General features: G+C 42.9%; 6 protein-coding genes, 1 long non-coding RNA gene and 1 pseudogene across 13 annotated transcripts; 3 read left to right on the plus strand and 5 right to left on the minus strand.

Moving 5' to 3' along the window:
- Nucleotides 1-12650: 12650 nt before the first annotated feature.
- On the minus strand, nucleotides 12651-14667 carry LOC135564336 (uncharacterized). The gene is made up of 2 exons (XR_010460941.1): nucleotides 14389-14667; nucleotides 12651-13186 (listed from the first exon to the last, which is right to left on the minus strand). It is a non-coding gene; the product is annotated as an uncharacterized LOC135564336 (long non-coding RNA).
- A 1806-nt stretch (nucleotides 14668-16473) lies between these two features.
- ociad1 (OCIA domain containing 1) lies at nucleotides 16474-30720 on the plus strand. 3 transcript variants are annotated; one of them, XM_029632986.2, is made up of 9 exons: nucleotides 16474-16686; nucleotides 17028-17112; nucleotides 26355-26408; nucleotides 26506-26553; nucleotides 26676-26805; nucleotides 26894-27099; nucleotides 27349-27504; nucleotides 29757-29843; nucleotides 30516-30720. In XM_029632986.2, exons 1-8 carry the CDS (start codon nucleotides 16639-16641, stop codon nucleotides 29792-29794), a joined length of 765 nt encoding a protein of 254 aa, XP_029488846.1. In that variant the 5' UTR covers nucleotides 16474-16638; the 3' UTR covers nucleotides 29795-29843; nucleotides 30516-30720. The 3 variants fall into 3 exon arrangements, with proteins under 3 accessions (XP_029488846.1, XP_064865184.1, XP_064865185.1); XM_065009112.1 differs by having other exon boundaries at nucleotides 29757-30720; XM_065009113.1 differs by lacking the exon at nucleotides 27349-27504 and having other exon boundaries at nucleotides 16475-16686; nucleotides 29757-30720.
- Nucleotides 30721-31473: 753 nt separating this feature from the next.
- ociad2 (OCIA domain containing 2) lies at nucleotides 31474-33776 on the minus strand. The gene is made up of 6 exons (XM_029632987.2): nucleotides 33565-33776; nucleotides 33390-33474; nucleotides 32661-32714; nucleotides 32521-32568; nucleotides 32062-32215; nucleotides 31474-31729 (listed from the first exon to the last, which is right to left on the minus strand). The coding sequence occupies exons 1-6, from the start codon at nucleotides 33628-33630 to the stop codon at nucleotides 31654-31656; spliced, it is 483 nt and encodes a 160-aa protein (XP_029488847.2). The 5' UTR covers nucleotides 33631-33776; the 3' UTR covers nucleotides 31474-31653.
- Nucleotides 33777-35664: 1888 nt separating this feature from the next.
- Nucleotides 35665-53213, plus strand: LOC115108524 (DCN1-like protein 4). Its single transcript, XM_029632983.2, has 12 exons — nucleotides 35665-35740; nucleotides 36241-36286; nucleotides 37516-37586; nucleotides 38003-38042; nucleotides 38139-38226; nucleotides 43038-43126; nucleotides 44590-44660; nucleotides 47140-47231; nucleotides 48889-48997; nucleotides 49534-49638; nucleotides 49743-49845; nucleotides 49946-53213. Exons 1-12 carry the CDS (start codon nucleotides 35732-35734, stop codon nucleotides 49999-50001), a joined length of 879 nt encoding a protein of 292 aa, XP_029488843.1. The 5' UTR covers nucleotides 35665-35731; the 3' UTR covers nucleotides 50002-53213.
- On the minus strand, nucleotides 52940-65801 carry LOC115108522 (leucine-rich repeat-containing protein 26-like). 5 transcript variants are annotated; one of them, XM_029632979.2, is made up of 5 exons: nucleotides 65622-65796; nucleotides 64332-64781; nucleotides 57056-57225; nucleotides 56581-56916; nucleotides 52940-56395 (listed from the first exon to the last, which is right to left on the minus strand). In XM_029632979.2, exon 5 carries the CDS (start codon nucleotides 55520-55522, stop codon nucleotides 53276-53278), a length of 2247 nt encoding a protein of 748 aa, XP_029488839.2. In that variant the 5' UTR covers nucleotides 55523-56395; nucleotides 56581-56916; nucleotides 57056-57225; nucleotides 64332-64781; nucleotides 65622-65796; the 3' UTR covers nucleotides 52940-53275. The 5 variants fall into 5 exon arrangements, with proteins under 5 accessions (XP_029488839.2, XP_064865187.1, XP_064865186.1 ...); XM_065009115.1 differs by having other exon boundaries at nucleotides 57056-60090; XM_065009114.1 differs by having other exon boundaries at nucleotides 57056-60093.
- Nucleotides 65802-66254: 453 nt separating this feature from the next.
- Nucleotides 66255-74720, minus strand: sgcb (sarcoglycan, beta (dystrophin-associated glycoprotein)). The gene is made up of 6 exons (XM_029630823.2): nucleotides 74478-74720; nucleotides 73475-73684; nucleotides 69963-70148; nucleotides 69305-69496; nucleotides 69013-69144; nucleotides 66255-68904 (listed from the first exon to the last, which is right to left on the minus strand). Exons 1-6 carry the CDS (start codon nucleotides 74490-74492, stop codon nucleotides 68698-68700), a joined length of 942 nt encoding a protein of 313 aa, XP_029486683.1. The 5' UTR covers nucleotides 74493-74720; the 3' UTR covers nucleotides 66255-68697.
- Nucleotides 74721-75489: 769 nt separating this feature from the next.
- LOC115108752 (mitochondria-eating protein-like) lies at nucleotides 75490-90181 on the plus strand (annotated as a pseudogene).
- Nucleotides 90182-122584: 32403 nt separating this feature from the next.
- Nucleotides 122585-142517, minus strand: LOC115108528 (ubiquitin carboxyl-terminal hydrolase 12-B-like). Its single transcript, XM_029632989.2, has 9 exons — nucleotides 142184-142517; nucleotides 140636-140716; nucleotides 139762-139975; nucleotides 138685-139160; nucleotides 137993-138069; nucleotides 127084-127167; nucleotides 126802-126999; nucleotides 126601-126679; nucleotides 122585-124273 (listed from the first exon to the last, which is right to left on the minus strand). Exons 1-9 carry the CDS (start codon nucleotides 142217-142219, stop codon nucleotides 124172-124174), a joined length of 1347 nt encoding a protein of 448 aa, XP_029488849.2. The 5' UTR covers nucleotides 142220-142517; the 3' UTR covers nucleotides 122585-124171.
- Between the last annotated feature and the right edge of the window lie 1662 nt (nucleotides 142518-144179).

Consider the following 144179-nt stretch of genomic DNA (forward strand, 5'->3'; position numbering starts at 1 on the left):
CAATTGGTGGCTGACTAAATACTGTTTTGCCCCACTGTATATATCATTTTCATTCAGATAGAATTTTGATCAACTACATTGAGATATGAAGACTATTATAAATTAAATTAAAAACTGTTCCATGAAAATCATAGCTGGCACGCAGATCAGCAGATATGGTACGATAACTTGGTACTCCAATTAAAATAGGGTTTATTTTTCTGGTTAGGCTGTGTAACCCGGTTGTCGCACTGCTTTGCTTTATCTTGGCCAGGTTGCAGTTGTAAATGAGAACTTGTTCTCAACTGGCCTACCTGGTTAAGTAAAGGTGAAATAAAAAAAATTGATCTCTGGCTCCCTCTTTAGTAATTTGTGTGTTCATTTTTAATCGCAGTGCTTAAAGCATCAGACAAGCTTAGCCTACATATAGTTGATTTTTTTTAATTGTTTTTTTTAACATAGGGTGTGTCTATATATGTAAAAAATAAGTTGAAAAATTTGACCAATCAATTGGTCGAAAAATTTCATTTTACGTTTGTGACCTGCGTCTTTAGGTACAAAGAGTAAAAACTGAAACTGTTGATTATTGATGTTTATATGTGGAACAAAGTACCTACCCCTACCAAAAGGCTGTGAGATGTTGTAGTTCAGGGCTCTACGCTGATTTTTTTACAAGGAGTAAATGATGTGCTCCTTAGTAAAATGTAGAACACAAATAAATCTAGAAAAATGAAAGTATGACTAATAATTATTTACTTGAGATTATTTATTCATATTTTTTCGGGGATGCTGCAGCACCCATAGTTCCTGTGGCTGTGTATGCATCTTATTTATCACATGAGTACAGCATAGATAGATTTTCCACTCAAATGCTCTGTAAGACAGTGCATGAGCTTCTGCTGCAGCATCTTGGGGTGCTTTAAAGATAAATGCGAACTCTGAAAAATACGAGATCAAATCATGACATCAGTGATCTTCATCTCGGACAGTCGGAACTCTAGAAAGTGGCCCGAGATTCCTACTGCCTTGTGCGCATTACTGCGCTTAAAATGTGAAGAAATACACATCCTGCACATAATGGTCATATGGGCAGGTATTCCAACGTAATCTTAATTTTTTGCTGTTGCCTAGGTTTTAACTTGGAACGATATATAGATATATAAAGTATGTATAAATTCCTTTATGACCATATGTACCTCTGACTATGCACAAAAGTGAATTTAAATCGTTTCTACACCCACCATGCATCATGTACATAACCGTCATGTGAGGTGAAATATGTATATTTGGGGATGTGACAACTCAGTCTGTTTGACCTGATGAAGCTCCGTTTCTTATCTAAAGGTTGTCAATAGAAGCAGTGAATTAGGAGTGTAAACTGTGTGGGCCTTCCTGTTCTTCTTAAGAAATAGTTCAACATTTTAAGCTAAACGTTCTGATGTGTTGATTTTTATTTTTTATGTAGCCTAGGCCTATTGGTTGTATGAATTCGGGCTCCATCATCCCAAAACTTTCCCATTGTGTTTGAAATAGGCTATTTATTTCGACAAGCTGACCAATAGAATAAGTAGCCTCAACTTTTGTACTAGTAAATTGACATAGGCAAGTGAGTTTCCTGTTCGTTACTCATCTTGATGACTGAGGAAAATGTAAAATGTGGACACTTATTCTAACAATCTCAAAGTGCACATCAGAATTCTTAAGGATCCAGGAAGAACCACACATTGTTGCATCCTCAACTTACATGTTCTGTTGATATGAAATCCCATATTCTAAATGTGATTTCTGTCATTCTGGGCACCGTGGGCAGACACCCTAATCAGGTTACACAGCCAATGCATATGGGTCCGGTACATTTCTCAAATGTCGGGTAAATTAAAATGTTGCCTGTCAAATGTACGGCGCCACATTTCCCTAACGGAAACCCTGGCTTGCCATAACAAAAGGGGTTGAATACTTATTGACTCAAGATATTTCAGCTTTCATTTTTTATTATTTTGTAAAAAAGGAGGCAGATTGTCTCTGTCAGCGAGAGAGCGAGCGAGACAGACAGAGAATGTTATGGAAGAGAGAGAGAGAGAGCGAGAGAGAGCGAGAATGTTATGGAGAGAGAGAGCGAGCGAGAGAGAGCGAGAATGTTATGGAAGAGAGAGAGAGAGAGCGAGACAGACAGAGAATGTTATGGAAGAGAGAGAGAGAGAGCGAGACAGACAGAGAATGTTATGGAAGAGAGAGAGAGAGAGCGAGAGAGAGCGAGAATGTTATGGAAGAGAGAGAGAGCGAGAGAGAGCGAGAATGTTATGGAGAGAGAGAGAGAGAGAGCGAGACAGACAGAGAATGTTATGGAAGAGAGAGAGAGAGCGAGAGAGTTATGGAGAGAGAGAGCGAGCAGAGTGAACAGTGAGCACAGTTACACAAACACAAATATTTGATTATTGTGGATAATCAGGTTAATATAAATAGTTTGTTTGAAACATTTACATGCTTTCAAGAAGAACGATTGCCATGATAATCCTGTTTACATGGGCACATCTGAAATCAGGCTACTGGTGGGACTTTTGATAAATGCAGAATCAGCAATCAAAATCTACCACATGTTATTTTTGCAAAGACTTTTTGATTCGGAGTTCAGACATACTGTATAAAGTTTGTTTGCGAAAAATAAGTTTCTCTGAACTCACTTCACTCGCGCATAAGACAGTGAGGCTTGCGAACCCGGTGCTGGCGCATGTGAAGATCAAATACCACGCTGGAACACAGGTTAAACGCTTTCCATGTCCTATTCATTTAAACGACTACTTAGAGAACCAGGTGTTTCAATCAGCGTAGGCTCACTTCGATTATGACCTTCCACTGATTAAGATATGTAGAGTAAGGTGTTTACATCAAATTATTAGTGTGCATGTAAACATACTCCGTGAGATGGTCATCACTGGACCAGGGCAGTGCAATGGCCAGTGGAGGCGGCTGTGGTCCGGAAGGGGACAGGTCACTGGTGCCGCCCCGTTAGAACAACAGCCTAGCGCAGGAGGCCCAGATCCCAATCAGCCCAGGAATGTGGAAGAGGAAGCTCAGGGAACAATGCACTCTGGGTACCGCCCCGACGCTGCTCTGGCCCTGTTCTGTTCTCACGCCCCAGAAAAAAGGAAAACTGCCAGAGCTGAGACAAAGAGGCAACATTCAGACTGAACAGCGACCAAACAGTTACACTTGCCGACAGACACGAGGTCAGTCACTGAGTGGAGTCCTGATGGGGACCCTCCTGTTGTGTGTGAGTGAAGCTGTGCTCCCACGTGACAGAAACCCAGCCAGCTAGTCCACCTGAACTCATCTCAAACAGACAGAGTAGGTCTGGATAAGGACAGCGGCTGTACGCCCTCCCGTGGTCTGGACAAACACTACATGGGTTTAGAAAGGATGTTAGAGCGTTGCGCAGTCAGAAAACATTGACATCTGACAGGACACACCGTATTTGACTGTGTCAGCAGTGCATCCTCTCCCACAACTGCAGAACTTTTCCAATGCCCTTGGCCTTGCCCCTTCACCTGTCTAGCATAGACCCCCTTCAGGTTTTCACAGGTTTGAAAGGACTGGAGCTTCCTTTCACCCATAATTGCCTCCAAATATCCAGATCTTTCATATCTCTGAACACAGAAGGGGTCATTGAACTCTTGCAGTCGCCATATTGATAAACAGAGCTCTGCCTCCCCTGATTGACAGTTGTGTGGTCCACCCACAGGCAACATTGTTGTCATGGCTGGGGAATGTGAGAACGTGACCTGACTAACCCCCGGGTCCCAATCACACACTGTTCGGTCTTGGCCAATCCCCACTCAGAACTGACAAGAGGGCTTCAATTACCAGCTAGAGGTCAGAGTATACAGCCCTCTAAAACTGGTAGATCCATGTGAAAAGAACAAAAAGAACAACTCCATTTCAGCTCTGCTACATTATGTTTCTGCTTGCTCAAGAACCACTGAAAGAGTGCAATCTAGGTCAAAATTATTTTATTGATATGCTGCAGAAACCAATGTTCCTCTCTGTCCTGCAGAAACATGCCCTTGCATACCTTGCAGTGCGTTTCCATTGCCATCAGACAGACAATGCACACTTAACCTGAAAGGCCCCTTTCAACAAGTTTCACTGATCTATCAAACAGAGAAACATAATACACACAACAAAGGAAAATGCTAGAAAAGAACATAATTCCTTTCTTTGTGTGGTCTATCTAATGTGGTGAAGTGCATCCGTGTCAGACTGAGAAGAAACCGTTCTCATTTCACACAGAGCTAGCTAGCTCACAGACTATAGTCTAGACCACCCCAGTGAGGTTGACAAGGAACTCTCAGGAATAACTCAAAATGGCTGCCAAACAAAGAGCCCGATTTTTTTTTTTAAATAGACCTCTATGCCAGTTCCCAATACAGGCTACAGTATTACAGATGCCAGAGGATTAAAAATCAGCCATAATATTCTTTCCTAGTTCCCACACTGCTTAGCACAGAGCTCCTGTAAGAGTTATTTAACCAAACCAGTGCGAAAAGCTCCTCATAAGCCAGTGTGACGTTACGTACCTTAAAGCCATAGAGCAGAGGCTCTACTCGGGCAGTCAAGAAGGAGAGGTCCCACGACTTCAATGCACAAGAATCTGAAACACAAATCATTCCATTAGTTACCACACCAGTCAATCAATCGTGCACTTACAGAGGAAGCATCCCATCATCTCCTATCAGGGCCTAGTCCCTACCATAGTCCCCATCCCAGTGGGAGTGGGGTAACCTTTCAGGGACAGTAGGGCATAGCGTCTCCCAGTAACAGTCAAGCTCCACAGGTCAGGATACTGCCCGTGCCTGGGTCGAGCCAGTGCGGTGCTATGCTGGGTCAGTCAATGGCAGAGCCAGGAATAGAACCTCCTCCTGAGTATTGAGCAGAGCAGTAATCTGAAGATTACCCACTCCATCCAAGAGGCAGTTACATAAAAGTGATCAGAGTCATCACAACACAGTACTAACACAGTTTCCATCCAGCAATCATAAAAGCTGAAGTGAGTGAGCTCACATTAAAGCACCAGCCCACCTCATATGGGCTGCCTCTGTAGTCACACTTGCCACCTGTGTCATGTACCCCAGGGTAAAAAGTCAGTTGTACACTCGGTGCCGTGTAAAGTGAAACTACAAATACCAATATACATAAGGCCATCATACAAACTGTTATAAAAAATATATATTACAAAAACGATGGAATAAGCCACTGGAAAAACAGCAAGAAACCGTGACACAGACAAATCAGGATAGCAGAAAAGGGCTGGACATAGTAGCCATCTCAGTGTAAAATATACAGTATCATGAGAAGATGAGCAGACCAATGAGTAACCGACCAAACACATACCATCCAGTCAGAAAGAGAGAGCGAAAGGTCAGCACAGGTCAGCACAGACGTTCAATGGAAACAGTTGGAACACCCGTTACGCCACAAAACCTCAGCAGTATTCGACAGGCAGCAATACAAACACGCCCGCGCACACACACAGTTACACACGCAAGGTGGAATGATGCCCCTTTCTGACAGATAACTGCTTCACACACATACTTGTGAATAACAGATCTAACTTCCTGTTACAACAGAAACTCCAGAAACAAAATGTGTGACCAGACAAACAAGTGGAGCAGAAAACAAGCCCACGAGGGCCCATTTGACCTCCTAGACTGGAGGCTGTATAGCAACACAGCCAGCCAGCCACAGACTAAGCTCCCACTCTATATATAGACCCACAAGCAGCGTAAGTACAGAGTTAGTCATGCATTTCACAGGTAAGGAAATAATGACCATGGACATTTACAGAACTACACACTAGTTGTGAGACGTGCTTAAAATGGTGAACACGCTTTCGTGGGTTGAGTAAGAAGCCTGAACAAAGCCCAACACCGTCAGCTGTACCAACCTGAAACACAAACACCACAGGGTTTTCTAGGTCAGACAGGATGCTGATCTCATCTGCAGGTGGATAGAAGGTACTGTAACAACCCGAACTCAGTTAATGTCAAGATAGCAGAATTTTTACTTCGTAGAGATACCAGGTTTAGTATCGCGATACTCAATACCAAAACCGTACAAAAGGTTAAAAACAAAATTTTAAAAAGGAATGAAATTAGCCAAAGTCACAGAATGGCACTTGATCCAGACAGATAAATGAATCTACTGCCCTGTTCAAGTGTTGGGCATCTGTCGTTCAACAGCGTTACATTTGACATTTTTCAGAGACATCCATGTATGCATTAATGAATCAATTACCAAACTATATAAACATAAGGGTAATACTTCATTTGAATGGTAAATCCATTGATAAACTGGGTAAATCAAAGCTTCTTCACAATACAGGTGAATGCATATGTAAAAGGAGTGTGTGCATGCTAGTGGTCTTCACGGATCCACCTGGACCCAAATGCCGAGACCGAATCCAGCACCCAAGCAAGCTGGTCCGAATTAGAGGTTGACCGATTATGCTTTTTCAACGCCGATACAGATTATTGGAGGACCAAAAAAGCCGATACCGGTTAAATCTGCGATTTTATTTATTTTTATTTGTAATAATGACAATTACAACAATACTGAATGAACACTTATTTTAACTTAATATAATACATCAATAAAATCAATTTAGCCTCAAATAAATAATGAAACATGTTCCATTTGGTTTAAATAATGCAAAAAAAAAAGTGTTAGAGAACAAAGTAAAAGTGCAATATGTGCTATGTAAGTAAGCTAACGTTTCAGTTCCTTGCTCAGAACATGAGAAAGCTGGTGGTTCCTTTTAACATTAGTCTTCAATAATCCCAGGTAAGAAGTTTTAGGTTGTAGTTATTATAGGAATTACAGGACTATTTCCCTCTATACTATTTGTATTTCATTAACCTTTGACTATTGGATGTTCTTATAGGCACTTTAGTATTGCCAGTGTAACAGTATAGCTTCCGTCCCTCTCCTCCCTGGGCTCGAACCAGCAACACAACGACAACAGCCACCATCGAATCAGCATTACCCATGCAGAGCAAAGGGAACAACTACTAGAAGGCTCAAAGCGAGTGACGTTTGAAACACTATTAGCGCGCGCTAACTAGCTAGCCATTTCACTTCGGTTACACCAGCCTCATCTCAGGAGTTGATAGGTTTGAAGTCATAAACAGCGCAATGCTTGACCCACAACGAAGAGCTGCTGGCAAAACGCACAAAAGTGCTGTTTGAATGAACGTTTACGCGCCTGCTTCTGCCTACAACGGCTCAGTCAGATACTTGTATGCTCAGTCAGATTATATGCAACGCAGGACACGCTATATAATATCTAGTAATATCAACCATTTGTAGTTAACTAGTGATTATGATTGTTTTTTTATAAAATAAGTTTAATGCTAGCTAGCAACTTACCTTGGCTTACTGTATTCGCGTGACAGGCAGTCTCCTTGTGGAGTGCAACGAGAGAGAGGCCGGTCGTTATTGCGTTGCACTAGTTAACTGAAGGTTGCAAGTTTGGATCCCCCGAGCTGACAAGGTGAAAATCTGTTGTTCTGCCCCTGAACGAGGCAGTTAACCCATCGTTCCTAGGCAGTCATTGAAAATAAGAATGTGTTAACTGACTTGCCTAGTTAAAAGGTTAAATTAATAATAATAATTAAATCGGCGCCCAAAAATACCGATTTCCGATTGTTATGAAAACTTGGAAAATCGGCCCTAATTAAAAATCGGCCATTCCGATTAAATCGGTCGACCTCTAGTCCGAATCCAGAATTCTAAATAATGTCACAGATCTGGGTTGGATCGGATAAAATTAGACACCCGTGACAATCATAACTGTCATTTCCTAACGCGACTGCTGCAGTAGAGAGAGAGAAATTGTATAATTTATGCTGCTGCGGTCTTGCTTTTCACAAGAGTAGAGCGTGGCGTGTTTAGCTTGCTGTTGGCCAATCATAAGTCATCAAAGCGGCAAATAGGCTACAGTCATAGAGCCTCGCTCCGTGTGTGGCAAAAGTGAGGCCATATCTAATCAATGGAAGATGGAATTAAATTGACAATTAAAAGGATAGGCTATAATGACCAACATCCAACATGTAGGCTCCTACTAAATATATTCTGGAGTTATTTGTAATTGTAGTATCACAAACCGCATACACTGCAGCCTCAGTTAGCCTAGCTAGCTAATGTTCGCTAGCTTACCAAACTTTTCGTACAGGTTTGATGCAGTCCAAGACAGGTATTACGTAATCATATTTGATGATAAATATCCTAGCTATGGCAGCTCACGCACTCAGTACGGCCCCTCTCTAGCCTGCTAGAGCGGCACATTTGTCCCTCTCGCGCTTTATCACCTCTGGTTAATAAAGTAGCTTAAAAACCCATTTTCTGCTGCTTTCCTCCATCAGATCGGACCTGGAACCGACCAGGTTAATACGGAAAGGGTATGAAACAAATATTTATGCTCGGGTCAGGGTGGGAAATCCCCAGGTCCATTTTGGATTGGAGCAAACTTTCTGGCCCCGTGAAGACCTCTAGAGCATGCATTGATTTATTGAGCTTGTTTTAGATGGTTTCTTGGGGCTACAGATGACAAACGATCCATTTCCTTCCCATTTGGAACTTATTTTATTGTATTGATCAATAACATTTGCATAGAAGCTCATTTTATAAAAGTGCACGACGTCTCTTTAACCAATAATGATGTCATTCACAAGGCAAGAGAGGGGCGGCCTGTTGGAGCCCTATTCAAAGCAAATAAATGTTTGTCACATGCACCAAATACAACAGGTGTAGTAGACCTTTCAGTGAAATGCTTACTTACAAGCCCTTAACTCTATTTCTTAAACTGCATTGTTGATTAAGAAAATCTTATTAAAAAATAAAGCAAAAATAAAATCAAAAAGTAAAACAAATTAACAATAAAGCAGTAGCAGCGAGAACAGTTTATGACTTGGGTGACTGGAGTCTTTGACCATTTTTTTTTTACCTTCCTCTGACAGCACCTAGTATAGAGGTCCTGGATGGCAGGAAGCTTGGCCATAAGATGTACTGGGCCATAAGCACTACCCTCTGTAGCGCCTTACGGTCGGATGCTGAGCAGTTGACATACCAGGCTGTGAGGCAACCGGTCAGGAAGCTCTCGATATTGCATCTGTAGAACTTTGAGGCTCTGGGGACCGATGCCAAATATTTTCAGTTTCCTGAGGGGGAAAAGATGTTGTCGTGCCCTCTTCACAACTACCTTGGTGTGTTTAGACCATGATAGTTTGTTGGTGATGTGGACACCAAGGAACTTAAAACTCTTGACCTGCTCCACTACAGCCCTGTCGATGTGAATGGGGGCGTGTTCGGCCCACCTTTTCATGTCGTCCACGATCAGCTCCTTTGTCTTGTGCACATTGAGGGAAAGGTTAGCGTCGCTTTCTTGGGCACAGGGACTATGGTGGTCTGCTTGAAACATGTACTGTACACTACCGTTCAAAAGTTTGGCTTCACTTAGAAATGTGCTTTTCTTTCAAAAACAAGGACATTTTTTGTCCATTAAAATAGCATCAAATTGATCAGAAATACATTGTAGACATTGGTTAATGTTATAAATTACTATTGTAGCTGGAAACAGCAGATTTTTTAATGGAATATCTACATAGGCCCATTATCAGCAACCATCACTCCTGTGTTCCAATGGCACGTTGTGTTAGCTAATCCAAGTTTATCATTTAAGAAAAGGCTAACTGATCATTAGAAAACCATTTTGCAATTATGTAACATTTTATTAATTGACTTTTCTCAGGGTCAACAACACCCCAAGGTCTGACAAAAACTGAGACCATTCAAGTGAAAGTGCGGGCTGTGCTTAAGAAGAAGTACTATGGATCCAAGTACACCCAGAACAACTTTATCACTGCAGTCAGAGCTGCGAATGAGTTCTGTCTCAAGCCAAGGTAAATCCTCAATAACAGGGAATTTTACAAATGGGCATTAATGGATACAGGTCAACCAAAACTCACAATGGTGAAAGTATTGCTATTTCTTGAGTATTCTGCTGGTGCATGGGCAATGTACACCTTTTAAAGGAAGTTGTAGCTATTCTTTTCTGAATTCGGTGTATTCCAGACCATACCAGTGCGGCTTAGAATTAATCTTCCACTGAGCTAATGGGGAAACTCACTGTTGTGATTATCACATTAAGGGAAGTTAACATGTCCACGATTCTGTCATTTGTTCTGGGGACACCACTAACATTGAGTGACTGGAGGTCATAAGGTGAATGCACCAATTTGTAAGTCGCTCTGGATAAGAGCGTCTGCTAAATGACTTAAATGTAAATGTTACCACAGCTGAAAACTGTTGTTCTGATTAAACACGCAATACAATTGGCCTTCTTTAGACTAGTTGAGTATCTGGAGCATCAGCATTTGTGGGTTCGATTACAGGCTCAAAATGGCCAGAAACAAAAGACCTTTCTTCTGAAACTCGTCAGTCTATTCTTGTTCTGAGAAATGAAGGCTATTTATTTCTTTCCAAGAAACTGAAGATCTCGTATAACGCTGTGTACTACTCCCTTCAGAGAACAGTGCAAACTGTCTCTAACCAGAATAGAAATAATGGGAGGCCCAGGTGCACAACTGAGCAAGAGGACAAGTACAGTGTCGAGTTTGAGAAATGGACGCCTCACAAGTCCTCAACTGGTAGCTTAATTAAACAGTACTCGCAAAACACCCGTCTCAACGTCAACAGTGAGTGATTGCCTCAAAAAAAATGGTGTTTCAGTAATATTTTTGATGAAGAAATTAACACTGGCCGATAGATTTTTATCCGTGATACACATTCAACAGAAGTACCGAAAGAAACCAATTCTAGTACCGAACCGTTTTTCATGTTCTAGTATCGAATGTTTTGTGCAACACTAGATCTCAGCATTGGTGCACAGTCACAACTGGGACGAATAGGACAAAATAAGAACTAACTACATCTTGTTCACCAGCACTAAATGAAAGGCTTTTCTCCTGCGTAATCACAACCTTCGTATGGAGCAGAACACTAGATTCTCCTGACAGATATGGCCTTCATGCAACTGCCCTAACAGGACCACTTGTTTGCATGTTTTAGAAAGCTCTTCCTCACAACCAGTTTGATTTCTAAAGAGAGCTCATGTGAAACCTAGTACACAGCCCCTGAAAGCTCCAGTCCAAACACACAGGCACACTCTGTATGCAGTGAGAGAGGAACAGAGTTGGCTTTCCTTGGGCCGAGGACCGGGTGGTTTCTTTGGTGAAGTCAGTCCCAAACATCAATTATCCTGCTCCAAACCAGTTCTCCCTACCCAAAGCCAAAAATAATATGCCTCGGTAAGGCCCCATTATAGGCTATTTCTAGCTGAACTCAATTCACATTTGTGTATTACAGAACACTTTGAATGCATCCAAAGACAAAGGATTGCTCATTTTAGGATGACTATAACTAAAGGATGGGGGCTTGTCTGATGAACAGCTATTTAACCTCTTTTTAAAGTTGCTTAGCGGCAGTACCTTTAAAATCAGAATAACTTGCATGGCTTGCAGTTTAACATGTTCTTTATTTTTGCCACCGGATAATGACTGCAGCACTTCAGGTTAATAATTTAGCACCAAGCAAACAGACACACCACCAACCTTTTCAGTTAGGTTTAGCAGATAATTTGGCAAGAGATCCAGTCTCACCATCACCAGGCAGGCAAAAATAAGGCTGTAATTCAGTAGGTAATAAGAATATAGCTGTATAGTTCACACAGGAAATCCAGGGTTTCCTGTAAGTGCTCTTGATAAGGCAGTAGGTGAAATGTTGAGGTCGTAGATCAGCCAGATGCAGGTGTTACAGAGTCAACAACAAGCAAGGCAAGATAATGATATTTGTGCAGCCTTGAACTCCATGAAGGTAAACACTGGGAAGCCTCATTTGTTTTACCAGATGGCAGACGTGCAAAAGAGTCAGTCAGTTGGTCAGTACAGGGACAAAGCAGTAAGAGAGGAAAGGGACAACAGTGTCAGTCTGATGGGACAGGAGAAACAGTGAGGCACCAGACTCATTAAGAGAAATGCTTGACTGCACAGCTCTTATCTGGCTCATATAAATCTAACCATCACACTATGCAGTGATAAGAGTGACCAATGGCTCTCCTCTGGCTCATCCTGAGAAGAGACACATCCATGGTTTGACAGGGGAACCACTCAGAGACCAGCTCCATCCCTTCACTCAATGACATTAATGTCTTCCAGGATTAACCCAAAAACACACATTCCCCGGAATTATGCCCTGGGTAATCGCAGATAGATGCCCCTTTGCAATTTAGAAGGATTCCCTGCCTTTCCTATGCAGAGGCCCAGTGGGTGCGTGCACAATGCAAACACATCTGTACAGCAATCAGAGGCTTATCCCTGAAGGGGGAGGTTGAGAGGATCAGTCAACCACACAGAGAGACATGTATGGGTTGGGGCAGAGAGGGGGTTCATCACCTTAAATGTGACCACAACAAACCAGCCTCCTGTCCTGACCATGACAGTGATCTAACCCATTTTATTCAACAATTTTACATAAGATGTAAGCATTATCGTCATAATTTTATGTAAGATGTAGCCTAAGCACCATAGTCATCTAAATATTGCAATGATAAGCAAAACATGTTTGTTTTTTAAAGCTGCTTTAATACTTTGACCCTTACATTAAACACTAGGATGTTACATGTTAACAGTGAAATGGTAAACATTGGCTGGCCTGGTGAATGACAAGGTCACACTCAAATTCACCCTTTGCATCTGCCTGCTGGCCTCTGATGTAATTGAATATGTTTACGCAACAACACAAAAAGCACCAAAGTCCTTGGATCAAGTGGTTACTGATTATTCAGAGCATGTACCCCAAGAGCATGTGTTCACCTATATTGAACAATGTAGGCGCAAAATGAAATTTAGGGGCACAATGAAAAAGATTTGAGGTAATACAGCCAGAATCCTTTTTCTAGGTGCACTGGTGCTCCTAAATTAATTGCAAGTAAAATGTTCACACTGTAGAGCCCTGACCCATTTGGGAGTGACACACAGACTTTTCTCCAGATGAGAAGTGTATTGCAAAGGCCCCAGGGTCTGAAATTGTTCAGCTCTCTCCACCTCCTGGTTCATTGCAGACTGACCAGATTTCTCTCTGTGTTGCCATCTTACAGCTACAGAAAACAAGAACAAACTCCTCATTGTGTGTCTATTCTCCCTTTGCTGTACAAACACACCAAAAGAGAGAGGCAATGGACAGGCTATTGCCAATATATTGTGATTGATCTTTACTGAGCAGTGTGTGTACTGCCACCGTTTTCACAGATGCTGTAAGGGTGTGGCCTAATTTAAGAGGTGGACAAAAGCAGCTGTTAAACAGGACAAATGCAATTTGGCCTTTGCCGTAATTACACACAGAATCAATTGTGCCCAGGAGCAATCACAGAATGTTAGCTATTACAGTGCTGATTAACTTTAAATATAACACCTACAGAACAGAGGTAGAGTGAGCAAACACCCAGCAATGATATTTGAGAATCCAATATTTTGGGGGAGATTTCCTTTCCTGGTTGTTGGGCTACATAGGTAATGGAGACAACTTTGGGGTACATTGGCATGACAAAGGCAACTAATGTCCGAGTAAGTAAGGTACAGCTGTATAATATACAAGTGTATATGGATATTTGCTGATTAACCGCACTCAGTAACGTTAGTTGTATCCTAGTATTAGACTACCTGCCAAGTTAGGTGTAAAGTCAAATCAAAGTAGGATCGTTGACCATGCTCTAACTTGCCTCGCCTGTGTGACTGCAGCTTGCCTCCTCAAAAACGAGTTTCAGTGGCATAGCATGGTGACAGGAACACCTACGACGTAAATCAACGGATAGACACAGTGGCAAAACAAAAGACGCAAGGGGGGTTTTATCAAATTATTGGTACTGTACATGAGCCAACAACAGCTTGCTATGATTGCCATTGTGCTGTCTTCAATATCGCCAACGTCGTAGCTAGCAAGCGAGTTGGTCACGTTAGATAACTAACTAGCTAGCCAGCCTAGTTTCCTTTATTAATTGGCTGTCTAGCTAGAGCTGGTTAATGTTAGCTAACTGACAACGGTAACATTCATTTGGCTTCCTTCCTGTCCAGTATTTGAGTACTTCTGGGTTTACCAAATCCTGATATGGTTAGCTAATAACACATAGCTAGCAAGACATATCTAACGTTACCCAACTATGCTAGCTAGTATCGAAGCACTTCCATAGCTTATCAATTTATCCGAAACTGCAAACTGCTCGCTACCAAAAGCTAGGTCTGCTAACTTTAATAAATTAGTTATTTGGTAGGACCTTGTATTTCAAATCTCGGCCGAGCTTACCTTTTTTAAAGTACGCTTAGCTTGTTTGCTAGCAATCCAACTCCTCTGGCATGCTAAAATTATAGCTTTTTCCAACAGTGTCAGTGAAACTTCGCTGGGATCGCAAATAAGATATTTCAGTATGTGTCCTCACCTTCCTTTCCCATCCGTTCTTTTTTTGGAACGCTCTTTTAATTTTTTAAAAGATCTAAACTCGTTTTATAGCAACTATCCTCGTTGACAGATTGGTTAACAATTTTGCGGTTTGTGTTGTCTGATATGAGCGTACCACTGTCAAAATGTTGGCAATATGCCCCGCCCTTTGCATTATATGATTGGTTCAAATTGTTTACACCTACATTGTATAAATTATTTTATTTGTTGTTCAGGCTCTGGCAATTTTACACCTCTGCATTGATTGGATGGCGTTCGGATGAGTAGACTGGACGCGGTAAGGTGCTTTTCACATTGACAGGTTGATCACATATAGTGTCCCGCTTCAATCACACCGACAGGGTTATGACGCAAAATGGTATGCAGCATCATCTGGATATGTGTGCAACACAAGTTCAACATTCACCTTCTGCTACCATTTCTGTCAAGACATCTAAGCATACAGTTTGATGCATAAGTTTGATAAATATTATGTATGCAACACACAGAAGGCACTGCAATTGCCTCTGCAATGCAATTGCGCAAGGCAAACGCAGCTTTCCATTGGAAATGAATGCACTTCGGGTGTACCAAAATACAATAACACTATCGGTGTGATCAAGACCCTCCCCCATCCTCCAAGCCCACCCAACCCCATCCGACCTTACACTTTAGGACCTTCAATTATACGATTTTTGTAAAGGTCATCTAGGTGAAAATCTGATTTTTTCAAAATGCAAGACTCTTTAAAAGCTTTGGTCACAGACTTGACAAATTATTTGCTCAAACGAGCCCAACTATTTCAATCTGGAGCAAGTGTTGGTCTTGAGGCTTTGTTGTGTCTGGACCGGGCGTGCTAGTTGTCAGAGCCGAGGGTTGCACCGAGGGTCAGGATAAAGATGAGTCTGTGATGGTAGGAGTGACATTTTTGGAAAAAGTGGGCCCTTTCCTTTTGTCTTATCCATTTGTGGTTTCAGGGAGGTTTAAAACAGAGTTAGGTGCTGTGGAATCGGTGAAGGTAACCAGAAGTGGTCTTGTGATAATTGTTTGTGTTTCTGCTGATCAGAGGGTGCAGGCGCTGCACATTAAACAAATGGGGACAAGAGATGCGAGTTGTTTTGCACTCAAGAAAAGGGCACCATTGAAAGGAGTGATTACATGGTAGCGGTAAATGTGAAAGTTGACCAACCGAAGGGGAAGATTCCCAGTGTTTGTCATGCACATCGTTTGTTGCGACTTAGACAGGATGGCGTAAGAGTTGTGTGTTCTTTTGTGTTTTGATGTTGAGCCGTTGCTGGACAAAGTGATGTTACAGGATATCTTATATACTCTAGGAACTTTTGTGCCGAATACATTACGTTGTTACAGGTGTCAAGCTTATGGGCATGTGGAAGCAGTGTGTAGGAGGAGGTTCCTAGGTGTTAGAAGTGTGCAGAAGGGCATGAGACAAAGGAATGTGTAACATTGGGGAAAGTAGTGGTATGTGTTAATTAAACGGGTGCCCATGGGGCTGGGGATCAGAAATGTCCAGTGTGAGAGAGGCAGGTGGAGGTTTCCAGGGTTAGAGTAGCACAGAAGTTGTCGTATGCTGAGGCAGTGAAGAAAGTAGAGGAAGATGGGTCAAGGGGGAGGGATCCTGAGAGGAGTGGTGTGAGTAGTAGATCTGTACCAGTATAGAGGGATAGGCCAACAAGTCATTTCAGGCTGTTGGCCTGAGATAGGACTAAATATAGTTAAATAGTGGAGTTGGGTGGTGAGTGTGTAGTGTTAGATGGTAGAGTATTTGTTTATTTATTTGAATTATTTATTTATTTTCAAGCAATGCATAAGGGACGTATACTCCAGTCTAGTAGGTGGCAGTAATGCAACATTTATTGGATGTTAACCGCCGTTAAACCTCATCGAAGAAGACTGGGCACGCTTCTTTACGCGTGACGTCTACACTCAGGTTTTGCGTAAGGCAAACGCCTTCTGATTTCAACAGCTTCCCTGCTTTGAGAGGCAGAAAACTTGGAGGTCATTTTTGAAGTTTCAATTGTTTCCCCTGTTACACATGCACATAACCTCGAAATAATGGTGTAGCAAATTTTTCTCAGTACCTCAATTTCTTTTCTAGTCATGTCACAAACGTCAATGGGATTCACTGATCAACAACAAGGGGCTCAGGTACAGTAACAAGCTAACAGTAGCTAGCTAACCGCTAGTTCGCTTTCTGCGGATTAGCTTGCTAGTTAAAGTAAAATGGCTTGCCAAACAAACAGTTTTCCCAAGCTAGCTACAACAGCACTTTCTAGTCGCTAACTCAAACATGAGTAATTAGCAAGTTAATCAAGTAGTACTGTAGTAATACTATCGTCGATAACGCTACTACGCGATGCAAAGTATTTAGTTAAAGTTCGCATTTCAACCACTCCACTCACTACAGTAGACGACTGGCGTATGTAATCTGCTATGTATATGTTATCTAGCTAATTACAATTGCTAAATTTCTGTACCCTGTATAACAGAGTCAAGTTGGGGCACCCTACATTCCCACGGAGGAGGAGAAGAGAGTGTTTCGGGAATGCAACCAAGAGAGCTTTTGGTACAGATGTAAGTCATGCTACAACATAAGGATGTGTTCCAAATAGCACCCTATTCCCAAGCCCTAATCATGACTCTGTTTCATTACACGTAAGTCATTGGACGAAGGCGTCTTCTGTACAGGGAGTTAAGAGCGTGACGCTCTGTCTAAAAAGTAACACGCATTGCTTGCAATATGTTTCTGGAAGCATGAAAGCCCATTTATGCTTGCTCTGGCAATGCGATATGGAAGGTCCATACCAAGCATTTGACGCAACCGCGGTGCCTCCGGATGCTTGTAGAGGCAAAATCAGCTGCGTACTGCATTGCGCCGTGCGTCACAAATGTTGTAACGATGCAGAGGGATCCGTAATAGAGTTCAGCTACCCGACAGGGTAGCGTTATAAATGGGGTTAACGCTAGGTATCACTGAATTGATCACTAGCATTCTGAAGCTGAGCTGCATTTACGGCCTCTGCAGAAGTCAAGGCATTCATGCTTCGCGGAGCAGAGCTGTTGTGAAGGAAGTTGGTGTTTATTCAGTAACTCACACCCCCATTTACCGTCAACCAATCATGTAAATGCAGAGCTATACAGAGCCCGCCGCATTTTTAAACAATTTTGGAGGCGCACAGCGATGTGGTACGGCACTCAATATGGACTCTGTATGCCTCCGGAGGCTCCGCAATTGTGTCACATCCTCCATACTCAGCCTCCTACCACATTCTTGGATCAAGCCTATTTTGGCTTTAAGATCATAACATGGTGTCAGAAGTGCTTAAAACGTCAAATATAAAACATATAAACGCAACATGCAACAATTTCAAAGGTTTTGCTGAGTTACAGTTCATATAAGTGTAACCGTTTTTTGACTTTACGTCCGTCCCCTCGCCCCGACTTGGACGGGAACCAGGGACGCTCTGCACACGTCAACAGTCACTCTCAAAGCATCGTTACCCATCGCTCCACAAAAGCCGCAGCCCTTGCAGAGCAAGGGGAACCACCACTTCAAGGTCTCAGAGCAAGTGACGTCACCGATTGAAACGCCACTAGCGTGCACCACCGCTAACTAGCTAGCCATTTCACATCGGCTACATAAGGAAATCAGCCAATTTAAATTAATTAATTAGGCCCTAATCTATCGATTTCACATGACTGGGCATACACACAGCCATGGGTGGACCTGGCTCCCAAGTGGGTGGGCCTATGCCCTCCCAGGCCCACCCCAGAGGATCCCACATGTGACGCCGGATGTAGAGGTCCTGGAATACGACTTTCCCGAAGCGGATCCTTTGTTTGGACCACCACCCAGGACATTGGATCTAATCCCGGAGGCTGACCCAAAACAACGTCACCGCAGGAGAGGTAGATGGCGTAGCCTCCTGGTCAGACCTTGAAGGCGTACACACCACCCACCACTTCAGGGTATATTACTCACCATTGTCCAGTCTCTAGACGACAAGGTGGATGTAATTAGGGCTAGGGTTGCCTTCCAGAGACATCAGAGATTGTAACATTCTTTGTTTCACGGAACCAAGACTCTCTCGGGATATGTTGTCGGAGTCGGTACAGCCAACTTGTTTCTTCATGCATCGCGCCGACAGAAACATCTCTCTGGTAAGAAGGGCGGGGGTGTGCTTCATGTTTAACGACTCATGGAATAATCAGAACAACATACAGGAACTCGGCTCCTTTTGTTCACCTCACCTAGAATTCCTTACAATCAAATGCCGACAACATTATCTCCCAAAATAATGTTAGTTACGGCCGTGTATTACACCCCCCTCAAGCAGATGTCTCCACAGCCCTCAAGGAACTTCACTGGAATCTATGTAAACTGCAAACCATATATCCTGAGGCTGCATGTATTGTAGCTGGGGATTTTAACAAAGCTAATTTGAGAACAAGGCTACCTAAATTCTATCAGCACATTGACTGTAGCACTCGTGCGAGCAATACACTGGACCACTCCTACACTGACCACTCCTACACTGATGCATACAAGGACCTCTCTTCGACAAATCCGACCACGACTCCATTTTGCTCCTAATGTCCTATAGGCAGAAACTCAAACAGGATATACCTGTAACTAGAACCATTAAACACTGGTCTGCTCAATCGGAATCCACGCTTCAAGATTGTTTTGATCATGCGGACTGGAAAATATTCCGGGAAGCCTCAGAGAATAACATTGATTTATACGCTGACTTGGTGAGTGAGTTTATAAGGAAGTGCATTGAAATGTATCCACTGTGACTATGAAAACCTACCCTAACCAGAAACCGTGGATAGATGGCGGCATTTGCGCAAAACTGAAAGCGCAAACCACTGCATTCAACCATGGAAAGTTGTCTGGGGATATGGCCAAATATAAACAGTGTAGTTATTCCTTCCAAGGCAATCAAACAAGCGAAATGTCAGTTTAGGAACAAAGTGGAGTCATAATTCAACGGCTCAGTCACAAGACATATGTGGTAGGGTCTACAGGCAATTACGGACTACAAAACGAAAACCAGCCACGTCACGGACACCGTCTTGCTTTCAGATAAACTAAACACGTTCTTTGCCCGCTTTGAGGATAATACAGTCCCACCGACGCAGCCTGCTACCTACCAAGGACTTCAAGATGGCCACCATTGTTCCTGTACTCAAGAAGGCAAAGGTAACTGAACTAAATGACTATCACCCCATAGCACTCACTTCCGTCATCATGAAGTGCTTTGAGAGACTAGTCAAGGACCATATCACCTCCACCCTACCTGACACCCTAGACCCACTCCAATTTGCTTACCGCCCAATAGGTCCACAGACGACGCAATCTCAACCACACTGCACACTGCCCTAACCCATCTGGACAAGAGGAATACCTATGTGAGAATGCTGTTCATCGACTACAGCTCGGCATTTAACACCATAGTGCCCTCCAAGCTCGTCATCAAGCTCGAGACCCTGGGTCTCGACCCCGCCCTGTGCAACTGGGTACTGGACTTCCTGACGGGCCGCCCCCAGGTGGTGAGGGTAGGCAACAACATCTCCACCCCGCTGATCCTCAACACTGGGGCCCCACAAGGGTGCGTTCTGAGCCCTCTCCTGTACTCCCTGTTCACCCACGACTGCGTGGCCACGCACGCCTCCAACTCAATCATCAAGTTTGCGGACGACACAACAGTGGTAGGCTTGATTACCAACAACGACGAGACGGCCTACAGTGAGGAGGTGAGGACCCTCGGAGTGTGGTGTCAGGAAAATAACCTCACACTCAACGTCAACAAAACTAAGGAGATTATTGTGGACTTCAGGAAACAGCAGAGGGAACACCCCCCTATCCACATCGATGGAACAGTAGTGGAGAGGGTAGTAAGTTTTAAGTTCCTCGGCGTACACATCACAGACAAACTGAATTGGTCCACCCACACAGACAGCATCGTGAAGAAGGCGCAGCAGCGCCTCTTCAAACCTCAGGAGGCTGAAGAAATTCGGCTTGTCACCAAAAGCACTCACAAACTTCTACAGATGCACAATCGAGAGCATCCTGGCGGGCTGTATCACCGCCTGGTACGGCAACTGCTCCGCCCACAACCGTAAGGCTCTCCAGAGGGTAGTGAGGTCTGCACAACGCATCACCGGGGGCAAACTACCTGCCCTCCAGGACACCTACACCACCCGATGTCACAGGAAGGCCATAAAGATCATCAAGGACAACAACCACCCGTGCCACTGCCTGTTCACCCCGCTATCATCCAGAAGGCGAGGTCAGTACAGGTGCATCAAAGCTGGGACCGAGAGACTGAAAAACAGCTTCTATCTCAAGGCCATCAGACTGTTAAACAGCCACCACTAACATTGAGTGGCTGCTGCCAACACACTGACTCAACTCCAGCCACTTTAATAATGGGAATTGATGGGAAATGATGTAAAATATATCACTAGCCACTTTAAACAATGCTACCTAATATAATGTTTACATACCCCACATTATTCATCTCATATGTATACGTATATACTGTACTCTATATCATATACTGAATCCTTATGAAATACATGTATCACTAGCCACTTTAACTATGCCACTTTGTTTACATACTCATCTCATGTATATACTGCACTCAATACCATCTACTGTATCTTGCCTATGCCGCTCTGTACCATCACTCATTCATATATCTTTATGTACATATTCTTTATCCCCTTACACTTGTGTCTATAAGGTAGTAGTTTTGGAATTGTTAGCTAGATTACTTGTTGGTTATTACTGCATTGTCGGAACTAGAAGCACAAGCATTTCGCTACACTCACACTAACATCTGCTAACCATGTGTATGTGACAAATCAAATTTGATTTGATTTGATTCTGTCATCATGAAGTGCTTTGAGAGACTAGTCACGGATCATATCACCTTCACCTTACCTGCCACCCTAGACCCACTTTAGTTTGCAGTCCCAACATGTCCACAGACAATGCAATCGCCTGCACACTGCCCTATCCCTACTGGACAAGAGGAATACCTATGTAAGAATACTGTTCATTGACTACAGCTCAGCATTCAACACCATAGTACCCTCCAAGCTCATCATTAAGCTTGAGGCCCTGGGTCTCAACCCCGCCCTGTGCAATTGGGTCCTAGACTTGCTGACTGGCAGACCCCAGGTGGTGAGGGTAGGAAACAACATCTCCACTTCGCTGATCCTCAACATTGGTGCTTGCTCAGCCCCCTCCTGTACTCCCTGTTCACCCATGACTGCGTGGCCATGCACGCCTCCAACTCACTCATGAAGTTTGCAGACGACACAACAGTAGTGGCTTGATTACCAACAACAACGAGACAGCCTACAGGGAGGAGGTGAGGGCTCTCGGAGTGTGGTGTCAGGAAAACCCCCTCACTCACCGTCAACAAAACAAAGGAGATGATCGGAGACTTCAGGAAACAGTAGAGGGCGCACCCTCCCCATCCACGGGACCACAGTGGATAAGGTGGAAAGCTTCAAGTTCCTCAGCGTACACATCACGGACAAACTGAAATGGTCCACCCACACAGACAGCGTGGTGAAAAATGCGCAACAGCACCTCTTCAACCTCAGGAAGCTGAAGAAATTTGGCTTGTCACCTAAAACCCTCACTAACTTTTACAGGTGCACAATTGAGAGAATCCTGTCAGGCTGTATCACGGCAACTGCACCACCTCCGACCGCAGGGCTCTCCAAAGGTTGGTGCGGTCTGCACAACGCATCACCGGGAGCAAACTACCTGCCCTCCAGGACACCTACAGCACCCGATGTCCCAGGAAGGACAAAAAGATCATCAAGGACAACAACCACCCGAGCCACTGCCTGTTCACCCCGCTATCATCCAGAAGGCTATGTCCGTACAGGTGCATCAAAGCTGGGACAGAGAGACTGAAAAACAGCTTCTATCTCAAGACCATCAGATTGTTAAACAGCCATCACTAGCACAGAGAGGCTGCTGGCTACATACAGATTTGAAATCATTGGCCACTTTAATAAATGGATCACTAGTCACTTTAAATAATAGCACTTTAATGTTTACATATTACGTTACTCATATGTATATACTGTATTTTATACCATGTATTGCATCTTGCCTATACTGCTCGGCCATCTCTCATCTATATAATTATATGTACGTATTCTTATTCCATCCTTTTTACATTTGTGTGTATAAGGTAGTTGTTGTGGAATTGTTAGATATTACTTCCCTGTCGGAACTAGAAGCACAAGCATTTCGCTACACTCACATTAACATCTGCTAACCATGTGTATGTGACCAATAACATTTTATTTGATTCAGAAATGAACATTACATCTTTGGCAAAAGCTCTGGGGGACAGTTCCTGTAGCCAGCATGCCAATTGCATGCTCCCTTATGTTGAGAAAATGTAGTGTGTGACATAACTGCACATTTTAGAGTGGCCTTTCATTGGCCCTAGCACAAGGTGCATCTGTATATATAAAACAGAAGAGATTATTTCCCCCAAACATTTGCTTGAGTTTTGTCGGAGTTTAGAGTGACCAAAAGTAGCTAATGGCTCTCTCTTGTCTTTGTTCATTGAGCAGAGCCAGAGATACTTTTTAAGGATATGGTAATCTCCATTGGAATATACTTTAAAGATATGGTAATCTCCATTGGAATATACTTTAAAGATATGGTAATCTCCATTGGAATATACATTTGAAAGATATGGTAATCTCCATTGGAATATACTTTTTAAGGAGCTGGTAATCTCCGTTGGAATATATTTTAAAAATATGGTAATCTCCATTGGAATATACTTTTTAAGAAGCTGGTAATCTCCGTTGGAATATACATTTTAAAGATATGGTAATCTCCATTGGAATATACTTTTTAAGGAGCTGGTAATCTCCGTTGGAATAGTATTAACGCCCATCATGTTCGTCGTCCATGCAACGTCAATGGACCGCGCGGTGCACTCTGGGTGATTCTGTGACACGGAGAGCTCTCCTTCAAGGAGGGAATGGGAGTCAATTAGGCGCTATCTCAAAAATCCAACATCTACCATGCATTTCTTAAACAAGAAATATAACATTACACATTTTCGCAAGATGTGAAATAATTAATCTGGGATCTGTTTTATTGTATAGTTTTGGAATTGTGACATTACGTACTTTCGAGGAAAATGGACATTTCTCAACTAATACCGATTTTGAGAAGGGATTATATGACGATTAGTTTAGCGACCGTGTGACGCAGCATGACAACATGAACGTGATTGGTCAACAGTCTGTGGGGCGTTATGCGTTCTTCCATTCATGGTCCAGTGGGATTCCTTTCTCTTAATATCTCTGGCAGAGCTGCTAAGCGCAGCGATCGTGTGACCGGAAGGAACAGTTAATGGCTTTACTAAAGGAGGAAGTCCATAATGATTTCGGCTTTTGGGCAGGGCCGGGCCTTAAATTTGGCAGAAGCAATCCGGGCCCGTGTTGGGCAGGGCAGAGCCTGAACGTAGCGAGTGTGGCTAAAATAAGTATGAATGCTCTTACTTCTGCGGAGGCAGCCTCGCAGTAAATGCTGTACAGCCACTGCAGATGTCGTATTGACCATGCAGAATCGTTAACGCCTCAACTCGTTCAAATTACCCATAAATACTCGGATGTCATACATTTCAATGGAGACGTCCACAACGGAGTGAATGCGCAACGCCCTCTTGCGGTTGAAGGCTCCGTCGCGAGACAGACACTGCATACTTAAAAAAAATCTGACTTTGCCTCGTCTTCAGTTCAGCCAGTCTGCCAAAGAGCAGGGAGTTAACAAAACAGAAGATAAATGTGGTTTTCGGTGATGGCTTCATGGTATAGTTAGTAACTTGTAAACAATTACCCATAACAATAATTGAGTACTATTTGAATAGTAATGTTAAATAATACACATTGGCTGTTAAGCTAATTATATTATGACTGTTGCCTCCCATTTAAGTTTGATGGTAATTACGTTTTTATGATAATTGTTAGGTGGAGAGGTTGGTAGCTGCAATGCTATGTTCAACCTAGCCTAGCTTTTAGCTAACGTTAGCTATCTGCTCTGCAAGCTAGCTTGACTTCGTTAGATAAACAAGTTGAGGAAAAAGTAACTAAAGAACATTTATCATCTGAGACAATATATTTATCCTGTCTTGAATGAAAAGGTCATTTTGCAATCTCCCAAAATAAATGTGATCTCTGACAAGACAGGCTCTCCATCTTGCATTACAAACACTACACTTCTCGGTTCAGTAGCTGGGCAAGACTCCGTGAAGATGACGTACAGTAGGGCGTAATGAAATGCGTCACGATGTGAACGGGTCAACTTTCTAGAAGCATTAGACCAGAACCAAGATACTGTTAGACGTATAAGTTTGAAACGAGAAAGCTATTTTGTAGTTTTACATTGTGCCCGTTGCCTACACAAAAATGTAGAAAAACAAATTAAAATAACCATGGTTTTCAAACCACTCAGCATATAGGTTACTGAAGGTAAAATTCCAGCTCATCACTAGAAAATTATGCAATTTTTCAGCGCTAATGTTAAGGGTGCCGCACTAGACAGGTGTGTTCAATATTTCAACTTGTGCGGTGTGGTGGTGCAAACGGAAGTACACACAGACTCAACAAGCTAGCGTTTAGCGATTTGAAAAGCGAAGCACATGTGCGTCAAGTATAGAAAATGTGGGCTAGACATCCGGCAAAACATATATGCAACTGGTGGACACTGTATGACATGCTTACCAGACCACGCATTTGTGACGCATATCTGGGGTGTATTCATTATGCTGATTATGTTGCAAAACATTTCTTAAACAGAAACGAACGGGGAGGGACTTAGCTGAATTTCTCCAATAGAAACTCTTGTTTTAGTGTCAATTTTGGGGGGGGGGCTAATGATTACACCCAGGGGTTAAATTGGTCCGAGTCCGAGACGACACCTGTGATCCAAATGAGAGCCAGGTGGAGCTAAGACCAGGTACCTTTTTGTTATTTGAATTATCTAATGAATTTTTTTTGTCATTTTGATGGATAGGAGAGAGAGACTTGGTTTTTAAAGAACATTTCCTGCAATTCTACACATTTTGTCATGATTTATGCCATGTTAATCTAAGCCCACTGGAGGGCAGGGCCCCTGGGAACATAAAGTTTGTGGACAATAAGGCTGAACATTGAATGTTTAATGTAATTCTGCCATGATTACAAGTTTATACTAATTTAGCAATAAAAAAAATTGTTAGCTGACATGGCTAATTCAGTGACTGTCATTGACTGACATAAGAGAAAAACAGCTGTTGCACAACCAGATTTTGAAATGGCATGTTGTTCATTCTACTACTCTAACTAGCTGACCAACTAGATGACCAATTTATGCAGAAATCCAGGTATTTCCAAATGGTTCCCATACTTTTTCTTGCCACTGTGTACTCTACTGGTCAAATGTTTTAGAACACCTAGTTATTCAAGAGTTTTTCTTTATTTTTACTATTTTCTACATTGTAGAATAATAGTGAAGACTGTGATATGTGCTTTTTGTCAGTATATATTTAGGCTAGTACATTATATCATCCCCTCAGCTGAGCCCACTAACTACGGACCTTCCAAATCCCAATTTAACCACTGATTACACCCCAGGTTTACCCCTTCTGTTTCTCTCTGATTTCTCATTTACTCAAGTTTGTAGCTACTAAAGTGTTTTGAGCATGCATTGTTGAAATAAAGAGTTATAAGGATGTATAGATTCTGTATGCACTAATGACATCATTTTGTATTCACAGCCCTTCCATTAACTGCTGTGGCAGTGTCTGTAGCTCAAGCACTCGTTATGAAAGGTATGTTTAATGCTCAGTCCTGTGAGATTGTAATTAAAATATCAGCCTCTATTGCCTTTCATTGGGTTAGAAAGTAAAGTCAATCTCTCCCTTTCAGGAGTCCTTGCACCCTCACCACGATTTGGTTCCCTGCCTAAAGTAGCTAGTAAGTGAAGGCTGAATATGAGGCTTTTCAGTGTCCTGCTGGAATTCAAAATGTGTATGTATATGTACCAGTGTCATGTCTATGGGAATATTCACTTTTGTGTGCGTGGTGTCTATTTTCAGTTGCTGGTCTGTTTGGGTACATTGGCGGGAAGATCTCTTACACAAAGATATGTCAGGAGAAGTTCAAAAATCTGGAGAATTCCCCATTGGGTGAAGCCCTAAGACAAGGACAACGTCATATCCCTCAACAGTTAGTATTGCATCTAATCTCCTTTCCCCATTGTGGTAACTGGTTATTGTTTTGACATCTTACCAAGTTACATTTTCATTGGAACCAGGTTTGCTCCTCAGAACCCATCAGAGTTGGGAGATCCTAACCAGGCTTTTTTTGAACAAGCCTCCCAGTCAGTGGCGGAACCTCGCACCCAAGCAGACTCCTTCAGCTACCCTAGTGACTTCTCCTATAGTGATCAGGGTGCTCTGTTGAGCCCTCCCCTCAATGAGTCTGACCCCACAGGAGCTGCAGCTGATGTCAACCAACCAGGTACGGACATCAGGATTTACATGTTGTTATTACAGACATGGATAATACTCTCTCACTCATCCTTGTTTTATTCTCAGAATTGTCTTCAAGATGAATGTTATTTAGTTTAAGTAAAGAGAGCATTTGAGAACATTATCTCACTTTTGAATCAGCTGTGGTTGGAAGTCTACAGATTTTGTATTGGCCCTGGCCGGACGCCTTGAATAGCAGTTTTCTCTGAAAGGTTTCCTCCCCTCACTGCCTTTTTAGTCCCTCCTTACTTGGATGATGAGACTCCCAAAAAGAGACCAACCCTGTACGAGGACCTACGAAGCAGAAACCGTGAGAACTATGAGGTTACCCTGACCCAAAAGGCAGACATTCTGCTCAAGTCCCCGGCTGAAACACCTGTTCCGAAGAGAGATGGTGATTCATTCCCCACAGAGATCTGTTATTATTGGGACTATTTACATATGGTGCTTACAATGGGGGTATGATTATTCAGTGTCAACAACAGTGCTCACATACTTGGACATCAGTGTCTTTGGCCAGAGCAGGGGGTCTGTATCAAGGAACATGCTAAGATACGCTAACATTTGCTTTTTAGTTTGTAGCAATAATTAGCCATGCAGGCTGCCTCACATCCAGCCGTGATTGGGAGTCCCATAGGGCGGCGCACAATTGGCACAGCGTCGCCGGGGTAGTCATTGTAAATAAGATTTTTTCTTAACTGACTTGCCTAGTTAAATAAAGGTTAAATAAATGTTTTTTTAAATGTAGCCTTTTATAATTGTTGAATTAAACAAACACAATATTCCGGGTGCATTAGTGAACTACATTGCATAGACATACAGTACCAGTCAAAAGTTTTGTCACACCTACTCATTCCAGGGTTTTTCTTTATTTTGACTATTTTCTACATTGTAGAATAATAGTGAAGACATCAAAACTTACACATATGGAATCATGTAGTAAACCAAACAGTGTTAAATAAATAAAAATTCATTTTTATATTTGAGATTCTTGAAAGTAGCCACCCTTTGCCTTGATGACAGCTTTGCACACACTTGGCGTTCTCTCAACTTGCTTCACCTGGAATGCTTTTCCAACAGTCTTGAAGGAGTTTCCACATATGCTGAGCCCTTGTTGGCTGCTTTGCCTTTACTCATCCCAAACCATCTCAAATGGGTTGAGGTCGGGTGATTGTGGATGCCAGGTCATCTGATGCAGCACTCCTCCTTGGTCAAATAGCCCTTAAACAGCCTGGAGGTGTGTTGGGTCATTGTCCTGTTGAAAAACAAATGATAGTCCCACAAAGTACAAACCAGATGCGATGGGGTATCGCTATCGGAATGCTGTGGTAGCCATGCTGGTTGTGTGCCTTGAATTCTAAATAAATCCCAGACAGTGTCACCAGCAAAGCACTCCCACACCATCACACCTCCTCCTCCATGCTTCAAGGTGGGAACCACACATACGGAGATCATCGGTTCACCTACTCTGTGTCTCACAAAGACACTGCATTTGGAACCAAAAATCTCAAATTTGGACTCATCAGACTGAAGGACAGATTTCCACCAGCCTAATGCCCATTGCTCGTGTTTCTTGGTTCAAGCAAGTCACTCCTTCTTATTGGTGTCCTTTAGTAGTGGTTTCTTTGCAGCAATTCAACCATGAAGACCTGATTCACACAGTCTCCTTTGAACAGTTGATGTTGAGATGTGTCTGTTACTTGAACTCAGTGAAGCATTTATTTGGGCTGCCATTTCTGAGGCTGTTAACTCTAACAAACTTATCCTCTGCAGCTGAGGTAACTCTGGTTCTTCCTTTCCTGTGGCGGTCCTCATGAGAGCCAGTTTCATCATAGCGCTTGATGGTTTTTGCAACTGCACTTGAAGAACTTTCAAAGTTCTTGACATTTTCTGCATTGACTGACCATGTCTTTAAAGTAATGATGGACTGTCACTTCTCTTTGCTTGTTTGAGCTGTTCTTGCCATAATATGGACTTTGTCTTTTACCAAATAGGGTTATCTTCTGTTTCTACCCCTACCTTGTCACAACACAACTGATTTCCTCAAACACATTAAGAAGGAAAACAATTACACTAACTTTTAACAAAGCACACCTGTTCATTGAAATGCATTCCAGGTGACTACCTCATGAAGCTGGTTAAGATAATGGCTCCCTAGTGGCGCAGCGGTTTAAGGCACTGCATCTCAGTGCTTGAGGCGTCACTACTGACACCCTTGTTCGATTCCATGCTGTATCACAACCGGCTGTGATTGGGAGTCCCATAGGGCGGTGCTCAATTGGCCCAGCATCGTCCGTGTTTGGCCGGTGTAGGTTGTCATTGTAAATAAGAATTTGTTCTTAACTGACTTGTGTAGTTAAATCAAAAAATATATAAATAACGTTTTTTTTTTAAATACAGAGTGTGTGCAAAGCTGTCATCAAGGCAAAGGGTGGCTACTTTGAAGAATCTCAAATATAACATTTTGATGTAACTTTTTTTGGTTACTACATGATTCCTTATGTGTTATTTCGTAGTTTTGATGTCTTCACTATTCTACAATGTAGAAAATAGTAAAAATAAATAAACTCTGGAATGAGTAGGTGTCCAAATATTTTGACTGGGACTGTATGTCTGATTCTCCTAATGGTTATTTTGTCTCCACAGTGAAAAAGAACCAATATGGAGATGCATGGGACGAGTGAAGAGTCTGCTTCAGGAGCCAGTGATCAGCTGCTGCACCAGGAGAAGAAGGCAAGAGGGCACATGTAGTATACACAAGACCTCTGCTTTTTATGCAATCATGCTATAGAAATCTGAAAAACACGTTTGACGTTTCCGAAGTGATGAATGCAAAATCATATATTGTCAAAAGGTTAACATGAATAGCAGCTTTCTAGAATTGTCCAATGCAGTTGAATGCAGCCAACAAGCTTACCACTGTGTATCAGTGAAGGCTGCTGAGGGGAGGACTGCTCATAATAATGGCTGGAATGGAGTCAATCGAATGGTATCAAACACGTCTCCATTCCAGCCGTTATACTTCATTTCCAGCCATTATTATGAGCCATCCTCCTATCAGCAGCCTTCGCTGCTAAGTTTCCATCCCATCATTTTAGCATTATAACTGGGTCTTATTCAAATGTGAATGTTCAGTATTACCAGTGAGCTCATACTATTTTGAAGGTTTATTTGTAAGTCCTAAATTAATGTAATTGAATATGTCCATTTGGTGTTATCTGGACCGTATCTGGCATCAGATTATTGCGTTGAGGGTGGCAGATCAGATTATAATGCTATATGATGTAAAAACAGAATGTTGAGGGCCTCTTTGAAGACCATCTTAGCACAGGTGGACATCTGAAGGTTTAGTTTGGCAGGGTGTTGTCTCAGTAATAATGGATAGGTCCCCTTGTTTTTTCCCAGCGGTGTCAAAAGTAACATAAAACAGAAGCTGCGTTGACTGAGATGTCCTCCAGGACCAAGCTTACCCAGATTCTCTGGTCTGTTGACTTTTCAGCAAGGTGTGGCGCAGACATAAAAAAAATAGCACTGTGTAACACGTATCTCTTTCCTTCTGTTTATGTTTTGTCAAACAACTGTGTTGATTATTAAATCATAGCCAAATTGGTTTCGGTGTGCCGGCTGTAGTCATCTCTCATTTATGCTCTATACCAGGGATCATCAACTAGATTCAGCCCCGGGCCAATTATTATTATTTTTTCTTGAGATGATGGTCAGGGGGCCGGAACATAATCACAAGTAATTTGCTTGCAGACTGTAAGAACCCCAAACTGACTAAAATATACTAATTGCAAACCTTGCTTACATTTGTATAAAATCACACCTACTGTATCACTATGCGTGGGAATACTTTGGAACTGATTTCCAAAATTCCAAAATTTCCCTTAGAGCTGATTTGCTGGTGTTTTTAGTCTTAAGCTCCCCAAAATAATAATTAAATATGTATTTTTTGCTCCAAAAACTTGAGGGGCCAAGTCAAATCACCCACGGGCCGACAGTTGGGGGACTTTAACACTGTATGCTAGCTTTGTTAGGTTGACTGACTGACTGACTTACAAACACATGCATGCCAAAGTAGAAGTTGGCCCAAGTGATTTTCTCTCATAGACTACTTATGACCCAGAGTCTCATGCAAACCACGCACCAATACATTAAATAACATGCCCCAAGGGCCTCTGATCGTTCTGTCTCTGCTGGAGTATGAATTGGAGGGGTGTTAACTTTCATAATAAAAAGAATATGGCACAGCCATCTCAGATCTTTTCAACAATGCTGTGATGACTGTCCCTCGGCAATGACTGCTACATGTTGTCATCCTGAATACACACAAACCTCAACACAAGTCATCAAGGTATTTAACTGAGGTAAAAACGCAATTTTTATTTTTGGTAGAACTTTTACAAAATCATTACTTCATGTCCATTTGCAATGCATCGCCTGAATTGGACTCCAAGGTTTGTAAAACATACTTGGGGGAGAACAGACAAGGATCATTAGAATTGAGTACACAAACTTTGGGTGTAGACAGTGTGTGTGTGTTTTAGCTTTGCACACCCTCTATTGGTGCAGCAGGGGCTTGCTGTTGCTTACACTCTTCACACACGTGGTGGCAGTATCTAAAAGAGGCAGAGAAACCTGTTAATGTTAACTCGCCAACCGCTTTAGTATAATCTCGGAAACCCATAACTAAAATCTTAAGTGATTACATTAGATGCTATGTTATGCTATGTGTGTCTGTCCACGAGAGATTAAGCTTTAGTATCACTCACACCAACATGCAATAAATACAATTCTTATGCTAGTGCCTTAACTTGAACCTAAAAGATAACCCACTGGCATGATAAGGTTTAAGCCACATAGATACCAGCTATCTCCCTGTTACATAATCCCTTCAGAAAAAAAGACTACCATGGGCAACAGAAGTGACAAAGTCCTCAGCTCTACTCACCTGTGTCCTGGGCCAGAACCACGCCCTCCAAATGGGCCGGGTCCAAAACCATATTCAGATTCTGGACCAAAGACGGGCCCAAGTCTCTGGAACTTATTTCTGCAGGTTGTAACATACGAAGCCTTCCCCACTGCATAACCAAGGACACCAGCCGCTGAAGGGACAAGATCATTGGTCATAAACATGTTAAAACTCTGTAATACAGGTTGTCTAGCTGCCACTTTTGGAATGTCCAAAGGAGTCTATCCACTTTTTATGAATCAGTGTTTATCTAGCAGCTGCGCATTTGTCACTGAGTAGGGAGCAGCAACTGAGTCCAATAGTCCCATCAGCACTGAGACAGATGTGTAACTAAGTCACCATAGAAACCAGGTTTCCCCAAACACAAGTATGGGAAACACACATGATAAAACCTGCTGGACAGAACCCTCTACTTCCACTTATGGGCTCACAGCTCACCTGCTAGTTTTGGGAATGGGCCAAGTCTCTTTGATGCACTCCAAACTCCTGCAACAAAATATTATACAGTGCATGTTTGTTTATGATGTTAAACCTGAACCTTGATTTAAGCTATGACTAATGTTATGTGAGTGTCTTACCTTTGTAGATGAGCCCCCCAGTGACAGCCATGCTTCCCAGAGAGAGGGGAAGAGCTGAGAGGAACATGAGAACAGAGGTTAGTAGTTGTACCAATTTACAGCAGCCGGAATCAATCAAACCTGCACTACAATAACCCCACACTGAGGACAAATCAACTTGTTCCTGTGGTGCGAAGGTATTGTTAAAATCAAAGGGAGTCCTGCTTTTTCCCCACACCACTTAGTTAGAATGTGCAGTAGTGTGACACGGAAACACTTGTTTTCTAACGGAGTGGGTTTCATTTTCAGCTTTATTTATATCATGCCTTTTCACTGAGCTTCTGTAATGGAGCTCATTAACCCCTCTGGTGACCGATGGTCAAAGAACAAAGCATTAAAAAAAGGTTTAAAGTCCTCTTCCGAAGTAACGCTTTGAATAGAGGCCCATCATCAATCGCCAACAGCATACTCAGATGGGGCCATTTTTTAGCTTTGAGACAGGATTTGGAAGCAGACGGTAGAATTTGAAAACATGCCATAGCCAGAGAAAGGGGCCTGATTAAAGGGCCACTGACTTATATGACTCCTACTAATGGGTTTGCTGTTTACAAAAGACGCACTACCTACCTGGAAATGGCGAGCAAGCCACAGAGGGTCTAGCATCAATGGAGTTTCTTTGAGAAATAACAAGCTTTTTGCAGTGTATGTGTAATTGCTTGGATTAAAAAGTTCAGCACCCTTGGTCAATACCTCTATACCAGAAGCTCTCTTCCTTGCAATCCTTCCAGATTTGTCTCACGTCGTCTCTGTGGATGTGTTGATCTCCGTGTTGACACTGGGACACACCAGACAGGTCAGAGATTGGAGGTCACCCACACCATACAGTTCACTAATCGTGTCTGAGTATTGTGTGTGCGTGTTTCACCTTCTTCCATGGGGTGGCTCCCTCTGCCTTCACTGTTACTGTTTTCTCAAGGGTTTCAGAGCTCATGATGTCAAGTGTTTGAAAGAATCTCTTATTTGCTCAAATACTCTGCTCAACTTTTCACTTGGACCTGAATTACCTATGGTCTTCGTTGCTACTCCTTTCGCTTTACTCTCGTATTTTCCTCGTCTACAAAGTCTCTCTCACTCCTCCCTTTTTGAGTAAACACTGAAGAGGCCCTGCCCACCAAAAGGTCTGTTGAAAAAGCCTCTAATACAGACACCGGAAAATCTCTCTCTCGCTTGCTCACACACACAAACTCACACACAGGTCAAAGCTGTCCTAATAAAAGCTTAAGTGATTATTTATATGTTATAATGACATGATGCAATTGGACAGAAACCTCCAATTCATGAAAATCCCCGAGTCATTCAACTCACCTTTGAACATGTTTCTTTACCCCAGCCAGTATAAAACAGCATGATAAATTGGTGTTTATTGTTCTTGTTCTGCATCTGTGAGATGGGGCAGATATTTATTAATCTAATCACTCTGTGAAAGAGAGTCAACATTCTTTAAATATATCAAATAAGAGCAAGTTATGTGGTCTATAGTGTAATTCATCCCCATTCAAATATCTTAAGTTATTTTGCATATACTAGTGCTCTCTAGTCTCATCTCATGTAGTTAGTTGTCTAATTAAGTGTTTCATCAAATCTATTAGTCACATGCGCCAAATACAACAGGTGTAGACCTTACAGTGAAATGCTTACTGACAAGCCCCTAACCAACAATGCAGTTCAAAAAATTGAAAAAATAGGAATAAGAAATAAAAGTAACAAATAAATAAAGAGCAGCAGTAAAATAACAATAGTGAGGCTATATATACAGCGCGTACCGGTACAGAGCCAATGTGTTGGGGCACTGGTTAGCCGAGGTAATTGAGGTAATAGTTATTAAATCAAATCAAACTTTATTTGTCACATGCGCCGAATAATGTTACAAATAAATTGAGCTTTATTCATTATAATTATGTAATTGGGCTAAATAAGCGTTGTGCATGATAAATGATTATTATGCTTGTCAAATGTTGCAGAAGCATGGGGTACTGGAATAACATTTTAAATTTGAGACAAAAAAACGACTAATTCAGATGGGGCACAATAAATAAAAACACACCCTACAATACGTTTTCTGTGTAATCAATTGTATTTTAGAACCGACATGTACTGAACAAAAATATAAACGCAACACGTAAAGTGTTGGTTTCTTGAGCTGAAATAAAAGATACCAGAAATGTTCCATACACACAAAAAGTATATTTCTGTTTAACATCCCTGTTAGTGAGCATTTCTCATTTGCCAGGATAATCCACCTGACAGATTTGGCCTATAAAAAGGCTGATTAAACAGAATGATCATTACACAGGTGCACATTGTGCTGGGGACAAAAGACCACTCTAAAATGTGCACACAACACAATGCCACCGATGTCTCAAGTTTTGAGTGAGTGCAATTAGCATGTTGACTGCAGGAATGTCCACCAGAGGTGGCCAGAGAATGGAATGTTAATTTCTCTACCATAAGCCTCCAACATTGTTTTTAGAGAATTTGGCAGTACATCCAACCAGCCTCACAACTGCAGACCACGTGTAACCACGGCAGCCCAGGATCTCCACATCTGGCTTCTTTACTTGCAGGATCGTCTGAAGCCAGACAGCTTATGAAACTGAGGAGTATTTCTGTTTGTAATAAAGCTATTTTGTGGGGAAAACTCATTCAGATTGGCTGGGCCTGGCTCCCCAGTGGGTGGGCCTACTTTATTACAGCCTGGCATGCAATAAACGCTACCCCGGTTCACCAGGGGCATTCGTAGAATCATCTCACTGATTATGTTGATCGTTTCCTAGCTAATGAACCACAGCGGTGGGATGGTCTGGTTTGGAACTTTGACCTGTCACGTTCATCCAAAGGAGCTTCTTAATTCTTTGTCTACAGCTGTCCTAAATGACACCAGAGACAGCCTATCATGAAGGATTAGGGGTGCGGCTACTAGTTTCCTCGTCCACCTAAATTATCTGTGGGCATGGTTATGTTGACATGTTCCGCCTACTGGCGGTCCTCGGACTTCACACAGACAGTTGTGTGTTTATAAAAAATGCTCTCTGATGCGGCAAGTAAGTATAGTTGTTGCTTTTGGTGTATTTTACGCGCAGTAGGATAGGCTCCACGTATTGATAACCGGGTCTGTTGCACATGTCTACTTTTATATTTTAATGGTTCTATGAACTGTTAATCGAGTGATCGAATAAATGTGTGTACAGACTATCTGACTACTGCCTTTCCCAGTGTTGTCTTGGGGCGCAACAAAGGGAGAATTCTGTGTACTGTCATTGCTGGAGGCATTCACATTTTGTTGGAAATTGTTAGGAACGGTAACATTGCCAAGGCTGCTATTCTGTTCATTACATCTGCTTAATGTGTTATTATTGTCGACCATTTTATACTGATGTTGTGTCGCGTTTTTACGGCTGGGAATGCAGTGCAGTTGCATAGCAAATAACACTTGGAAAACAATGTTGTGTAAGACTAAATAGGTCAGTTTTCCAAGCAACTGCGGAAAATTACAGAGGATAAATTGTGACGCAGTTCTGTATTTCTATGCCTGCTGCAATAGCTCTCTCCAACTGCGCATCATCTACATCAACTGTTCCAAGAGAACGGTAAGATATTTGTATGGACTATTCCATAGGCTGTAACGTATTTTTGTGACAATATAACATGCATTCATCAGTTGGGGTGAGTAGAGGGTTGTTGAATGAAATTAATTTCTGAGGTCTGGGAATTGTAGTCTAATTCCACTCTCCATTGCTCCGAATATAATAACCTTAATCCAGGAAATGGACTACAACATCCATGTCTCCATCTACTCTCTAGATACTTTGTAAACTCTGCAAGTTGCGCGTCTGTACCTATTTTAGGTAGGCTATATTAATCTACTGTTTAATGGGGTTCGACACATGCATAACTGAATTCAGCCTCCTGCTTCTGTGAGCGTTTTCACAAAGCTAAATTGACACTTGGTGAACGTAGATGAGGATTTAAAATGTGAATATATATATATATATGATAAGCGTATGTCCGCGTAGTGTTTAATCAAAATCGACAACCAGTTTTTGGCTGGCATTCTTCTATGTATTGAATACCATCCACATGTTGGTATTCGGCAAGTAGCCTAGTGGTTAGAGCGTTGAGCCTGTAACCGAGTTGTTGCGAGATCGAATCCCCGAGCAGACGAGGTACAAATATGTCTTTCTGCCCCGGAACAAGGCACTGTTCCTAGGCCGGCATTGTAAATAAGAAATGTGTTCTTAACTGACTTTCCTAGGTAAATAAAAAATGATCTGTAGGCCGCTGAATAATATTGCCTTTTATCTAGCCGTAGCCTATTGCATTATAGTTCTTCATCATACCACCTTGTTGGTATACTATGAGAGAAGACTGCTAATATCAGCATAAAAATGCTTTAAAAAATAGTCATACCCATCCTGATGAAATGCCTTGATTGTGTGCAGTTACTGCTGTCACTATTTAGGTATCCCAGCTGTTGTGATGCAAATGATGAAGATGGTGAGATGGTTGTACATGCATGCGTTCTCATTCCTATTGGCTGAATGCAAGAGGTCACTCTGGCTATGACAGAGGGAGCATGATGTAGGCAGGCTGTGGGTAGCAGATGGTGAGCTCTCCCTTCTCTGTGCCTTGGGAAACCTAGTGAATTGACATGTTATGCAGCACGTCATTAAGATGAGGTTGTTTCTGTGTGAGCAGCATATTTTTATTTCATATACTGTTACATGTACTGTTGCATATGTGTTCCATATCTACTTATGTACTGTTGTAGTGTTAAAGTTAGCAATGTGCTGATAATGTATTTTTTCCCCCCCTATAGATTTTCAGCTGCACACCCATTTGTCTACACTGGCCGGCATTCACACAATCTACCACACCCTGCACAGGCTGGTAAAAGCATTTTTCCCTCATATCATTGTGTATTCTTCATGTGTCATATGAGTACCAGTCAACTGTTCCAACTGTTTTTTCCAGTTGGACTTACTCTGGCAAGACACAATGGATTTGATCATGGACAGTTCCCCTTATCTACAAATGAATCCAAGTTATTAATTAGTTATAGATTCATTTTAAATTCCTGGCTGGACCCTTAAAGGGTGTGATTCATCCTCTCGGCTCTCCTCCCTCTCTCGCAGTCTGAACTAACAACTGCATCTCTAAAGGTTACACGCTTGAGGAAATGAGAGAGCAAGCTTCCTGTCCCTACACACCCTCCCTCCCCTTGCTCAATGCATGCTAATGTCAGTGCTGCAGTGTTTGTGTGTATTTTGGTGGTAGTTGCCTAATACATTTATCCCTCCCCTCAGAACCTGACGGAGGACGTTGGACATAACGGTCACTCCACAGGTACCGACTCTGCCTGCACCTAATGCAGACCCATGTGACACTTATATATCATTCTCTCTATATCACTCTATATCTCTCATAATGTTTTTCTCTCAGCCTGCTGCTCCAGAGCCATGCCTCCTAGGAAAAAGAGGAGACCCACTGCTGGAGATGACCTGTCAGCTAAGAAGAGTCGCCAGGACAGGTACTACCAACCTGCTACACCAACGTATGCATCAGTTAGCTAAGTAACTAGACTGTATAGGAGAAGAGTTATATCCAACCGTCTTATTCAGTTTCACTGTTCACTCATTTCTCGTGCACAGACATTTTATCGTATCATCTGTCAAAAGAATGTTGGATTTGATGACTAACGAGCAAAGGTTATGTGTGCAGGTTTTTGTAACTGGTTATTTGAACAAATCATGGTTTAGCGGGTGTGCACTTCTTTCCAAATTGGGAAGGGTAGGGTACATTTAACCCATAGCCTTGCCTGAAACTTGCAGAGAGAGGGGGTTGGAGTTATGGCCCTGCTTCTGCTACTCGTTTTAATAGATTTTCTCCCCCCCCCCCTAATTACCTAATTACTCACAAATGTTTTTTCTGGGTTTCAGAGATTACCTGTTCCCTGAAACTGTATGCATGAATCATGACTTGGGTTGCACATTTTGGGGAATATTCAGAGGTGGAAACTTTCCGTGGGAATTAACGAGAATATATGGGAATTAATGGAAATGTATGCAAATTAATATTAATGCCATTTAAATGTAGATTTTTTTTGCATTGGATATATTTACCATATCATATAGAGACAGAAACAAACCTTTAATCTTATCATAAGTAGACATAATTTCAAATTAAATCCTTCCAATAGAAATGTAATAAACGATTTAGTTATGAATTGAACTTTAATTAAATGAGTTGACTCTTCACATGGGAGGATTTCACTGAACAACAAAAGAAAGGGAATATTGAATGATCCCCAATGATCCATCGCATCTCCCAAAACCATTTTCAACATACATCTGTAAAATGACAGTCTAGAAACTAAAGCTTTGGTTGTCTTCCTCTCAGGCTTCCATGTCTTCTCCCTGGACCTTCTCAATGTCCCCTTCTTGAACATCAGACTCTGAGGCCTCATCTTCACTGTCACTTTCCAACCTTGTTGAGGATGGCTCGTTGTCAGCCTCAAATTTGCCCAGATGGCCACCTATTTTTCAACCCTTGTATTGGTCAGCCTTTTGCATGCTTTGGTGTGTGTGTTCCCAAACAAGGACCAGTTGCGCTCTGAGGCGGCTGATGTTGGTGTGATTTGGAGGATGAGGGAGGCAAGGGTGGAAAGAGCCTCAGATCCATAAAGTCCCTTCCACCAGGTGGCTGATGAGATACAGTTGAAGTCAGAAGTTTACATACACTTAGGTTGGAGTCATTAAAACTCATTTTTCAACCACTCCACAAAATTCTTGTTAACAAACTATAGTTTTGGTAAGTCGGTTAGGACATCTACTTTGTGCATGACACAAGTAATTTTTCCAACAATTGTTTACATACATATTATTTCACTTGTCATTCACTGTATCACAATTCTAGAGGGTCAGAAGTGTACATACACTAAGTTGACTGTGCCTTTAAACAGCTTGGAAAATTCCAGAAAATGATGTCATGGCTTTAGAAGCTCTGATAGGCTAATTGACATAATTTGAGTCAATTGGAGGTGTACCTGTGGATGTATTTCAAAAGAAATCAGCCAAGACCTCAGAAATTGTATACCTCCACAAGTCTGGTTCATCCTTGGGAGCAATTTCCAAATGCCTGAAGGTACCACGTTCATCTGTACAAACAATAGTACGCAGGTATAAACACCATGGGACCACGCTGCCATCATACCGCTCAGGAAGGAGACTCGTTCTGTCTCCTAGAGATTAACTTACTTTGGTGAGAAAAGTGCAAATCAATCCCAGAACAACAGCAAAGGACCTTGTGAAGATGCTGCAGGAAACAGGTACTAAAGTATCTATATCCACAGTAAAACGAGTCCTATATCGACATAACCTGAAAGGCCGCTCAGCAAGGAAGAAGCCACTGCTCCAAAACCGGCATTTAAAAAAAGCCAGACTACGGTTTGCAACTGCACATGGGGACAAAGATCGTACTTTTTGGCGAAATGTCCTCTGGTCTGATGAAACAAAAATTTAACTGTTTGGCCATAATGACCATCGTTATGTTTGGAGGAAAAAGGCGGAGGCTTGCAAGCCGAAGAACACCATCCCAACCGTAAAGCACAGGGGTGGCAGCATCATGTTGTGGGGGTGCTTTGCTGCAGGAGGGGCTGGTGCACTTCACAAAATAGATGGCATGAGGCAGGATAATGATGTGGATATATTGAAGCAACATCTCAAGACATCAGTCAGGAAGTTAAAGCTTGGTCACAAATGGGTCTTCCAAATGGACAATGACCCCAATCATATTTCCAACGTTGTGGCAAAATGGCTTAAGGACGACAAAGTCAAGGTATTGGAGTGGCCATCACAAAGCCCTGACCTCAATCGTATAGAAAATGTGTCGGCAGAACTGAAAAGCATGTGCGAGCAAGGAGGCTTACAAACCTGACCAGTTACACCAGCTCTGTCCGGAGGAATTAGCCAAAATTCACCCAACTTATTGTGGGAAGCTTGTGGAAGGATATCTGTAACGTTTGCTTGAAGTTAAACAATTTTAAGGCAATGCTATAGAATACTAATTGAGTGTATGTAAACTTCTGACCCACTGGGAATGTGATGAAAGAAATAAAAGCTGAAATAAATTGTTCTCTACTATTATTCTGACATTTCACATTCTTAAAATAAAGTGGTGATCCTAACTGACCTAAGACATTCATTTTTATGAGGATAACATGTCAGGAATTATGAAAAACAATTTGGCTAAGGTGTTTGTAAACTTCCGACTTCAACTGTATGTTGGCACGACTGCCATATTGCATCTCCATCCCAAAGCCCTTGCATGGAAGTGTACTTCGCCAGACTGCCAAGAACCTTGCCCTCATCCAGGCCAAGGTGGCGAGACACTAGTGAGATCTTGTTGATCTCTGCACCAGACAGGATACTCTTGACAGCATACTTGGGGTCCAGCATGTACACTGTGGCGTGTATGGGCATCAGGCATAAGTCTTCACGCTTTTTGATGTATTTCAGAACTGCAGTTTCCTCTGCTTTGAGCAACAGTGAAGTGGGCAGGGCAGTACGGATTTCTTCTCTTGCATCTGCAAGCGGAGTCTGTACATCAGACAGGATGGTATTGTCTTCCTCAATCCGTGCAGTGGGTACTGCTATAGGTTTCAGGAGTTTCAGGCTGCTTACCACTCTCTCCCAAAATGCATAATCCAGGAGGATCCTCTTGATGGGGCTGTCCATATCGGAAGACTGTGATATGGACATTTCTTGGAGAGACTCCTTCCCCCATTTCTTGGAGAGACGGTCAAACATGATGACAACACCACCCCAACAGGTGTTGCTGGGCAGCTTCAATATGGTGCTCTTATTCTTCTCACTTTGCTTGGGGAGGTAGATTGCTGCTATAACTTCATGACCCTTCACATGCCTAACCATTTCCTTGATTGCAATACAGTCTGCTTTCTCTATGATTTGCTTGACTTTCACTTGAACTTTGCATCCAGCAAATTAGTTGATAAAGCATGTCTGGTTGGAGGGTTGTATGCTGGGCGAAGAACATTCAGAAATCTCTTCCAATACACATTGCTTGTTAGCATCAGAGGTAAACCAGTTGCATACACCGCTCGAACAAGACATTCATCAGCATTTCTCTGACTACGTTCCTCCATTGAGTCAAAAAACCTTCTGATTCCAGGAGGACCATGAGCTGTTGCTATCGATAAGGTGTCTGATTCATCATTTTCACCTCGACTAGAAGTAGAGGGACTTTTGCCAGAGGCTGCTTGTTGTGAGCGCTGAGGGAACTTTATGCACTTGGCGAGATGATTCTGCGTCTTTGTTGCATTCTTCACATATGATTTGACACAGTATTTGCAAATGTAGACAGCTTTTCGTTCTGCATTAGCTGCAGTAAAATGTCTCCACAAATCAGATAATGCCTGTGGCATTTTCCTATAAAGATGAGAAAAAAAATGAGTAAAAAAACCCCGAATACAATTCCATGTACAGGTAAATAGTTAAGCAGTTAGATGAAACAACTAATTTGTAAGATAAATGTTTTAAAATGAAACTTATGGAAACAGGTGAATTAACAATCCTCAGTTATCAAGCTAAAACCCACATGGTAGCAAAAACTAAGTAGCAGAAATTGTTAACAAATTAGAAATTATTTAAACACTTTACTGTTGGCTACTATTCACTATTTAACAAAAACTCATGTCATATAAAATATATTCACCCCACCCAGTATTGTAATCAAAACTTACCAGAAAGCATGTAGTTCTTGGCCCAGACAGTGTAATAGTGTGGGCTCAATAGCATCTCATTAGTGTGCAAGATCTTGAGAATCAGCTGTACATGTGATGGAAGAGCGCACTGTGCATGCAGAGGGTTACAATTCCATTGAATTGGGGATAGTTTAACCAAAATATGCCACAAGACCTAGAATTGCCTTATGTGTATCCCACAAAAAAGTAAACTGTAATAAGCTAACTTTTTTGATGAATTTAAGCAAAATTCCCCAAATTCCCTAGCTTAACTTCCCATGGAGTACTTCCGGAAAGTTTCCGACCCTTTTCAACCCTAATGATGACAAGGGATTTGTCTCCCCAATGAGTTTGCATATGTCATTGTCAACTCAGAAATTCAAGAACAGCAAGGGGACTTTTCGTCACATAGCTCATCCAATAGGGATTAACAGGATTAACCTTTTTTACATCGTAGTGTGTAATATGCTCCCAGACGGTAGGAGTCACACAATGTATTCCCAGCACCCGCAGTAATGTGTGAACTATGCTGTGTGCACTTGTGCCGTAGGTTGTCTGAAATGGTCTTTTTCGTAATGCAGTGTTTTTAGAAAACATGAGGCACCACAAATCCGAGAGGAGGAGACCTTCTCCAGTAAAAGATGTCTGGAGTGGTTCTACGAATACGCAGGTGAGACACAAGAATTGTAGAAAAATTTTTTTCAATTTCCTCTATCAGTTTGTATAAAACACAGACCATAACGGTGTAAATACCTTCTGTTACCCTTAGATTGGGTTTTTCATGTCAAAGTTGAATTGTTGTATGAGAAGGCTGTGACTAGGGCATCATTGATTGTTTCGTATAGGATGTCGCTTGCTTGCTGAAATTTCTGTAGATCAAGGTTTTGTATGTCCCTTGCAGGTGGGATAGCGTCAAAGACAATTATTATGTAGGTACAGTACCAGTCAAAAGTTTGGACACATACTCATTACAAGGTTTTTCTTTATTTTTACTATTTTCTACTTTGTAGAATAATAATGAAGACATCAACTATGAAATAACACATGGAATCCTGTAGTAACCAAAAAAAGTGTTATATATTTTAGATTATTCAAATAGCCACCGTTTGCCTTGATGGCACCTGGAATGCTTTTCCAACCGTCTTGAAGGAGTTCCCATATATGCTGAGCACTTGTTGGCTACTTTTCCTTCACTCTGCGGTCCAACTCATCCCAAACCATCTCAGTTGGGTTGAGGTCGAGTGATTGTGGAGGCCAAGTCATCTGATGCAGCACTCCATCACTCTCCTCCTTGGTCAAATATCCCTTACACAGCCTGGAGGTGTGTTGGGTCATTGTCCTGTTGAAAAACAAATTATAGTCCCACTAAGCGCAAACCAGATGGGATGGGGTATCGCTGCAGAGTGCTGTGTAGCCATGCTGGTTACGTGTGCCTTGAATTCTAAATAAATCACTGACAGTGGCACCAGCAAAGCACCATCACACCTCCTCCATGCTTCACGGTGGGAACCACAAGGAGATCATCCATGCGGAGATCATTCACACGGATGATCTCCTTGTAGTTCCCACCGTGAAGCATGGATGTGTGATGGTGTGGGCGTGCATCTCCAGGCTGTGTAAGGGCTATTTGACCAAGAAGGAGAGGGATGAGTGCTGCATCAGTTGACCTGGCCTCCACAATCACCTGACCTCAACCCACTTGAGATGGTTTGGGATGAGTTGGACCGCAAAGTGAAGGAAAAGCAGCCAACAAGTGCTCAGCATATGTGGGAACTCCTTCAAGACTGTTGGAAAAGCACTCCAGGTGAAGCTGGTTGAGAGAATGCCAAGAGTGTGCAAAGCAACAATGTATTCTACAATTTGGAAAATAGTAAATATAAAGAAAAACCTTTGCATGTGTAGGTGTGTCCAAACTTTGAACGGGTACTGTATGTATGCATTGTGATTGTCATTTTTGCTGTGATGTAAGAATTGTATGACATCATAACAATGAAGATATCACAAACTATGATTGGTTATAATAGTGAATGCTTTGACATCCTGATTATGACATCACACCATGTAATAGAGTGGAGTGTCTGGTTGTGATGTCATACAGTATGTATAATGGCTCTGTGTGTGTGTCTTTGATAGTCTGTGACGATGTTGTGGGGCCAGAGGGAATGGAGAAGTTCTGTGAAGACATTGGAGTGGAACCCGAAAATGTAAGGATGGCTATTCATGTCTATGTAGATGAGTGACATTTATAATCGATTTACATGTGCATGCAAATCATAAATAAAATGTTATTTGTCAAATGCTCTGAATACAACAGGTGTAGACTTTACTGTGAAATGCTTACTTATGAGCCCTTTCACAACAATGCAGAGTTAAAAAGTGAGAAAAATTTGCGAAATGGAAACAGTAATATAACTGAGGCTTTATTCAAGGAGTGCCGGTACCGAGTCAATGTGCAGGGGTAGGAGGTAGCTGAGGTAAAAGGGACTAGGCAACCCGGATTTATAATAAACAGTATCAGCAGTGTGTGTGTGTGGCGTCAATATGCGTGTGTGTGTGTGTAGGGCAGCCCAGAAATGACTATTTTTATCAACTGTATGCAAGAATTTGCTATGTGGTGTTTTAGGAATTCAGGATTCTCTGTGTTGGTCTTGCCAACCCCAATTGTCACACCTCTGAGAAGCAGCGGTTACACCAATCAGATATCAGACCTACATGGAGGTTAACTTTACAGTAATGCTATTGGTCAAGAACTCAGGTTTTAGATCCAAACATGATCTAAGTTTAAGTAAAGCTTTTATTCTTCCAAGAGTGCCAACTCCCGGTATCTCCTATCGTCTAATTAACATCACTTTGCATGGCCCAAAACATTAAAACAAAGGCATGAAAACAACACACACACACACACATTCTTGAATCTAATCATCACAAGTCTTCTCTAAATTAACCAGGGGCACCTGTGTCGCTCCTCTTTGAACTATCCGCTGTCTGACAAACAGAATAACAGTTTCTCTGTAACAATAAATCTATACCACTTACAGTACAATAAAACATGTAAAAATTCTTAGTTCTTTATAAACTCTTGAAACAGTCAAAATATGACAATTTAATTCACACAGTAATATTCATTTAGTCAATTCAAGTTTCATCAGTCTTCATCTCTCCTGGCTTCAGTGACCCTAGGACTTCTGTGGGAATGTCTCTTCATTGAGATTTCCACATAAGGTGTTTTTAATCCTGGATAGCACACAGATGGTCTGCCATCCAAACAATGTAGTTCTCATGCTGTGCTCTTACATCAGCCATCACTAGTCGCGAGTATCTTCTTCCACTGCGTGTGTGTCTTGGAGTGTCAGTGTAGTGTGGGTAGAGTCCAGTGAGTGTGCATAGAGCCAATGCAAGAGAGTCGATACAACAAAAAAGCGAGATAATGCAAATAGTCCAGGTGGCCATTTGATGAACTGTTCAGCAGTCTTATGACTTGATGGTAGAACTGTTCAGCAGTCTTATGACTTGATGGTAGAACTGTTCAGCAGTCTTATGACTTGATGGTAGAACTGTTCAGCAGTCTTATGACTTGATGGTAGAACTGTTCAGCAGTCTTATGACTTGATGGTAGAACTGTTCAGCAGTCTTATGACTTGATGGTAGAACTGTTCAGCAGTCTTATGACTTGATGGTAGAACTGTTCAGCAGTCTTATGACTTGATGGTAGAACTGTTCAGCAGTCTTATGACTTGATGGTAGAACTGTTCAGCAGTCTTATGACTTGATGGTAGAACTGTTCAGCAGTCTTATGACTTGATGGTAGAACTGTTCAGCAGTCTTATGACTTGATGGTAGAACTTTTCAGCAGTCTTATGACTTGATGGTAGAACTGTTCAGGGTTCTGTTGGTTCCAGACTTGGTGCATCGGTACAGCTTGTCGTGCGGTAGCAGAGAGTACAGTCTATGACTTGGGTGGCTGAAGTCTTTGACAAACTCAAATCAAATGTTATTAGTCACATGAGCCAAATACAACTGGTGTAGACCTTACAGTGAAATGCTTACTTACAAGCCCCTAACCAACAATGCAGTTAAAAAAAATAAAAATTAGAATAAGAAATGAAAGTAACAAGCAATTAAAGAGCAGCAGTAAAAATTAACAATATATACAGGGGGGGCACCGGTTAGTTTAAGTAGTATGTAGGTGGAGTTAATTAAAGTGACTATGCATAGATGACAACATAAAGTGGCAGTGGTGAGGGGAGGGGCAATGCAAATAGTCTGGGTAGCCATTTGACTAGATGTTCAGGAGTCTTACGGCTTGGGGGTAGAAGCTGTTAAGAAGCCTTTTGGACCTAGACTTGGCGCTCCAGTACTGCTTGCCGTGTGGTAGCAGCGAGAAGGGTGGCTGGATATGACTAGGGTGGCTGGATTCTTTGATCATTTTTAGGGCCTTCCTCTGACACCGCCTGGTATAGAGGTCCTGAATGGCAGGAAGCTTGGCTCCAGTGATGTACTGGACCGTTCGCACTACCCTCTGTAGTGCCTTGTGGTCGGAGGCCGAGCAGTTGCCATACCAGGCAGTGATGCAACCAGTCAGGATGCTCTCGATGGTGCAGCTGTAGAACCTTTTAAGGATCTAAGGACCCATGCCAAAACTATGTTATTGAAAGATTGTGAGTGTATGGTGTTTGTGAACAGGTGGTGATGCTGGTTCTGGCCTGGAAGTTAGATGCCCAGAGTATGGGCTACTTCACCCTACAGGAGTGGTTGAAAGGCATGGGCTCCCTGCAGTAAGTCTGCTCTCAATTTGTGTGTTTTTATTATACAGTTGAAGTCGGGAGTTTACATACACTTAGGTTGGAGTCATTAAAACTCGTTTTTCAACCACTCCACACATTTCTTGTTAACAAACTAGAGTTTTGGAAAGTCTGTTATGATATCTACTTTGTGCAAGTAATTCTTCCAGCAATTGTTTACAGATTATTTCACTTATGTATTATTATGTATCACAATTCCAGTGGGTCAGAAGTTTACACTAAGTTGACTGTGCCTTTAAACAGCTTGGAAAATTCCAGAAAATTATGTCATGGCTTTAGAAGCTTCTGATAGGCTAATTTACATAATTTAAGTCAATTGGAGGTGTACCTGTTGATGTATTTCAAGGCCTCCCTTCAAACTCAGTGCCTCTTTGCTTGACATCATGGGAAAATCAAAAGAAATCAGCCAAGACCTCAGAAAAAGAATTGTAGACCTCCACAAGTCTGGTTCATCCTTTGGAGCAATTTCCAAATGCCTGAAGGTACCATATTAATCTGTACAAACAATAGTTTGAGTATAAACACCATGGGACCACGCAGCTGTCATAACGCTCAGGAAGGAGACTCGTTCATTCTCCTAGAGATGAACATACTTTGGTGCGAAAAGTGCAAATCAATCTCAGAACAACAGCAAAGGACCTTGTGAAGATGCAGAAGGAAACGGGTACAAAAGTATCTATATCCACACTAAAATGAGTCCTATATCGACATAACCTGAAAGGCCGCTCAGCAAGGAAGAAGCCACTGCTCCAAAACCGCCATTAAAAAAAGCGTCCTCTTGTCTGATGAAACAAAAATAGAACTGTTTGGCCATAATGACCATCGATATGTTTGGAGGAAAAAAGGGGAGGCTTGCAAGCAGAAGAACACAATCCCAACTGTGAAGCATGGGGGTGGCAGCATCATGTTGTGGGGGTGCATTGCTGCAGGAGGGATTGTGCACTTCACAAAATAGATGGCATCATGAGGTAGGGAAATTATGTGGATATATTGAAGCAACATCTCAAGACATCAGTCAGGAAGTTTAAGCTTGGTCGCATTTGGCTCTTCCAAATGGACAATGACCCCAAGCATACTTCCAAAGTTGTGGCAAAATGTCTTAAGGACAACTAAGTCAAGGTATTGGAGTGGCCATCACAAAGCCCTGACCTCAATCCTATAGAACATTTGTGGGCAGAACTGAAAAAGCGTGTGTGAGCAAGGAGGCCTACAAATCTGACTCCGTTACATCAGCTCTGTCAGGAGGTATGGGCCAAAATTCACCCAAATTATTATGGGATGCTTGTGGAAGGCTACCCAAAATGTTTGACCCAAGTTAAACAACTTAAAGGCAATGCTACCAAATACTAGTTGAGTGTATGTAAATTTCTGACTCACTGGGAATGTGAAATATATTTGGCTAAGGTGTTTGTAAACTTCCGACTTCAACTGTACGTATGTTCTGTGCGTGTCTGTCCATATAGTTTATTTCCATTCCAGGCTGTGCAGTGTACAAAATGGTGCTGACCCCAGACTGGGGTTATAGTCTACCCATATAGTCTACTTTATAGTTAACTGTCTTGTTTTATAGTCTACACTCTGACAGCTGGGACTCTAGTCTGTCTCTAACATGTCTCTCTGGCGGTGTCAGGTGCGACTCCACAGAGAGGCTGAGGAACTCCCTGGACTACCTGAGGTCTGTCCTAAACAACACCAGCAACTTTAAGCTCATTTACAGATACGCCTTCGACTTTGCTCGGGTGAGTGAGGCAAAACCTGATCTGCGGTATTATCACTAGATTTCCTCTGACTGGGATATTCATTCCCCTTGGATATTTATTTGTTGATATTTAGATTCAACACACGACAGATTCAACTTTAAAAAATAAACACACATCAGTGTCGTCGGGTATGAAAATATTGTTGTGCTGTCAGCTCTGTTTTGTATTCATAAGTTTTGAGTGTCAAGATTATTTTCTTGTTTGTCTTGCATGGCTGAAGTGCTTGTCAAGAGTACTGATGGGATATTTACATAGTCTGGCTTGAAGTAAGGCATGTTCCCCTGAAAGCAATTTAATTGAGCTTTACAGTGAATGGAAATATAGTGCTTGAAGTGAGATCAATACCATTTAATAAACAAAGCACATGGGATTTGGATTTGTCCTCATGAATTACACAATCATTGACCGTTACTAGTAGGCTTACTGTATTACTTAATCACTTACAGTTAAATATTTACATTGAGTCGTATTTGACCCGGGACCTTAGCGATGTCTGTATATTTTTGATTGTACAGGAAAAGGACCAGAGGAGTTTAGACCTGAACACCGCCAAGTGCATGTTGGGGCTTCTCCTGGGAAAGACTTGGTCACTGTTTCCTGTGTTCAATCAGTTTTTAGAGGTATGGAGTCTAGCCTGTGTAACATTTAACTTAATAAAGTGAGGGAACTGTGTGTGAATGTAGTGTTCTTTGTATTGACTGCCTGTCTATGTTAATTTATTTAGCAATCCAAGTATAAGGTCATCAACAAAGACCAGTGGTGCAACGTTTTAGAGTTCAGCAGGACAATCAACCTGGAACTCAGTAACTATGATGAGGATGGAGCCTGTGAGTATCCACACGCACACTGACACTAATACACTCATTCTCATAGTGGTACAGCTGATCAATTCCCTAATGTTATCATTCTTTTCTCTCATTTTGTCAGGGCCAGTTTTGTTGGATGAGTTTGTGGAATGGTACAAAGAAAGAGAGATGTCATAGCATCAGGTACACTGCAACAAACGTCAACAAAACAACATAATACGACGACGACGGCTATGAGAAAACAAACTATACAAAATGGAGAGGTGCGTGTCAGCGATGACAGGTGGTGCTTCCAGGTAATGATTGCAGGGGGGTGTAAGATACAAAACTGGGTGTAAACTGCCCTGGCGAGATTGGGATGTAGATTACTTATGGTCACTATGGAGACGCCAACTATGTCCGGGTAATGTTCCCTACCCATGTTGCATTGTGGTTAAGCACATGGCAGACCCTGTGGTGTTGCATCCCCTCACTGTGTGCTGTGTGATAGGATAACTGTTCTCATGAGTGGCTGACGTGGCCTAAATGGTAATTAGAGAAAAATCCACTCTTCAACCCCTCGCTCCCGTGAGGAGGAATTAAACAAACAAAATCCCTCCCTTTTGAACAGTCGGTCTTCGTCTTAAATCAAGGTCACTTTGACCTGGGCACATTTGAATATTGTATATCCGTGCTTTGAACTTGATCTGTGCTTGTCTCTTTATAACCTACAGAACCCATCGTTTCTATCAGTTTTGTCCTATATTTGGGTTGAATTGGAATTCTTAAAGAAGTACATTGTCAGGCTGAGTGTTACAGTAGTTGTTCTTTTAGCCATGGTCCCTAAAGCTGTTACAGATGGAGGATGACACCTCCACAGTTTACTATAACTAAGTCATTTGTGCCAGTGATTTGAGCCCCCAGTGGTTTTCATCCCCATGCTCACTATGATACCACCAGCCTGTGCTAAAGTATTTTAGCCCCCCGCGAAGGCTTCAGTTGACCTCATACCACAACTAACCAATCAGCAGTGCTACCTATAAACTCTTATTACAGTGCAGTGGTCAGTTGTTAGTGGACTGGCCAGCATTCATGGTTTACGTGACCAATCTATGTTTCTAAGCTGTAGGTTTGTACGTTTTTTTTCTCAACATTTTTTCTGGAGTTTGCTTTACTTGCTCAACACACCCGTGTGCGCGCACACACAGTGGTCAGGGATTAGATCAGGATGAAATGAGACTTTTGGGCTTATCATTCAAGAGGTCTCAAAACCATGGACATTGAAGGGTTAGAGTTAGACCATGGACATTGAAGGGTTAGAGTTAGACCATGGACATTGAAGGGTTAGACCATAGACATTGAAGGGTTAGAGTTAGACCATGGACATTGAAGGGTTAGAGTTAGACCATGGACATTGAAGGGTTAGAGTTAGACCATGGACATTGAAGGGTTAGAGTTAGACCATGGACATTGAAGAGTTAGACCATAGACATTGAAGGGTTAGAGTTAGACCATGGACATTGAAGGGTTAGACCATAGACATTGAAGGGTTAGAGTTAGACCATGGACATTGAAGGGTTAGACCATAGACATTGAAGGGTTAGGGTTAGACCATAGACATTGAAGGGTTAGAGTTAGACCATAGACATTGAAGGGTTAGAGTTAGACCATAGACATTGAAGGGTTAGAGTTAGACCATAGACATTGAAGGGTTAGACCATGGACATTGAAGGGTTAGACCATAGACATTGAAGGGTTAGAGTTAGACCATGGACATTGAAGGGTTAGACCATAGACATTGAAGGGTTAGAGTTAGACCATAGACATTGAAGGGTTAGAGTTAGACCATAGACATTGAAGGGTTAGACCATAGACATTGAAGGGTTAGAGTTAGACCATAGACATTGAAGGGTTAGAGTTAGACCATAGACATTGAAGGGTTAGAGTTAGACCATGGACATTGAAGGGTTAGACCATAGACATTGAAGGGTTAGAGTTAGACCATGGACATTGAAAGGTTAGAGTTAGACCATGGACATTGAAGGGTTAGAGTTAGACCATGGACATTGAAGGGTTAGAGTTAGACCATGGACATTGAAGGGTTAGAGTTAGACCATGGACATTGAAGGGTTAGAGTTAGACCATGGACATTGAAGGGTTAGAGTTAGACCATGGACATTGAAGGGTTAGAGTTTGACCCCTGTGACAATGCTATGCTTTTGCTAATGTTCTTGTAACACATGTATAAACTTTTCTCTGGCTGTGATGTGACGCTCAATTGTCATGAGTGAAACGTTGCACGCTCTCCGTCAGAATGGATGAGATTTTTGAAAACTTTTTTTTTTTTTTTGTACAGGAATTTGTGCTTCATTTGATATCCTCCATGTTGTCTTAATGCTTTATGAAAACCATTATTGTGTATATTTAGAGCTGAAACACACATGTAACCTCATTTGAGGAAGAGGAGTTCCCTTCTTCATTTACCAACCCCTCCCCCTATCACACACAGTAAAAACAACAAAGTCAGTCTCTCAAACAAATGGACATGAACTGAAATTAACATGAGACTGCGTTGTAAGAATGATGTCAGATCTTTTGACATGTCAAACCCAGTGGCATCTTATCCACAACTAAAGCATATACAGTAAATGGATCAATTTATGAAGTAGTAAGGTCACATGAGATCTCCACGATGCTTTGGCTTCCCTGTCCAGTCATCAGTATATTTGTCTATATTAGGTTTTTGGAGATGGAGCTAGTGGCTGGACTGCACACTAATAAGTCTAATTCAGATGGTGTTCTACATTGGTAATGCAGGAGGTTGAACAACCCTGTCCTGACTATATGTATGTACAGTATGTGTTTTCACTGTAACCTACAGTATCTCTATATTAACTTACTGTTGTCATTCATTTTTGCTTTGCCATCTTCCTTTACAGAAAGATTCAAATGTGGTTTGTGATGAGATGTTCGTTGTGTGTTTTTAAATTGCACAGGATCATGTTTGATTCCGCTACTGTAGGCCTAATGTATTTTTACTATTGCATTACCACAGTAATTACCACGTCATGTGTGCACCTTATTATCCAGGTACCCATAGATCAACTGATATAAAAACATCAAACACAATATGGGCGACTTTCATTACAGGTTTATTTATGATAGTGTCATGAAGAGGATTTTGTAGCAAAATAGAGGGGAGTAGGGTACTGGGTGAGTAAAGTAGGTGGATATGAATCTGGGAAATTGGGTTTTAATGGTCCCACCTTTTATTTGCCTCAGTCTGAAATAATTCAGTCACTTAAACAGCTATTTTCATTAAGACAAACATGTCTGGTGTTACTCATTTACAACAATGTAATAACAGTATAATTCTGTAAAATAAAAAACTTACGTTTTAACAACTTTCATCTGCTGCATTAACTTCTCAGGTGATTTCTTTAATCAGTACAAACAATTACAGTGGTAGCTCTCAAGCTTCACTGCCCTCTTTGTGCGTTTCAAAATGGAGGGGGGGGTTGGAGTAGGTCATATTGAGGTCACCAGAGGTAGAGACCTCACTACACCGGGTGGTCATAATGGTTTCTGAGGTAATGCTCTGATATGGACGAGATATGCCGAATGGTTTAGCAACCACTAACCCCATATAGCTCCGGTCTCCCTGTGTCATGGAGTTACAGCCAAATCCATCCATGGCTCTCATCTGTTGTTCCCTACTCCTCCATCCAGACCCTGCTGCCTCCTCTCCCTCTGGGGATGGTGGAGGTGTTGCTGGGGCATCCGGTAGAGCCAGGGGGGGCTGGATGTCTACAACTAAGCGCTTCCTGTGTAGGGGAATTTGGAGTGAATACTCTCCTCTAGGCCTCGCCTCATCTGTGGGGGTGGAGAAAAAGTTTGATGTTTTGTACAATGACAGTTGGGGAGAGGGACTGATTTCTTCAGTAGGGTTACTGTAGTCTGCTCCGGTACTCCTCCCCACCTCGTCTGTGCTGCTGTCTGAGGCATCAAAGTTGATATTGAGCGCTCTTATTTGGGAGAAAGAAACATTCATGTCTGTAGAACTTTCCTCTGTGTCCCTTCGTGTTCTCTCTGACAGCGCCTTCACTTTACCAAGCCTTGGCTGATCCCACCCGTCCTCTGCTTCGGTTTTCCTCTCCACCTCATCTGTGGTACTGGCTGAGTTGTTAAAGCTGATATTGAGTGTTCTCCTTGGGGAAAAATAATCTGTGATGGCTTTAGCTGGTTTCATTGTGTGTTTTGGAGTCTCATCTCCACTCTCACAGCTGGAAGAGGATGATTTGGCAGGTGGAGCTTCCTGAGGGGGCTGAATATTCTGACGCCTCCTAAGTCCAGGGATGTAGATTTTAACTGATGGCTCCTCAGCTCTGACCCTGTCTGAGGAGGTGGTGGAAAGGAGTGATGTTTTGGGCAAAGACATTTGGGGACGAAGCTTGCTGTCTTCATCAAAGTCTACACCCTTTGTTCTGGTGACACTCTCGTACCTTGTCATAGACTCATGTTGATATTGAGAACTCTCGCTGGAAAAGCCAATATTTAGATCTTTTCTTGGAGAGAAAGATACTTTAGTTGATGTGTCTCCAGATCTGAGAGAGTAATCCCTATATGTGACGTCAGGGATCTTAGCTTTCTCTTTTCTTTTTCGGTTCATTGTAGTCTGATCCTCGCTCCCGGTTCTAGAAGAGGATGAACCAGAGGGTGAGGGTGTTCTTGGGGCAGCAGGTGGAGCTTCCTGAGGGGGATGGCTATCCAGACGTCTCCCAAGTGGGGGGACATAGAAGAGTTGAGTTTGAGAGTCTGAAGAGGTGGAGAAAGGGAGGGATGTTTTTGGCAAAGACAGCTGTGGAAGGGGCTTGGTGTATTTCTTAAAGCCAATATTGAGAGTTTTCCTTGGCACCAAAGAGACAGTGTCTCCAAGACTGAGAGATGGATCCCTGTACATGACATCTGGAACTTGAGCTGAATCCTCCTCGTTCACGGTGCACTTTGTGGGTTCATCCCCACGATCACTGGACATATCATAGCACTCCTGTGTTTTCAGAGCACTCTGAGCTTCCTGTATCAGTTCACCCACATTCTGGACAATCATCTTCTCCTTCACTACCTCCATCTCTGAGTTCACAGTGTACACTGTAGGTTCATTCCCACTGTAACTTAGGTTCAGCTCCAGCAGCTTATTATTCTCCCTCTGGTCTTCCACCAGCGGTTCTTCATTCCGAGCTTGTTCATACTTCTTTCTCAACTGATCGTCAAAAGCAGAACCTGAGAGATCTTGACTGCTGGACTGTGCCGATGCACCTCGGATAGAATCAGGAAACTCAAAGCTCTCTCCACTGTCATTCCACAGCTCAGGCTCCATGGGGTTTGGATCTGCCTTGATTGGTTTCCAATCCCTAAAGGGCTCAGCTGTAAATCCAGGGATCTCACCCACGCTGCCGATCTTGATCTGTGGCACATCAACTTGTTTAACCATAGGGAAATCTGAACTCTGCTCAAAGGAGTCATCTTCCTTCTGGAGGGATTGATGTTCCCAGGGATTGTTCTGGGTCTTGCACTTCTCTTCCAATCTTTGAGCCAAATAGTTTTTGGGCCAGTGCATATCCTGATCCCTATCCGGCCTCTCCTGGTCAGAGTGTGAAGACACGGACGAGCTTCGATATCCCTGCAACTGTTCTGGGTCAGGGATGGGTTCAAACTCCATGCCATGGTGGGTATGGACTGGGTGAGCACCCACTTGTGGTTCACTCAGAGAGACACCAGAGAGTTCTCCACTATGGGTGTCTGTCTCTGGGCTGTCCTGTTGGGAGCTGCCTGAGCTGACAGAGTCCTGTGCCCTGGGCTTCTCGTCAGGTGGGTGATGGACCTCAAGGGAGGGGTGTGAGATATCCTTTGCATAAACATTCTCATATGTTGCTCATATAATAAGGGATCAGAGTAGCATTCTCATATTCCCCAGCGAGGTTGTCCTGTCTGCCATTGGCCACCGTATCATAGTAAGGAATGCTACTCTGATCCCTTATTTCTGAAGGATGTCCTCTGAATGTCACACTACTCTCCCTGTGTGTTCCTAGTTCCTCCTGCGCCTCATCTGAATAGGCGCCATTGTCGTAGGGGCCCTGCCCAGCAGAGGAGACCGACTGGGCTGGGGAGGAGCTTTGCTTGGTACGGTTACAGCACCTCCTCCAGAGAGGGTCCAGGAGAGGTCTGGAAAGAGCACCAAGTATAAATGCTAACAGGAAGGTGATGAATACAGACAGGCAGACAGCCAGGACCAGGTCAGACTGTGTTCTCTGAGAAGCCCTGTGGAGATCTAGAGAGTTCAGGTCTGTCCCCTGATCCTCCCTCTGTAGGCTGCCTACCTCTGTGTGTATCAGCTTCCTCTCCCCGTGTAAACTCCTAGTGCCTCTGCTTTTCCTCTGTGTCTTATGAACATGGATGTTAAATACAGATATATATTGTTCTTCTGGCCCAGATATGCACACGTACAGCCCTGCGTCTTCCTCTGTGATGTCACTGATCTGCAGGCCCATCTGACTTCCAGAAACTTGTCCATTAGTCGTCCACCATGTTGAATCTAGAACAAATACATCAGTGTATTACTGTCATAAAGCCAAGCATGATTACATTGTTTTATCATTAAGGCTGCTACTTTATTCACATCACATATGATTGATCTGAAATGTAAGTTGTTACAAACAAATGTAATATTGGTGTAATGCAACAAGTGAAAGGCAGCAGCTTCCTGTCTGGGTGTGTTACCTTGCCGCAGGGCAGCAGGATCTCTTTCCCCTCAGTCACTGTCACATCCTGGTGGAGCCCCTCCCTGTTCTCCGCTGTAGAGCAGGTGAGGTCACTGTCCTCCAAGTGTAGCAGGTCTCTACCTGTGTGGGTGGAGGGGGAGGAACACACCACCCCCCTCCAGATCTGCTGTTGGGCCCTTTGCCTATCGTAGGCCATCCACCTCCTCACACTCCGCAGGCTGCAGTCACACCTCCACCTGTTACCACTCACCTCCACCAGGGCATTCAGGTTACGTAGCGACAGGTAGGCGGATGGAGAGATTGTGGTCAACAGGTTGAAGCTCAGATCCAGGACCTTTGAAGGATGTCATTATGAAAATGATAGGTATGTCAGAAATCTGTTTTATAGTACTGAGCTCAGGTGAGGTTTGGGTCAGGTGGTAACCAGATAACATGTTGTGATGCAGTAGTTACTATTAATGATTTGTAGTTACCCTGAGCTCTGGGAGGTCCTTGAGGGCATGTGGGTGGAGGTTGGATATGTGGTTGTGCTGCAGGCAAAGCTCTCTCAGATGGGGGCACCTGCAAAGATCTCCAGGTTGCAGACCAGAGATCCTGTTGTGGGAGAGCTGAAGCACCTGCAGGAACTCACTGCCTCCCAGGCCTAGTGGACAGCGCACCAACATAGTCCTCACATTAGTGGCATAATGTCAGATGACTAGGATGGCACCGGTTTGTCCTCAGTAATGCACAGAACATGGTAATCATGAGGTGGTTGACTATATGATCACAGAAGTCCCCTTCTCATCTTTGTTCTGTATGTGGGCAGTAAGCTGACATGCCATTCCTCCCATTGCTTTACGAGCAGGGGACCATCCTGAGATGAATGAATACCTGCCCTTACATGTCCCTGCCTACCTGTCTGGGAAGACACAGCAACACCTGCTCCCTATACCTGACATGACTGAACTAGGAGGCACTGATAGCATTTGTTTACCCCCACTATAGGGTTTACTTCCCTGGGCCATTGTGGTGACACCTCGGTGTACAGTACTACGGTGTGATGGTAACAAAGACGCAGAGGCATTATCACTACAAGACATTGGGGACACTGAGTTATTGACAATCAAATGGTTTTGTACTTGGCACAGATTTGTTTTGAATTAATTATATGCTAAACAGTATGTCCTGGCTAGAGTATAAACAAATTACTAGGGTTGGGTAGCCTAGTGATTAAGAGCATTTAGGCAGTAACAAAAGGTTGCTGGTTCAAATCCTGAGATGACTAGGTGAAAAGCCTGCCTATGTGCCATTGAGCAAGGCACTTACAAAGTATTAACTTAAGGGGGCTGAATAATTTTGCACGCCCAATTTTTCAGTTTTTGATTTGTTAAAAAAGTTTGAAATATCCAATAAATGTTGTTCCACTTCATGATTGTGTCCCACTTGTTGTTGATTCTTCACCAAAAAATACAGTTTTATATCTTCGTTTGAAGCCTGAAATGTGGCAAAAGATCGCAAAGTTCAAGGGGGCCGAATACTTTCGCTGTAACCCTAATTGCTCCTGTAAATCACTCTGGATAAGAGTGTCTGCTAAAATGGAAATGTTATGACTGATTCAGGCCAAGGATTTCTGTTGACAGAATTGAGTTTACACTGATTTTCAGTCTCTCCTGCGGTCTCCTCTTTTCACTAGGCTGACACTGCTGTGCTGAAGTGAGGCATTGTGGGTCTGGGCTTCCTTAGAGGAGCGCTAGGAGACTGAGCAGAATACCAAGCAGCACGGAGAGGCCCCTGTCTCACAGAGCAACTGCCGACAGTCCTCACAAACATCAAACAAGGAGAAAACACAATCATCAGTGAATGCATACACAACTAAAAGGTTCAACTCCTTTGATGGCATTTTTTTTTTTAAAGTAAGATAATACTACTGTAAAATTATGATTGAGGCATTTTCCTCCTTTAAAACACAATCATTACACTTTTACACCCTCTGATGAACCATTGGAATGTCAGTAAACAGCGTCTACAATTGGCTGAAGATTGTACAATGATTTGTCAAGTTCATTTTGTGATTGACTGGGCCAGTTTAATCATTTCCGAAAAGAGCAAAGTCCTAATTATGTTGGATAATCATTCATAAGAGTATGGGTGTTCATGCATGTGCGTGTACGTTGCATTCAGAAAGTATTTAGACCTTGACCTTTTCCACATTATGTTACGTTAGACTTATTCTGAAATGGATTCAATTGTTTTTTTCCTGTTTAATCTATACACAATAGCCCATAAAGACAAAACAAAACTTTTTTGGAAAGTTTAGCAAATGTTATAAAAATATCAGAAATATCACATTTACATACAGTACCTGTTAGATGAATTTAGTTCTTATGTGTTCAACAACCAATTCAATTTAAAACACTGTTTTATAAGAATTTGTAAGATTCTTATTTGCATAAAATAGACAGAGACCAGTCAATCAAAATTAGCCAATAACATTTATTCTCGAGAGCGCTCTGGTCATAATACCATGTATATTGGTTTATATACCTCACATTTCGTCCAATAACGTTTTAGATCCTCTTCTATGACAAAGACAAAGCAGCTTCAAAAGTCCATTCCAACCCACTAACGCATATACATTACACACTATATCTGGATTATCTCCTGAAGTCTCACCACAGTTTATTACCACTTAGCAGATAGTTCCAGTCCCCCCCAGATACGGAAAACCTGGAGGGGCTCTCGCTGTCTTATTTTATCTTCACAGATATATAGCTGGGTCGGTTCAAACATAGGTTAAGGATCCTCTTTGTTTTCGTTAGGCACACACATGCATTCCTCTCTTCCCCCCCTCCAACCCAGTTGGAGCTGTGTTTATTATTTTTAATTACTCCTTGTTCATGCTACATAACCTCTAATCCTAATGGTTAAGTTTCTGGGTAGAATTATTTAACCATTTATCTTAAACCTTGATAAAATATCTTAACAGTACCAGTCAAAAGTTTGGACTCATATACTCATTCCAGGGTTTTTCTTTATTTTTACTATTTTCAACATTGTAGAATAATAGTGAAGACATCAAAACTATGAAATAACACATGGAATCATGTAGGAACCAAAAAAGTGTTAAACTATATATTTGAGATTCTTTAAAGTAGCCACCATTTGCCTTGATGGCAGCTTTCATGGGATAGTCCCCTGGAATGCATTTAATTTAAGAGGTGTGCCTTAAGTTTAATAGTGGAATTTCTTTCCTTAATGTGTTTGAGCCAGTTGTTGTGACAAGGTAGGGGTGGTATACAGAAGATGGCCCTATTTGATAAAAGACCAAGTCCATATTATGGCAAGAACAGCTCAAATAAGCAAAGGGAAATGACAGTCCATCATTACTTTAAGACATGAAGGTCAGTCAATGCGGAAAATTCAAGAACTTTGAAAGTTTCTTCAAGTGCAGTCACAAAAACCAGGCGCTATGATGAAACTGGCTCTGATGAGGACCGCCACAGGAAAGGAAGCCCCAGAGTTACCTCTGCTGCAGAGGAGAAGTTCATTAGAGTTACCAGCCTTGGAAATTGCAGCCCAAATAAATGCTTCAGAGTTCAAGTAACAGACACATCTCAACATCAAATGTTTGGTATTGGTATTTGGTATTTTATTGGATCCCCATTAGCTGTTGCAAAAGCAGCAGCTACTCATACTGGGGTCCAACACAAAACATGAAACATAATACAGAATGACACAATACAGATCATCATTAGACAAGAACAGCTCAAGGACAGAACTACATACATTATTAAAAAGGCACACGTAGCCTACATATCAATGTATACACACAAACTATCTCGGTCAAATAGGGGAGAGGCGTTGCTTTATCTGTTTTTTTAACTGTTCAGAGGAGACTGCATGAATCAGGCCTTCATGGTCAAATTGCTGCAAAGAAACCACTACTAAAGGACACCAAAAAGAAGAGACTTGCTTGGGCCAAGTAACATTAGACTGGTGGAAATCTGTCCTTTGGTCTGATAAGGCCAAATTTGCGATTTTTGGTTCCAACTGTCGTGTCTTTGTGAGACAGAGTAGGTGAACGGATGATCTCCGCATGTGTGGTTCCCACCGTGAAGCATGGAGGAGGAGGTGTGATGGTGTGGGAGTGCTTTGCTGGTGACACTGTCAGTGATTTATTTAGAATTCAAGGCACACTTAACCAGCATGGCTACCACAGCATTCTGCAGCAATACGCCATCCCATCTGGTTTGCACTTAGTGGGACTATAATTTGTTTTTCAACAGGACAATGACCCAACAAACCTTCAGGCTGTGTAAGGGCTATTTGACCAAGAAGGAGTGCTGCATCAGATGACCTGGCCTCCCCAATCACCCGACCTCAACCCAATTGAGATGGTTTGGGATGAGTTGGACCGCAAAGTGAAGGAAAAGCAGCCATCAAGTGCTCAGCATATGTGGAAACTCCTTTCAAGACTGTTGGAAAAGCATTCCAGGTGAAGCTGGTTGAGAGAATACTAAGAGTGTGCAAAGCTGTCGTCGAAGCAAAGGGTGGCTACTTGGAAGAATCTGAAATATAAAATCTAATTTCATTTGTTTAAAACCTCTTAGCGTCCCCTGAGACGTCTGCGTCCCACCCAGCCATCTGGAAATGCAAATGCGCTACGCTAAATGTTAAAACTCAAACGTTCATTAAAACACACATGCAGGGTACTGAATTAAAGCTACACTCGTTGTGAATACAGCCAACAAGTCAGATTTTTTAAATGCTTTTCGGCGAAAGCATGAGAAGCTATTATCTGATAGCATGCAACACCCCGAAATACCTGAAGGGGACGTAAACAAAATAATTAGCATAGCCCGCCGGCTATGCTAATTATTTTGTTTACGTCCCCTACACAAAACGCAGCAATAAAATATAAAACATTCATTACCTTTGACGATCTTCTTTGTTGGCACTCCTAGATGTCCCATAAACATCACTATTGGGTCTTTTTTTTCGATTAAATCGGTCCATATATACCCTAAATATCGATCTATGGAAAGTGTGTGATCAAGGAAAAAACAGCGTTTTAAAACGCAACGTCATTTTTTTAAATTAAAAAAGTTGACGATAAACTTTCACAAAACACTTCGAAATACTTTTGTAATCCAACTTTAGGTATTAGTAAACGTTAATAATCTATCAAATTGATCACGGGGCGATGTGTATTCAATAGCTCCACGTCTTGAAATCATGTTCGGAAATTTCTCATCCAAAACATCCTGTCAGAGACCGGAAGGAATGGGCTCTCTCTTACTCGTTTGACCAAGAAACAAAGCCCAGGCAATTGACAAGACTGGCGACATCCTGTGGAAGCTGTAGGACTTGCAATCTCAGCCCCATGTCATTTGCTTTCCAATAGACAATACATGCAAGTGGCGCATTGATATATTTTCCAGTTTTCAGTGATCAGTTTTTCTTGCGCTTTTCGATGAAACACACGTTATGTTATAGTCACAGCCGTGATTTAACCAGTTTTAGAAACGTCAGAGTGTTTTCTATCCACACATACTAATCATATGCATATACTATATTCCTGGCATGAGTAGCAGGACTCTGAAATGTTGCGCGATTTTTAACAGAATGTTCGAAAAAGTAGGGGGTAGGCTTAACAGGTTATTAACACTTTTTTGGTTACTACATGATTCCATATGTGTATTTTTTCATAGTTTTGATGTATTCACTATTATACTACATTGTAGAAAATAGTAAAATAAATAAAAACCCTGGAATGAGTAGGTGCGTCCAAACTTTTGACTGGTACTGTAAGTATTCAGACCCTTTACTCAGTACTTTGTTGAAGCACCTTTGGCTGTGATTACAGCCTCGAGTCTTCGTAGGTATGATGCTACAAACTTGGCACACCTGTATTTGGGGAGTTTCTCCCATTCTTCTCTGCAGATCCTCTCAAGCTCTGTCAGGTTGGATGAGGAGCGTCGCTGCACAGCTTTTTTCAGGTCTCTCCAGAGATGTTTGATCGGGTTTAAGTCCGGGATCTGGTTGGGCCACTCAAGGACATTCAGAGACTTGTCCCGAAGCCACTTCTACATTGTCTTGGCTGTGTGCTTAGGGTCGTTGTCCTGTTGGAAGGTGAATATGCGACCCAGTCTGAGGTCCTGAGCTCTCTGGAGCAGGTTTTCATCAAGGATCTCTCTGTACTTTGCTCCGTTCATCTCCTTTCTTCTTCAAACCTGAATAGTTTCTCAGTCCCTCCCACTAAAAAACATCCCAACAGCATGATGATGCCACAACCATGATTCGCTGTAGGGATTGTGCCAGGTTTCCTCCAGAAGTGACACTTGGCATTCAGGCCAAAGAGTTCAATCTTGGTTTCATCATGTTTCTCATGGTATGAGAGTCATTATGGTGCCTTTTGGCAAACTCTAAGTGGGCTGTCGTGTGCCTTTTACTGAGGAGTGGCTCCTGTCTGGCCACTCTACCATAAAGGCCTGATTGGTTGAGTACTGCAGAGATGGTTGTCCTTCTGGAAGGTTCTCCCATCTCCACAGAGGAACTCTAGAGCTCTGTCAGAGTGACCAACGGGTCACCTCCCTCACCAAGGCCCTTCTCCCCCGATTGCTCAGTTTGGCCGGGCGGCCAGCTCTAGGAAGAGTCTTGGTGGTTCCAAACTTCTTCCATTAAAGAATGATGGAGGCCACTGTGTTCTTGGGAACCTTCAATGCTACAAAACATTTTTGGTACCCTTCCCCAGATCTGTGCCTTGAAAGAATCCTGTCTCAGAGCTCTACTGACAATTTCTTCAACCTCATTGCTTGGTTTTTGCTTTAACCTGCACTGTCAACTGTGGGACCTTATATAGACAGGTGTGTTCCTTTCCAAATCATGTCCAATCAATTTCATTTACCACAGGTGGACTCCAAGTTGTGGAAATATCTCAAGGATGATCAATGGAAACAGGATGCATCCGAGCTAAATTTTGAGTCTCATAGCAAAGGTCTGAATACTTATGTAAATAAGGCACTTCTGTTTTTTTTATTTTTAATAAATGGATTTTTAATTATGTTTGTCAATATGGGGTATTGTGTGTAGATTTGAGGATTTAAAAAAAATACATTTTAAAATAAGGCTGTAACGTAACAAAATGTGGGAAAAGTCAATGGGTCTGAATACTTTCCGAATGCACAGGTAACTGCCAAAATAAAGGAAACACCAACATAAAGCGCCTTAATAGGGCGTTTGGCCACTACAAGCCAAAACAGCTTCAATGCGCCTTGGCATAGATTCTTCAAGTGCCTGGAACTCTACTGGAGGGATGTGACACCATTCTTCCACAAGAAATTCCATAATTTGGTGTTTTGTTAATGGTTGTAGAAAACGCTTTGTCAGGTGTGTTCAATTGGGTTGAGATCTGATGACTGAGCAAAAACACACACACACCCATGAAACCTCCTATGCTCCTTTGAGACCCCTCTTTCAAAGACACAGAGATATTCTAGCCATGGTAGGCAAAATAATGGGCAACTGGGCATTTTTATATATGACCCTAAGCATGATGGGATGTTAATTGCTTAATTAACTCAGGAACCACACCTGTGTGGGAGCACTTGCTTTCAATATACTTTGTATCCCTCATTTACTGAAGTGTTTCCTTTAATTTGGCAGTTACCTGTATGTGTGTTAGGCAAAGCAACCTGTGATTAGTGGAACTACATTTATAGTACAGCGAAGCAATTCCTGATGTGTTAGAGTGTGTGTGTGACTCACCCTCAGGGATCATCTCTAGCTGGTTCCTCTCAGCAGACAGCATCTGCAGGGCCGGGGCCCAGGATACACATCTTCCTCTGTTGTGTGAGAGGGGTATTCTCCCATGTTTACCCCTCCAGTTCCTCCCCACACACAGAGACAGGTGAGTGATGCTGTTGTGTCCAAGCCATAGATTATTAAGCCCCCAACTTGGCCACGAGGGTTCAAGGGAGTTCAGGAGGTTGTGAGATAGGTCTAGATCATTTACGGTGGAAGGGATGTGTTGTGGGGCCTTGGAAAGGCCAGCAGAGGAACAGTTTAACAGAGGACCTCTCTGACAAAGGCAGGACTCAGGACAGGCAGGGGGAGTCGGAGAACACTGGAGCCCCTGGACGAGGAGGAGCAGCATTGCAGCACAGAACATCCACTGAGACACGGCCATCACAAACAGCCCAGTGCCCATAAGTAGACCTAAAAGAGATAACTAATGTTAGTGGATTACTGGATTACTGCAACTCGCTGTTGGCTGGGCTCCCTGCCTGTGCCATTAAACCCCTACAACTCATCCAGAACGCCGCAGCCCGTCTGGTGTTCAACCTTCCCAAGTTCTCTCACGTCACCCCGCTCCTCCGCTCTCTCCACTGGCTTCCAGTTGAAGCTCGCATCCGCTACAAGACCATGGTGCTTGCCTACGGAGCTGTGAGGGGAACGGCACCTCAGTACCTCCAGGCTCTGATCAGGCCCTACACCCAAACAAGGGCACTGCGTTCATCCACCTCTGGCCTGCTCGCCTCCCTACCACTGAGGAAGTACAGTTCCCGCTCAGCCCAGTCAAAACTGTTCGCTGCTCTGGCCCCCCAATGGTGGAACAAACTCCCTCACGACGCCAGGACAGCGGAGTCAATCACCACCTTCCGGAGACACCTGAAACCCCACCTCTTTAAGGAATAGGATAAAGTAATCCCTCTCACCCCCCTTAAAAGATTTAGATGCACTACTGTTCCACTGGATGTCATAAGGTGAATGCACCAATTTGTAAGTCGCTCTGGATAAGAGCGTCTGCTAAATGACTTAAATGTAATGTAAATGTAGTGACTTGTGAGTTTCAACATTAAAGACAATGTATGAACACATACAGTATTGAAGGTAAATTCAATAGATATACCCTAATATACCAAGAGTAACACATACAACAGCATCCAAATAAAGTCCAAACACACGCATTACTCTCAAATTTAGAAACATGCATTGCAAAATTAGCACACGTCATACACACAAATGTAAATGAATGCGTGAAAAAAACTCACTCACCCCTCCGTGTCTGATTGTATACAACCAAAACGAACTCGACTTTCAGTCTCTCCCAAGTACATTGGCAAAGGTAGCAGATTTCAACAACTTTTTCTCCTGTAGTTTCAGATCAAAGTCTTCAGTGTGTATTGACATGTTGAGTCAGACATGCATTCACAACAATGGCATAAACGTTATGCTGATTCCCTCAATCATTCACATGGCGTGGTTAATGTCTCACCAGGACGTTGTTTTCTTGTCTTTCACAGTTAACTGTGCTGCCAGAAACTAATGAAAAGGACAACTACGCCATAGCTTGGATTTATTATTGATTGATAAATAACTGGATCGGAACAGATTTCATGCTATAAAAGTAATCTTGGTTATTGTGCCCTTTTACTGTGTAAAGTGTAGTAGAATATAGCTAGTACACTGTAAATGTAGTAGACGTAGAATATAGCTAGTACACTGTAAATGTAGTAGACGTAGAATATAGCTAGTACACTGTAAATGTAGTAGACGTAGAATATAGCTAGTACATTGTAAATGCATTGACACTTCCAAGTGGGCATTGTGGGATATGGTACAAATAGGGCAGTTTTCAAATGTGAAAATAAAACTGCAAGAGACAAGAAGCAATACAGATTACAGGGCTTTCCAAACACAGAATATCCCTTTATTTAAACAAACATAAGTTAAATCATTGATATTTTCCAGAAGCTCATTCTCAAGGTTCCATTGGAAAACAATGAATTCCTACATCTATTAAAGCATGGAGTCCATATTGCTGCTTGAGATGATCACATTTCTCCAAGCACATTGTTACCGTAGAAATAATTTAATACACAATTTAAGCATGTTAGACAAATGCCAATGAGCTCAAAATAGATAAACATCACCCTTATAGTATTGCCACTTCGTGTTATATTGCACAAAATCACTCAATAGTATGTTTCAAACCCATGTTACCAAAATATAATTGAAACAAACAAAAGTTTCATGAATACCACAGAAAAATAAAAAAAACAGCTGACTGCATTAATCTGTAGTGTATCTTAGTGCAAGTACACTACATTACCAAAAGTATGTGGAAACCTGCTCGTCGAACATCTCATTCCAAAATCATGGGCATTAATATGGAGTTGATCCCCCTTTGCTGCCATAACAGCCTCCACTCTTGAGGGAGGCTTTCCACTAGATGGTGGAACATTGCTACGGGGACTTGCTTCCATTCAGCCACAAGAGCATTAGAGAGGTCAGGCACTGGCGATTAGGTCTGGCTTACAGTCGGCATTCCAATTAATCCCAAAGATGTTCGATGGGGTTGAGGTCAGGATTTTGTGCAGGCCAGTCAAGTTCTTCCACACCGATCTTGACAAACAATTTCTGTATGGACCTCGCTTTGTGCATGGGGGCATTGTCATGCTGAAACAGGAAATGGCCTTGCCCAAACTGTTGCCACTTAGTTGGAAGTAACAATTGTCTAGTATGTCATTGTATGCTGTAGCGTTAAGATTTCCCTTCACTGGAACTAAGGGGCCTAGCCCGAACCATGAAAAACAGCACCAGACCATTATTCCTCCTCCACCAAACTGTACAGTTGGCACTATACAGTCGGGCAGGTAGCGTTCTCCTAGCGTCCGCCAAACCCAGATTCATCAGTCGGACTGCCAGATGGTGAAGTATGATTCAATCACTCCAGAGAACACGTTTCCACTGTTCCAAAGTCCAATGGCGGCAAGTTTACACCACTCCAGCCGACGCTTGGCATTGTGCATGGTGATCTTAGTCTTGTGTGCGGCTGGAAACCCATTTCATGAAGCTCCCAAATAACAGTTATTGTGCTGATGTTGCTTCCAGAGGCAGTTTGGAACTTGATAGTGAGTGTTGCAACCGAGGACGGACGTTTTTTAAGTGCTTCAGCACTCTGCGGTCCCGTTCTGAGCTTGTGTGGCCTACCACTTCGCAGCTGAGCCGTTGTTGCTCCTAGAAGTTTCCATTTCACAATAAAAGCACTTACAGTTGACCGGGGAAGCTCTAGCAAAGCAGGAATTGAACTAACTGACTTGTTGGAAAGGTGGCATCCTATGACGGTGCCATGTTGAAGTCACTGAGCTCTTCAGTAAGGCCATTCTACTGCCAATGTTTGTCTATGGAAATTGCATGGCTGTGTGCTCGATTTTATACACCTGTCAGCAACAGGTGTAGCTGAAATAGCCAAATCCACTAATTTAAAGGGGTGTCCACATACTTTTGTATATATAGTGTATATCCCCTTTTCTGAACATTAGGCAATATATTATAGACACATGGAAATTAATTCAATTTGGCATCATAACTAAAGACACTCTAATCTCTTCCTTTGTGAAGACACAGAGACAGGGTTTGGCACGTATAGGATGAGAAGGCAGATGTAGATAGCAATGTAGAGTGCTGAGAGATTCTGTTAGAATTCTCCTAACAGAGAGTCAACTCATGAAAATCTACACTAGACCTTTAAACAAGCACAGATTATCTCCTGCAATCAGCAATACTGAATGGCTAAAATTAACTTTTCTATTTCGCACATATCCCGCTAACTCCAACTCATAACTCCTTAATTAACCATAATCAATAAATAAATATAGTGTCCCACACTATGTGATCAGTGGCTGATGCCTAATGCAGGGTGACTTGTATTTGAGTCACAAACAGCTGCCAGCGGAAATATAAATGTCAAATGTCATGATTAATAGAAATATCCAGAATACTGGTAATACTGGTAATATCCAGAATACTGGTAATACTGGTAATATCCAGAATACTGGTAATACTGGATGGCTTGGTAAAGTGCTGCTTCTGTTGTTACTTCATATAGTCAGAAAAAAACAATGATAATACTTTAGCACTTATTTAGATATATTTGGCCAGGTGAATATGCAGATAAACAAAAAGACCACCATAAAAAAAGAGTGTGTTCCTGGGTGTGCTACATTTTGAATGCATATAGAGTATGCACTGTACACCATTCTATGGTATTTCAACACTGGTTGGCCAGACCATCTGTTGATTGTTGGAGAGGATGGATGGTGTAACATCAGTTTGTGTTCCAGTCTCTTTAGTGGGCCTTTCCACATGGGTTGTCTGAGGTCTGGCAGCCCATGTTCTGATACTTCACCTGGACACGGAACAGAGTGCCGTCTGCACACATACACAGCTTGTACCTCAACAGACCCTCGTCGAAATACACATTGGCCCCCACTGGGGGGTTAGGCATGCGAGTGACGCTCACCATCACAGATCCGTTCAAAATAATACTGTTCTCCTGCAAAGGGAAATACCTTGTTAACCATATTTGTTAATGGAATACACTATACCATAGACTTTCAAATTGTATACATGTATTACAAATTTGGTAAGGTGTGACACTCACAGCTCTGAGCTCGATGTCCCCTCCCATCCTGAACTCCACTGTCTTGCCCATGATGAAGACCCCCTCGTTGCCACGGATGATGGCCTTGCTGTCCCCTTTGATGGACAGGTCAGAGGAAGCGTTGCTGGTGATCTGAAAGAGAGTCTTCACTTTTTCTGGGATTTTTCAAGATGTTCATCAATGACAGGAACAGATTCTAGAATGTATTTGATCTACAGTAACACACTGCAAGGTCAATCCTACGGTTTAATTACATGTTTTATTAGATAGCTTCTGTAACCCTGAAACATACCCTTTCTGTGGAGGCCTTCTTCACATTGAGTACTTTGACTCCTTTGGGCAGGTGGAACTCGTGGTTTTCAAAGTCTGTGCTGAAGAAGGTGTTCTGAGTGCGGGGGTCAGTGAAGGATATGCCCATGTCACTGGTGATGGACGTCTTCTCTTTCTCAACACTGAGCTTAGTGGAGCCCTGCTGGAACACCACCTGGAACACATATACATGTAAGAGCATACATTCTGAGTAGCCCTTTTCTGCAGTCAAATGACCCAGTGGCCCCATGGGTGGAATGTTATTCATATGTTTCATAATTGAATAATTAAACATTGTTTTTTTAAACCTAGCTGAAAATCTGGTGTTTCTATGTCAAATGGTTTTGTGATATTTAAGTATTTTTAAGCCCATAACCATGTGTTTGAGGTGTACATTTTGTTTCAAAGTAGAGTTTCTTAAGACTACCAAGAAACACTCTGATTTAGCCCAACGCAGTAAAAGGTTAATGTATTTATATTTGGGTATTGGGGATCTGTGTATGTATAGACTAGTTACAACAATGCATTTGTGTGTTCTGAATCTATTCCGTGTGTGTTTGCGCCTCTGTGTTGTCTAGGTGAATGGGTTTTGACTAACTGACTGTTTTTTGCCTAAGTGAGTGTGTTTTGCCTGAGCTCACCGGGTTGTTGTTGCCGGTGATAACCAGGTCCTGGTCCTTCCTGCCCCCCACAGTACTCTTGTGCAGTGGGTGGACCACGCCCATGTCTGCCTTCTGTTTGAAACGCAGCAGCCCACTTTCATGAAACTCCATACTGTCACAACCACTAGGCCCGATTCGTATCACCGTCCAGATCACTAGAGTGATCTGATAGTTGGGAAAATGTACAGATATTTGGATATATTGATTTGAATATTGTCATGATCATAACTAGTTATAACATAACCATAACTAACATTATCATGATGCCATGCAAATCAAAACGTATTAGTCACATGCGCCAAATACAACAGGTGACCTTACTTACAAGCCCCTAACCAACAATGCAGTTTAAAAAATACAAATAAGAATAAGATATAAAAGGAACAAGTTATTAAAGAGCAGCAGTAAAATAACAATTGCGAGACTATATACAGGGGGTACCGGTTAGTCGAGGTAATTGAGGTAAAATGTACATTAGGTAGAGGTATTAAAATTACTATAAATAGATAATAACAGAGAGTAGCAGCGGTGTAAAAGAGGGGGTGGGGGGGGGGGCAATGCAAATAGTCTGGGTAGCCATTTGATTAGATGTTCAGGAGTCTTATGGCTTGGGGGTAGAAGCTGTTAAGAAGCCTCTTGGACCTAGACTTGGTGCTTCGGTACCGCTTGCCGTGCGGTAGCAGAGAGAACAGTCTATGACTAGGGTGGCTGGAGTCTGACAATTATTAGGGCCTTCCTCTGACATCGCCTGGTATAGAGGTCCTGGATGGCAGGAAGCTTGACCCCAGAGATGTACTGGGCCACTCGCACTACCCTCTGTAGTGCCTTGCGGTCGGAGGCCGAGCAGTTGCCATATCAGGCAGTGATGCAACCATGCTCTCGATGGTGCAGCTGTAGAACCTTTTAAGGATCTGAGGACCCATGCCAAATCTTTTCAGTCTCCTGAGGGGGAAAAGGTTTTGTCGTGCCCTCTTCACGACTGTCTTGGTGTGCTAGGCCATGTTAGTTTGTTGGTGATGTGGACATCAAGGAACTTGAAGCTCTCAACCTGCTCCACTACAGCCCTGTAGATGAGACTGGGGGTGTGCTCGGTCCTCCTTCTCCTGTAGTCCACAATCATCTCCTCTGTCGTCTTGGATCATGTTGAGGGAGAGGTTGTTGTCCTGGCAACACACGGACAGTTCTCTGACCTCCTCCCTATTGGCCGTCTCGTCGTTGTCGGTGATCAGGCCTACCACTGTTTACCACGGCAAACTTAATGATGGTGTTGGAGACGTGCCTGGCCGTGCAGTCATGAGTGAACAGAGAGTACAGGAGGGGACTGAGCACACACCCCTGAGGGGCCCCTGTGTTGAGGATCAGCATGGTGGATGTGTTGCTACCTACCCTTACCACCTGGGGGCGGCCCGTCTGGAAGTCCAGGATCCAGTTGCAGAGGGAGGTGTTTAGTCCCAGGGTCCTTAGCTTATTGATTAGCTTTGAGGGCACCATGGTGTTGAACGCTGTAGTCAATGAATAGCATTCTCACATAGGTGTTCCTTTTGTCCAGATGGGAAATGGGAGTGTGGAGTGCAATAGAGATTGCATCATCTGTGGATCTGTTAGGGCGGTATGAAAATTGCATTGGGTCTAGGGTTTCTGGGATAATTTTGTTGACATGAGCCATGACCAGCCTTTCAAAGCACTTTGTGGCAACAGACATGAGTGCTATTGGTCAGTAGTCATTTAGGCAGGCTACCTTAGTGTTCTTGGGCACAGGGACTATGGTGCTATGCTTAAAACATGTTGATATTACAGACTTGGACAGGGAGAGGTTGAAAATGTCAGTGAAGACACTTGCCAGTTGGTCAGCGCATGCTCACAGTACACGTCCTGGTAATCCATCTGGCCCTGCGGCCTTGTGAATGTTGACCTATTTCAAGGTCTTACTCACATCGGCTGCGGAGAGCGTGATCACACAGTCGTCCGGGAACAGCTGGTGATCTCATTTATGTTTCAGTGTTATTTGCCTCGAAGCGAGCATAGAAGTAGTTTAGCTCGTCTGGTAGGCTTGTGTCACTGGGCAGCTCTCGGCTGTGCTTCCCTTTGTAGTCTGTAATGGTTTGCCACATCCGACGAGCATCGGAGCCGTTGTAGTACGATTCGATCTTAGTCCTGTATTTACACTTTGCCTGTTTGATGGTTCGTCGGAGGGCATAGCGGGATTTCATATAAGCTTCCGGGTTAGAGTCCTGCTCCTTGAAAGCGGCAGCTCTAGCCTTTAGCTCAGTGCGGATGTTGCCTTAATCCATGGCTTCTGGTTGGGGTATGTATGCATGGTCACTGTGGGGATGATGTCATCGATGCACTTATTTATGAAGCCAATGACTGATGTGGGGTAATCCTCAATGCCATCAGAAGAATCCCGGAACATATTCCAGTCTGTGCTAGAAAAATAGTCTTGTAGCTTAGCATCTGCTTCATCTGCCCACCTTGTTATAGACCGAGTCACTGCTGCTTCCTGCTTACATGTTTTAGCTTGTAAGCAGGAATCAGGAGGGTAGAATTATGGTCAGATTTGCCAAATGGAGGGTGAGGGAGAGATTTGTACGCATCTCTGTGTGTGGAGTAAAGTGGTCTCGGGTTTTTTCCCCTCTGGTTGCACATTTAACATGCTGATAGAAATTTGGTAAAAATGATTTAAGTTTCCCTGCATTAAGGTCCCCGCCACCAGGAGAGCCGCCTCTGGATGAGTGTTTTCCTGTTTGTTTATGGCGGAATACAGCTCATTGAGTGCGGTCTTAGTGCCAACATCGGTCTGTGGTGGTATGTAGACAACTACGAAAAATACAGATCAAAACTCTCTCCGTACATAGTGTGGTCTACAGCTTATCATGAGATACTCTGCCTCATGCGAGCAAAACCTTGAGACTTTCTTAGATATCCTGCACCAGCTGTTGTTTACAGATATACATCGATATTTCTGTTTTTAATGTCCCATTGGTAGTTAAATCTTCCTCATAGGTCCTCGATTTTATTTTCCAATGATTGCATGTTAGCTAGTAGAACGGAAGGCAGTGGGGGTATATTCGATCGCCTACGAAGTCTCAGAAGGCAGCCCGTCCTCTGTCCTCTTTTTCTCAGTCTTCTCTTCACACAAATGACAGGGATTTGGGCCTGTTCCCAGGAAAGCAGTATATCCTTCATGTTGGACTCGTCATACTCGTTAAAATGGAAAAAATGCTTCTGCCAGTTGTGGTGAGTAATCGCTGTTCTGATGTCCAGAAGTTATTTTTCGGTCATGAGAGACAGTAGCAGCAACATTATGTACAGAATAAGTTTTAAAAAATAAGTTACAATCAACCAAACAAAATAACACATTCAGTTAGGAGCACGTAAAACGTCAGCCATCTTCTCCGGTGCCATGCTACTAGCCTGAGTTAAAAGTTAATTCAGATACACAAGGATGATTACATAATGCAGGGGAGGTTTGTGTGTAATTGGGCACTCACAATGAGGTTGATGAGTGCTAGCAGGAAGAGCAGGATGATGATGCAGACAGCCATGTTGCCCTTGCGTCCTCTCAGGCCTGTCTTGTGCAGGCGCTCCTCCTCTATGGGCACATAGCCTGCCTTAAAGTTGCTGTTGTGCTCCTTGTTGGTGGTCCGCCGTTCGATGGCCTTCTCCCTCATAGACCTCTTCACAGGCCCGTTGGAACTCTCCTTCAACAGACACAACAGTAAACATCAGTATAAAGGCTCAGGTGTAAAGTGTGTAGATGCTGTGACATCTACACACCACTTTTTGGGTGGTCCCCGTTAATCAAAGCATGGACTTCACTGTGTGAGACGAAACGTGAAGAGAGTTCTAGCTATCACACTGAAACTACAGTACCACATGTTATTGTATTCCACTCTGCAGTCTAGTTAATCTAGTTGATACATTGTAACAATGTATTTAACTACCACATGTAGTTACAACGTAACAAATATATATCTCACTACAGAGAAACAGAACCATATATTGTAACACTGAAACTACCACATTGTATTTAATTAGCGTTAACGCAGGCGTCGCTGGATAGACAGACTGCTCTAAAGAATGCACGCAATTAAACACCCGAGTCTCTCTGTCTGTGTGCAATGACTAAAAATAAATCACTCGTATTTTCCCGTAACAAATGTGAATATGTCCATATTCAACTCAGATTAAAAGATAACTTCATGCTTTGGGATAATACAACCAGTTTAAATTGACCAATGCCGTGGAAAACTGCGCCAATCATCCGTTATTTCGAGCGATAGCCTATCATAAAAAAAACATTATAAAGGGTATGGGAATAGTAAAACCGTATGTATATTCCGCAACCGCTTTACAACGTCCGACTAAAATAAATCCTTTCAAAATAGTTCGTATTGATGTAGATGCTTAAATCTAAACCCCAGACGTTTGAAAAGCAAACCGTGAATGTGAAATGCAGAAAAACAAGAATGTCTTAGGCTATTGAAAACAGACCTGCTCAGACGCCATGTTGACCCTCCCCTTTCGACTGCGGTTGACAGCTCCGGAGTCGGGAAAGACAGTGGAGGAGACCACTTCATCCAAATGAATAAAATAAGATATATCGGTCCGGTTTAATACTTACTAATAGTTTTTTGTCAGTGTACTAATTATATGAGCAAAAACATAAAATAATGCTAAATTGGAGGCATTTGTATCAAAATGTCACATAGCTGGATCACTGTAGCCGATAGTTGTCCTTGTTTATCACAGATGGTTCATTCCTGGCTAAACCAGCCAATAGAAAAGGCCAGCAAGCAGGATTCTAAAATAGAAAAGTCCACATTAATCATCCATTCATATTTTTTCCATAGATAACTTGCAGGCGGGGCTTCCGAATAGACGAGTGTCCAGACCATTTGTCCACCAATTACACAGAGCATGTTATGCTTGTTGAAGTTTAATAATATTAACGTTAGAAACGTATAATTTATCCAAATGTTAAAATGGCCACTTCATTAGTTTTCTTTTCTTTAGACTATTACCTATGTGGACAAAAATATACGTGTAAGTTACTGGCCTAAAATTCATTAGGGAAATGTGTCTATGGTCCACTGATTTTAACTGTGCTTGACACAACACCCACGCCTTTGTGACAGTATGACATTACAATGGTCTCGTTTACATCACAGACAGCCGACTACACGTGTATCATAAAGGAGCTAACTATAGATGCACCTCTATGTGGGCTATTCTATCCACCTCTTACTCGGGAATAACCAGAAAACAATGCAAGCTTTAACAAACCTTCTCACTCTGTATTCTGAGTTTTAAAAAACGTTGCCACAGCTGAGGTGGCGCTTGGCACTGGTTGTAACGAAGGTGGACAAAACGCCAAGGGCAATCATTTTTTACAGCTGGTATACAAATGGAGCCCGCGCCTGTCACCGGGGCTCTCGCCCAATATTAAATCCCACTGTTGTCCAGGAGCGTTAAACCTTTTAGGATTTTAGGGAGTGGAGCAGACATGGCCGATTCGCTAAGGAAGCTGGTGAACACATCTTCACACATCTGTGTTATCCTGTGTTGCTGTTGTCTTAGGTCTCTTTTTATGTCGTGTTGTCTCTCTTGTCGTGATGTGTGTTTTGTCCAATATTTTTATTCAATTTATTTTTAATCCCAACCCCGTCCCCGCAGGTGGCCTTTTGGTAGGCCGTCGTTGTAAATAAGAATTTGTTCTTAACTGACTTGCCTAGTTAAATAAAAAATCCAAACATGTCTCTAAAATAAGTTGATTAGCCTACTTGATTACGCCACACTTAATTAGATGTAGTCAAATATATTACAATAATTTGACGTTGGCATGTTTGTTACACTGTATCGCAATGAATTGTAACAATGTAATAGTAAAGGGATTCACTTGTTTTGATGACATTGATTTAGGAGTTTGGTTGCTATCGACGCCAGTCGTCATGGCAACCGTGAAACCATTCCTTGTGACTGAATTCAAGTGTCTCGAGCAAGCCCCTCGAGCATTTTGGTAGGAACCTGAAAGGCATGTCCTAATTGGACCAATGCATGATCACATACTTCAGAGAACAACTAAAGCATATGACTCACTGGAAGTCACAGATAAGTCATTTTATATGCACATATCCTGGATTCAATATGATTAATAAAGATAATCACTACAGTCTCCTAAATTGACCCCACAGCTGAGATTACATTAAAAGCTAGAATCCTTAGTTGCTACATCTATTTTTAGACTTATAAATGAATGACCTATGCCCCACTGTTTCATGAACAATATAAAAGCCTCATGAACTTAGTTCAACTGTCAGACACACCCCATCAGAACCCAAAATATAAGCTTGTTTGACTCCAATGTTTGTAAACAATGTAAATGTAAACATGGTTAAAACTATCATTTCGATACAATGGATTCCTTACATCCATATCTCTGTCTATGAATTTGAGAGGGGTTACATTTCTCCAGGCCCATCCCTCAGCTTTTTACCAAAAGAGGCAGGGCGACCGCTTTGTTATTGTTTCAGTTAAGGACTAGCTTTGAATTGTATGTCCAGTTTGTGTTGGGTCATTATTCTCAACCCAGTTTGCCACCTTCCTAGGTCATCTTCTGTGACAAGAATCTGAACAGGTGTTGTGAGTTGGTGAAGCTCACCTCCAAGATACAGGGACAACTATTTACCATCCTCAACCTCACTGCTAGAGAGGGTATGTGTCTAAGCTTCTTGAAACACTCCTCTCTTTTTGACTTACCCAAACAATTGTCTAATAATGCCTATTTTTCTTTTGAGTTAGGTGGTCACTATGCAGGAGTGGATGTGCTCAAATCACGTCTGCTGCCATCGCTTAGAATGTGCTTCCCCATGGCAACCTCCTCTGTCACCAACAACACCAGCCTCAACCTCATTCAGGTGAAATCATCTGTGTTCTGTTATAGTTGTACAGAGATAAAATTATTTGTTAAATACATATATATATGAAGTTATTTGTTATATTATATTCTGTTCTGTCACATTGTGATTAAGACAGTGATATTCAAGGCTAAATGCTCATGCAGGAGTCTGTGAAGAAGGAGTGGAAGATCAGGGTGCTGTCTGCCACCCATGAGAGCGACATGCAGAAGATGGACACTCTGTGCACGCTGTGCTCCACTCACCTGCAGCTGGAGTCTCGCAAACAGGAGTAAGTCTGCACTAAGTCTGCACTATTGATCCATACAATGGACCTACTCATTTATATCCGATCACATAAGTCTACACCAGGTAATGTATGACTAACTTTCTGGTCTAAGTTGCATTCACTTACTGGTATGTTAAATGGGTTTACAGACTGGCGGACACATGGTTAGCAGGTGTTATTGTTTGAGTGTAGCGAAATGCTTGTGCTTCTAGTTCTGACAGTGCAGCAATATCTAACATGTAATCTAACAATTCCACAACAACTACCTAATACACACAAATCTAATTAAAGGAATGGAATAAATACAGTTTAGTACAATTTTCATGTGAGTATTATTTGTCCTCTTTGGCTTATTGATGTGTATGTTCTGAGGTTATTATGGTGTGTATCTGTGTGTCAGATTGCGTGCGGCCCGTGACCAGGTGGAGACCTATAAGAGGAAGCTGAATGTTCTGGATGACTCTGAGAGTCAGGGGCGTTTGCTGAGGGATGAGGTGTCTTTCCTCACAGCAGAGAAGAGCATGCTGCAAGAGAGGTGAGCAGGACACACATATACACAGTAAATCTCATATCCATTTACTGTATCTCCTCCTCCCACAATATGGCCCAAAATGTGCTGAAAATTCTGTATTGTTTTGACTTGCCTCTTTCGTCTTTTGAATGATATTTTGAACACGTTCCTCTCCACTCTCCCTTTGTATCTCTGTCAGGTTGGTGAGGAGTCGTTCCACCAGCCCCCTGCCCAGACATAGCCACCACTCCAGCCCCCTGAGGAGTGAGTCTCCCACCCGGGCCCAGCTCAACAACTCGTCTCGCCACGCACGGCTCGTGTCCCGATTCAGTGACCTGTATGCTGTGGAGCGCCTGGAGGCCCAGAGCCTGCTGAGACGCTACATAGACGACCTGTAGATTGTCCAGAGAATCATCTTCATCGCCACTGTGGTATGAAATCTGGACATCCTGTACATATGGAATAATTCTGCAGACAGTACAACCTGTGAATTTGATATGTCAGACCTGAGGTTTTGGTTTCTCTGTAAATCTCCTATTCCATACAGTATCTCTAATCGTGTGTGTGTGTGTTTGTTTATCAGGAGGCCTTCCAGGCAGCCAAGCTGGCCTACTGCCAGTTCAAGCTGCGTGTGAGGAAGACCCTGTCTCCCTCCCACCTGGGGCCAGAGATCCTGGAGGAGTCGGTGGTGGGACTATATCGTCACAAACCTGGACCTCTACGACGTGCAGGCCAGTGTTAATGTATGGCTTACACTTTTCTCTCTTACTGATATGTCTGACATATTACAAAAACCTGTGAATTCCAGTCACCTTTACATTCCAATTTATAGGGTCTCATGCACTGTAGTTCATTGAGTGTTTGTTACTAGGAGGTGTGTGTCTGAGTGTATTGTAATGTTGTTCCCACTCCCAGGACGTGATCAACACCATGAATGTGAACCCATGGATTTCCTTCTCTCCGTAGGTGGACTTTGTCCTAATCAGCAGTTTCATCAGGGAGACATGCAGAGTGGCGTTCGCCATGCAGACACTGGACTCTCCTCTGGACTTGGCCTTTACCAGCGACCCAGAACTCTGGAACTCTACAGCGACAACAAGTCAGTCTGCACCCATTGACTTCATGAACTCTGGAACTCTACAGCGACAACAAGTCAGTCTGCATCCATTGACTTCATGAACTCTGGAACTCTACAGCGACAACAAGTCAGTCTGCATCCATTGACTTCATGAACTCTGGAACTCTACAGCGACAACAAGTCAGTCTGCATCCATTGACTTCATGAACTCTGGAACTCTACAGCGACAACAAGTCAGTCTGCATCCATTGACTTCATGAAGTAACAATAACAAGATGATATATATCATTCCTATCCCTACCACTTGATGTCACCCTTGTCGTATATTTACACTCCCTTCTCCCTCTCTCTTTTTCCCTCTCTCATCTGCTCTCTCCCTCTCTCTCTGTCAGGTATCGTCATAGCTATGACTCTGAGTTTACTGCTCCTCTGGTGGTGTACCGTGTGTGGCCAGCGCTAGTGGAGGGGGACAGTGTCATAGTGAAGGGAGAGGTCGTCACCAGGAGAGGAGCTCTGGTACTAATACACCTTCATTCCCTAAAAAATCACTGTAGAATCATAGACCTTGCTTTAGCAATTACCACATGATCACAACACATGATTCATGTGGTTTCTCTGCTGTCTTCCAGTGGCGGAGCAGGAGCTACAGTCCTGTTCGCTCTCACCCTGGGAGCCCTACACTCACTCTCGTAAGTTACTCGGACGACTGAGGCTTAACACTTTAAAAGAAATCACAAATATCAAGGTTGTTTAGATATGATTTACTGTCATTCTTTGGGAAGCCCAGTGTTTTTATGATAATAGCAGCTGGGAAAGCTGTACATGTGTGATTTAGTGTTTACTTTTCTCTTGCAACAAAGTCTGATTTTGAACTTTAATGGACTGAATCCTGTCTTCATTGTCAGTTGAGATGACTTGAGATTCCTCTCGTCGTGGACGTTGCTCCAGAGTTGACAGTATACTGGAGGGAAGGTCTATGTTACCATGACAGTATCCATAGACTGGCAGCTGATTGGACAATCCTTTCAGGGTGCTGCAACACTACTATGTATAGGTGTAGGCTGTGTGTCTTATTATTTTAGTGGTTCTTAACTAGACATTAAGACCTGCACAGTAGCACTTTCCAAGACACTTAGTTTAGATGTAATCTCTGACCTTGAACCTTGATAGACCTAGGTTTTAAGGACCCCTCTTTCTTTCTGAATTCCTTTGATTGTAAGTCTTGACCTGCTTATCAACAGTGTGGATATATTGGTGGAATGTTTTTTAAGTCAATGATTTTCTTGTAAGACACATGGTGCTAAAGTTCAATCAGAACTTTTCAACAAAAACCAGAGAGATTTGGTATTGCTGAGAATAATGATTTAGCATGCAGTTTGTAAAGTAATCAGTTGCTGTGTGTGTTTATTGTTGTTGGTGTTGTGATATTAGCTAGAGGTGTGGTTGGAAGGATTTGGAGCGATATATTTGATCAAAAGTGATGCACAAAATATTCAGAAACTTGAAATGGTTTACTTTAGAAAATATTCCTTTTGTCCTAAGTATGTGGCTTACTATATACACGCGATCCCAAAACAACATGCATTTAGGAAAATCACTATTTTGAAACGTGTCTTTGGCAGCTGGAATCATTGTGCAGTATAGTATTTAATTTAGCCCCAAACAGTGTGTGAGTGTTGTGTGTGCTAAATTTAGTGGTAAACAAAAAAGATTTGAGCTTAAATATCTTTGCATTTGTCACTGAGTACAGAATACAAAATTATTTTACTATAAAGTATGTACTACTATAAAGTAGGCTATGGACAGGTCCATTTGGGAATGGGGACAGGTCCAGGTCCATTTGGGGACGGGGACAGGTCCATTTGGGGACTGGGACAGGTCCATTTGGGGACGGGGACAGGTCCATTTGGGGACGGAGACAGGTCCATTTGGGGACGGGGACAGGTCCATTTGGGGACGGGGACAGGTCCATTTGGGGACGGGGATAGATCCATTTGGGGACGGGGACAGGTCCATTTGGGGACGGGGACAGGTCCATTTGGGGACGGGAGGAGGACATCCTGTGTGGCAAATGTTCCCATTAACAATGTGGTTTTGGTTTGTTCAATGTTGTTCCATGTCCTTGCCGGAGTCTGGAGACCAAGCAGAGACAGGCCAACCGGGAACATACCAAACAAGTTACTGAGATGCACTGTTTAGAAAGACTGATTCACTGACCATGAGGACAAATAAAATCAAACTGCCGTTGCCAGGGTATCACATAACCTCCCCCAGCCTTGGCCTTGGCCGTACGTACAGTACAGAGACTACAGCAATGTAATTACAGAATGGCTCAGGACTCAAGCCGACACGAAAATTAGAAAGCACTGTTTGGTATAATGCATGCAGACCGTGCTATGAATTCATAAGCAGCAGACCTTTTATTTTCAGCATGAAAGCCCTACTCTATTTTACTCATGCTGTACTTTGTGTTCTCAAAGAACGCTGGTCAAAGTTGTTCTTACTGCAGGGAACCTTTTGGACCTCAATGTTCTTCTCTCTCTCCCGACTATAGCAAATTACCCTTCCATCACCCTTTACAGTACCAGTGCCCCCCATAGTGCATGAAAGAAAAAACGGTCCTGTTCCCTATGGGTGAGTTAGAGTTGTCAATTGAAGGTATGCTCCACCATTCCAAAGGGTTAGAGTTTTATCTGGGTGTTGATCAGTGGGTTAAAAGCCGAGAGTTCCGGTTGTACTGCACGTAAGACATTAGAGGGCACTGTTGTTCTATTGTAGAGGCTAGACTCTGCAGAGGAAAAGAGTGGCTCCAGAAGGAACAAGGTTTCTCTAGAGCCAAAAATACTGTAGGTTTCTGACTTGTTAAAAGAAAAAAGGAAATTTGTGCCTGTCCTTGGACTCTCAAAGTCACTGCACATCAGGAACTTTGAGCAAGACTAAGTTTGTATGTCTAATTAAAGTAGGGCCTAAACTATGACTCTCCATCAAGAGACACAGAGCCATGGAGAGAGGAATGGGGAGAAGGAAAAGACGAGAGCAATTATTGAGGATAAGAGTCTCCAACCATGCTGAAGAGTGTGTACTTGCAGCGCACATGTGCTTTCATGTGTGTGCGTGTGTATGTATGTGTCTTTCTTTGTGTGTACATATGAATGCACTTACTAAGTGCAATCTCAGTGGTGATGCCAGCCTCGTGATAATCTGGCATTCACAGTCCCTAATTACCACAGTCTAATTAGCCTTCCCTCTCCTCAGGCCTTGCCTTGCCCAGTCCTGCCCTGCTCCCCTCACAAGCCAAACACATGACACAATTGGCTGTTTAAATGCTCTCCAGTGCATATAATTGGACCCCTGCTTCACAGAGCAGACACCAAGCTGAAACAGGCATTAGGCCTACTTCTACCCTCCAGGGCCTGTTTGTTGATTTAACAGCACTGTTGATGATAGCAGCTCGCTGGTCACAGTGCTTGTTTGGCAATGAGCTGCCTGTAAGTTAATGAGATGTTGTCCTTGTTTGTTGATTACATTCTAAGAGTTCTATGTTCATGGGTTGTAATTGTTTGTTGATTAGAGTTGCCTCCCTTTCAGTGGGAGTAGATGTTGTTTGGAGATTAGACGGTGGTGTTGTGGCTGCAGTGATTGTGCTCATAGATCAGAGGACTTGGATTCACTTTATTGTGGTTAGAGTGTAACTGTTGCTGTCTTCACAAAACAATCAAAAAAGTCTCCAGGGTGCAGTATGTTCACTTCACACCCAAATGATTGACATGAGAGCAACTAGAAAAGTAGCATCAGTGTCTAATACAGATGGATGTGTGTAGATTGTGTGACATGGGTTTTGACATGACAGTAAGACATAAACAAACACTCCTGAAATATTATGTCAGGCGTTATGTCAGGAGTTATGTCAGGAGCAATCAGGCAGTTTGAAAAGTCTCCTCATGTGAACTGAGATATCCTCATTTAACCCATGTGTTAGTGAACTGATGAATCCTGGGGACCAGGATAATTCTGTATGTATGGGAAAACCCTGTGTTCTGGAACGTGCAGAAACCCTCTGTCCCTCCCTCCAGGATGTCATGGAAACTACAGCCTTTTTACCTCATCGCATTCCCACACTGAGCATGTCCTTTCTGACCTAGCTGGCCTGGTCCAATCAGCTGTTGCCATGGAGTAGATGGGACTGGGTCTACAGAGGCTGTGCTGCTGGTACACCACACTAGTGAGAGCTGAGAGCTCTCCTCTGAGCTGGGGGAATGTTTACACAGGTGTGCTGTGGTCAGCTGTGGTCATGGAAGGGTTAAGCACAGAGCTCAGCAGCCCTGAGGGGACAGATGTGAGAGAGTCTCTACTGGGGACCATAACAACACTTTCCCCTAGGGAGAGGCAAGTCCATCTCAACATGACCATACTGCACACTATATTTATTGTATAGTATGTATGAAATCACTTGCTATAACGCAGAGGCATGCACATATTCAGTGGGAAGAAAAAGTATGTGAACCCTCTGGAATGACCTGGATTTCTGCATAAATTGGTCATCAAATTTGATCTGATCTTCGTCTAAGTCACAACAATAGACAAACATAGTGTGCTTAAACTAATAACGCACAAATTATTGTATTTTTCTTGTCTATATTGAATACATAATTTAAACATTCACAGTGTAGGTTGGAAAAAGTATTTGAACTCCAAGGCTAATGACTTCTCCAAAAGCTAATTGGAGTCCAAGAGTCTGCTAAGCTGGAGTCCAATCAATGAAACGAGATTGGAGATGTTGGTTAAAGCTGCCTTGCCCTATTAAAAAAAACTAAACAAGAATGGTGTTCATGGGAGGACACCACGGAAGAAGCCACTGCTGTCCAAAAAAACCCATTGCTGCTCGTCTGAAGATTGCAAACGTGCACCTGGATGTTCTACAGCGCTACTGGCAAAATATTCTGTGGACAGATGAAACTTCAGTTGAGTTGTTTAGAAGGAACACACAACACTATGTGTGTAGTAAAAAAGGCACAGCACACCAACATCAAAACCTCATCCCAACTGTAAAGTATGGTGGAGGGAACATCATGGTTTGGGGCTGCTTTGCTGCCTCATGGCCTGGACAGCTTGTTATCATCGATGGAAAAATGAATTCCCAAGTTTATCAAGACATTTTGCAGGAGAATGTTAGGCTATCTGTCCGCCAATTGAAGCTCAACAGAAGTTAGGTGATGCAACAGGACAATGACCCAAAACACAGAAGTAAATCAACAACAGAATGGCTTCAACAGAAGAAAATATGCCTTCTGTAGTGGCCCAGTCAGAGTCCTGACCTCAACCCGATTGAGATGCTGTGGCATGACCTCAAGAGCAGTTCACACCAGACATCCCAAGAATATTGCTGAACTGAAAGAATTTTGTAAAGTTTTCCAAATGTCCTACTGACTGTTGTGCAGGTCTGATCCGCAACCACAGAAAACGTTTGGTTGAGGGTCAACCAGTTATTAAATCCAAGGGTTCACATACTTTTCCCACCCTGCACTGTGAATGTTTACACGGTGTGTCAAATAAAGACGTAACATATAATTGTTTGTGGGTTATTAGTTTAAGAAGACTGTGTTTGTCTATGGTTGTGACCTAGATCAGATCAAATTGTATGACCAATTTATGGGGGTTAAGGGTTCACGTAATTTTTCTTGCCACTGTACATTCCTTCTATCTTTTTATCTCTCTCTCTCTCTGGTCTTTGTGGTTTCCTGTCTCCACCTCACCTCATCTGGTTTCATACCTGGGACTTGTCCAGTAGAATGTATAATAACTCCTATCACGGTGCAGATGGACTTTTCTGAAATTCGTAATGGCTGACTGGAACGGTGGAGCTGACACCTGTGCTGGTAAATCTAGAAGCTTAGAAAAAGTGGGAGATTTTATTCTTTGCTATTTACATTTTCATTTGGTGATATATATATATATATATATATATATATACATATACAGAACTGGAACCTTATAAGTCATTTTGGTTTCTAAGAGAGAGAGATCCATGGAGAAGCTGCCTGGGGAAGGAAGGGGAGGCAGAACAAAACAGAACCCATCTGTTACTCCTGTTTGGTCACATGGGATTTATCTTCCTGGTCACAGGTCACATGTGATCTATTGCTCTAGTTTCAGGTGTGTTTTTCCTGGGCCCAGGCTGAACCTTTGGGGTCAGGTAGTTCCCCCTCTTCCTGCTCTCTTGTGGCTCTACATGTGACAAAACCATTCAGGCCTGCTGCTGTCATCTGCATTAAAAACCATCAAAGTGTCCCAGAGATCTACATTTTTTATAGGCCCTCAAATCACAGACTAATGGACACTTCTGAAACACTTCCTGAATTTAAAGACTTAGGGCGTCATTCAATCCTTGTCGCGTAAGTTCAGCATTACAGGTTGATTGAAATTTAAAGGCAATATTCCTGCGTTAGTGGAGACTTCATTAACGGTAAACACTACATAGTCAGGAATAAACAAGATGGGACTACTGTGTCTTGTTGAACCAGGGTGAAAACATGGATGAGCAGCTGTAGAGAGAAGTGAGACATTCATTCACAGCCCTAGTTGGAGGAACTCTGTTATAGTTGGACCTCCTCCTGGGTAGATCCAGAGATGAGTCCAAATTGGGCCAGTTCAGTCTCAGAGCTCTGTTTCAACATTGATGGAGCGTATGATGCTTCCTCTCATTCGCCCATTCCCTTTTCAGTGGGTTGTATTCAGTTCTGGCCAGCCCTGAGGTCCTCCCTCTCCTACAAATGAAGGTCTGAGTGAGTACCCACCCTGGCCCGGCCTCTGGCCCCCAGCTCCAGGCTCTGCAGCCTGCCAGATGAATAGGGGAACATTAATAGGGTCGTATATCACTGCACATGATGACACGGTTACGGGTGACCGGACCACAGTGCATAAATCAAAGAGAATATGAAAATGGAGGAAAAAAGAGAGGGAGGGAGGAGTGAGGGAGGGAGGTGGAAGGCAGAAGCAAGGAAAGGGCATGAGAAAGAAGTGCAAGAAATTCAACTTAAAACCAAAAAGATCTAGAGGTAGTTTCAGACTAGACTCACAAGACTGAACAAAAGCAAGGCTTTGTGTGTTTCTACTGTCAAGAACAGTTCCCAATTTGTTGATAGGGTTGTGGATATTGGTCCATGTGAAACAGACTGGGGCAGTGATCCATAGCTGTGGTGATGAGTGGCCAGAGAGGCAGGGTGTGGCAGGTTTACTCTGTAATGCCTCACTGGCGGAGTAGTCATAAAATCCCTGGACGCTCAGAGAGACTCTGGGTCTGTGTGGTCCTGGAGGGCCATAAAAACACATCTGGACACAGTGACCACTGCACAGGAGGGACCTGTTTATGACACCAGGGACCAGGGCAGGCAGAGAGGGAGGGTTTTGAGAGGTATGATTGGAGAGTGTATGTTAGAAAGATATAGCACATGCGCAGTATATGTGTGTACCTTTTATTCAAACATACTCCAGTTTGTTGGAGTATAAAGTGTGTGGGAGTAGATGTAGTGTATCTCTCTATTTCCCAGTTGGCCAGTGGTGAAACAACCCAGGGCCTTAGACTCTGCTGAGTCTGTGAGGTCAGTGTGAGGTTGTTAGCTTGATTAACGGCCGGCCAGACTTCCGGACCCTGAAGAGGGCAGTTTGAACAACCGTGACACAACATCACTTCCGTAGCTCCGCTTCAGACGTCAGAGACTCGCTGCACCACTGCCAGCGATTCCATGGCCAAACACTTCCTTCCACTCTTCTCTCTGAAGATCAACCTCCCTCACATCAACTAGGCTTTATTCATCTTTTTGGCCTCTGCATCTCCCTCTGCAGAGATTTGTCAATGTTTCTTTCCTCCCCCTGTTCTGTTGTAGCACATCTGGAATTTCACAAGCAGCGATGACCAATGAAAGTGACTGAGTTGTGTAGCCTCAATACGTTTGATCAAAAGAAAGGCCTGTCTTTTAAAACATGGAGGCATAAGATCAATGTCTGGCCCGCTGGAGCTCAGGTTTCATAAGATGATGTCATCAACTAGGATGGGTGACTGGTTAGTGCCACCAGAGTGCCAATCAAAGCTCTCAGTAATCAAGTCTTTGAAACGATTGGCTGACTTTCAGGGCTCAGAATACAGAGAGCATTGTGGCTCTACTAGCCTGTTCAAACAGTCATATAATAATTTGAATAAAAATGTTCCTCTTAAATGTTCTTAAAAGCACATCGACAAGAGGGGCCCAGGAGTGAGGTGAATTGCAGACTAGCATTTCACACGTCGTTAAAGCCGTGAAGGCTGTCATGATAATTTCTCTCAGAAGGAATGCAGAATCAGCTCGGTTAAAATATTTTTTCATAGCAGCGTCGTGCCAGTTCCAAACGGAAATGGAAAAAGTGTTCTGTTTTTCTGATTAACAAAAAATATAGGTGTATGTTGTAACCTTCAAACGAAATGAACAAGTTACCCCAACCTCGGTCAACAACTCCGCAGCTACTTGCCCAAGCCTCCCCAGCTTCTCCTTCACCCAAATCCAGATAGCAGATGTTCTGAAAGAGCTGCAAAACCTGGACCCATACAAATCAGCTGGGCTAGACAACCTGGACCCTCTCAATCTAAAATTATCCGCCGCCATTGTTGCAACCCCTGTTACCAGTCTGTTCAACCTCTCTTTCGTATCGTCCGAGATCCCTAAAGATTGGAAAGCTGCCGCGGTCATTCCCCTCTTCAAAGGGGGTGACACTCTAGACCCAAACTGTTATAGACCTATATCCATCCTGCTCTGCCTTTCTAAAGTCTTCGAAAGCCAAGTTAATAAACAGATCACTGACCATTTCAAATCCCACCGTACCATCTTCGCTGTGCAATCCGGTTTCCGAGCTGGCCACGGGTGCACCTCAGCCACGCTCAAGGTACTAAACGATATCATAACCACCATCGATAAAAGACAGTGCTGTGCAGCCGTCTTCATCGACCTGGCCAAGGCTTTTGACTCTGTCAATCATCGCATTCTTATCGGCAGACTCAACAGCCTTGGTTCTTAAAATGACTGCCTCGCCTGATTCACCAACTACTTCTCAGATAGAGTTCAGTGTGTCAAATCGGAGGGCCTGTTGTCCGGACCTCTGGCAGTCTCTATGGGGGTACCACTGGGTTCAATTCTTGGGCCGACTCTCTTCTCTGTATATATCAACGATGTCGCTCTTGCTGCGGGTGATTCCCTGATCCACCTCTATGCAGACAACACCATTCTGTATACATCTGGCCCTTCCTTGGAGAATGTGTTAACTAACCTCCAAACGAGCTTCAATGCCATACAACACTCCTTCACTCACTCCTGGCTCACTCCTGGCCTCCAACTGCTCTTAAACGCTAGTAAAACTAAATACATGCTTTTCAACCATTCGCTGCCCGCACCCGCCAACCCGACTAGCATCACTACTCTGGACGGTTCTGACTTAGAATATGTGGACAACTACAAATACCTAGGTGTCTGGCTAGACTGTAAACTCTCCTTCCAGACTCATATTAAACATCTCCAATCCAAAATCAAATCTAGAATCGACTTCCTATTTCGCAAAACAAAGCATCCTTCACTCATGCTGCCAAACATACCCTCGTAAAACTGACTATCCTACCGATCTTCGACTTCGGCGATGTCATTTACAAAATAGCCTCCAACACTCAACTCAGCAACTGGATGCAGTCTATCACAGTGCCATCCGTTTTGTCACCAAAGCCCCATATACCACCCACCACTGCAACCTGTATGCTCTAGTCGGCTGGCCCTCGCTACCTATTCGTCGCCAGACCCACTGGCTCCAGGTCATCTATAAGTCTATGCTAGGTAAAGCTCCACCTGATCTCAGCTCACTGGTCACGATAACAACACCCACCGGTAGCACGCGCTCCAGCAGGTATATCTCGCTGGTCATCCCCAAAGCCAACACCTACTTTGGCCACCTTTCCTTCCAGTTCTCTGCTGCCAATGACTGGAACAAATTGCAAAAATCACTGAAGCTGGAGACTTATATTTCCCTCACTAACTTTAAACATCAGCTAACTGATCGCTGTAGCTGTACATAGCCCATCTGTAAATAGTCACCCAGTCTACCTTCCTCATCCCCATATTGTTTTTATTTACTTTTCTGCTCTTTTGCACACCAGTATTTCTACTTGCACATCATCATCTGCACATCTATCACTCCAGTGTTCATTTGCTAAATTGTAATTACTTCACTACTATGGCCTATCCGGTTCTCTTCACAGGTGGTCTGCGCTGCAGAGTCTACAGCAACAGAGTCAGGAACTAGCCAGGTACAGAACAAGAGCCATCTACGGGAGCAGTGAGCTCTGGCCTATGTGCTTCAGACCAGGGAGGCCTGTCTGCCTGGACTCTGGAATGTAACTTATAAAAAAACATCTGGGTGATTTGTTTAATGACTATAGCAGCCATCCATTACAGAGCAGCTCTGGGTAGAATGCAGTTTGTGCAGGTGTTCCCAGTGTTACTGCACCCTGGAGACTTGTTACATCGAAGTCTGATTTGATACTCTCACGAAAACCGGCAATTAAAAAACGGTGCCAATCCCACGTCCGACTGGCCCTAACTCAACGCATATCAGCTCCACCCCTCAGCTAGAGGTAGTGAGGGAGAGAGAGGGGAACATCTGGGAGTCTGATGTTTGTCGTAGGGAGTATGTGTGGATCTGAGCGATGGAGTAACTGTGGCCTCACTGGGGGCATGTGTAACACACCATGTCACATTCAATAGATAGAAAGTCTTTCAAAGCTGTGGTTTGCCCTCTCTGAGCCCCTGGTCTAATGCTAAAACAAAATACTCTATGGAGCAGCTGCTAAAGATCTTATACTGACTCAGTTGCACACTCTAGCTTTCTCTCAAATACGCAGACACACACACATTTACACACTGATACACACAAAAGTACTACAATGAGCACTTCATGTTGGCCTTATAAAACAAGCAAAATGTATGAATTAATTGGCTATATTAAAAGTTGTGTTTTGAGAGCAGAAATAAATGAAGAGCCGTTCTTTCCACCCACACAACCAAAGTAAAGAGAAGGACTGGCACAAGGCAGAGAGAACATGTGGAGTACATACTACATCTACCAATATGAGTGGCAGCTTTCCTTATTGCTGTTTTAGCCTCAACAATGTTTTTAATAATAGAACAAAAATATTCCACTTTCAAGAGCAATTTAGTTTTTTTCCTATGTGCGTGGTGAAGGATTTGAAAGAGTACATGTGAACAATGTGCTGTGATGTTAATCCGCTTGCTGTGGTTTTCAATGCTAATTTTAGGATTGTGGTCTCTCTGGTCTCAGGCCTTGTTGTTTTACTATGCTCTGTCACCAAGATGCTGAGTTGTGAGAATAACCTCCATTGTGCTGTTTGTGGGTTCATGGAGGGGGGGGGGGGGGGGGGCGAGCTGTAAGGTATTGGGCACAAAATGTACCAACACACAAAATAATACACGTGTGTTATACACAAATGCATGCACGCACCCACGCTACGCACCCACACACACACACATTAGTAAGGGAATCAATGTGAAGGCATTTCCTCCAGGCTGCCATGGGAGACGGGCCAATCTGTCTGATTATTTCTGTTGGATTCTGAAGATCTAGAGCATTCCGGGAGGGTTGAGGGAGCATTCCGGGAGGGTTGAGGGAGCATTCCGGGAGGGTTGAGGGAGCATTCCGGGAGGGTTGAGGGAGCACTGAGGACACGTTTTGGGAGAATGGCCAACTTTAGGGTCCCTAAGAACACATATTGTAGAATCTGTGCCAATATTCACTTTGATCCCTCAGGACTCTGAATTCACAATAAATTAGCAGACATAACCACTGGATGGCAGTCTGGCCACAAACAACTGTATCTGTCCACCATCACACAGCTTCTTTAGTCTTTCCAGTAGACCTTAACTAAAAGTGTCTACATTCAGTGTCAGAAAGGTGACATAAATATACAGTAATCCTAGAACAGTCATTACTATTTCATTGTGAGCATGCTTGACTGCTTTCGTTGTTGTAATAAAATAGTAATGACTGTTCTAGGATTACTGTATGTTTAGTGATGACTGTTCTAGATTTACTGTATGTTTAGTGATGACTGTTCTAGATTTACTGTATGTTTAGTGATGACTGTTCTAGGATTACTGTGTGTTTTGTGATGACTGTTCTAGGATTACTGTGTGTTTTGTGATGACTGTTCTAGGATTACTGTGTGTTTTGTGATGACTGTTCTAGGATTACTGTGTGTTTTGTGATGACTGTTCTAGGATTACTATGTGTTTTGTGATGACTGTTCTAGGATTACTATGTGTTTTGTGATGACTGTTCTAGGATTACTGTGTGTTTTGTGATTACTGTTCTAGGATTACTGTGTGTTTTGTGAGTTCTACTTCTAAGACATTCACATTTTGAATCTCCATGACGAGAAGAGTGAACATTTGAACCACTGCATCTCCCTGAGCCAGACATCTGTCTGCTGCAAGGGAGGGATCTACATTTACAGAATGGTTACCTGAAGACAAATGTGGGAGGGTCATGATTTTTCCATTTCAGTCGAGGAAAGAGTTTCGGTTTTTTTTTCAAATTTAGTCCAAGGGAGGGTCATGTTATTTGTTATTGATGACATTTCTATATTTCTCAGTGTTTTATAATCAGTTGCTTATTAGGCTATATATCAATGTGCGCCCAATGCTGCCTATAGGCTATTTAGTGTGGTCTCAATCAAATGATCCATAGCCTATAGGCTATTTAGTGTGGTCTCAAACAAAGGATCCATAGCCTATAGGCTATTTAGTGTGGTCTCAAACAAAGGATCCATAGCCTATAGGCTATTTAGTGTGGTCTCAATCAAATGATCCATAGCTTATAGGCTATTTCATGTGGTCTCAATCAAATGATCCATAGCCTATAGGCTATTTAGTGTGGTCTCAATCAAATGATCCATAGCCTATAGGCTATTTAGTGTGGTCTCAAACAAAGGATCCATAGCCTATAGGCTATTTAGTGTGGTCTCAAACAAAGGATCCATAGCCTATAGGCTATTTAGTGTGGTCTCAAACAAAGGATCCATAGCCTATAGTCTATTTAGTGTGGTCTCAAACAAAGGATCCATAGCCTATAGGCTATAGACGACCAAGTGCATGCTAGGAGAAGAACAGAGCAACGTTATATTTCTAAGACAGCTGATGGGATGGTGTAAATACAACTAGGCTCATTGCACAATGGAATGGATATTCCAACCCTGAGTGAGCCCCTGCCTGCTCTTCTCTGCTCTTTACTTTTTGTGTGTGCTGCCTAACCAGTGGTTGTGCTGTGTAGGCCTACCGTGGCAGTTCAGTAGGAGAGTGAAAGGCTTCTTCCGAAAAGAATGTTCTATTAAGCCTACTCCAAACAATGCGTGCGGACTATCCTATAGCCTATATTCTGCAGTTTCAGAATGAGATCGCGACAATTATGTATTTATCAGAGTTACTGACATCACAATAAACCAGATTCAAGTAACTTACATTTTAGTGCCGAAACTTGAAGCAGCAACTGCTGGACAATCAGTCGGAAATGGACAGCTCATGGTGCTGAAAGTAGGAAAATTTGAGTCGGCGTAAATTATTTCAACCTTCTTCATTGTAATTAGACGTTACTAACAACAAGAAGCTGTTGTAAACTATTTTTATTTTTCTGTTGTAAACTATTTTTTCATATTTAAGAAAGGTCTACCTTTTTGACAGATGAAATTAGGCTATAGGCTGTTATATTGCTGTGTTGTGTTGCAACACAGGATATATCTATAGATTTGTTGGTCAATTCCTCCACCCACCATGCACTTTTTAAATAGTCTACCTCCATGTCAGTGAAGGGCGGTTAATTTAAAACCAAGACTCAAATTAAGGGGGCATGAGAGGGTATGACATATGCCTATCTTGTTAGCTTAAGAAAATACTATTATAGAAAGTGATCTATAACAGCACTTTGGTCCATGGTGCTTTATGCTCTAAACAAGCCGTATAATACCTGGGAAAGACGTGACTCTGATGCAAATGGGAATATAATTTGTTCCTTTCTTCCACATTCAGAAACCGAGCTACAACCTATAGCCGAGGAGACATTCAGTTTATGTACAATAGAAGATGTTTAAACACCGAGCTTCTAGGGAAACACCCGGGACCTCTCGTTAAGCCACAGACGAAGAGTAGTAGGTAGTTAAAGCTCACATCTTTTCTTCGTTGTTAGGTCTAATCTGTCTGGGGTGGAAAGGTAGGCCTAATTTCTGAAAGTACCATGCTCAGATTCCTAATGATGTCTCAGATTGTATTATTTGCAAACAGCGACAGCTCCGTTGCAAACAAGATACACTGATAAAATGAACACATACTGTACGTCTATCTCTCTGTCCATTCTTAGCCTGTAATTCCGTCATTTGTATGGTATAAAAAATATTCTGCTAATGTGTAAAATGACATGCAATGCTTTTACTATAAAGGAGATCGTTTCACCCCTACTCGTGTCCTTGGTGGTCTGCGAACTCACTCCCTTTCTGGCCCCCAACCTCTGTCCATGAAGTGAGGGGAAACAGAAGACATGTTATTTTCTATCCGTTTTGTTTGATTTACTATTTTGGGTTTAGGGGAGGGTCACTTTTTTTCTCCAGATTTCAGTAAGATATTTTGCTGAAGGGGGGGCATCCATTTTCATTTCAGAGAGGTTCGATTTTCTCCATGTAACCCTTATTCTAAATAAAGTTAACTCCCTACACTCTTCTCTTTGATCCTTCATCATCATCCCTTTCACTTCTTAATATTTCTATGAAAATATTCCTAAATACTTCTGAATTGGTGTAGCTACTCTTGAGAATTGGTGTAGCTACTCATGAGAATTGGTGTAGATTATTTCAGCACTATTATAACCATTTTCTGCCATCAACTGACCAAATCGCCCTCTAGTGGCCTCATGGGTGGAATGTCATTTCCAAATTAATAAACATTGTTTTTAAAAACAGCTGAAAATCCTGTTTCTATGTCAAACGGTTTTGTTATATTTCAGTCAGCGCCCTAAAATAAGATGTATATAAAGTGTAATATTGGGATACAACTACATGTCAACTCTAATATGTGACATGGTACAGGTAGCTTCTGTTTTTAATCCCTTAACCATGTGTATACTTTTGTTTCAAAGTAGATTTGTTTAAGACTACCAAGAAACACTCTGTGTGACCCTGATGTAGCCCAATGTAGTAAGGACTTTTCACTACCCGAGTTACCCTGCGATGTATAGTACAGCAAAAAGCCAACTTCTATAGAGAACAAACTTCCATTATGTTTGTTGTTTGTCTTTTTTCCCTCTTTCTCCTAAACACAAACCAACATACACAAACATTACAATTGCCTACCACACATTCTGTAAAACTGCACACAGTGCGGTATGATACATCTTTCCCCTGTGTGTACCTGAGCAGAAGTCCCCTGGGGAACTGAGATTGTACTGTTCAGCCCCTCCCTCCTCTATTTGCTGAACTCATTCCAGAGTCTGGACAGGACTTCATGGGGTGGGGGGTGGGGGGGGTCATTATACTACTGTACACTGATATTAGCACTGCCCCCAGCACTGCCACCACACACTCCATCCACTCAAGAGCCATAAAGCTGTCTACTTCTGTTTTATGTCAGTGAAGAGAGGTTAGTGGCTAGCCCGACAGACCCCATCAGTGAATGTCTGGACCTAGATTGCAGTCATAAATAAAGCCATGAACTATATTTTGAAGTTATGGTACACTATTACATACTCCAAGTCAAACTGGTGCAGTTTAGAGAGCTGACATTTGTTATATATGTTTATTTGACTCATACATCCATGTGTTGTGAGAGAACATTGCCTGATGTAGCATAATGCCTAAAGTAACAGTGGACTTCACACTTGAACTTGTTAATGGTTGAGCAGGGAAAGGGGCGTTGTGTTTGATGTACTCTGCTTTATTCCCCTCTCTCTCACTGGGGCACTTCGGCCAACGCAACAATGTTTGGGGAGCTCTGTGACTTGTGTCCAGCCATGTGCCCCTCGCCCTGACATCTCTTCCCCAGCAGGGACAGGAAGATAAATATTTCTGCTGGGATGAAACGGGGGGAGTGTGAGGGAGTGTGGATGGCAGGAAAGCTACGGTGACTTCCTCTGACCCAGACCAACTTCACGGCAACGGTGGTTGTGATCAATGGCTATGTTTGACTGAGGCACTGACCTAACCTGGTGACTTGGAGGGGCGGGGAGGTGACGACTGGACAGGGTCTCTCTGGGGGGGGAGGTCACCCTTCCTGAGGAAAGGCTTTTAAATTTAGTGTACGTGGCCTAATATTGAGTTGCATCCCTGTTGAGCGTGAAAAACCCAGCAGCATTGCAGTTCTTGACACAAACCAGTGAGCTTGACAACTACTACCATACCCCGTTCAAAGGCACTTAAATATGTTTTCTTGCCCATTCACCCTCTAAATGGAACACATACACATACACAATCAATTGTCTCAAGGCTTCAAAATCCTTTTTTTAACCCGTCTCCCCCCTTAATCTACACTGATTGAAGTGGATTTAATAAATCACATTAATAAGGGATCATAGCTTTCACCTGGATCCACCTAGTCAGTCTATATCATGGAAAGAGCAGGTATTCATAATGTTTTGTACACTCAGCGTATATTTGTCATTGCAATCATGAAATGCTTAGCTGCAGCAGCCCTTTCCCAGTGTGTGTACAGTACTTGTGTGTGCCTCTAAGATAGATGAATTGTACAGTAGGCTTGTGTGCTCATATGGAACACGTTTCCAGACATGCGCCAGTGTGCGTGCATGTGTGTGTCACACATTTTCCACTCCCACAGTGTTCATACCTCTGCTTTCCTTTGTGAGAATGCATGACTCATGATTCTTAATAACCATTTCTCCATGAATGTTATTCCTCCCATTCAGTCTTCAGCACAGTGTGTCTGCAGCTGCCTGTTCCAGACCACTTAAAGTGCACAAAGTCTAACACGTGTTGTGTCCATGTAACTTCACATTCACATGACTCAATGCACTATATCACTTAAAGCAGTGGTTCCCAACAATATTCAGCTTACTGTACCATCAACTGAACTTTGCCCCTGAAGTACCTCGTCATGCGCATTTTACCAGTAGGCCTATGATCTCTTGAGTCTTCTCAAGTACTCCCTGTGGATAGGCCAAGTTCTCCCAGGGTCCTAGTACCACTGGTTGGGAACCACTGACTTAGAGTATACAGTTGAAGTCAGAAGATTACATACACCTTAGCCAAATACATTTAAACTCAGCATTTCACAATTCCTGACATTTAATCCTAGTAAAAATTCCCTGTCTTAGGTCAGTTAGGATCACCACTTTATTTCAAGAATGTGAAATGTCAGAATCATAGTAGAGAGAATTATTCATTTCAGCTTTCATTTCTCTCATCACATTCCCAGTGTGTCAGAAGTTTACATACACTCAGTTAGTATTTGGTAGCATTGCCTTTAAATGTTTAACTTGGGTCAAACATGTTGGGTAGACTTCCACAAGCTTCCCACAATAAGTTGGGTGAATTTTGGCCCATTCCTCCTGACAGAGCTGGTGTAACTGAGTCAGGTTTGTAGGCATCCTTGCTCACACACGCTTTTTCAGTTCTGCCCACACATTTTCTATAGGATTGAGGTCAGGGCTTTGTGATGGCCACTCCAATACCTTGACTTTGTCGTCCTTAAGCCATTTTGCCACAACTTTGGAAGTATGCTTGGGGTCATTATCCATTTGGAAGACCCATTTGCGACCAAGCTTTAACTTCCTGACTGATGTCTTGAGATGTTGCTTCAATATATCCACATAATTTTCCCACCTCATGATGCAATCGATTTTGTGAAGTGCACCAGTCCCTCCTGCAGCAAAGCACCCCCACAACATGATGCTGCCACCCCCATGCTTCACGGTTGGGATGGTGTCCTTCAGCTTGCAAGCGTCCCCCTTTTTCCTCCAAAGATAAAGATGGTCATTATGGCCAAACAGTTCTATTTTTGTTTCATCAGACAAGAGGACATTTCTCCAAAAAGTACAAACTTTGTCCCCATGTGCAGTTGCAAACCATAGTCTGGCTTTTTTATGGTGGTTTTGGAGTAGTGACTTCTTCGTTGCTGAGTGGCCTTTCAGGTTATGTTGATATAGGACTTGTTTTACTGTGGATATAGATACTTTTGCACCCTTTTCCTCCAGCATCTTCACAAGGTCCTTTGCTGTTGTTCTGGGATTGATTTGCACTTTTTGCACCACAGTACGTTCATTTCTAGGAGACAGAATACATCTCCTTCCTGAGCGGTATGATGGCTATGTGGTCCCATGGTGTTTATACTTGCGTACTATTGTTTGTACAGATGAACGTAGTACCTTCAGAAGTTTGGAAAATGCTCCCAAGGATGAACCAGACTTGTGGAGGTCTACAATTGTTTTGCTGAGGTCTTGGCTGATTTCTTTTGATTTTCCCATGATGTCAGTTTGAAGGTAGGCCTTGCAATACAGCCACAGATACACCTCTAGTTGACTCAAATAATGTCAATTAGCCTATCAGAAGATTCTAAAGCCATGACATCATTTTCTGGAATCTTCTGTTTTTAAAGGCACAGTCAAGCCATGACATCATTTTCTGGAATGTTCTGCTGTTTAAAGGTACAGTCAACTTAGTGTATGTAAACTTCTGACTCACTGGAATTGTGATACAGTGAATTATAATCTGTCTGTAAACAATTGCTGAAAAAATTACTTGTGTCATGCACAAAGTTGATGTCCTAACTGACTTGCCAAAACTCTAGTTTGCTAACAAGAAATTTGTGGAGTGGTTGAAAAACTAGTTTTAATGACTTCAAAGTAAACTTCCCACTTCAACTGTACATAAACATAATTGGTATGATCTATAAAGGGTCCACTTTGTGATCATATAATGCTAAACCTAATTTTTCCTTCATCGACATCTTTGCCCTCTGCGTCTGATGTTGCCATAGCAACCCACATGCCCTCCTTTCATAGCAATTGCTGAACCATTACAATCCTCAGAAATAAATGAATCCATCTAAGGTTTCTCCCCATTTGAATCATTCACTTTCTGAATAGTACAGTGGAGTCCTTGTTCGTCTCCCTGCACATACCTGGCAAACACCGTCACAATTATAGATGATCGTATTAATACTAGTGTCTCCCTTTTAATTGCTTCCTATATTCTGTTGATCTGCCTCTAAGACTACATTTATTTTCTGCCAATGAAAGATGGAAATGTCTCAGCCAAAGCCTGTTGAGCCGTTTTCACAGTGTATGTTTAGGATTTCACAGACCAGTGCTGAGTGACTAAAGAAATTTTAGGTATTTTTCCGTGTTTTAAACAACTAATTGACCGACATCAGTTCAATAATTTGAATTTCATTTTTTTGTGAGCTCAGTACAGTTTCTCTGGAGATAAATCCAATCAAGACCGAACTGTGCGATGTAGTAGAGAGTTGTAGTTTCCAATAGGCCAATATTTTACATAGTTTAGTGTAGAAAACCTCGTAATTAACTACAATGAACATAATCCACTGTGTGCCTACTTGTCCAGTCTGTGTGGGGCAGAAGAGAGAAGAGACAGAAGACACATCAACCAATCAGTCAAATGTATTTATAAAGCCCTTTTTACATCAGCCGATGTCATAGTGCTGTACAGAAACCCAGCCTAAAACCCCAAACAGCAAGCAATGCAGCCGTAGAAGCACGGTGGCTAGGAAAAACTCCATAGAAAGGCCGGAACCTGGGAAGAAACCTAGAGAGGAACCAGGCTCTGAGGGGTGGCCAGTTCTCTTCTGGCTGGGCCGGGTTGAGATTATAACAGTACATGGCCAAGATGTTCTAACGTTCATAGATGCCCAGCAGGGTCTAATAATAATAATAATCACAGTGGCTGTAGAGGGTGTAACAGGCCAGCACCTCAGGAGTAGATGTCAGTTGACATGATCGAGAGGGATCATCAGTCATAAAATTATGCCTTATTTTCTTTGAAGAACTACTAAAATTGTGATTTTGTCAGACAAGCATAGATTATTTTTTTACATTAAAGTAAAGTTAATAAATTATAGTTAATAAGTGATAAGCAGTAATAGCCAGTCACTACCATCATGGGACTTGTATTAATTGCTGTATTATGTGTTGTTACAGCATTCAACTCACATAATGCAAAGTGCATTTCATGTAAAAATCTGAACTGTGATTATTATTTAATAATCAAACCGAACATAGAAGCACTAACCCCTCAGCACTAGAAGAGACACACTCATCCAGCCACAGCAGACTATATCTGACTATACAGCATGGTTTAGCTCCAGACCTATAACCTGCTCATGGAGGGTCACAATTACAAACTGGGATTGCTGGTCTAGAAGGACTCTGAAAGGCACACAGATCCTGTTCTTAGAATACAACCGTGTTAACAGGACTCAGAGTGAAAGTTAAAAGATGGAAAGCGCTGAACAGCTTTCTCAGGTTGCAGTAGTGATGACAGCAAATGGCCATTGGGGGGCAATCAAACCTAAAAAAAGAAACATCCCTTGAGTGAATGGACCATATTTGCCTTGAATTATCAGTGATGAATAAAGCTGCACCAAAAAGATGTGCATGTAATTGTCTAACGTCAGATAGAGTGACAAACTCTGTTTGCAGTGATTCAGCCACCCCCTTCAACCTTTGTCAGGTTGGAGAGTACAGGGAGAGCTGAGGATAACTTTTAAGGTGGTGGAATTTGTTCCAGATGATAAGCATGAAAAGGCACATTTAAGGGTTGAACACTCCAGTGCACAATTCTGAAAAAATACATTTTCTGGAAATTTGCAGGCCAATTGTGCGCCGCCCCATGGGCCTCCCGGTCGCGGCCGGCTGCGATAGAGCCTGGGCTCGAACCCAGATTATCTGGTGGCACAGCTAGCATTGCGATGCAGTGCCTTAAACCACTGCGCCACCCGGGAGACCCGTCTGTGCCTATGTTTGTGTTACTTCACAGTCCCCGCTGTTCCATAAGGTGTATTTTTACCTGCTTTTAAAATCTGATCCTACTGCTTGCATCAGTTACCTGATGTGGAATAAAGTTCCATGTAGTCATGGCTCTATGTAGTGCACCACCCGTAGTCTGTTCTGGACTTGGGGACTGTGAAGAGACCTCTGGTGGCATGCCTTGTGGGGTATGCATGGGTGTCCGAGCTGTGTGCTAGTATTTTTAAACAGACAGCTCAGTACCTTCATTTTGTCAACACCTCTTACAAAAACACATCAATCTCTCTTCCACTTTGAGCCATTAGAGACTGACATGCATGTCATTAATGTTAGCTCTCTGTGTACTTTTAAGGGATAGCCGTGCTGCCCTGTTTTGAGCCAACTGCAAATTTCCCAAGTCCCTCTTTGTGGCACCTGACCAGTAGTCCAGGTGCGACAAAACCAGGGCCTGTAAGACCTGCCTTGTTGATAGTGTTGTTAAGAATGCAGAGCAGCGCTTTATTATGGACAGACTTCTCCCCATCTGATAACAGACCACTTTTGTGCGTGGACATGCACTGGCATGTATATCTCCGGAAACGGTTCAGTAAATCCCCTGAAACGACCACACACATTCACCCACGTACCAGGACATCTTGAAATTCCAGTGCACGTTTGACATCTCTGTTCATGTCCGCCCACGTCTCTCCCATACTGTAAACTATACTATCACTAAGTATCTCTTAGTTCCTTGAATAAAACACACAAATCCACTTAATCACTTCTTGGAGGATGATAATTAATTTCAGTAGAGCAGGGGAAGGCGGGTAATAGACTAAGCAGAGCCTGAAACTGAAGTAACCCCCATGGAGGCTCAATCTGGGCCAAGCTGGATGACTCCTGCCAGTACTGAAGTAAATATGAACAAGTCTATTCAAAATTCTAAGACAAACAAAAGTGTTTAAAAAATAACCAAGCACAGTAATGACAGACGTCATCCAGCTTGGCCCAAGGTGAGCCTCCATTGGGGTTACTGGGGTGCTATAGAGGGGTCCATGGGATCTAGGTTCTTTTGATGAATACTCCCCTGCCATGATCCATGTGGCTCTCCAAGTAGCTCTGGTCCCTCTCCAAGTAGCTCTGGTCCCTCTCCAAGTAGCTCTGGTCCCTCTCCAAGTAGCTCCGGCCCCTCTCCAAGTAGCTCCGGTCCCTCTCCAAGTAGCTCCGGTCCCTCTCCAAGTGGCACTGGTCCCTCTCCAAGCGGCACTGGTCCCTCTCCAAGCGGCACTGGTCCCTCTCCAAGCGGCACTGGTCCCTCTCCAAGCGGCACTGGTCCCTCTCCAAGCGGCACTGGTCCCTCTCCAAGCGGCACGGCACTGGTCCCTCTCCAAGCGGCACTGGTCCCTCTCCAAGCGGCACTGGTCCCTCTCCAAGCGGCACTGCAGTTCTTGACAAAGGGCAGAGAGCACCTCACTCTGGAAGTAGGGAGGGGCTTGACAAACCACACTGGTTTGCCATTTGCAGGCCATACTCCTCATCACTCATCAGGTCAACATTAACTCCAGTCCAAATGTCTCATCTTCTGCAAGCACTCTGGGCCGTGCCTCTAGAAGCAAAAAATGAAGAAAACAATAGAACACAGTAAACAAATGCATCAGTCTCAAGTCATGCATATTCATATAATTCAAGTCTGAACTTTACTTTAAAGCCCCACCAACCCCAGAGTGAGAGATATGAAAGTGGAATTCTAACCTTTGACATATATCACTCTGACCTTGATGGTAGTTCCCCCCAAAATGTTTGATATCTTGTGAAATTACTGAGATTATTGGTATTATTGGACTATTGTGAAAACAATAGTTGAATTCCATCCACCTGGTTGAAAGGGGCTTCCCTTGCCTTTGGCTCTGTGCACTGGATGTATCACCCACAAACACCTACCCAAAAGTCATTATAATCAAACAAGATATGCACATTGTGCATGTGATACTGTAAAACAGTCAATGCAGTTCTGATACAGAGGCATATAGTGTTACGACAAAGTACAGCAACCAGTGATTAATAATGGAACTTTGGGGGCAATAGCAGCCACTCTACACCAGGTGGGTGGAATTCAGCGTCTGTTTTCATTCTACTCTTCTAGACTCATATATACAGTATAACTTGAAACATATACAGTAATAGGGCCATGTATGCGCTTTGTATTCCAAAGACCAGGAGTAATACAAGAGTAATAAACCAAGTGTTACACAGAAGCTACCTGTACAAGCAAATTATGAAAGAGGCCTGTATATTAAATGGGAGAAAACAAACATGAACAACTAGCTAACAACAACATACGCTAGTTAGTAGCACCTAGCGTTGAGCTAGCTAACTTTAGCAGTAAGATAGACTTTTCATGAAAAGTAAACTTAGAATTTGATTGGTTCATATGAGCACATCTAAATACACTTCATTTGATCCATGCTTTGTAAAGACAATTTAAAAAAGATAACAGAAATAAAAATCACCTGAAAAACCATCTTGTTTTACATACAAAGTTAGATAGCTTAGCTAGCCCACTCATTTTCCCACGGTCAAAACACTTACATTGTAATTATAATGTACATTATAATGCACAATTGGGAATTTACTATCCCAGAAATTCACATATCCCATATCACACAAGTGTTTGGGGATGTGTGGGAGTGTGCAGGAAGGCATAGAAAATTCCCACCCACAACCGTGCACCTCAAATTTCATGGGAATATAGCAGATCCGATTTCAACCAGAAACTCTGCTTTTCATGCAGTGCATTATTTCAGCTCCAATGTCTGGCCATGCCCAGGAATTTAAATCCAATTAAACTGCCTGCTATTTTTAAACCTCTGTCCTAAGAGAGACAACGAATCCATGGGCTTGTTTTGGTTCTGATATGAATGTCCCTAAAATAGAATTGACTAAGCACCAAAGACTCTAGTGCCTCTGATTAGGGAAGATTATGATGTCATCCAGTGCATCCATTTCCAAGCAACTTCACTAATGGACATTTTACAAACAAGAGTTCATCAACAAAAACTTTTCTTTGTTTTTGCCAGATCAAATTATTGTAAACGTTCAGTCTCACAACTCAAGCAACTATTTCTCTGGTGTTTGGGTGGTCAGCACTGGGACAAATAGCATGTCATCTTTAATGTTGTTCAGTACTCCTTGGTATTGCAATATAAATGCAGATACACTATAAGGACCTGTTACACCTAATCTGCAACATTTCAATTACAGTTCTCTGCTGTTTTCTTTAAAATAGACCTGACAATTTTAGATAATGATGCATAATAGCCTACTTATCACAGGGGACCTTTAAAAAAAGATATGCTCGGTTCCAACTCTTAGGAACTGCAAGGTTTTTTTGTTTGTTGCCATAACATGTTCTGGGAAGAGGTTGCTTCTGGGATTAGTTTGTTCCAAGAAATTAAATGTATTATTCTGCTTTGAAGATTGTATATTTATCCTTATGTGTATTTGTGAGGAAGAACACTTACATTATATTATTTAAGCAGAGCAACTTAGAGGAACAATTAGGGTTAAGTGCCTTGCTCAAGGGAACATCGACTGATTTTTCACTTGGTTGACCAAATCAATACAACAGGTATTTCACCTTACAGTGAAATGCTTACTTACGAGCTCCTAACCAACAATGCAGTTTCAAAAAATACAGATGAGAATAACCTCTTGAAGCTAGGGGGCACTATTTTTATGTTTGGAAAAATAACGTTCCCAAAGTAAACGGCATATTTCTCAGGACCAGATGATAGAATATGCATATAATTGACAGATTAGCTAAACGACTACCGCCGCATAGCACTCACTTCCGTCATCATGAAGTGCTTTGAGAGACTAGTCAAGGACCATATCAACTCCACCCTACCTGACACCCTAGACCCACTCCAATTTGCTTACCGCCCAAATAGGTCCACAGACGATGCAATCTCAACCACACTGCATACTGCCCTAACCCATCTGGACAAGAGGAATACCTATGTGAGAATGCTGTTCATCGACTACAGCTCGGCATTCAACACCATAGTACCCTCCAAGCTTGTCATCAAGCTCAAGACCCTGGGTCTCGACCCCGCCCTGTGCAACTGGGTACTGGACTTCCTGACGGGCCGCCCCCAGGTGGTGAGGGTAGGCAACAACATCTCCACCCCGCTGATCCTCAACACTGGGGCCCCACAAGGGTGCGTTCTGAGCCCTCTCCTGTACTTCCTGTTCACCCACGACTGCGTGGCCACGCACGCCTCCAACTCAATCATCAAGTTTGCGGACGACACAACAGTGGTAGGCTTGATTACCAACAACGACGAGACGGCCTACAGGGAGGAGGTGAGGGCCCTCGGAGTGTGGTGTCAGGAAAATAACCTCACACTCAACGTCAACAAAACTAAGGAGATGATTGTGGACTTCAGAGGGAACACCCCCCTATCCACATCGATGGAACAGTAGTGGAGAGGGTAGTAAGTTTTAAGTTCCTCGGCATACACATCACAGACAAACTGAATTGGTCCACTCACACAGACAGCATCGTGAAGAAGGCGCAGCAGCACCTCTTCAACCTCTGGAGGCTGAAGAAATTCGGCTTGTCACCAAAAGCACTCACAAACTTCTACAGATGCACAATCGAGAGCATCCTGGCGGGCTGTATCACCGCCTGGTACGGCAACTGCTCCGCCCACAACCGTAAGGCTCTCCAGAGGGTAGTGAGGTCTGCACAACGCATCACCGGGGGCAAACTACCTGCCCTCCAGGACACCTACACCACCCGATGTTACAGGAAGGCCATAAAGATCATCAAGGACAACAACCACCCGAGCCACTGCCTGTTCACCCCGCTATCATCCAGAAGGCGAGGTCAGTACAGGTGCATCAAAGCTGGGACCGAGAGACTGAAAAACAGCTTCTATCTCAAGGCCATCAGACTGTTAAACAGCCACCACTAACATTGAGTGGCTGCTGCCAACACACTGACACAACTCCAGCCACTTTAATAATGGGAATTGATGGGAAATGATGTAAAATATATCACTAGCCACTTTAAACAATGCTACCTAATATAATGTTACATACCCTACATTATTCATCTCATATGCATACGTATATACTGTACTCTATATCATCGACTGCATCCTTATGTAATACATGTATCACTAGCCACTTTAACTATGCCACTTTGTTTACATACTCATCTCATATGTATATACTGTACTCGATACCATCTACTGTATCTTGCCTATGCTGCTCTGTACCATCACTCATTCATATATCTTTATGTACATATTCTTTATCCCCTTACACTGTGTATAAGACAGTAGTTTTGGAATTGTTAGTTAGATTACTTGTTGGTTATTACTGCATTGTCGGAACTAGAAGCACAAGCATTTCGCTACACTCGCATTAACCTCTTAAGTCGACCCTCTACTTTTTTGAACATTTTGTTAAAAATCGCGCAACATTTCAGCGCCCTGCTACTCATGCCAGGAATATAGTATATGCATTTGCTTAGTCTGTGTGGATAGAAAACACTCAGACGTTTAAAAAACTGGTTAAATCACTGCTGTGGCTTTACCAGAACGGCATTTACATCGAAAAGCACAGGAAAAACTGATCACTGAAAATGGGAAAATATATCCATGCGCCACTTGAACCCATTGATAAAGGTGAACCACAATTAATTGACTGAGGTTGCAGTACCTACAGCTTCCACACGGTGTCTAGAGTCTTGTCATTTCCCTTCAAGTTTTTTCTTGGTCAAACACATGCAGGACACCGTATCTCCTCCGGTCTAGGACCGGATATTTTCGTTGAGTTTCTAGCCGGACATTTTTCCAGACGGACAGCTAATGATCTTTACATCGCCTCCTGATGAATTTTATCGCTTATTAACGTTTACTAATACCTAAAGTTGCATTACAAACGTATTTCGAAGTGTTTTGTGAAAGTTTATCGTCGACTTTTTGAATTTTAAAAAATGACGTTACGTTTTGAAACAATGTTTTTTTCGTTTATCACACAGTCTACATATAACGATATCTAGGCTTTATATGGACCGATTTAATCGAAATAAAGACCCAAATAGTGTTTATGGGACATCTAGGAGTGCCAACAAAGAAGATGGTGAAAGGTAATGAATGTTTTCTATTTTATTGTGCGGTTTGTGTAACGCCGAAATGCTAATTATTTTGTTTACGTCCCCTGTGGGTCTTTTGGGGTGTTGCATGCTATCAGATAATAGCTTCTCATGCTTTCGCCGAAAAGCATTTTAAAAATCTGACTTGTTGCCTGGATTCACAACGAGTGTAGCTTTAATTCGATACCCTGCATGTGTATTTTAATGAACTTTTGAGTTTTAACTAATACTATTAGCATTTAGCGTAGTGCATTTGCATTTCCAGAGCTCTAGTTGGGACGCAAGCGTCCCGAGTAGAAGCAACAGGTTAACATCTGCTAACCATGTGTATGTGACAAATAAATTTGATTTGATTTGAGATTAGGATAGAAAACACTCTAAAGTTTCCAAAACTGTCAACATTTTGTTTGTGAGTTAAACAGAACTGATATTGCAGGCTAAAACCTGAGGAAAATCCAATCAGGAAGTGCCCCTGTTTTTGAAACCTCTCTGTTGTTATTATGCATCCCTAATTGCCCATTTAAAGGGATATCAACCAGATTCCTTTTTCTATGGCTTCCCTAAGGTGTCAACAGCCTTTAGACATAGTTCAAGGCTTTTATTTTAAAGAATGAGCGTGAACGACCACATTGCGTAAGTGGATAGGTGGGGGCTCTCAGAGTGAGTTGTGCGCAAAAGAGAAAAGCGGCCATTGTTACTCCCGGTCCTAGTGAAAAGCAAACTGTCCCGGTTGATATATTATCGAATAGATATTTGAAAAACACCCTGAGGATTGATTATTAAAAAAACGTTTGACATTTTTCTGTGGACATTATGGATATAATTTGGAATTTTTGTCTGCGTTGTCGTGACTGCTCTTTCCGGTGGATTCCTGGGCATAACGCACCAAACTAACGGAGGTATTTGGATATAAAAAATATCTTAATGGAACAGAAGGAACATTTGTTGTCTATCTGGGAGTCTCGTGAGTGAAAACATCCGAAGATCATCAAAGGTAAACGATTAATTTGATTGCTTTTCTGATTTTCGTGACCAAGTTACCTGATGCTAAGTGTACTTATTGTTTTGTCGTACGATCGATAAACTTACACAAGCGCTTGTATTGCTTTCGCTGTAAAGCATAATTTCTGAGATGACAGGTGGATTAACAAACGACTAAGCTGTGTTTTGCAATATTGCACTTGTGATTTCATGAATATGAATATTTTCTAGTAATATTATTTGACTGTGTAGGTAGAGTTATTAAAGTGACTATGCATAGATGACAAAAGAGAGTAGCAGTGGTGTAAGGGGGGCAATGCAAATAGTCTGGGTAGCCATTTGACTAGATGTTCAGGAGTCTTATGGCTTGATGGCAGAAACTGTTTAGAAGCCTCTTGGACCTAGACATGGTGCTGCGGTACTTCTTGCCGTTTTTAGGGCCTTCCTCTGACACCGCCTGGTGTAGAGGTTCTGGATGGCAGGAAGCTTGGCCCCCAGTGATGTACTGGACCATTCAAATTACCCTCTGTAGTTCCTTGCGGTCGGAGGCCGAGCAGTTGCCATACCAGGCAGTGATGCAACCAGTCAGTGCTCTTGATGGTGCAGCTGTCAAAACTTTTGAGGATCTGAGGACCCATGCCAAATCTCTTCAGTCTCCTGAGGGGGAATAGGTTTTGTCGTGCCCTCTTCACGAATGTCATTGTGTGCTTGGACCATGTTAGTTTGTGAACGTGAAGCTCTCAACGTGAAGCTCTCAAACTGCTCCACTGCAGCTCTATCGATGAGAATGGGGGCGTGCTCAGTCCTCTTTTTCCTGTAGTCCACAATCATCTCCTTTGTCTTGATCATGTTGAAGGAGAGGTTGTTGTCCTGGTAACACACGGCCAGGTCTCTGACCTCCTCCCTATTGGCCGTCTCGTCGTTGATCAGGCCTACCACTGTTGTGTCAGCGGCAAATGTAATGCTGGTGTTGGAGTCATGCCTGGCCGTGCAGTCATGAGTGAACAGGGAGTACAGGAGGGGACTGAGCACGCACCTGGGCCCCTGTGTTGAGGATCAGCGTGGCGGATATGTTGTTAACTATCCTTAACAGCTAGGGTCGGCCCGTCAGGAAGTCCAGGATCCAGTTGCAGAGGGAGGTGTTTAGTCCCAGGGTCCTTAGCTTATTGATGAGCTTTGAGGGCACTATGGTGTTGAATGCTGAGCTGTAGTCAATGAATAGCATTCTCACATAGGTGTTCCTTTTGTCCAGGTTGGAAAGGGCCGTGTGGAGGGCAATAGAGTTTGCATCATCTGTGGATCTGTTGGGGCGGTATGCAAATTGGAGTGGGTCTAGGGTTTCTGGGATGATGGTGTTGATGTGAGCCATGACCACCCTTTCAAAGCACTTCATGGCTACAGACGTGAGTGCTACGGGTCGGTAGTCATTTAGGTAGGTTACCTTAGTGTTCTTGGACAAAAAACATGTTGGTATCACAGACTCGGACAGGGAGAGGTTCAAAATGTCAGTGAAGACACTTGCCAGTTGATCAGCGCATGCTCGCAGTGCACATCCTGGTAATCCGTCTGGCCCTGCGGCCTTGTGAATGTTGACCTGTTTAAAGGTCTTACTCACATCAGCTGCGGAGAGTGTCTTCCCGGAACAGCTGGTGCTCTCATGCATGTTTCAGTGTTATTTGCCTCGAAGCGAGCATTGAAGTAGTTTAGCTCGTCTAGTAGGCTTGTGTCACTGGGCAGCTCTCAGCTGTGCTTCCCTTTGTAGTCTGTAATGGTTTGCAAGCCCTGCCACATCCGATGAGCGTCAGAGCCGGTGTAGAACGATTCAATCTTAGTAATCCTTTCAGTTACTGGCTCAACGCTCTTAACCACTAGGCTACCTAATGCCTATTTGTGAGAAAGGTCCAGTGTCAGTGTGATGCTTTCCAATGAAACAGGATGAAACAGCAGCATCATCTGCTAGCCTTCCTATGGTGTTCATTTTGGGTAGTTTTGCTCTGATTGTCCATACAATGCATTCGGAAAGTATTCAGACCCCTTGACTTTTTCCACATTTTGTTGCATTACAGCCTTATTTTAAAACCTCTTAAGGAAGCTGCGAATTTTCTTTTTGTTAAAAATCGCGCAACATTTCAGCGCCCTGCTACTCATGCCAGGAATATAGTATATGCATATGATTAGTATGTGTGGATAGAAAACACTCAGACGTTTCTAAAACTGGTTAAATCACAGCTGTGACTATAACAGAACGTGCGTTTCATCGAAAAGTGCAGGAAAATCTGATCACTGAAAATGGAAAAATATATCCATGCGCCACTTCAACCAATTGTTAAAGGTGACCCAGATTAAATGAGGCCGAGGTTGCAATACCTACAGCTTCCACACGATGTCAACAGTCTTGTCATTTGTCTCGGATTTGTTTCTTGGTCAAACCGAAACAAGGGAGCCGATTTCTTCCGGTCTCCGACAGGATGTTTTGGTTGAGAAATATCCGGACATGATTTCAAGACGTGGAGCTATAGAATATACATCGCCCCGTGATCATTTTGATAGATTATTAACGTTTACTAATACCTAAAGTTGCATTACAAAAGTATTTCGAAGTGTTTTGTGAAAGTTTATCGTCGACTTTTTAAATTTAAAAAAATAACGTTACGTTAAAAAACGCTATTTTTTTCGTGGATCACACACTCTTCATAAATCGATATCTAGGCTATATATGGACCGATTTAATCGAAAAAAGACCCAAAATGATGTTTATGGGACATCTAGGAGTGCCAAGAAAGAAGCTCGTCAAAGGTAATGAATGTTTTATATTTTATTTCTGCGTTTTGGGGAGCCCCGGCTATCGCAAAATCTGTCGTTAGGTGACGTTGCAGTACTTTGGGGGTGTATGCTATCAGATAATAGCTTCTCATGCTTTCGCCGAAAAGCATTTTACACATCTGACTTGGTGGATAGATTCACAACGAGTGTAGCTTTAATTCAGTACCTTGTATGTGTGTATTAATGAAAGTTTGAGTTTTATCAAAAACTATACGTGGCGCACTTGAAATTTCCGCTGATTTGATCCCCGTTCCCCCTCATCAATCTCTACAAAATACCCCATAATGACAAATCAAATACAGGTTTTAGAAATGTTTTTCATATTTTTGAAATATCCCATTTACATAAGTATTCAGACCCTTTACTCAGTACTTTGTTGAAGGGAAAGGGGGATACTTAGTCAGTTGTACAACTGAATGGCTTCAACTGAAATGTGTCTTCCGCATTTAACCCAACCCCTCTGAATCAGAGAGGTGCAGGGGGCTGCCTTAATCAACATCCACGTCTTCGGCGCCCGGGGAACAGTAGATGTTGGTTAACTGCCTTGCTCAGGGGCAGAACGACAGATTTTTTACCTTGTCAGCTCAGGTATTCGATCCAGCAACCTTTCAGTTACTGGCCCAACGCTCTAACCACTAGGCTACCTGCCCCTTTGGCAGCAATTACAGCCTCGAGATTTCTTGCGTATGACGCTACAAGATTTCCATACCTGTATTTCTCCCATTCTTCTCTGCAGTTCCTCTCAAGCTCTGCCAGGTTGGATGAGGAGCATTGCTGCACAGCTATACCTCTCTGACCAAGGACCTTCTCCCCCGATCACTCAGTTTGGCCAGGCGTCCAGCTCTAGGAAGAGTCTTGGTGGTTCCAAACTTCTTCCATTTTAGAATGATGAAGCCCATGGTGTTCTTGCGGACCTTCAATGCTGCAGAAATTATTTGCCTCTCTTCCCCAGATCTGTGCCTTGACACAATCCTGTCTCGGAGCTCTACGGACAATTCCTTCGACCTCGTGGCTTTGGTTTTTGCTCTGACATGCACTGTCAATTTATCTTACAGTGGGGCAAAAAAGTATTTAGTCAGCCACCAATTGTGCAAGTTCTCCCACTTAAAAAGATGAAAGAGGCCTGTAATTTTCATCATAGGTACACTTCAACTATGACAGACAAAATGAGAAAAAAAATCCAGATAATCACATTGTAGGATTTTTTATGAATTTATTTGCAAATTATGGTGGAAAATAAGTATTTGGTCAATAACAAAAGTTTCTCAATACTTTGTTATATACCCTTTGTTGGCAATGACAGAGGTCAAACGTTTTCTGTAAGTCTTCACAAGGTTTTCACACACTGTTGCTGGTATTTTGGCCCATTCCTCCATGCAGATCTCCTCTAGGAGCAGTGATGTTTTGGGGCTGTTGCTGGGCAACACGGACTTTCAACTCCCTCCAAAGATTTTCTATGGGGTTGAGATCTGGAGACTGGCTAGGCCACTCCAGGACCTTGAAATGCTTCTTACGAAGCCACTCCTACGTTGCCCGGGCGGTGTATTTGGGATCATTGTCATGCTGAAAGACCCAGCCACGTTTCATCTTCAATGCCCTTGCTGATGGAAGGAGGTTTTCACTCAAAATCTCACGATACATGGCCCCATTCATTCTTTCCTTTACACGGATCAGTCCCTTTGCAGAAAAACAGCCCCAAAGCATGATGTTTCCACCCCATGCTTCACAGTAGGTATGGTGTTCTTTGGATGCAACTCAGCATTCTTTGTCCTCCAAACAAAGGATGCTGAGTTTTTACCAAAAAGTTATATTTTGGTTTCATCTGACCATATGACATTCTCCCAATCTTCTTCTGGATCATCCAAATGCTCTCTAGCAAACTTCAGACGGGCCTGGACATGTACTGGCTTAAGCAGGGGACACGTCTGGCACTGCAGGATTTGAGTCCCTGGCGGCGTAGTGTGTTACTGATGGTAGGCTTTGTTACCTTGGTCCCAGCTCTCTGCAGGTCATTCACTAGGTCCCCCCGTGTGGTTCTGGGATTTTTGCTCACCGTTCTTGTGATCATTTTGACCCCATGGGGTGAGATCTTGCGTGGAGCCCCAGATCGAGGGAGATTATCAGTGGTCTTGTATGTCTTCTATTTCCTAATAATTGCTCCCACTGTTGATTTCTTCAAACCAAGCTGCTTACCTATTGCAGATTCAGTCTTCCCAGCCTGGTGCAGGTCTACAATTTTGTTTCTGGTGTCCTTTGACAGCTCTTTGGTCTTGGCCATAGTGGAGTTTGGAGTGTGACTGTTTGAGGTTGTGGACAGGTGTCTTTTATACTGATAACAATTTCAAACAGGTGCCATTAATACAGGTAACGAGTGGAGGACAGAGGAGCCTCTTAAAGAAGAAGTTACAGGTCTGTGAGAGCCAGAAATCTTGCTTGTTTGTAGGTGACCAAATACTTATTTTCCACCATAATTTGCAAATAAATTCATTACAAATTCTACAATGTGGTTTTCTAGATTTTATTTTTCATTTTGTCTGTCATAGTTGAAGTGTACCTATGATGCAAATTACAGGCCTCTCTCATCTTTTTAAGTGGGAGAACTTGCACAATTGGTGGCTGACTAAATACTTTTTTGCCCCACTGTATATAGACAGGTGTGTGCCTTTCCAAATCATGTCCAATCAAATTCATTTACCACAGGTGGACTCCAATCAAGTTGTAGAAACATCTCAAGGATGATCAATGGAAACAGGATGCACAAGTCTCATAGCAAAGAGTCTGAATAGTTATGTAAATAACTTTTTTAAATACATTTGCAAAAATGTTTAAAAGAAATAGTTTTCACTTTGTCATTATGGGGTACTGTGTGTAGATTGATGAGGGAAAAAATGTATCACTTACCAGATAGCAGGGATTTATGTAATTATTATAGGGATTTATGTAATTTATGTAATTAGTGACGTGTTTCTTGCCCTTTTGACATTCATCATTAGCATCATTTTGCAGCTACAAAGCTAATTATGCAGATAATTATTATAATTATCTGTAATTACAATAATGCGGCAGATGCAGAGACACTCAGGGCTGTAATCATGATGAGGCAGAACCTCTGACATCACTAACTATGATCACAGATCAGATCTGGCCTGGTTAGGCACCCTGTTCTGGCTGTTTTCACTGATTCCAGATAACTTGCACTACTTTGCCCTAGTAATGCTCTAATGCCCACAGAGACAAACGGACGGAAGGATGGGCAGACGGACAGACATTTACACAGTCATTCCACATAACTACACACACATACTGTACCCACCCACATTGTTGTCTGTGGCCCTTGAGGGACACATAACTCGAATTGCTCCAGGGTCGCCGTTGATAATAGCAGACCCTGGCAGTGACTCCACTCTCCGAGGGCGTCTCAGGGAGAGTTGGGATAAGCAAAAAACACATTTCCAATTAACACATGAAATAGGACAAATTCTTCTTCTTCTTCTTCTTATTATTATTATGTGTCGAGCTAAAGGAGCCTGGCTTGCCTACTAGCCCTCTGTACTGCATTGCTTGGCGCAGTGTGCTAGCAACTAGAATACACAGTCGGCTGTCAGAGTGCATTCACTTGATCTGCAGGGAGGGAGCGAGGAGAGGATAGAGAGAGGGAAGATTCAGTAACAGGAGCGAGAGAGGGTAGAGAAGGGGAGAACAGAGAGGAGTGGGTGAGGATGAGTAAAGAGAGACACTATATATCCAAAAGTATGTGAACTCTCCTTCAAATGAGTGGATTCAGGTATTTCAGCCACACCTGTTACTGACAGGTGTAGAAAATCGAGCACACAGCCATTGAATCGCCACAGACAAACATTGGCAGTAGAACGGCCTTACTGAGAAGCTCAGTGACTTTCAACATGGCACAATCATAGGATGCCACCTTTCCAATAAGTGAAATGTCCACCCTGCTAGTGTGGCCCCGGTCAACTGTAAGTGCTGAAGCGCATAAAAATGGTCTGTCCTTGGTTGTAACTCTCACTACCGAGTTCCAAACTGCCTCTGGAAGCAACATCAGCACCATCATTTTGAATCGCTCCAGCCAGTGGTGGTAAGGGGGTAAAAGGAGGAGAAGTGGGTAAAAGGAGAAGTGGGTTATGGAGAAGAAGAGGGTAAAAGGAGGAGAAGACGGTTAAAGGAGGAGAAGACGGTTAAAGGAGGAGAAGTGGGTAAAAGGAGGAGAAGTGGGTAAAAGGAGGAGAAGACGGTAAAAGGAGAAGTGGGTTATGGAGAAGAAGAGGGTAAAAGGAGGAGAAGAGGGTAAAAGGAGGAGAAGACGGTTAAAGGAGGAGAAGTGGGTAAAAGGAGGAGAAGAGGGTAAAAGGAGGAGAAGAGGGTAAAAGGAGGAGAAGAGGGTAAAAGGAGGAGAAGTGGGTAAAAGGAGGAGAAGTGGGTAAAAGGAGGAGAAGAGGGTAAAAGGAGGAGAAGAGGGTAAAAGGAGGAGAAGTGGGTAAAAGTAGGAGAAGAGGGTAAAAGGAGGAGAAGAGGGTAAAAGGAGGAGAAGACGGTTAAAGGAGGAGAAGTGGGTAAAAGGAGGAGAAGAGGGTAAAAGGAGGAGAAGAGGGTAAAAGGAGGAGAAGTGGGTAAAAGGAGGAGAAGAGGGTAAAAGGAGGAGAAGTGGGTTATGGAGAAGAAGACGGTAAAAGGAGGAGAAGTGGGTTATGGAGAAGAAGACGGTAAAAGGAGGAGAAGTGGGTTATGGAGAAGAAGAGGGTAAAAGGAGGAGAAGTGGGTTATGGAGGAGAAGAGGGTAAAAGGAGGAGAAGTGGGTTATGGAGAAGAAGACGGTAAAAGGAGGAGAAGTGGGTTATGGAGAAGAAGAGGGTAAAAGGAGGAGAAGTGGGTTATGGAGAAGAAGACGGTAAAAGGAGGAGAAGTGGGTTATGGAGAAGAAGAGGGTAAAAGGAGGAGAAGTGGGTTATGGAGGAGAAGAGGGTAAAAGGAGGAGAAGTGGGTTATGGAGAAGAAGAGGGTAAAAGGAGGAGAAGTGGGTTATGGAGAAGAAGAGGGTAAAAGGAGGAGAAGTGGGTTATGGAGAAGAGGGTAAAAGGAGGAGAAGTGGGTAAAAGGAGGAGAAGAGGGTAAAAGGAGGAGAAGAGGGTAAAAGGAGGAGAAGTGGGTAAAAGGAGGAGAAGAGGGTAAAAGGAGGAGAAGAGGGTAAAAGGAGGAGAAGAGGGTAAAATGAGGAGAAGAGGACAAAGGGAGAATGAGTAGCTGGTGAGGGGGTTGAGAACTCTTTGAAAATACAAATACAAAGAACATGACTAACAAAATCTTTGAAAAGCCCAGTCCCTCAGTTAATAGTCTTTTTATTGAACAGAGGAAAGGGAAATCCAAGAAGTACTCATACTGTGGTTCTTATTAAAGAATATCACTAGTAAAGTGCACTTTCAGTTTACAAACAATTCATTAGAATTGCGAGTTATCTAGTGCCTGGATCTCCCTTTATCATCTACTCTTATCAAACCAAGCTATAACAGTATGTCTCCATCTCTAGGCACTACACCAGAGTCCAACCGGAGTCTTGTTATAGATTGATAAGACCACATTGAGTGCATTGACAGAGCTCTTGAGAGAGATGCGTTTAGACAGGTAGCCCAATTCTGATTTTCTTTTCAATAATTGGTCTGAGCAAGAGCTGATTTGATTGGTCAAAAGACCAATTTGTGGAAAAATGATCAGAATTGGGCTGCCTGTTTAAAGTTAGTATAACGGTGTGTGCAGAACAATAATTTGAAGATTAGCACACACATTTCTCTGCTCATCATAACCCATTTCAAATTCTTCAAACAGTGCTGGCTAGTGTCCTCTTCATCTACCATGATTCTGTTAAGCCTGTAATGACCAAAACCTCAATGTGACTGACTGATTGTGACTCATCGATTGTGTTACTATTGTGTGATTAGTTGGTTATGTGATTGACTGACTGATTGGTCTATTGTAAAGCAGCATCATATTTCTAAACAGGGTTTGTTTTTAAGTAACTACTCTCTCTTAGTGCTTTAGCTCCTAGGTTTAAAAATATATATTTCCTATATATTTGATCAGTCTTTTATACATAATGTATATATACACTTGTATCTTAGCAGAGAAAATAGTGTTCTGTTACAGTTCTTTTCCAGTTTTGCAAGTCATTAGAGACTCCAGTTTGGCACATATTACTAATCATCGACTTCACCAGTTACACTAACAGAAGGAGATAGGCAGTTATGCACTCTCTCACACATGACATACAATGCTGACTCACATAATAAGGAGAGGGCACAGAAACACACACATGGCGGGATCACGTGACCCTTGAACGAGATGGCCGCGTGAACTAAGAGCTCCGCACAAGTAGTTTCCAATTCCTAATCTTACCTCCATTCCAAGTTCACACTCATTTAGCTTTAGTAAGAAAAAGTCATGGCGGCTACAAAAGGCGACACTACAGGTGACATTTTTACCCGGACTCGAGTATTAGCGACGGAAAAAGCCTCCAAGAAGAAGCTAGCTTCAGAAAAAACTAGCGCCATTAGCCAGGAGCAAGAGAACCCGCTCCCCCACGAGGCACAACAAATGCCAACCTCGCACTCTGTCGAAGACATCCTCTCTGAGTTGAGATCCCAACGTACAGAACTAAACACCAAATTAGATGCCATTAACTCTCAGCTCAGTGCGATAGGGGGCAAGGTGACAATCCTGGAAAACGCATTGCCTGACATCAACAACAAGATAACCATAAACGCGGGGCGCCTGGACGAGGCAGAGGGGCGAATCCTATCCATGGAAAACTTATTGACAGATGCCATGGAAACAATAGCATATGCTAAAAAGAAAATCGAGCATCTGGAAGAGAAAACAGAGGACCTGGAAAACAGGGGGCGAAGGAATAATTGTGTTCTATTCAATCTGGGCGAAAAAGAAGAGGGAAACATGCCACTGATCCGCTACCTGCAAGACAAACTTCCCGAGTGGCTCCACCTGCCCACCGACAGGCCCATAGAACTCGAGAGAGCTCACCGAGCACTGAGGCCCCCACCAGCAGCCAGACAACCACCGCGCCCAATCACCATACGTTTCCTGAGATTCACCGACAAGGAACGAGTCCTACAGGCGGCGAAAAACAACACCATCACAGTGGGAAACGCCAAACTCGCTTTACACCAGGACCTGTCAGCTGGAATACGCCGAAAGCGCCGAGAATTTGACGAAGTGAAGAAATACTCCATTGACCGAGGCATCTTCAGGGGATTCAAATACCCAAACGAGCTCAGGATTCTTCACCAAGGAGCCTTGCGACACTTCAAAACTCCCGAAGAGGATCCAACGGGATGTGTCGAGTTGTTTGGGAACTCGGCTGGGGTGTTCAGAGATTATTATTTTATGTACACCATTTATTTTCCTTTTATGTGAACGCAGCTGTAATTACTATCCACTTTTACCCAGCGATGACTTGCACTAAAGTTCGATTACTGCTCGATGACGATGACTAGTACCTTAAATCTATTGACATGGAACTGCCATGGTCTAGGGCATGCAATAAAACGGAAAAAGATACTATGTGCTCTAAAAAAGGAAAAAGCAGACATTGCGCTATTACAAGAGACACACCTCTGTGATGCTGAACATGCCAAACTCCGCAGAGCTTGGGTGGGACAGGTGTATTTCTCATCTTTCAAATCAAACAGTAGAGGCACAGCCATACTTATCCATAAAAATGTTCCATTCATAATAGACAAAAACATATCTGATCCGGAGGGGAGATTTATTTTGATAACTGGGTCACTATATGGTCAACCAATTACTATATTAAACATATACGCCCTAACACAGATACTCCTGCCTTCATGTCAAAAATTATAACCCTGTTCAATGAGCATTGTGTCTCCTTTGGTGTGGTGGCCGGAGATTTTAATTGTACCCTTAACCCAACCCTAGACAAATCATCTCAAGTCCCCACCACAAATCCTAGATCTGCAAAGATGTTGAACTCTCTTACTAAAGAGATGGGGCTGATAGATATCTGGAGAGAGAATAATAGCTCATCTATGGACTATACATACTACTCTAATGTCCATAACACCTACTCCCGTATAGATTACATTTTTATCCCAAAGAGTTTCATAAATTCAGCCACTTGTACAATCGGACCCATAGCACTTTCAGATCACGCCTTTGTCCACCTCCGCTTTGACCTCTGCAAAAACATCCCAAGGTCAAAGAGCTGGAAATTCAACACCTCCATGCTATCAAATGACGAGTTCCATACATTAGTAACTACATGGATAGACAACTACACACAAGACAATAAAGATTCCCTGTTTCTCCGGCCACAATGTGGGACGCTGCTAAAGCCACACTAAGAGGTCATCTAATTGCATATGCTTCCTCTAAGAAAAAAGCAATGGAAGCACACAGGCTAGATCTTGAGAGGGAGCTGGAATGCTGTGAAAAATACATAAACAATCCCTAGACAGCACTTCCTGGAGTCATCTTAAAGCAGCCAAAGCCAAACTGAATTTGACTACACTCGGGAGATAAAAAAAAAAAAAGTTTTCTTTACTAAACAGAAATACCATGAGTATAGCAATAGGCCCAGTAGATTGCTTGCTTACCAATTAAAAAAGGAGCAGTCAGAGCGTACAATCATGGCTATCCGAACAGCAGAGGACGAGGTCACATATGACCCAAAAAAGATCAATTTAACTTTTCATGATTTTTACTGCAAACTATATACCTCTGAGAGAAAACACACGGAGGCAGAACTCCACTCTTTCCTAGAGGGAATCTCGCTACCTAAACTATCAGAGACCGACCAGGAAGATCTCAACTCCCCTTCACTCCTGAGGAGATCCTGGAGGCAATTACCTCCATGCCACCTAATAAGTCCCCAGGCCCAGATGGATTCCCCAGAGAGTTCTATAAAGCTTTTTGGCCCCAGCTCAGCCCTATCTTCATGCCAATGCTGGAGGATTTTTGCAAAAACGGAGTTCTCCCAGACTCAATGCACACAGCTCGCATTACAGTGTTGCTAAAAAGGACAAGGACCCCTATCCTGCTCGTCCTTCCGGCCCATAAGCTTGTTGGATTTCGACTATAAAATAATTACCAAATTGCTCGCCATAAGACTAAACACTCTTCTTCCCAAAATAATAAAAGCGGACCAAACTGGATTTATTAGAGACAGATACTCTTCTGATAACATTCGCCGTCTTTTTGATATTATTGATAAAGTAAACGCACAGAAGACCCCTGTCCTGCTGGCTTCACTGGATGCTGAGAAGGCGTTTGACAGGATGGAGTGGAGCTTTCTGTTTTCAGTCTTAGAAAAGTTCAATATGGGCCCAAATTTTATTAAATGGATCAAATCACTATACTCTCATCCAAATGCCATGGTGACTACTAATGGACTGAACTCTGACAGATTCCCTCTGGAGCGGGGCACAAGACAAGGGTGCTCGCTGTCCCCGCTGCTCTACTTGTTGGGGGCGGAGCCTCTGGCAGAGCTGATAAGGAGCAATCCAAGTATTATGGGTGTTTCTGCAGGTGGCCTGCAGCACAAGATTTCGCTTTACGCGGATGATGTCTTGCTCTACATATCCAACCCTGAGAAATCCCTCCCTCTCATTTTAGACACAATTGCCCAGTATGGCAAGTTTTCAGGTTATAAGATCAATTTTAACAAATCCACTGTCTGCCCTCTCAATATTACACTCACCAGCTCTATGAAGACACTTTGTCCTTTCCAATGGAAAACACAGGGGTTTCAATACCTCGGGATCTTCATAACACCAGATCTGAATAGCCTTTTTAAGGAAAATTATCTTCCACTCCTGGATCGAATCAAGAACAATCTCCAAACCTGGATCTCCCTCCCAATTAGCTTAGTAGGAAGAATTAATGTAATCCGTATGAACGTCCTCCCTAGACTGAACTACTTATTTCAGATGCTCCCATGCTATCTCCCAGTTTCCTTCTTCAAAACAACTAACCAAAGCATCACCAAATTTATATGGGGCAATAAAAAACCTAGGATCAAGTTTTCCACTTTATCAAAACCCGAATCTAAAGGTGGCCTTGCCCTTCCCGCCCTTCAATTGTACTACTGGTCTGCCCAAATCCGCAACATGCTAACATGGATCACAAACAGACAAGAGTCAACGTGGATTCAGATAGAAGCCCAATCCTGTGGTTCATTGCCCTTAAGCTCAATTATATTCATTAATAACTTTAGTGAAGTGGGCAACATAGCCAAATCCTTTGTGATTTACAGCACCCTACTAGCGTGGAGGGACTGTAAGAAATACCTGGGCATTTCCTCCCAAATATGTTCTCACTCGCCTATAGTAGGCAACCCAGACTTGCCAAAAGCCCTGAGGGATGCCAACTTTAATCTTTGGCATACTCTAGGAATCAGGACCTTTTCAGACCTATTTCATCAGAAAACCACTACACTGAAATCCTTTCAAGAGCTCTGCAGTGAATTCGACGTGCCAAGATCCCATTTTTTTTTAAATATCTTCAAATTAGACATGTAATTTCCTCATTTACCTCCAAGAGGAGGTTTAGAACTCAGTTGAACGAAGTTGAAACCCTTCTTGTCACAGCACAATCCATTAAAGGCAAAATATCTTGCATCTATAGACTCCTTTCTGAGAAAGGAAGCTCCTCCTTTACTCCTTTGAAAATAATCTGGGAAAAGGACCTTGGTCTGACTATTAGTGATGAGTTATGGGCGGAGGTTTGCGACAAGGTATACTGCTCCTCTACCAGTGTAAAAATGAAAGAATCTAATTACAAATTTTTGTACAAATTTTACTCCTTTGAGACTCCATAGAATGAAAACAGATATGTCTCCTAACTGTAAAAGATGTACCTCTGAATGTGGAACCTATATGCATGTATTTTGGAGCTGTAGGGAGATTGACAGATTCTGGCAATCTGTACATACCGCTGCACAGAAAATACTAGAGGTACAGTTTGATATGACCCCATGTATCTATCTTCTTAATGCCCAGCAGGACTTTGTTCTTGATCCTGACAGAGAAAATTTGCTTATGACTATTACATACTTTGCTAAGAAATGTATTCTTCTATTGTGGGCCTCTAATACCCCCCCTACATTTAAAATGTGGATTGACCAGATTGTTGACTTCCTTCCTCTTGAAAAGCTCACTTATGACCTCCACAAGAGACAGCCCAAGTTTGATAGACTCTGGTCCCCACTATTCAACTATATTTCAAACTGGACAGAGTGAACGGGGTGACTAGGGAAATGCGCAGATACATTTTGTGTAAGGTACTGTAAAACCTAAAAACGAATTATTGGCCCATCGTCTCAGCGAATGCTTGAAATAGCTGATAAGAACCTTGATAGTGCTGCTGCAAGTGGTATGTTTTTTTTTTTGTTGTGTTTTTATTTTAATTTAGTTTTTGAGTACGTGTGCGTATGTGTGTGTGTATGTATATGTGCGTATGTATGTATGTATGTATGTATGTATGTATATACAGGTACCAAGGAAAATATATAGATTAAGAAAAATAAATGCTTTTATTTGACTTTATCATTCATTTTAATTGTATTTTAATTTTTTCAAATGTATTATTATTTTTTGACTTTTTATTTTTTTAAAGCCTGTCACATCTGTGAATGTGGAATGTGTTTTGTTGGTTGATTGAAAAACAAGAACTTAATAAAACTTTAAATTGAAAAAAAAAAAGAAACACACACATAACAACCCAAGTCATCTCTATTTCACACTTAGCGAGATGTATTTGAGTCGGTATACTTCCAGTATCACAGTGATTTCGAGTGCCACAGGACAGTGAGCAGCATTGCTTCTTCATATACCTCTATATGGACCTTTGATATGGTTATAGTCTACAGTACATGGTCCTAACCGTATGGGATGGTAAACCAGCTGTCTCTATGATCCACTGGTGACCTTAACACTAAACACAACTTGTCAGTGTCTGCCAGGCACAGCTTCTGAGTAAAGAACATTGGTTCCAAGTCAAGTACCTAACAATGGGGGGGACAACTATGCAAAATAACAAGGTGTTACAAGAACACATGTAAAGACACCAATATTTCAACATAGGAAGAAGAATAAACAGGAACGTTCTGTCATCATGCCAACATTATGTTGACCACTGCCCCATAATGCACCTAGCAAAATAGTTCCACTTCCTTTGATCATCTCACAGATACACACTACCGACTGAGAGGAGACTAGCTGGTAGCAAAGCATACCAACATTTAATATCACATATATATTTTCTTCAAAGGGAAGTCGGCATCTTATCAGCTCACTTGACCTCCTATTGCACCAATCTCACTGTGAGAAACACTCCTTTTCATGATACCTGACAACAGGGTCCAGCTATCCATATACTTCAAAGTAAAGCTACTAAAGATGTTGTCAACCCCATAGAGCGCTGTATGTATATTACCTACACCAATGTTTCCCAACTCCGGTCCTCCAGTACCCCCAACAGTACATATTTTAATTGTAGCCCCGGACAAGCACACCTGATTCAACTTGTCAACTAATCATCAAGGCCTCAATGAGTTCAATTAGGAATATTTGTCCAGGGATACAACAAAAATGTGTACCATTGGGTGGTACTCGAGGACCGGAGTTGGGAAACACTGACCTACCAGACTCAGTGAGGGGGGAGATGTTACATACAAAACACGACAAGATTGAGTCTGGATGGGTCGAGCCCTGAGGCACAATCTCCTCCACCTACCAGCACTGTTATGCACTTGAGTGAGGACCCAAAAGCGGTTTAACAAAAACAGAGTCCTTTAATGTAAACACAGGGAAGACATAGATCCTCTTCAGATGTAGATAATGGCAAAATAGACAACCTGCAGAGAGGGCGACAAATGAAACAAAAAGTCCTTCTGATAATTACAAAGAGCCCCCTTCTTAGCAGCAGAGGAGAATAGCTGGGTTAGCGGCGACAGGCTGCAGGTCTCTCTGGGTAGGCGCGGGTCGTAGAGGAACAGAGGTACCTGATCTCACGTAGCATCAGATGAACTGGACACAACGTAGCATCAGATGAACTGGACACAGTACCAACGATAAGACAGTTAGCTGAGTACAGGATGCACTTGCCAGGCAGATTCCGACAGGACGGGACAAGGGTGAAGCAAACGAGACGATAGTTTGGTTCTGGCATGAGAAACTCAAACGAGAATCTGACAAAGAAAGAAGCAGGAACAGAGAGAGAAATAGAGACCTAATCAGAGGAAAAAAGGGAACAGGTGGGAAAAGGGTGAACGAGGTAGTTAGAGGAGATGGGGAACAGCTGGAGGAGGAGAGAAAGAGAAGGTAACCTAATACGACCAGCAGAGGGAGACAGAGTGAAGAGAAAGAACAGGAACAAGACATAATATGACAATACATGACAAGCACAGTCAACATTATAACATTCAAAATAAATAAGAGTTTACAAAACAGGGATTAGACAGAAACCAAACTAGTAGAGATGTAGTTTGTGTCAGTGAGTGACTATGTTCTAGAGTGGGGGCTGGATCACAACATGGTTATAACTTGGGAGAGGAGCATTAGGGCCTGGGCCAGTCTATGTTAGGGGACGGGAGCAGCAGACAGAGAGCTACATGCATCCTGGTCTTCTGTAGAACTACCATATCTCAGCATTACAATGAATAGGTTTGGATTGGTCACAACTCAAGTTGAATCTACACCAGCTCAACCAGTGAACACCGAAACATGCAGTTCAGCGACACTAGATGCATAGACCCTCTTTCAACTAGTTTATATCTCTCCCTAAAACTCCCATTCCATCCCAGCTCTAGCCATTCCCCAGGTAGAATACATCTATGCGCTGGACATTGTAAATATAAGGTCACGGGATAACCCTACTAAAAGTATTTATGAACTTATGACTGCGTGAAAATAGACAACTATTACAATCTTCTTTCCCATAGCAGTCTGTACCTGTACCAGTCCAGCCAGCTCTGTATGCCAGGCAGACCCAGGAAGAGTGACCTGTGGTCTGAGGTCTGTGTCTTCAGACCTCCAGACCTGCCCCAGGTGGAGACAAACGGGCATCACACACCAGCCCGTTGTAGCTTCTTTATGTTTCCTGCTCCTTGTTGTTGTGACTGTTTGTTTTTGTTGTTGTTGTTCTAAAGTGCTGTCCAGATGCTGAAGGACAAAAGGCAGTTTACACAGTCTTCCCAGCATGCTGAATGCAGGGAGGGAGAGCATGGGGTTATGGGAAATGAAGTCCAGGCATACCCAGGGAAGGCAGTGAGACAGGGAATGGCGTTGGCACATGACTCAGAGAGGGGTCAGGGTCAGAGTTCCAATCATTCTCTCTCTATGGCTGGGTGTTTATTCCAGTTACTCCCTGGACTGATAGAAGAGGATGTATCCAGACTCTGAGTTCTTGGAGATGTCTGATGTCAACCCATAGAACTCTTCGATGGCCTGGGCATCGATTTTCTGAGTAAACCAGAGAGTGAGACAACAAATGATGAAACATTCTGTATGAGCCATATAAACAGGTCTGATGGCCAACAAACATCGGTAATTGACAGTTAATTAACATAAACACATTTAGCATCTCCTGGCTTCCACACACAGCCTACAAGCCACTGATGCAGACCTTTGAAACATCTACATTTTAAAGTCTAATACATCCATGTAATATAGCCAACACCTTCACAATAAATCATTATTTATTTTAGATATGTCTAAAGAAACATGATATGAAGAAAATGTATTTTATTTCAGAAGAATAGAATAGCATATATTGTCCTTATGTTAGGCCCTGATCTGGCTATGCCGTATGGCTGTGGGCTACACTAGTTCATTTAGCAGACAAGATTTGCTTAGTACTTCGTGGCATTATTTTATAGTATGACGAATACAAATGAACCAAGCTGAATAAAATAGAAAGAATATTTTCTCCAAATGATTTGAGGGAGTGAGCACATGTGGCTATTCTGTGTTGAGCAGAAAACAAAGAAATTATTTGTTCTTAATTTAGAGTTATTAATGGAACATTAGTTGTTCTACAAACGTTGGGCTATATGTTTGGATTTTTAATACATTGTAAAGCTGCATGATGCAACTCTTTTGATGATTTGAAAAAGGCATGAGCTCTGGCATGAGCTCCGCTTTGTTTTTTTTGCGCAGGCTGTGTGTACACACTTCATCAGTCTCTCATATACAATTAGACAAGCACTTGATATTGCCTAAGATTTCCTGGCAGCATCCTCTGTGTGTGGCAGTAATGCCCCCTAAAAAAATCTGTGCCTTTTGCAGCCAGTGGCCATTGTGCCCTTGGGCTAAATATAATAATTATAATTCCCATCTCCCGGAGTGCTGCGTGCTCCGAAGCACCTCTCACTCACATGGCCCTTCCATCACGTGATCGGGTCTTTCTCACAGGCTACAAGTGAAGACAGACACATAGGGGACGCAACTGCGCGTATACTTATCCAATTCATATTGAAGATATTGGAAGAACTGTCCACATTTACTTTTCGTCAGCCAACAAGATGAGTTGGCCTAACGAACAGCAAAAGCACTAGCCTATGTCAATCTACTATCCTCCATAGGACAAAAGTATAACTATTTTATTCTGTGCGAGAAATAAATAATCCAAACATAGTCTGGGACAGTTGTGTGATGCAATAGATCCCAAATGAATATACCCACTAGCATAAAAAAAAAGTTTTTTTGCAATGAGGCTGACGTAACAGATGTGAACATTTAGCTTAAAATGTTGATACTTTATTATGCTATTTCTTCACATAATAAGCGCAGCAATGCGCACCTGGCAGTAGGCTATAAGTGCGAACCTTCCATGAGAGGGAAAACACCATTATCAAAATTGACCGCAAATGTAATTATGCATGTAATGCGTTTATTATAAAGGTGCATTTTCATGGTGAAAATTATCTTCCCCAAACTTGAAACGCTGCTTTTGTTAGGCTCTACACCCCTTGTAAACTGGATTAATGTGCTTAATTTTAATAAGTTATTTGGCCATTTTAGTTGTGATACCAACCATATCAAAACATATAGGCCTATGGGTTAGTCTACATGAGGTGTGCGACAATGATACGAAAAAGTCACACAAAAAAAGGCATTGTTTCTTGTCTTACGCTGGACATCATTCACAAGTAATAATATAAATTCACAAGTGATAGGCTAATATTGTCATTCATCAGACTATTCTTAATTTAATTTTGTCTTCACATATACTAAATAATATATGTGTGAAATTTGTTTTGAGTTAGGGGAAGGAAAAAATAAATGTTGTATATGCACTTAAAAAGCGAATGGAGGACGCTTTTCCCGTGGTTAATTTTCATGCCAGCCAAGTAGGCTAGACTCCTGCTGTAAAGATAAGCAATGTGCTTAATAATAAAAAATAAAAAATAATAAATATAGTAGGCCTAGCCTACAGAAAGCTGATGGGGTCCTCCTCTTTTTAATAGAGGCCATCGCTCTCGTTTTCTCACGCAATTGCATAACCTATAGAAATGTTGAGCAACATGAACTCATGGGCTCTCATAAAGTGTTTGATTAGATTTTCAACTACATTTACATTGATGTCAGAGTGATTAGAGGGACAATAAAGTGCTGAGTACCAGGCAGTTAGCAAGTTTGGTAGGCTACTAATGACCATCAGCAGCAGCATCAGAGCTTGGAGAAGCCTAATTAACGTGACTAAACGGTCACGTGGAATTTGACTGCCTTCATGACTGCCGGTGTGGCGGTAATACAGTCACCATAACAACCCTAACTGAGACACACACCTCCACGATGCCATAATCAAACAGCAGCCAGAAGCCATGACTCTTCACTATGGTGATGTAGTGTCCTCTGTTGGGTCCACTGAGGAAGAAAGGGGAAGCACTGATATGAGAATAATATGGTGTCTATAGGTACAGTACATTTCAGTTTGGATACAATGTCTTGTGTGTGTGTGTGTGTGTGTGTGCATGGGTGTGTCCTACCTGCCACAGTGGATGACCACAGCGACCAGGTCGTACATGCGGTCGAGGTTGACAGAGTCTCCAGAGGTGTTGAAGAGGCGGAGCTCCAGAGGGAAGACAACACGATAGGACAGTTTGGTGTATCGATGCAGCTGCTCCATGTACTTAAATCGCTTCAGGTGCAGGGCCAGGATCATAGGCAGCTTCTTCACACACATCCTATAGGGACACACAAAGGAGTTATACACAGACTGACACACACATACAGACTGACAGACACACAGCTAAACAGTGTGTACAGACCTTTTCTGGGCCTCCTGCTTGCTGCAGCATGTCTCACAGTAGTATTTGTATTCACTGCACAAGGTCTCTGTGTTACTGAAGTCCCTAGGGACACACACAGAGGGGACTGCGTCAGTCAGGCTGATACACAGAGTAGAGGATGCTCTATCTACAGCAGGGTTGGCAAGTGTACAATAGTTCTAGTTGAGAAAGGTAACAGGTACACTTCAGAAAGTGTTCACACCACTTGACTTTTTCCACATACAGTGGGGCAAAAAAGTATTTGTTCAGCCACCAATTGTGCAAGTTCTCCCACTTAAAAAGATGAGAGGCCTGTAATTGTCCTCATAGGTACACTTCAACTATGACAGAAAAAATGAGGGAAAAAATCCAGAAAATCACATTGTAGGATTTTTTATGAATTTATTTGCAAATTATGGTGGAAAATAAGTATTTGGTCAATAACAAAAGTTTATCTCAATACTTTGTTATATACCCTTTGTTGGCAATGACAGAGGTCAAACGTTTTCTGTAAGTCTTCACAAGGTTTTCACACACTATTGCTGGTATAAAATTATAATTTTGTCCGTCATAGTTGAAGTGTACCTATGATGAAAGTTACAGGCCTCTCTCATCTTTTTAAGTGGGAGAACTTGCACAATTGGTGGCTGACTAAATACTTTTTTGCCCCACTGTATGTTGTGTTGCAGCCTGAATTTAAAATGGATTAAATAGAGATTTTTGTCACTGGCCTTCACACAATAGCCCATAATGTCAAAGTGAAATTATGTTTTTCACATTTTTTACAAATTAAAAAAGCTGAAATGAAAAGCTGAAATGTCTTGAGTCAATAAGTATTCAACACCTTTGTTATGGAAAGCCTAAATAAGTAGTACAGGAGTAAAAATGTGCCTAACAAGTCACTCAATAAGTTGCATGGACTCTGTGCAATAATAGTGTTTAACATGATTTTTGAATGACTACCTCATCTCTGTACCCCACACATTCAGATCCTTGTAAGGTCCCTCAGTGGAGCAGTGCATTTCAAACACAGACTCAACCACAAAGACCAGGGAGGTTGTCCAATGCCTCGCAAAGAAGGGCACCTATTGGTAGATGAGTCAAAATAAATAAAAGCAGAAATTGAATATCCCTTTCAGTATGGTGAAGTTATTACACTTTCGATGGTGTATCAATATATCCAGTCAGTACAACGATACAGGCGTCCTTCCTAACTCAGTTGCCAGAGAGGACGGAAACCGCTCAGGGATTTCACCATGAGGCCAATAGTGACTTTAAAACAGTTAAAGAGTTTAATGGCTGTGATAGGAGAAAACTGAGGATGGGTCAACAACATTGTTTGTTACTTCTAGGTTTGACTACTGCAATGCTCTACTTTCCGGCTACCCGGATAAGGCACTAAATAAACTTCAGTTAGTGCTAAATACGGCTGCTAGAATCCTGACTAGAACCAAAAAATCATTTTACTCCAGTGCTAGCCTCCCTACACTGGCTTCCTGTTAAGGGAAGGGCTGATTTCAAGGTTTTACTGCTAACCTACAAAGCATTGCATGGGCTTGCTCCTACCTATATCTCTCTGATTTGGTCCTGCCGAACATGCCTACACATACGCTACGGTCACAAGACGCAGGCCTCCTAATTGTCCCTAGAATTTCTAAGCAAACAGCTGGAGGCAGGGCTTTCTCCTATAGAGCTCCATTTTTATGAAATGGTCTGCCTACCCATGTGAGAGACGCAGACTCGGTCTTAACCTTTTAAGTCTTTACTGAAGACTCATCTCTTCAGTGGGTCATATGATTGAGTGTAGTCTGGCCCAGGAGTGTGAAGGTGAACGGAAAGGCTCTGGAGCAACGAACCGCCCTTGCTGTCTCTGCCTGGCCGGTTCCCCTCTTTCCACTGGGATTCTCTGCCTCTAACCCTATCACAGGGTCTGAGTCACTGGCTTACTGGTGCTCTTTCATGCCGTCCCTACATTTACGTCATTTAGCAGACGCTCTTATCCAGAGCGACTTACAAATTGGTGCATTCACCTTATGACATCCAGTGGAGCAGCCACTTTACAATAGTGCATCTAAATCTTTTAAGGGGGGGTGAGAAGGATTACTTTATCCTATCCTAGGTATTCCTTAAAGAGGTGGGGTTTCAGGTGTCTCCGGAAGGTGGTGATTGACTCCGCTGTCCTGGCGTCGTGAGGGAGTTTGTTCCACCATTGGGGGGCCAGAGCAGCGAACAGTTTTGACTGGGCTGAGCGGGAACTGTACTTCCTCAGTGGTAGGGAGGCGAGCAGGCCAGAGGTGGATGAACGCAGTGCCCTTGTTTGGGTGTAGGGCCTGATCAGAGCCTGGAGGTACTGAGGTGCCGTTCCCCTCACAGCTCCGTAGGCAAGCACCATGGTCTTGTAGCGGATGCGAGCTTCAACTGGAAGCCAGTGGAGAGAGCGGAGGAGCGGGGTGACGTGAGAGAACTTGGGAAGGTTGAACACCAGACGGGCTGCGGCGTTCTGGATGAGTTGTAGGGGTTTAATGGCACAGGCAGGGAGCCCAGCCAACAGTGAGTTGCAGTAATCCAGACGGGAGATGACAAGTGCCTGGATTAGGACCTGCGCCGCTTCCTGTGTGAGGCAGGGTCGTACTCTGCGGATGTTGTAGAGCATGAACCTACAGGAACGGGCCACCGCCTTGATGTTAGTTGAGAACGACAGGGTGTTGTCCAGGATCACGCCAAGGTTCTTAGCGCTCTGGGAGGAGGACACAGTGGAGTTGTCAACCGTGATGGCGAGATCATGGAACGGGCAGTCCTTCCCCGGGAGGAAGAGCAGCTCCGTCTTGCCGAGGTTCAGCTTGAGGTGGTGATCCGTCATCCACACTGATATGTCTGCCAGACATGCAGAGATGCGATTCGCCACCTGGTCATCAGAAGGGGGAAAGGAGAAGATTAATTGTGTGTCGTCTGCATAGCAATGATAGGAGAGACCATGTGAGGTTATGACAGAGCCAAGTGACTAGCGAGAATAGGAGAGGGCCTAGAACAGAGCCATGGGGGACACCAGTGGTGAGAGCACGTGGTGAGGAGACGGATTCTCGCCACGCCACCTGGTAGGAGCGACCTGTCAGGTAGGACGCAATCCAAGCGTGGGCCGCGCCGGAGATGCCCAACTCGGAGAGGGTGGAGAGGAGGATCTGATGGTTCACAGTATCGAAGGCAGCCGATAGGTCTAGAAGGATGAGAGCAGAGGAGAGAGAGTTAGCTTTAGCAGTGCGGAGCGCCTCCGTGATACAGAGAAGAGCAGTCTCAGTTGAATGACTAGTCTTGAAACCTGACTGATTTGGATCAAGAAGGTCATTCTGAGAGAGATAGCGGGAGAGCTGGCCAAGGACGGCACGTTCAAGGGTTTTGGAGAGAAAAGAAAGAAGGGATACTGGTCTGTAGTTGTTGACATCGGAGGGATCGAGTGTAGGTTTTTTCAGAAGGGGTGCAACTCTCGCTCTCTTGAAGACGGAAGGGACGTAGCCAGCGGTCAGGGATGAGTTGATGAGCGAGGTGAGGTAAGGGAGAAGGTCTCCGGAAATGGTCTGGAGAAGAGAGGAGGGGATAGGGTCAAGCGGGCAGGTTGTTGGGCGGCCGGCCGTCACAAGACGCGAGATTTCATCTGGAGAGAGAGGGGAGAAAGAGGTCAGAGCACAGGGTAGGGCAGTGTGAGCAGAACCAGCGGTGTCGTTTGACTTAGCAAACGAGGATCGGATGTCGTCGACCTTCTTTTCAAAATGGTTGACGAAGTCATCTGCAGAGAGGGAGGAGGGGGGGGGGGAGGGGGATTCAGGAGAGAGGAGAAGGTGGCAAAGAGCTTCCTAGGGTTAGAGGCAGATGCTTGGAATTTAGAGTGGTAGAAAGTGGCTTTAGCAGCAGCGACAGAAGAGGAAAATGTAGAGAGGAGGGAGTGAAAGGATGCCAGGTCCGCAGGGAGGCGAGTTTTCCTCCATTTCCGCTCGGCTGCCCGGAGCCCTGTTCTGTGAGCTCGCAATGAGTCGTCGAGCCACGGAGCGGGAGGGGAGGACCGAGCCGGCCTGGAGGATAGGGGACATAGAGAGTCAAAGGATGCAGAAAGGGAGGAGAGGAGGGTTGAGGAGGCAGAATCAGGAGATAGGTTGGAGAAGGTTTGAGCAGAGGGAAGAGATGATAGGATGGAAGAGGAGAGAGTAGCGGGGGAGAGAGAGCGAAGGTTGGGACGGCGCGATACCATCCGAGTAGGGGCAGTGTGGGAAGTGTTGGATGAGAGCGAGAGGGAAAAGGATACAAGGTAGTGGTCGGAGACTTGGAGGGGAGTTGCAATGAGGTTAGTGGAAGAACAGCATCTAGTAAAGATGAGGTCGAGCGTATTGCCTGCCTTGTGAGTAGGGGGGGAGGTGAGAGGGAGAGGTCAAAAGAGGAGAGGAGTGGAAAGAAGGAGGCAGAGAGGAATCAGTCAAAGGTAGACGTGGGGAGGTTAAAGTCGCCCAGAACTGTGAGAGGTGAGCCGTCCTCAGGAAAGGAGCTTATCAAGGCATCAAGCTCATTGATGAACTCTCCGAGGGAACCTGGAGGGCGATAAATGATAAGGATGTTAAGCTTGAAAGGGCTGGTAACTGTGACAGCATGGAATTCAAAGGAGGCGATAGACAGATGGGTAAGGGGAGAAAGAGAGAATGACCACTTGGGAGAGATGAGGATCCCGGTGCCACCACCCCGCTGACCAGAAGCTCTCGGGTGTGCGAGAACACGTGGGCGGACGAAGAGAGAGCAGTAGGAGTAGCAGTGTTATCTGTGGTGATCCATGTTTCCGTCAGTGCCAAGAAGTCGAGGACTGGAGGGAGGCATAGGCTGAGATGAACTCTGCCTTGTTGGCCGCAGATCGGCAGTTCCAGAGGCTACCGGAGACCTGGAACTCCACGTGGGTCGTGCGCGCTGGGACCACCAGATTAGGGTGGCCGCGGCCACGCGGTGTGGAGCGTTTGTATGGTCTGTGCAGAGAGGAGAGAACAGGGATAGACAGACACATAGTTGACAGGCTACAGAAGAGGCTACGCTAATGCAAAGGAGATTGGAATGAAAAGTGGACTACACGTCTCGAATGTTCAGAAAGTTGAGCTTACGTAGCAAGAATCTTATTGACTAAAATGTTTAAAAATGATACAGTACTGCTGAAGTAGGCTAGGTGGCAGTGGCTGCGTTGTTGACTTTGTAGGCTAGCTGGCAGTGGCTGCGTTGTTGATTACGTTACGTTGCGTTAAAAGAACGACAATAGCTGGCTAGGTAACCTAGAAAATCGCTCTAGACTACACAATTATCTTTGATACAGAGACGGCTATGTAGCTAGCTATGTAGCTAGCTACGATCAAACAAATCAAACCGTTGTACTGTAATGAAATGAAATGAAAATGTGATACTACCTGTGGAGCGAGGCGGAATGCGACCGGGTTGTTGAGTTCTAATCGGTAGACGTTGGCTAGCTGTTAGCTAGCTAGCAGTGTCTCCTACGTTAAGGACGACAAATAGCTGGCTGCGTTGTTGATTCAGGGGCTAGCTGCGTTAAAAGAACGACAATAGCTGGCTAGGTAACCTAGAAAATCGCTCTAGACTACACAATTATCTACACAATTATCTTTGATACAGAGACGGCTAAGTAGCTAGCTATGTAGACGGTGGGCGTTAGCTAGCTGGCTAGCTGCTGGGCAGATACGTTAGGACGACGAAATACGATAATTACGCAATTATCTTTGATACAAAGACGGCTATGTAGCTAGCTAAGAAGAAATTGCTAAGATTAGACAAATCAAACCATTGTACTATAATGAAATGTAATGAAAAGTTATACTACCTGCAGACCGAAGTGCAGACCGAAGTGCGGATGCGACTGCTCGCTCCAACCCGGAAGTCCCTAGGAGGGGTGCGTCACTTGAGTGGGTTGAGTCACTGATGTGATCTTCCTGTCTGGGTTGGCGCCCCCCCTTGCGTTGTGCCGTGGCGGAGATCTTTGTGGGCTATACTCGGCCTTGTCTCAGGATGGTAAGTTGGTGGTTGAAGAAATCCCTCTAGTGGTATGGGGGCTGTGCTTTGGCAAAGTGGGTGGGGTTATATCCTTCCTGTTTGGCCCTGTCTGGGGGTATCATCGGATGGGGCCACAGTGTCTCCTGACCCCTCCTGTCTCAGCCTCCAGTATTTATGCTGCAGTAGTTTACATGTCGGGGGGGGGCTAGGGTCAGTTTGTTATATCTGGAGTACTTCTCCTGTCTTATCCGGTGTCCTGTGTGAACTTAAGTATGCTCTCTCTAATTCTCTCTTTCTCGGAAGACCTAAGCCCTAGGACCATGCCTCAGGACTACCTGGCATGATGACTTTATGAACATTTGAACATCTTGGCCATGTTCTGTTATAATCTCCACCCGGCACCGCCAGAAGAGGACTATCCACCCCTCATAGCCTGGTTCCTCTATAGGTTTCTTCCTAGGTTTTGGCCTTTCTAGGGAGTTTTTCCTGGCCACCGTGCTTCTACACCTGCATTGCTTGCTGTTTGGGGTTTTAGGCTGGGTTTCTGTACAGCACTTTGAGATATCAGCTGATGTACGAAGGGCTATATAAATACATTTGATTTGATTGTAGTTACTCCATAATACTAACCTAAATGACAGAGTGAAAAGAAGGAAGCCTGTACAGAATACAAATACTCCAAAGCATGCATCCTGTTTGCAACACGGCACTAAAGTAATACTGCTAAAATTGTTGCAAAGCAATTCATTTTTTTTCCTGAATACAAAGTGTTATGTTTGGCAAATCAAATACAACACAATACTGAGGACCACTCTCCATATTTTCAAGCAAAGTGTTGGCTGCATCATATTATGGATATGCTTGTAATCGTTACAGACAGGCGAGTTTTTCAGGATAAAAATAAACTGAAAAAGCTAAGCACAGGCAAAATCCTTGAGGAAAACCTGGTTCAATCTGCTCACTGGGAGATGAATTCATCTTTCAGCAGAACAATAACCTAAAACACAAATCTAGACTGCACTTGCTTACCAAGAAGCCAGTGAATGTTCCTGAGTGGCCGAGTTACAGTTTTGACTTAAATTTGCTTGAAAATTTATGGCAAGACATGAAAAATGATTGTATAGCAATGATCAACACAACCAATTTCACAGAGCTTGAAGAATTTTGAAAATAATAATGGGCAAATATTGTACAATCCAGGTGTGCAAAGCTCTTAGAGACTTACCCAGAAAGACTCACAGCTGTAATCACAGCCAACGTTGATTCTAACATGTATTGACACACACAGGGGGTTGAATACTTATGTAATCAAGATAAACAGAGTGGACAAAACATTAGGAACACCTTCCTAATATTGAGTTGCACCACCTTTTGTTCTCAGAACAGCCTCAATTCGTCGGGGCATGGACTACCAGGTGGTGAAAGCGTTCCACAGGGATGCTGGCCCATGTCGACTCCAATGCTTCTCACAGTTGTGTCAAGTTGGCTGGATGTCCCTTGGGTGGTGGACCATTCTTGATACACACAGGAAACTGTTGAGCGTAAAATACTAAGCAGCAATGCCGTTCTTGACACATTCAAACCAGTGCGTCTGGGACCTACTACCATACCCCGTTCAAAGGCACTCAAATATTTTGCCATTCACCCTCTGACACATACACAATCCATGTCTTCTTCTTCTTATTATTATTATTCTGTGGATTTTTATGGCAGTTGGCAACCAACTTTAAGATGCATTACTGCCAACAACTGAACTGGAGTGTGGACCAGAGACAGTGAAGGTCTAAATCCTACCCAATATTCTTGTGTCCCTAAGGAAACTAAATAGATAATTAAATACTACATCCCCTGAAGATTTCCCCAGCAGTTCACTTAATCTTGGTTCTTCAACCCCATTACTCCTCAAATCTAATAACAATCGCTTATTTTACCTCCCATATTTCTGCCACTGAAATAGAACGTGTTCCACTGTCTCCATCTCCTCCTGACAATGATCACACCTCCCAGTCGGATGTTTCCCCACCACTTTCAATGTACTATTGAGCCTTGTGTGTCCCAGTCTCAGCCTTGTGACTACACTTTCTCCCTTCTCTCTCAGCCTGATGACCTCCCTGCCCCCACCTTTTCCTGAATCTTATACAGGTGTCTTCCTTTTGCTAGCAGCATACCACCCTGCATCCCACTGCTGGCTTGCTTCTGAAGCTAAGCAGGGTTGGTCCTGGATGGGAGATCAGCTGCTGCTGGAAGTGGTGTTAGGGGGCCAGTAGGAGGCACCCTTTCCTCTGGTCTAAAAAATAAATATCCCAATGCCCCAGGGCAGTGATTGGGGACATTGCCCTGTTTAGGGTGCCATCTTTCGGATGGGATGTTAAACGGGTGTCCTGACTTTATGTGGTCACTAAAGATCCCATGGAACTTGGTGATAACCCTGGTGTCCTTGCTAAATTCTCAATCTGGCCCTCATATGGTCACCTAACCATCCCCAGCTTACAATTGTCTTATTCACCCCCACCTCCTCTTCCCTGTAACTATTACCCAGGTCGTTGCTGTAAATGAGAATGTGTTCTCAGCTAAATTACCTGGTAAAATAAGGTTTACAAAAAAAAATCCCTAGTACAGTGTTCCTAAAATGTTCACTTACAACTGAATCTACTCCTTCCTCAACATCGTTTACCCTCTCAAGCAACCCTAGATCTATCACTGGCTGAGGGAGACACCAAGGTGGAATAGTAGGAAGAACCACAGAGGGGCTAAACTCCCTCCCAAACAACCCCATCTCTATCGCCATGCCATTGCCAATCCACCCAAAACTTGTATTCAGATTTAGTTCCCAGCACTCTAGGAGTACCTTTTTAGTAGGATGTGTAACCATGTGTCCTTTTAGATTTTAGATCCAATATGTCATGGTCAGCTGAAGTCGCATCTCTCCCAACTCTACGTGCATTCCTGCCACCCGGGAGGCTGTGAGTGCCCACAACATATTCTTAGGACTTGGGCCTGGACAATCCACGTTTCAATTGTCTCAAGGCTTAAAAATGATTCTTTAACTTCTTCGAGATAGGGGGCGCTCTTTTAATTTTTGGATAAAAAACGTTCCCGTTTTAAACAAGATATTTTGTCACGAAAAGATACTCGACTATGCATGTAATTGACAGCTTTGGAAAGAAAAAACTCTGACGTTTCCAAAACTGCAAAGATATTATCTGTGAGTGCCCCAGAACTAATGCTACAGGCGAAACCAAGATGAAGTTTCATACAGGAAATGCCCCAGATTCTGAAGGCGCTGTGTTCCAATGTCTCCTTATATGGCTGTGAATGCGCCAGGAATGAGCCTGCCCTTTCTCCAAGGTGTCTGCAGCATTGTGACGTATTTGTAGGCATATCATTGGAAGATTGACCATAAGAGACTACATTTACCAGGTGTCCGCCCGGTGTCCTGTGTCAAAATTATTGCGTAATCTCTAGGTCCATGCGCGTTCCATTTCTTCAGAGGAGAAAGTCAACTGCCACGAAGGATTTATCATCGATAGATATGTGAAAAACACCTTGAGGATTGATTCTAAACATCGTTTGCCATGTTTCTGTCGATATTATGGAGTTAATTTGGAAAAAAGTTCGCGTTTTAATGACTTAATTTTCGTTTTTTTTCTTACCCAAACGTGATGAAGAAAACGGAGCGATTTGTCAACACAGATAATCTTTTTGTAAAAACGGAACATTTGCTATCTAACTGAGAGTCTCCTCATTGAAAACATCTGAAGTTCTTCAAAGGTAAATTATTTTATTTGAATGCTTTTCTGGTTTTTGTGAAAATGTTGCATGCTGAATGCCAGGCATAATCCTATGCTAGGCTATCAATACTGTTACACAAATGCTTGTTTAGCTATGGTTCAAAAGCATATTTTGAAAATCTGAGATGACAGTGTTGTTAACAAAAGGCTAAGCTTGAGAGCAAATAGATTTATTTCATTTCATTTGCGATTTTCATGAATAGTTAACGTTGCGTTATGCTAATGAGCTTGCGGATAGATTTACACAATCCTGGATACAGGTTTTTTTCGTAGCTAAACGTGATGCAGAAAATGGAGCGATTTGTCCTAAACAAATAATCTTTCAGGAAAAACTGAACATTTGCTATCTAACTGAGAGTCTCCTCATTGAAAACATCCAAAGTTCTTCAAAGGTAAATTATTTTATTTGAATGCTTTTCCGGTTTTTGTGAAAATGTTGCCTGCTGAATGCTAACGCTAAATGCTACGCTAGCTATCAATAGCTATCAATACTGTTACACAAATGCTTGTTTTGCTATGGTTGAGAAGCATATTTTTGAAAATCTGAGATGACAGTGTTGTTAACAAAAGGCTAAGCTTGAGAGCTAGCATATTGATTTCATTTAATTTGCGATTTTCATGAATAGTTAACGTTGTCTTATGCTAATGAGCTTGCGGATAGATTTACACAATCCTGGATACAGGTTTTTTTCGTAGCTAAACGTGACGCAGAAAACGGAGCGATTTGTCCTAAACAAATACTCTTTCAGGAAAAACTGAACATTTGCTATCGCAAGAAGTTAACCTGTCTCCTCCCCTTCATCTACACTGATTGCAGTGGATTTAACAGGTGACATTAATAAGAGATCATTGCTTTAACCTGGTCATTCTGTCATGGACAAATCAGGTGTTCCTAATATTTTGTATACTCCCAGTGTGTATTAGTGTTTCATTTTTTATATATTTTTTTTACAAATGTTTGAATTTTTCTTCCATTGACATTTGAGTATTTTGTGAGATCGTTTACAAAAAATGACAATTAAATAAATGTTAATCTCACCTTGTAACACAACAAACGGGGTGTGAATACTTTCCTAAGGCACTGTAAATATTACCTGAGACAGTGTGTTATTGATGTATTCTGCTCTACGTCCACAGAAAGATCCAGAAAGTCCTCATCTTTGCTGCTGACCTGACACATACACAGAGACAGGGAGAGACAGACAGAGATGAGATGAATTGATGCTGCCCTGCTCCGATGCCAGCTCACACGCTGGTACACGAGATGAGAGAGCAGGTCTCTTTGATGTGTTGTGATAGGGTTGTAAGGATGTATCAGTGAGAAGCTGAGTGCCTGTAGCGTGATGAAGACGACTGTTAGGGGCCAATCTCTGCCTTCCTCCCTCCTGTCTTCTGCTCTGAGAGTGGCATAATGGGAGCCCGGTGACACAGCTTGGAGGATCTCTGTCAGAGCTCAGCTCACAATCTCCTCATCTCCTTCTTCATTACAGACAGAGCTAATCCCTCTGTGGGACGCAGGGAGTAAGGACAGAGACAACACTCACAGGGACTCACAGGAACAGATGGATTGGTAGGGTACTGACAAAGCATTACCAACACTGCTGAGGAAGGATCTTGGGAGTTGAGTAAAAAAGCAAGACACACATTTTTGTGGACTGTAAGGAAAATGAATCAATAAAGTATTCTTACATAAGTGTTTATGTCTCACATGACTTGGTGAAATTAGGACCACTATCAGAGAACATAAAACCCACTACCACAGAAACAATGGCCCTGATGGACTCACCGTCTCACAGTTGAGGCAGCGTGTCTCATTGGTCAACGTGCCCTGGAAGATGTCATGCACCCAGGTGGGCTCCATGGTCTTGTTCTCGAGCTCGGTCTCCGTGGTGATGGCCGTTCCGTTGTTCTTGAGGCGTCCGTTCTGCTTCTCCTGCTTCTTCTCCTCCAGCAGGATGTCTGCCATCGTGTTCAGCTTCTTCTCCTCCAGCAGGATGTCTGCCACCGTGTTCAGCTTCTTCTCCTCCAGCAGGATGTCTGCCACCATGTTTAGCTTCTTCTCCTCCAGCAGGATGTCTGCCACCGTGTTCAGCTTCTTCTCCTCCAGCAGGATGTCTGCCACCATGTTTAGCTTCTTCTCCTCCAGCAGGATGTCTGCCACCGTGTTCAGCTTCTTCTCCTCCAGCAGGATGTCTGCCACTGTGTTCAGCAGGTAGTTGAGGAACTCATGGGTGTCCTGCTGCATGTAGTTATCAAACAGGTCTATAGGGGGAGACACAGGACAGGGGCTGTTAGGGCAACACTTGGAGGGTCTGTGTGAAGAGGTGGTCAGTCAGTCGACAGTCGTGTTCAAGGTGAATCAAGGCACATTGATGCACATGGACACACATAAATCAGATACGTGTGTGAAAAGTGAAAGTGGAGAGAGAGAATGTGAAAGAGAGAAGGCAGCTGACCAGTCCCTAGTCCACACAGAGATGTTCATTGTTCATTCATAGAGAGTGCTTCCTGGAGTCAGACTACTGAGAACAATCTGCCTCTATTCCAGTTCCATGCTCTGAATGACCTTACCGCCACCACAACATGCACCTGCCCTTCACCCGACAGTGACAACCACCTGACAAAAACACTTCTACTGCCCCTCTAGCCCTTCCCTACCCTCAGCTCAAAACATACCTATCTGAGCTGAAAACTTGATTCAAGGCAACTGGTCTCAGCAGTCTTGACTTACTACCAACACCAATCATATGGCAGGTTTAAGCTATATAACATGTTAGCTATGATGGTATACCACCATAGTCCCCTCTCCCAGTCAGTCCAGGCAGACAGTGATTGTATTTAGGTTTGGTGTAGTCTGTCTCACCATTCTCCTTGCGCAGGCGTGAGATGAACTTCTTGGGCGGGATGACTCCCACTTTTTTCTTCTGGGTGGCGATGCTGTGGAAGAGGTCTGCCAGACACGTGAGCAGGTTCTCCTTCTTCTTCTGCTGGGCCTTGTAGGCCAGCACGTTCTCCCGGAAGGGCCGGCAGAAGTACAGGGCCTGAAGCACCGAGTTACAGTAACAAGTGTTCCCAAACTGAGGGTCCACCCAGAAAGAAAGAGGGGTGAGATTCTTATGAGTGTGTTTGAGGATCGGTAAACTTAAGATTGTAAACATGGAGGAAAGATGCAAGCAGCATGACCGTAACCTCCAACAATGACTGTGTATACACAAGGAGAGATGCTTTGTGTTCTTACTAGGGATGCAAAATTCCAGGAACTTTCAACAAATTCCATGGTTTTCCAGAAATCCTGGTTTGAGGATTCTGGATTTCCTGCTTATTCCCTTCCGATTCCGGGAATCCTCCAACCGGGATTTCAGGAAAACAGGGAAGTTAATTGAAAGTTCCATGAATTTTGCAAACCTAGTTCTTAGACCTAAAAATTAAATAAGAGCCAGATAGATTAATGAATATAAAGCAGCCACACTCTGCTTTGAGTATCAACAATCTCCATCTGAAGGGTTGGCAAACAAACTAGTTGGTAACAGAAGCTCCTCAAATATATTTTTTTGCTAACTGAAATAAAATAGCAGTGAAACAGACAAAACAACCTGCTTCTAATACAAAGCGTCAACACCAATCACCTGTCCAATGGGAAACATAACTCAGTAGTGACCTAGTGGACAGCTTGTTCTAAAAAGGATGCCAGTGTATATAATGATCATTCAGAAGGTGACCAAGTGAATGACACTCACGTTGACCAATCCAAAGTAGTGTTCATTGATTGGGAACTGCTCCGGACCAATGTCTTTCTCTAGAGCAGAGGCATTGGTGCCCTAAGGGAGACCAGAGAGAGAACACAAGCTCTAATATAGACTGTCAAACATCCTTATTATGCATGAAATAGGCTACACATCATCATCTGGAGTGTCCCACTCACACGTGTCTGTTCTATCTCCTGGAAGTCATCTTGGCAACTATATAGCAGGGAACTGACAAACTAAAACATCTTTATAGAGAGGTCACATGCTGCACATGTCTATGTTTCACATAATAGCCTAACCTTTGCTTCAGATAAATGCCTAGATTATTTCTGACATTGACTGGCAGTCGACTCCAGCCTTTTATGGCTTTCATAAAGCTCGCAGTTTCCCATCACAAACACTGATTATTCATACTACTGGAAGTCAGAGATCCTTTGGTTTCATCGTCTGAGAAACTCAGTACCAACCTCTTAACTTGGGGGGGGGGGGGTAAGTAGACCTATTACAATGTAAAGATTCAAGAGCATTTAACATTCTCAGAGTGGAGAGACGGGCCACTTATCTCCTGACAGAGCCCATTGACTAACCAGAGCTCAGAGAGGTTCCAGATGAAGCTGTGGCTTTGTTGAGAGACTTCTGCTAAAGTTGCTTTAGTCTCGAAATCACGGTCATTCTCTCTCAGTCAAAGCAGAACAGAATACTTTGCTTTGTTGTCTCTGATATTCATTTTGACTGAGTTCTCAAGCTTCACTTTCTCATACCTGTTTGCACACACACACACACACACACACACACACACACACACACACACACAGTTGAGCATGTGCTCATATCCCCAAAGATACATTAAGTGTTTTATCAAACTAGACAACATACACTTGCTTGTCTTACTGTTCAACCAAAGCATACAAACATTAGTACAAAGGAGAAAAACCACAAAGACCAGATGATAACAATATAGGTCCCTTCATCACTAATCAAATGCTCTGTATCACAATAACACTCCTGACCTTTAAAACTTGACACATTCCTCAAGTTTTTAATCTTTATCAACTGCCAGATTCAATAAACACATTCCATTTTGTGGTGGTGATGTTAGTAAAAAAGTTAACACTTTACATTATTGTCCTTATTAATGTGCATTCATGCACAGTGTAACAACTAGGAGTATTATAATTACTTGTTACATTGTACTTAGGCCTAATTACACATTACGGGCACACGAATGTAAAGTGTGACATAGGGACCTTCTAGATCACGTGTCAAACTCATTCCAGGGAGGGCAGATTGTCTGGGGTTTTTGCTCCACCCTTGTACTTGATTGACGATTCATTCAAGATAGAGCTACATGTGAGATGCTGAAATGTTGGACCCTTCCGCACCCTTTGCATCCCGGTCAAGTAAGGACCGGTGGATTGATTGCTACAGCCGATCAGCTCGAGCCCCCAGGAGCAATTCGACCACGACCCTCTCTCATCGTCATTACACAAGGTTCCCAACTGTGACTGCAGCAGGCAATATAGCGCTTTGGCTCCTTACCATATTACAAATGGAGGCGATATTTCTGACAGTCATTTAGTTTACAGGTTCCCCCTCACCGTCATATTTATTAAATAAAAATGTTTCAATGCAGGACGATACTGAGAAAAGATTAAGTTAATTCGCAGCCGCAGCTAGAGGCCAGACTTCAACCCCACTCCCCAGGCGTAAAAAACAGACTACTTCGTATAACTGATCTAAAATAATAGATGAGTGAGTAGTAAACACACGAAGTTGCGTCAGGTTGAAAACAACGGATTACAAACACTGGGCTATAATATGAACGATTACAACAAGCAGCTACGTAACGCAATGTACAACCCGCCCATCACAAATAAACTACTACCGCATTGCAGGCGATTGGAGCCCTCTGCTGTTTGATTGGCATAACAGACAGACTAATCGGATTGGGTTTAGCATGAAGCAATGGATTTTGGGAGTTGTAGTGGACAGTTAGCACTAGTTGACAGTCGAGAACTAGTGGACAGGCACTGCTTCATCATTTACTTGCACCAAATATTCACGTCACATTTTACACCAACGTTTGGACGGACATATGATGAAACTTAAGACTGATGTTGTTCGCGTTATACTGGTTTGAAGCTTAGTTTACAGACATATTTGCCATACATTTTGCATGTGTCTTTGAGAAACTATAGGAGACCCATAATTTTCCAGCAGTGTTGCCATGTTCGCGGTTTTCTGACACATTGTGTCACTTTGAAAACGATGTCCCGGGTAAAAAGCTATCGGTCACCCGTAGCGGGTATTTAGGTTATTTCTAAGTTGCACCGCAGCCGCCATGGCGTTTCTCTTAAAAAATAAACATTTATAACTGTGACGTGGTGCTAACTGTGAGGCAGGCTGTTGTAGACTCCTATGGTGGGTACACCCACAGCTCATCCCTTGGCAGTAGTACTGCATGTTACTGACCTCACCCCAGAGTCTCTCAGAGGGTTCACAGTCAGCCCACTAACACCCTTTCAGATCACAGGAAAATCACAGTCTACCTGAACAGAGCAATACTCAATCGCGAGACAACAAAGCCCAAGGAACTGTACAATATTAAGAAATGCTATAGATGGAAGGAAAGTAGTGTAAAAACCTACCCCCCAAAAAAAAAAAAAAATTAGGCAACAACAAATTCAATCCCTTTTACACAGCTTCCTGGACAAAACATTTCACTGTAATAGTGAAGGTGTAAACTTAGAAGTAGAAAGCCTAAACAGTATATTTGACCTTTCAGCTTCCCTATCAAATCTAAACATTTCAAGCAGACAACCTAAGAAAATTAACAACAATGACAAATGGTTTGATGAAGAATGCAAAAACCTAAGAAAGAAATTGAGAAACCTATCCAACCAAAAACATAGAGACCCAGAAAACCTGAGTCTACACCTTCACTATGGTGAATTACTAATACAATACAGAAATACACTACGTAAAAAGAAGGGACAAGCACGTCAGAAATCAGCTCGATGTAATTGAAGAATGGCTTGTGAAAGTATTCACCCCCCTTGTCATTTTTCCTATTTAGTTGCCTTACAACCTGGCATTAAAATATATTATTTTTTGGGGGGTTGTAATCATTTGATTTACACAACATGCCTACCACTTTGAAGATACAAAACATTTTTTATTGTGAAACAAACGAGAAATAAGACAAAAAAACTAAACTTGAGCGAGCATAACTATTCATCCCCCCAACGTCAATACTCTGTGGAGCCACCTTTGGCAGCAATTACAGCTACAAATCTTGGGATATGTCTCTATAAGCTTGGTACATCTAGCCACTGGGATTTTTCCCCATTCTTCAAGACAAAACTGCTCCAGCTCCTTCAAGTTGAATGGGTTCCGCTGGTGTACAGTAATATTTAAGTCATACCACAGATTCTCAATTGGATTGAGGTCTGAGCTTTGACTAGACCATTCCAAGACATTTCAATGTTTCCCCTTATACCACTCGAGTGATGCTTTAGCAGTATGCTTAGCGTCA

This window comes from Oncorhynchus nerka, linkage group LG24 (genome assembly GCF_034236695.1).
Source record: "Oncorhynchus nerka isolate Pitt River linkage group LG24, Oner_Uvic_2.0, whole genome shotgun sequence".
Classification (NCBI taxonomy): Eukaryota; Metazoa; Chordata; class Actinopteri; order Salmoniformes; family Salmonidae; genus Oncorhynchus; species Oncorhynchus nerka.

Bases quoted from the DNA above. Each gene is read 5' to 3' on its own strand.
- LOC115108524 (XM_029632983.2), top strand. The intron at 36,287-37,515 runs GTAAGATATTTG...CCCCCCCTATAG, and splicing joins TCAACTGTTCCAAGAGAACG to ATTTTCAGCTGCACACCCAT. The intron at 44,661-47,139 runs GTAAGGATGGCT...GTTTGTGAACAG, and splicing joins TTGGAGTGGAACCCGAAAAT to GTGGTGATGCTGGTTCTGGC.
- sgcb (XM_029630823.2), bottom strand. The intron at 69,145-69,304 runs GTATGTTTCAGG...ACTCTCTTTCAG, and splicing joins AGAAGGCCTCCACAGAAAGG to ATCACCAGCAACGCTTCCTC. The intron at 68,905-69,012 runs GTGAGTGTCACA...TTCCCTTTGCAG, and splicing joins GGGACATCGAGCTCAGAGCT to GAGAACAGTATTATTTTGAA.
- LOC115108528 (XM_029632989.2), bottom strand. From the start codon at position 142,219: ATGACTGTCAGAAATATCGCCTCCATTTGTAATATG. The intron at 140,717-142,183 runs GTAAGGAGCCAA...GGTCTCCCTTAG, and splicing joins TCGCCTCCATTTGTAATATG to GGCACCAATGCCTCTGCTCT. The intron at 139,976-140,635 runs GTGAGTGTCATT...GTGGACCCTCAG, and splicing joins ACTACTTTGGATTGGTCAAC to TTTGGGAACACTTGTTACTG.
- ociad2 (XM_029632987.2), bottom strand. From the start codon at position 33,630: ATGAGCTCTGAAACCCTTGAGAAAACAGTAACAGTGAAGGCAGAGGGA. The intron at 32,216-32,520 runs GTGAGCTGTGAG...TTGTCCCTTCAG, and splicing joins CCCATTCCCAAAACTAGCAG to CGGCTGGTGTCCTTGGTTAT. The intron at 31,730-32,061 runs GTGAGTAGAGCT...TGCCTCTTTTAG, and splicing joins GGTTCTGGCCCAGGACACAG to ATACTGCCACCACGTGTGTG.
- ociad1 (XM_065009112.1), top strand. From the start codon at position 16,639: ATGTCACAAACGTCAATGGGATTCACTGATCAACAACAAGGGGCTCAG. The intron at 26,806-26,893 runs GTTAGTATTGCA...CATTGGAACCAG, and splicing joins CAACGTCATATCCCTCAACA to GTTTGCTCCTCAGAACCCAT. The intron at 27,100-27,348 runs GTACGGACATCA...CTGCCTTTTTAG, and splicing joins AGCTGATGTCAACCAACCAG to TCCCTCCTTACTTGGATGAT.
- LOC115108522 (XM_029632979.2), bottom strand. From the start codon at position 55,522: ATGGAGTTTGAACCCATCCCTGACCCAGAACAGTTGCAGGGATATCGA.